The sequence below is a fragment of the Perca flavescens genome, chromosome 5 (genome assembly GCF_004354835.1).
Source record: "Perca flavescens isolate YP-PL-M2 chromosome 5, PFLA_1.0, whole genome shotgun sequence".
Taxonomy (NCBI): domain Eukaryota; kingdom Metazoa; phylum Chordata; class Actinopteri; order Perciformes; family Percidae; genus Perca; species Perca flavescens.
This window is the reverse complement of record NC_041335.1, coordinates 32,694,867-32,822,663: the sequence shown is the minus strand read 5'-3', so window position 1 is coordinate 32,822,663 and position 127,797 is coordinate 32,694,867. Positions and strand designations below refer to the sequence as shown.

The 127,797-nt window shown below is 40.7% G+C and overlaps 1 protein-coding gene across 1 annotated transcript; it reads left to right on the top strand.

Annotated features, from left to right (window-relative positions):
- Positions 1–12,262: 12,262 nt before the first annotated feature.
- On the top strand, positions 12,263–100,587 carry LOC114555310 (spermatid perinuclear RNA-binding protein). The gene is made up of 18 exons (XM_028577615.1): positions 12,263–12,526; positions 50,924–51,041; positions 58,732–58,961; positions 61,130–61,295; positions 65,319–65,463; positions 71,238–71,362; positions 77,197–77,292; positions 77,582–77,693; positions 79,200–79,297; positions 81,646–81,739; positions 82,004–82,072; positions 92,027–92,235; positions 93,805–93,954; positions 95,659–95,793; positions 98,133–98,273; positions 98,362–98,485; positions 98,616–98,666; positions 98,777–100,587. The coding sequence occupies exons 2-18, from the start codon at positions 51,039–51,041 to the stop codon at positions 98,860–98,862; spliced, it is 2,034 nt and encodes a 677-aa protein (XP_028433416.1). The 5' UTR covers positions 12,263–12,526; positions 50,924–51,038; the 3' UTR covers positions 98,863–100,587.
- Positions 100,588–127,797: the final 27,210 nt, after the last annotated feature.

The window sequence follows — 127,797 nt, the reverse complement described above, 5'->3', positions numbered from 1 at the left end:
ACGAGGGTGACTGATATGAATAACTAGTACTCGTACAGGTTACTGTATGAGGGGAGGGGCTGAGGACAGAGCGGACAGAGCTGAAGGAGGGGGCGCTGCTTTTATTATTCTGGAGGGTTTCTGCCTTTTCCAGAAAACTGCCTACACCAGCTTTAAAGGTCCCATAACATGCTGCTCTTTGGATGCTTTTATATAGACCTTAGTGGTCCCCTAATACTGTATCTGAAGTCTCTTTTATATAGACCTTAGTGGTCCCCTAATACTGTATCTGAAGTCTCTTTTATATAGACCTTAGTGGTCTCCTAATACTGTATCTGAAGTCTCTTTTATATAGACCTTAGTGGTCCCCTAATACTGTATCTGAAGTCTCTTTTATATAGACCTTAGTGGTCCCCTAATACTGTATCTGAAGTCTCTTTTATATAGACCTTAGTGGTCCCCTAATACTGTATCTGAAGTCTCTTTTATATAGACCTTAGTGGTCCCCTAATACTGTATCTGAAGTCTCTTTTATATAGACCTTAGTGGTCCCCTAATACTGTATCTGAAGTCTCTTTCCCGAAATTCAGCCTTGGTGCAGAATTACAGCCACTAGAGCCAGTCCCACAATGAGCTTACCTTAGGATGTGCCATTTCTGTGTCTGTAGCTATTGAGGGGGGGCAAGGTGGAGGGTGGGGGGTGTGGCCTTGACCAACTGCCAAAATGGGCCAAATTCTCTGGGCGGGCAAAGCAGAGAAAGGGGAGGTAACCTTGCTCCTTATGACCTCATAAGGAGAAGATTCCAGATCGGCCCATCTGAGCTTTCACTTTCTCAAAGGCAGAGCAGGATACCCAGGGCTCGGTTTACACCTATCACAATTTCTTGCCACTGGGGGACCATAGGCATGCTGGGGGAACTTACATTAATGTTAAAAAACCTCATAAAGTTAAATCTTCATGCCATGGGACCTTTAAGTACAGTTACATTCCACTACTAGTATTTTATGTACATATGAAGGACTTATGCAAGTCTTCTGTTTTGTTTTTAAGTCATGTTTTTCTCTTGGAAAAACAATAAAGTCACATAAAGTGAAGAGAAACAACCAGTGGTGGAATGTAACTAAGTACATTTACTCAAGTACTGTACTTAAGTACAAATTTGAGGTTACTTGTACTTTACTTGAATCTTTTCTTTTCATGCCACTTTCTACTTCTACTCCGCTACATTTCAGAGAGAAATATTGTACTTTTTACTCCACTACATTAACCTGACAGCTTTAGTTACTATCACTTCACTAATTAAGATTTTTTTATGTTTATAAATTACAATGTTTTATTATAAATTAAAGGGGAACTATGCAGTTTTTTTTAGCTTAATTTACCTTAACTGAACAGCTTTGGAGTCACTGGAATGGTTATATGACTTTTTTGGGGCTGAATGGTGGTCGTCTCGCTCCCCCCTAGCGCCTGTGAGCGGAAAACCACCTTTGCAACTTTTGGCTAGCGAGCCGCCAGCCTCAGGGTCAGGAAGTATAGCGTGATATCAGGTCTCGCGATGTAACTAATTGCTTCACGGCACTGCACACATACACGCCGCTACACACCCCCGTCCAGGAACCGGCTAGCAAGAACAAGGTAGCGATGGAGTTTTTCACACTATCATCATGGCTGAGCCGGCAAAAAAGAAGCAGAAAGCTAGGAAGCACTGTTGGAATAACAGAGAAAGAGGAAACGCCAGACTGACCGAGCAAGTTTTTACACAGTGTTGCCAAATATCTATTCCAAAGCTGTAGGGGGAGCTCTATAGAGAAACCTGCAAGCAAAAAGCGAAATTGAAAAAAAATAAAAAGAAATTGCCAAAACTGTGCCCCTTTAAACTACCCAACAATATAACAGCCTACAAGTCCAGCTGAAATGATTAGCTGATTAAACACAGAATTAGTTTTTAACGCTTTTTCCAACGCCTTTAACAAGTATTTGACGCTTTTTAAGCTTTTGTTGACGTTTTCGACCCTTTTTTCGTTTCCAGTTTCTAAAATATCTTTCTGCATTGACTGCTTTTACTTTTCCTGACAACATATACTTTTACTTAAAGCTTTAGTGCGTAACTTTTTTATATTAATGAACATCCGTTACATTCAAGCCATTGCCAAATGAGTTGCTACAAAGCTAATTAAGACTATCAGCTCCACACAACTCTCTCTGGATTTCTCAGTATGACTATGTTTAGAAGATTGTGGCGTCCGGTGACTTTCCCACGTAGAACCTCGAGTGAAGATAATGACCTCTTCTGAAGAGTCCATCATGTTTATTTAATCCTCCGTGTCCTCCTTGGCTACTAGCAACTACGTGGAAGGGGGAGGGTGGTGCGCGATCACGGAAGGCTTGTATCATGTGGACACGCCGACAGTTTTGTTGTCATTACTTAGAATTCCTCATGGGGGAGACAGAAACTACGCACTATAGCTTTAAGTAACATTTTCAATGCAGGACTTTTGCTTGTATTGTACTTGAGTAGTTTTACAGTGGGGTATTAGTATTTTTACTTAAAGGTGCTCTAAGCGATGTCACAAGTTTTTTAGGCTACAACATTTTTTGTCACATACAGCAAACATCTCCTCACTATCCGCTAGCTGCCTGTCCCCTGAACACATTGGAAAAAAACGCGTACTCTGTAGACAGCCCAGGCTCCACAAACGGCAACAAAAACAAACTGTGCCCACCTGCACCACCAAACATAACAAACAGTCTTCCAGCCAATAACCGACAAGAAGGATTTGGGGGTGGGGGTTGGTGGGTTAGTGGGCGGAAGGGAGGGGGAGGGGACAGGATGAGGAGGAGGGAGGGGTAAGCTAGCCTCTGTTTTGTTTGACAATACTTTTTACGTCAACAAGAAGTGAAGTCACCCAATATTGCTTAGAGCATCTATAAGTAAAAGATCAGAGTTCTTCTTCCACCACTGGAAACAACCAAATGTGTAGGCGAAATGCAACCAAACAACGCTAATGTGCTGACAGCATACAGAGGGAGTGCATACAGTACATAGAGTGAGTACACCCTCAGCATGTGCACCTTCTTAGCAGAGAGGAAGAACGCATGGACGTTTAAATGATCACATTCTTATGCCAGAGTGAAGGAGGTGTGTAGTGACTCATACTAAGAGTTAAACCTCTACTCTCATATTTGTCATCAGGCATCTGCACTAATCATCTCTGGTGAAGTCAAAGGTGGGAAATAAATAACTACAAGCAATGCAAATTAGTAACCAATTAGTTTCCAGGAGCATATAAAGTCAAACAATTACTCTTGTTGGGCTTTAAAGTTGTAGCAGTGGAGAAATAACATTTTGGCGCTAAAATTGCTCATTTGCATTTGAATTATTATTATTGTTTATTTTCCATTGATAAACTCAGTTATAATTTTCCAAAGTGTGTGTGCAGGCGACTTTGGGAGACATGCTTTGACATTGTTTAATGACCCACTCACATATTCAATAAAGACACTCGCTTTTCGAGCTCTTCAATAAAGCAATTCAATAAAGCTGGCCTTATTGGATCAGCCACAAGTTGCTTCATATTGTAGAATTTGTTTTGAGTTATCGAGTTATTATTACTAAGGGGGCGTTGAGGCATAATTAAGCAGTATTTGAAGCTAAGCTTTAAAAGCCCTCATACTGCAGCTTATATGACAAATTGTGGAAGGCGTGGATCTCTTTCAACTGATAACCAAACAGTGGCAGGTATGTGTTGATCCTGTGGTGCAACAATATAAACACCATAAACAATGTCCCACCCTCTGCTGTAAGTGAGGCTTACAAATGACGCAATTAGACTGTCTCACCGACAATGAACGTGTAGTCTATATCCTTGGCTTTACACTTCCGGGATTGCTCCGGTGCTGCCGGAAATTGCGCCGGATGTCGGTTAACTTCAGCATTCTTTATGTTGGCGTTTTAACCTCCGGTGGATTTCTGAGGACTATGGTTAACTGCTCCTCAGATCTCTGCAGGGTAAATCCAGACAGCTACCTAGACTGTCTGTCCAATCTGAGTTTTCTGTACATTCAAAACAACTTTTGAATCTAAACACGTTCCACCGAGACAAGTTCCTTCCCAAGGCTATTTTGCAGCATCACAGAGGCTTCTACCAGCACTTAGCGCCGCCCATGAAGATTGTGATTGGTTTAAAGAAATGCCAATAAACCAGAGCATATTTTTCTCTCATCCCGGAATGTGTGGACTAGCCAGACCCTCCTCCGGAGCGCAGTGGAGGAAGGTCTGGCAATGAGAGGCTAATGAAGATGTATGTTAATAGTCCTAGTCCTTACAAGCAAAATGAGCAGTACCACAGCACTCTGTGTAGTCTCTCCTGGTATGCAGTCATGGCAAGTGACAGAATTTTATTGATTCCCATTTTTCTTAATGGGAAAATAGGCTGTAAAGAGTTCAAGTTCTTTATTTGTGCACAATTACGGAGAAGCAGTCATTGGCAATGAAAATCTTAGATCTCTGGCTCCCTCCAACAATGCTCATTAAATTTGTAAAAAAAATGAGAACCTAAGACATATAGAAAAAGAAGAAAAGAAAAATTGTTTTAGACTTTTACTAAATATTTGCTTGTGTTATTCATTGTTTTTTTGTTTTTATTTAAATAAAACTTGATTCCAGCTTCTTAATTGTAAATATGTTCTAGTTATCTTTGAGTTGTGGACAAAACAAGACATTTGAGGACGTCATCTTTACGTCAATATTTCCGGTATTTTCTGACATTTTATTGACCAAACAACTGATGATCTACAGATGAATGGACAATGAAAATAATCTAATAATAATTAGTGGTAGCCCTATTAACGTGTACTGTGTAATTATCTTAGGAAAAGGGTATTTAGTCGGAGCCGATGATGTCTCTCACCTTCTTGCAGAGTGGAGCCCATGTTTGCTGACAGACACTGATGCTGACAACAACAACATCTTCCTAAAGGACAGAATGCAGGCCTCCACAGTTGCATCGGTCCTCCGCGATCGTCTGTTTATCGTAGCATAAAGCTCATCAGTTCATCTTTACCTTACTTATTGTCAGTGTTGGGGAGTAACGGAATACATGTAACGGCGTTACGTATTCAGAATACAAATTATGAGTAACTGTATTCCGTTACAGTTAAAATTTAAATAGTTGGTAATTAGAATACAGTTACATTGTTAAAATCAATGGATTACATGACAATACTTCTCTGTTTCACGAGTTTATTCACTCTGAATAAATTAAGGCAACTTAATGCATTTTCCAGAAGCCCCGATATGAAATAGAAAAAAATAGCTATTTGCGTGATCAGTCACAATGGAGTCGGAACCGGCACGACAGAGACAGAGCAGCAATACGTTTCTGTCTTGGGAATTCAAACACGATTTCACATTAAAGAACGAACAGGGAGAATGAAATACAGCTAACTATGCCGTGCAGCCTCTGCTTGCCAGCAACAAACCTCCTTTCAGCTCCAAATTACTCCACCTCCAACCTGAAGAAGCATCTTAAAGTAAGTTATTTTTTTAATTAGCCAAGGGTAGTCGTCTGCTGTAGTTTTACTGGTCACCTTGCTATTTTAACATTGACGTGCGACTTTACATTCTCCTAGGTGCTGATTTACTAGCTCCAGAGCCGTTTAAAGACTGACTAGCCCCGTTTGACATGCTAACTAACGTTAGCTAAAATTAGCTCATGGTAAATTAGACCGCGGTAAGATTTTTGTAGTATGCAGTTCGGGACTACCAATACAATAATCTATCTGCTTGTTCAGGTACACATTCAGCTGGTTGGAATAAAAAGAACACACCATTATAGGCCTGTTTAGTAAGCTGGATGTGATAGCCGCATTCCTACACTTATAAAACGCAATTCAATGTGGAAGTAATCCTGAAGTAATCCAAGTATTCAGAATACGTTACTCAGATTGAGTAACGTAACGGAATACGTTACAAATTACATTTGTGGGCATGTATTCTGTATTCTGTAACGAAATACGTTTTGAAAGTATCCTTCCCAACACTGTTTATTTTATCTTATCAACCTTTTCCCATTATTGTTCACACAGAATATGTATGTGGTTTGTTGCATATCTCTTCCACAGATGATGATTAAAGGGTACATGCCCAACAACTACATGCAGCATTCATATCATAAATCATGACTGAATTAATATGCTGTAAACAAAAGAGACCTTCACTGACAACACTGTCACTGGATTTCGACACAAATTAGGAGATCAACTTGATTCCCAACATGAAAACACAAACAAGGATGAACTTTAATGCACAGAAACTATTTTATTTTTGGTTACACTTTACTTGAAGGTATCTACATAAGAGTGACATGACACTGTCATAAACGTGTCATAAACATTATAAACAAGTGATAAACGTTTATGACATAACACTTCTTTTAGTAAGTGGCATTCGGTTTTTGACAAGTTAGGGTTATGGTTAGGGTCAGAGTTAGGGTTAGGGTTCATGTGTCATGACTGTGTTCATGACAGTGTCATGTGTTAGTGTCATGTCACTCTTATGTAGATACCTTCAAGTAAAGTGTTACCTTATTTTTTTAAATATTTTTCCAGTCCATACAGGTTTTACATGGACTGATAGAGGACAGAGAGACTCTTGGAAGGTGTGTAATCAGCATTCAGCAGCAGGACAGAAGTCGAACCAAACGTTAGAGCTGCGCATGATTAATAACCACTGCAAAATGCCCATGAAAATCAGATTAAAGGGACAAAACTGTTTCATTTTATACCAGGACTTGAGCTCAAAATTGATTGAATTCTGCAATTAAAGCACTCTGGACCTGAACATGTGAACATCCCCCTGGAGCAATCTGCTTCTTCTTCAGTGTATTTCAGTTAAAGTGCTGAGACAGTCCACAGCTTTGACTCTGAGTGTTTCTGATCATCTCACGTGTCAAACAAGAGATAAGATCAGCATTTCTGCAGACATCAACACTGTTTGTCTCCCAGTGCGTGATTGATGGCTGAGTGTGTGTATGTTCTTGTGTGTGTGGGGGGGCTTTTATATCTGTCAACATAGCAGAATCTGTGGAGTAACGTCTGGCAATGTGAGACTGGCATCAAGCCTACATTGACATTGTGTGACGTTGGGTTTAGCGTTTTTAACCTGGCAACTCCTGTGAACTTGGGGCTGGGGCGACGACTCTTTTCAGTATTTTGAATTTGGACTGCAGTCAAACGCTAGCTGTTAGTATTACACATTGGACCTTTAAAGCCTGACAAAATGGATTTTCGTGTGATATGTAATCCAGTTATTCTCGCGGGATCTCGTGATATGGCGAGAATCCAGCTCCCGGGCAAGGTAAGGCGTTTAGTGGGATTCCGAGTTCAAGGCTCATCAGCCATTTAAGGTGGTCTGTAACACTATGAGACGGAAAATGTAGCTCAACATGGTAAACAAGGACATAGCAGAACGGTACTTATTGTGTTGCAGCAAAAGTTGTGCGAGGTAACATTTTTATGCAGGATGACCTTGGGTTTTATTCTCTCTGTGAGACTCTGGGCTGGCATCAAATTATCTGCATGAACTGCTTATATCTGCAGCAAAAATATATATATTTTATGTAGTGATAATAAGTGTCCAATCCATGTGACCTACATTTGCTATCAAAATGTCTGCAACTTTTTTAGCCAGACGCAAACTTTGCCAGCTTCTGCACTGACATCCCAGCTGTGCCAAAATATTAATCTCGCGGAAATGAAAAAGGAGGCTGTTTTTCTTGACACTGGCACTGCTGTTATCAATCTGAAAACAACCTCATAATGAAGAATTAATGGAATAATGGAGTGGAGTGGTAAATGGCAATTAAGTCCATTAATTATCAAGCTAATTGCTGAACAGTTTTGTCGTTACAGAAGTTCCATATCACCACAGGATTGTAAGAAAAAGTGTGAAACTGGACCAGAGATGCCAAATGTGTGAAGACTTGTGTGTGTTTGTATGGCAACAGGCTGGAGGGCTGTTGGAGAGAGTGAGAGAGCTTCCCTCTCTCACTCTCTCCAATCCACCTGCTGCCAAGTGACGCAGACACAGCTCACACACACACATACACACACACACACACACACACACACTCACCCCTGTAACCCAGCACTTTGCTGATGCAGCTGAACAACAGCCAGTGTGTCTCTCCGTCTAAAAAGGGTTACTTGAGCATGCAGAGCCACAGAGTGGTGCAACATGACAGATAAGATGAGCAGCCTCCTCTTCTGCTGAGACGGCTGGTGATGCTTTGTGTTATAGATAGACGTGTGGGGGGGGGGGGGGGGGGGGGGGGGACCTGACGTCTGTGGCGTTAAGCAGATACCAGATGGAGAACGTCAGCCCTGTGTATGTGTTTGTGTGTGTGAGGAAGCCAGAATTGATGTTGAATGTGAGAAAAACAGCCAGTTTTTAAAAATAAAAACACAGAAAAGAGTGAAAGTATGTATGTTCTACGTATGTATGTGTTTGTGTGTGTTATAAATGGAGATAACATGTGAGAGGTGACGATGAAGAAGTACACATCAGCTCAAACGCCACAGGAGTCTAAATGATCAGCTGTTGCGTGTCACCTTTATCAGACTCCAGTGCAACTTTAGTGCTAAAACTGTATGTGGTTATTCATCAATTAACAAGAAAAGACAACCAGGTATATACATTGCTGCAATTACTGGGATTTCTGACATGAACTAATGTGAATGAACGGCTGTTCTGCTCATTTGGTTAATATATGATGTTGAATATGGTGCACTTTTTCGTGCATTAAATCTGCATGGCGGCGGTGAGTCACCAGTAGGCTTACTTAGTGATACCTGAACTGCCTCCCTCTCTGCTGGGGGACAGCTTCTGTGTTTTTGCACCTGAGAGGGGTAAAAAACACTAAGAGGTGTCACTCTGCTGCGGATTCTTTGAACCAAAAACATTCAATGCAAGTCATGCATGTAATTTTCTCCTCTACATACAGTATATCCAGTGGTGGAAGATGCCTAGGTACATTTACTCAAGTACTGTACTTAAGTACAATTATGAGGTAATTGTACTTCACTTGAGCATTTTAATATTATGCTAAATCTCAGATTTTTCAGAGCAAGGGGGTTGCCTCACAGGCCCTGAAAAGGGCCCCAAGCTGGGGGTTTGATGCCTTGCTCCAGTCGCCATTACACGCTCCGTACTTTGTCCAAGCCGGAACTGGAACCGGCATCCCTCCGTTCCCAAGCCAAGTCCCCACCGACTTAGCTACTGCCACCTCTTCTTTACAACAGCAGATGAAAGTTCATTAAAGACCATAGAAAGAGTTTGACAAAAATATTCTCTACTCAAAGGTCAATTACATTTTTTACATGGAGCTTTCAACTGGTCTCATGGTTTCCCACGGTTTACCTTTGGCCTGTTGTCGTGGTGATAGCTCAGTTGTGATTGCGTGACCTGACGAACTTCGGATCAACTTTATCATCACAACCGCTGAGGAAGACCATGAGATGCAGCTGAAAGGTCTGAAAAGAACTTGCGAGAGGAGCTTGAGTCCGTTTTGTGAATTTGACATGACACTGTGAACAATATGAACAGTGAGACATACCTTCATGTTCAGAACTTGTTTTTCTACACAGAACACACCCACAGAATCTAACCAACAAAAACATGTAATAGTTGCATTTCTGGGAAGATGAAACTTCAAAATTCTTCATATCTTCACACCTTGGCTGTGAATTTTCACACAGATCTCACTTTCCTTGCCTTGTATTCAAATAGAGCTTCACATTACAGCACACGACAGGAGAACTGAAGAGATTACTGCAGGACAGTGGAATCCAAATATTATTGACAGGCTCTGTGACGTGCACTGTTCTCTAAGTTTACCTAAAGCCTTTGGACTGATTTTACAATAATACACTCGATCAGTTTAAGGGGTATGATATTTCATCAATTTGTTAAATTATTATTATTATTTTTTTAATCTATGTTTTTTTTTGAAGTGTACTTTTAATTCAGTGCAAATGTTTAATAAGTACACAGTTTATGCATAGGCATAATTTACAGGAGGGATGGGGTTACAACCCCCCGCCCCAACCAATAATCAAAACTGGCCAGTGCAATTTCCAAAAACCTACACAATTTATGGCTTGAATGTCTATTGATAATATTGCACAGGGTATATGAGGTCAGTTAGGGTGTAACCAAGCACACAGGCTAGTTTGTACGCACTAAATGTGACCGACCTAATAAACATATATTGGAAATGATCATCTCAGCGACTGGCTATCAAGTCAACTTACTTTTTTTTTAATATTTAAAATTAAATTTGAAACTTTCTCTGACCTGTACCAAAGTGTTGTTGTAGCCTTTCACATGCTGGAAGTATACAAACATAATTAGACCCGTCACTTCACTGATCTCATACTTAACATAATCTGCTGTTCAAATTACAGTGGTGCATGATGAAAACAATTTCACCAAGTAGCAAAATACATTATGAAGCACACACTATGACGCCAAAGACGAATGATGTGGCTTTCAAAATATATAATCAATTTGTGGGGATAAAACGTCCTGTCATGTCACATTTTCTGTGAATAATGTTGCATATTTTTACTTTGTAACTCAGTTTTTCACACGATATTTTGTTATGTGGAGTGAAATATGTGTCTCCACTTTGTGAACTGTGTGTCCAAGATGCTAAACCAGCCAGTTTGAGGAGCCACAGAGGATTTGAGTAGTTATTTTGCAGCATGCTGGTTTTGGCTGGACATAATTTAAAAGTAAACAGTGTGCAGACACGCGGGGTAATGGCACGGCAGTGTGCAAATTAGAGGCTGCGGATGGAACGTAATGATCTGTCCTGCTGCCTCTAGTTAGCTGCAGGCATTTAATCCGCTTGTTTAGGAAAGTTTGTATACAGAGTAAAAATAGTTATGGATGATTATCCATTAATCTTGAGCTCAGTAGAGACTGCTAAACTGGCATTCTCAATATGGCTGCAATAAAGTTATAATTTGTGTGTCTATTTTCAGAACTATTTCAAGGAGTTCATCAAAATATATCAACTCGCACTGCAAGCAGGAAACAACCATCTCTTTGTGTTGTGCATAACATTATCACAATTCTATTCACTGCTCAATATATGGAAGCCCTGCAGGCCCAATTAAAATCTTAATATACAGTATGTGCAATAAAATTAGTATATAAAAGTATAAAGTATATTTACTTGTAGAGCTGATATATTTCGATTAGTTGATGGATGGAAAAATATATCTGCAACTGTTTTGAAAATGTAATTGATTAATCAATGAATTAATCATTGACTTTTTTTTTAAATGGAAACTGCCAAAAAGTCACTGGCTCTAATTTATCAAACATGACTTTATTATTATCATTTTATTTGGGTTGTGGACTGTGAAATAAAACAATCAATTTGAATGACTCAATTTGGGCTCTTTTGATGTGTATTACTATTTTCTGACATGTTATTGACCAAACAATTAATTGATAAATCAACAGCCTTGATCAACTGTGCTATTATGTAACTGAATTGCTTTTTTATTTAGTAGATATAAGCTGTTACTTGTTTAACTTTTCAATTACATAGATATTTTTATTGCAATTACAATTACGCTCAATGGTGTTTTAAGCCCCCAACGTCTCCTTCCAGGCAGTGCTGCGACCGTTGACTTCAAGGCACCTAACCCTAACCCTAACCCTAACCCTAACCATAACCATAACCATAACCATAAGCATAGCTGCCTGGAAGGAGATGTTGGGGGCTTAAAACACTGATAAACTACAATTACAACTTTTAACACCCCCTCCAACGCCCATCCCAGCCCACAAACATTTTTCTCTCTTAACCTCTTTTGTACTATAACAGCTAAAAAAACAAAAAGCAAATTATATTACAGTATAACATGTACAGAATGACACAGGAAACAGAAAACAATGGCACCTCCAGCAAAGCACCTTTGCTGTCACTCTCCAAGACATGTCTCAGTCCTTTCCCCTTCTGGGGTTCACCACTTATTGAATTTTATGCATCCTGTCTCGCATGATGTACCCTCTGTAGAAGCTCCTCTATGTCTCCTTTTTTATAGTAATTAGGTAATTAAATATTTTTAGATAAAAACGTTAAAATTGTAAGCAATCTAGTAATAAAGACAAAAATATATACTATTATTGAGAACATACTTTTGGCTGGCATGTTTCTAAACTCTTAACGTGCCATCTTCTCATTAGACGATCTTCGTTTCGCATTAGCAGTTGGTAGGCGCATGCGCAGCCGCAACCTGCGCTGAGCGCTGACAGCAGGCTGACCGGGAGACCGTTTGCTGCCGCCGTTGTTGTTGCCGCTTCCACTCCACGTTGTGAGTCTCGGATACGCTGACACCAGAACTGGACTTAATTTCTGTTACAGGAAACTCAAACAACAGCAACAAAGTGTTTTGTTTTAGGCTTTTTTTTGGACACGCTGACCTCCGAGCTTCCTCTTCCTCCCGGTGGTAAACGGACTCTCGGTGAAGGTAACGTTAAGTGTCCGCTTTTTGTGACAGTTTTCGGTGCGGGGGAAGAGAGGGATGAACGGGCGTGCTGTTCGTGTTGCTGTCCCGCTCGGTTCGGTTAACTTCCTCCTTCGTTTAGCTCAGCTTCAGGTCGGTCTTAGTGGATTTACTTAGCTAAGTCTTCGATGGTTAACGAGATGACCACCAGAATAACGGCAAGTTTCCCCTCAGGCTGTCCGTTGAACCGTCCCTCCATACCCCGCGTGGAGCTCACTGGCCGTCCTAAACGTGGCTTTTTAACGTTTAAAGGGATACTAAATAATAAATACTTTCCCGCTACAACATATCATGTTCCTCAACACAAGAGCTGCTGTTACAGGTCGCCCAGGTCCTCTTACTAAAATGAAGTTCGCATTGTCTTAATTTGAAGTGCACCTGTTTGTAGTCCTTTTAGAAGTAGGTACAGGTGACGGATGATGCACCTGCACACGGATAATCATATATAGATAACATATAATCTTGTAGGTTTCAACGTCCAGGGCTTGCCAGGATTGAATTTCATGTTTGGTGGTGTTTTTAGAGGACATTTGCACGTCAGAAATGTGTGAGAAAAGAAATCTAAGACACTATTTGTTTGATATAAGCTTACATTTCAGTGATTTGAAGTGAATCGCAGCAGTTAAAGAATAGGTTCAAATTGTCCTAATTTAATATTCACATGTCCATATGTACAGAGATCCCTTCTTGATGTGAAAACACTGCAAACTAGTTTTATTTCCGGCTAATATGAGGCTTCAGCAGTCAACTCAAATGGATGGATTCTGTCCCCATCTCTCCCATTGTATTCAAACTAAGAAGGGGATCCCCTCACCGCCAGTATAGACCGGAGGAATGACTACAATAACTACTTCAATGTACACAATGGATATGTGAGTTTCGTATTGTATTAAGGTGGCCTTTGGAAAAGCTGACCTGAGCCTACCAGGAGCATTAATGCTGCTTTTGGGGATTGAACCTCAATACTTAAATTAGCAAGTAAAGAAAACTGTCTTTGAATGTTTGATCAGATTTTGTCTTCTGTACTTATTCTGTGATCAGACAGTTTTAGATTTTAACCAAATATTGCCCGTTTCAGACTGTATGTTATTGAGCCGTTTGATGAAAAAGAGAAAAAAAGTGATTCCCCCAACACTCTGCTTTTCGATGATGTTCACGTTGCGTAATTACGTCACTTCATAACATGGCAACAGGGGAAAATGGCTGCTCTTGTGTGAAGTAAACGCAAAATTTTTCAACTTTCTGCTAAGATTTATGTGACTTTTTTTTTAAACGAAAATGCGGGGATTATGAAATCATGCAAGCCCTGCATATCTTGCGTGGAAATCTGCAATTTATTCGGCGAAAGTGCGGCGTATTTGAAAAAATGCGGCCCCCGCATAAATATGCAGACTTTGGCTGATTATGCATTGAATTATGCGATCGCATAATCGTGTTTTTCTGGAGGGACTGAGTAATGTTTGACAGCCAATCACAGACATTATTAGATCTTGGTAGAATGACGCTGCATGCTTATTGGCTCACTGACGCTGATGAGATTTGCTTTTTAGGTATTGAAATTTAGTATTGAATGTTGAGGACGAATGATGATACTCGATACTAAGGAGGCAATTCGGTCGGTGCCTAAAAAGCGTTGAGTTTGGTACCCAGCCATGGTGAAGGGTTCCTGTCTCTGTAAGTCGAATCCAACAGCTTGTACAGCTGGCGTCAATCTCATCCTCACTCGCTGCCATTTTTTTGTTGCCACTTTTCTCTTTGCTGAGTGAATCGGAGATGTGGGCAGTGGTTCAGAGGGTCTAGAACCAGGATATCTGATCAGCCCTGGTAGTAAAAATGTCAAAATGATATTGCTGTGACACCGAGCTGAGTCTTAGTTCTGATGTTTCTCACTGGGTCAAATGAGGATTAAATGAAAGCAACTCTGGGAATGCAGAAGTTAGAGGCTCTCCTGTTGAGGTTGTACAGCTTGAGGGGTGGGTGGTTGGCAAAGAGACAAAATGGTTCAAGAGACCGTCCCATAACATAACTGTTCTAACTGCTCTGCTCAGGTGTCATCAAAACCCTCCTACCCCCACCTGCTCCTGACAGATCACCAGCTTAATGGGGGAAAGTATTTCAGGGCAGCGCTGTACTTGCTGTTGATTAAAGCCCCTTTCCCGCTAACACCTACTAACATTCGGCTTTTGTCTTGAGTCGGAAAGGTTACAATCGGCTTTTATTCCTGGGACAAATTACTCTCACGGTATTTATTAAGGTTGGGTACCAAGACCCGGTTCCACTATGGAACTGGTTCCTACGCAACCGGTAGGAAACGGACCGGATTAGAACGTACATTTTGGTTCCTCATTTCGGTTCCACTTAATGTGTCGACTGAAATATTTTCCCTCTGTCGCTCCGAAACGGACGTAAAAAATATCAGACTTTCTCTGTAGTCCACCGTTAGCTAGCTACTGTAAATGTAGGCTACTTTTAAAATGCCATATTTTCCCTCTTTTCCTTTTCAGTTTTTCAAGAATCGGTTTAGGAATGTATTTTTGTTGATGTTGAAATGGATTTTAAAACATCGGTATCGAAAAAAGTATCGTTAGGAATCGGCACCGAAAGATTTTGAACGATGCCCAGCCCTAGTGGCCATCTTAGCCACCAATTCCGTCCGTCTCCGTGCAAGCAGCGCTCGAACATCATTCCAAATGAGTTTCCACCGAGTTTGAACGAGCGACTGAATAAGTAGACAGACTGGCCTTGCTGCTGTAGTGTTTACTAACCCTGTTTTCCACCGCAATGTGACACACCAGAAAGAAAAACAGAAAGGCATAATTACTCATCTACTGGCGATGGGAATGGAGTGTATCACTTATTTTTTGCGGGGTTTCCCACATACATCATTTATATATATATATTAATATAGGCATTTTCAGCCTTTTTATTTTTGACAGGACAGCTGAAGACATGAAAGGGGAGAGAGTGGGGGGGAATGACATACGGCAAAGGGCCACAGGTCAGAGTCCAACCCGGGCCAGCTGCGTCGAGGAGTAAACCTCTATATATGGGTGCCCGCTCGACCAACTGAGCTATCCGGGCGCCCTCCCACATGTCTTTTCAAAACATTTGATCATTTCGGTGGAATAGGGTTATAAAGCTGCTTCTGTATTTGTTTGAACTTGATAAACACTCACCAGTGCAGGTCTGAGCCGCGGCCCGGTGTGTAAGCAGAGCGAGCCCCCAGCCTCGGAGCAGGTGGCTCCTCTCAGCTGGAGGAATGTAAATAGAAACGGTAACCGGAGCCTAATGTTCATCCATGGCCGCTTCTGGACCGCCTGCAGCTAAAAGTGTTGAGTTGACGAGGATCATGCTGGAGCTGCTCCTTGTAAATGAGGTGTGTGTGTGTGTGTGTGTGTGTGTGTGTGTGTGTGTGTGTGTGTGTGTGTGTGTGTGTGTGTGCGTGTGCGTGTGCGTGTGCGTGTGCGTGTGCGTGTGCGTGTGTGTGGTGTGGTGTGGTGTGGTGTGTGTGTTGTGTGATTTTGTTCTCAGTTAGAGCTGTCCGGTCCTGTGTGTAAGGAATACACAAATGTTTTCTTAACAGTAAATCCTTAGCAAATACACTGACAGAGTTAAGACCAGTGTGTTCAGATTAACACTTTAAACTACACCTCTGCACAAGTGCTCGGATTATCAGGTTGTGTTACTTTCTTTCAGTTGCGTAAAAAAAAACCTCTCACCCTAGTTGATCAGCATGACCAAAAATGTTCCTGTTGTCCAGTGGGTACAGGCTAGAAATAATATGACTTTGATTGTTGATACCACTTAGCAATATACCATTTCACTATGTGATGTCCAGAGCCGTTCATGGTCGTTTGAATAACCGTAGTGCCAGAACAAATACTTGATCAATCTAATTGTCAGTTGACAGAAAATTGACTCAACGGGTATTTTGATGATTGATTAATCATTTCAAGTCATAGGACGACAGATGTTCACCAGCTGTGAGAGTTGGAAACAAATGACAGGTGGTCGATGGTCCTCACCATAATATGATCTATATGTGGCACGTGGTACAGAACGAGGCACAGTATCGGTTTGCATTTCTTTTTGCAGTATTGATTAGGCTTTTAAATTTAGATAGAAGGCCATTTTTCAATATAGAGTTACATCAGAATCATTGTTATTGCTCTAGATTTATGAAATAGAGCAATGTTTTCAGAGGAGGGCCATATTTTTTGCCCTCAAGCTGTTGTTTACCAACCCTATAGTTTATCAATCAATATGAGATATATAATGATAATTAATCTTTGATAATAAATGAACATGTTCCATTTTTTGGCTCTTTGTCTGTCCCCCGTCAAGTAGCCCATTGACAGAAAATTGATTGACTGGCAATTTTGATCCTCGATTTATTGGTTTAAATCGATTTGTGATAGAAATAAAATGTCCTTATTCTGTGGTTCCAGCTTCTCAAATGTGGATATTCATAGTTTCCCCTGTTTTCTATCGTCTTTGGATCTTGGACTGTTGGTTGCACAAACAAGACACCAGTGTTTCCTCTCTGTTTGCAAATTTAAATGAAGTTAGCTGGTGATTTCGTTGTTTGTATTCTTCACCTGCGAGCTAAATTGCACGTTGCTGTCGATTTGATAGCGATTGCTAAAGGCTCACGTTTGTATTTTAGGTGCATGTTTTACGTGCTGAAGTATTTACACTGCATTAAGACAATGTAATTAATAGTGGGTTTATTATTTGCTACAGAATGCTTAGCCTATAGGTCAAGATCAAAGTTGGCCTATATAGTAACTCAAAAAATACAGTTCAGTCACAACTGAAAATATGTCTCATTGTGTGTGTGAATAGAGGTGAATAAATGTATGTTTGTGTTGCAGCGAAGTGTCCGTTCCGTTTCATGGGGGGGGGTGGGGTTCGGACCACCCCCACTGCTAAAAAAAAATAAATCCTAAAGGAGACACAGCTGCACAGTGTGTTCAGTGGTGATTATCTGCAAATGTTAGCATGTTCACACACTAACCTAAGATGGTGAACCAGCTGCATTGTCGTAATGAGCATGTTAGCACGCGGTTTAGCTCAGAGCCTTGCTGTGTCTAAGTGCAGCCTCACAGAGCTGCTGGCATGGCTGTAGACTCTTCGTTTGTTCCAATACCAAAGCAAAATATTGGTGTAGAAAACTGATGATGTACTGTACAGTTAGTCATTTTTCTCTGCGGGTTGTAATTTGTCCTGCTGAAAACTTTGATGCTGCCTGTGATGTATCAGCGGTGGTCCTCTAATCAGGAGTCTTTAAACCATAATACAGTTTGTTTTAGTGGTTCTGCTTCATCTTTTCATATTGTTGAAGCACCGTGGTGAAGCGGTACAGTTGTACACCCGTTGTTCTCTAACATGTCCGCTGTGACCGGTCGCTCTGGACCACCGTCACATAGCTTTTTAAATCAAACCCCGGCTGGTACTCATGGCAGACCTATCGCCACCAAGTGAATATGTCGGGGGGGGGGTTTGATATTCCCTGTTGATACTCTTCAACTTTCATGATAATAAACTTCTGAGTTTTTCCATATATTTTAGGTCTTTTCGGGATTGAGAGCCTCTGAAAACGCATGTTTAGGATCACGGGAATCGTCACATGTGGTCATTCCAAAACCGTGTTCTTTAATCTGCTGCTATAGCAACCTCCACTCTTCTGCTTTCAGGGGTTCCACCAGATTTGATAACCTAGCTGCAGAAATTTGCTCCCATACAGACACAAGAGCATTAGTGACTAATAAGGTTGCAAAATTCCAGGAATTTTCAAAGTTGGAAACTTTCCATGGGAATTAACAGGGATATTTTTTAATATTGCTTGTTATAATACTGTTAGTTTATAACAGGGAACTTAAATGTAGTTAGGGGAAAAAAAAACATCTTGCAGCATAATCTTGATTAAAACAACCTGATTGAATGCACCTTCAGTTGAATGTCCTCCCTATATTCGTCAATGACATGCACGTGCCTATGCAGTAATCAGCATAGGCTACTACATACTTGCCAACATTTAGTTTTAAAAAAAAAAGAAATTGGGGGGGGCATAACCCATTGCTATTATTAACCTATGTCTGTTAATTGTATAGCCCACTAACCATAGTGAATCAAAATTGGAATGTTTCCAGAATTCCCCAGCTAAACTTCCCACGGAAAGCAATATTAAAAATGTCCAGTTTATTCCCGTTAATTCCCATGAAAGTTTCCAAATAGGAATGTTTTCAAAATTCCCCAGCTAAACTTTCCATGGAAAGTTTACGGAAATTTACCGGAAGATTTCTGCCACTTTGCAACCCTAGTGACTAAGGTCCAACCCTGATGTTGGGTGATCAGGTCTGGCTCACAGTCGGTGTCCTGGTTCATCCCAAAGGTGTAGGACGGGGTCTCATCAGGCAAAAATGTCAAATATTTTCTGGTTTCTCAACTCTGAGGATTTGCTGATTTGTTTCTGTTTTTTGTTTTTTTTTATTATTTAAAATAGAATGTCTTTGGGGTTTAAACTGTTGGTCTTTTTAATTGCTCAAAATGACCAAACTGTGTTACTAGAAGGAGATTTCACTTAACAAAACTGACTCAATATTTGTTTATTTATTTACATTTTATATGTAATTCAAACTGAGATTTCCTATCTTTGAATAAGATAATCTCATTCCTCAGAAACAGGATTTAGACCATTGTGTGTTACTAAATCAATCTACATGAATCAGACTTAGATGCTTTTACTGTCTTTTGGCAGAGTGACCCGGCGTTGACATATAGAGAAACTCTGGCATCTGTTGCCATCTTTAAAGTGACACATAACCGCAAAATGAACGAATAATGCAAAGGAAATCATCTGGCAAACACTTTCACATATACAAAGTCTTTTCTTTGTTTGTTTCTGTAGTCAACATCATTAGCTTGACCACACAACTGCACAATATCGACCCCCGTGTATAACACTGCACCCACATTAATTATGAATTGAGATTAATATTTAGTGATAGCTACATCAGCATATTGTTTACTTGTCCGACTGCCAAGACCGAGCATCAAACTCTGGTTCCCTCTCATGCGTTGGCTCGACGGCAGTGAGTAGCTTCATCTCTTGAGTGTAACTGAAGGGCTCTGTTGAGGTGAAACCTGAGCAGAGAGGTTCCTGTTGCAATCAGCTCCATCTGCTCTTATTTCAGCTACACGTTGCCCCTTATTTCACCCACCGAAATAGTCTGGAGAGCTCAACTCATCGTGCACCGTAAACCTCCGAAAGTAGCCTCGTTTTAGAGTGATGACCGAAGAGAAGGCGTCAGATCTGAACCAGCCATCTCTCTGACTCTGCCCGGATGAAATGAATGCCTCATCATCCGGGACACGGTGTTTTTTTTTTCTGACAGTCCCCGAGGATATCTCTTCTCCTGAGCTGTTAGATGTCCTTTGAAAACAGAAACCCTGCAGCGCTCTGGATGCTCGAACCGTGCGAGCTGCCAGTCGGCTGCTTCTGCCAGCACTGGGGCTCCTTTACCAAACCCCCTCATGGACTTCCATCATAGGGACATCAGCTCAAATGCTACATTTGACCTTTTTAAGACATTTCTATTTAAGCTTTCCCCTTTTTTGTACTAGTTTACTTAAAACAGAAAAATCTCATTTGATGTTTTGCAAATCAGTGGAGTTAGTTTAAAGGTTGTTTAATGAATGAATTAGCAGACTGAATCCCTACATAAAGGCAACGAGTTGTTTGAAACGCTGCACTCGTCCCTGGGTAAAAAAGTAGTGTTAATGTTAAGAGGTTTGTTGAGGGATGCACCAATCCAACTGTTTTTTTGTTTTTTTTTATCAACTCCCATACTTCAGTCAATGTAGTACCAATCTGATACCAGTGCTCCCCCCCAATGTATTATAATATGTACGCCTGTACTCTGCAACACTTTTTGAAATATTTTTTATGTGAAGTAAAACAAGGCTAGGGTTAGCTGTGGCAGTAGTTGGTGGCCCGTCATGGTTAAATGAATGCAAGTGATCGCATAAACTCTGAATTATATAACCACATTGATAAAGAAACTTGGATCGGTCACATCATGGCTGTTACCTGCTGATTCAATTAATCAGGTTGGTAATGGCGCCAGCACCAATCTAAAGCCCTGCACAGATATGTATATATTTTTAATACTAAGAGGATTGTGATCAGGGCTTTAAATTGACACTTGCCAACCCGCCAAATCTTGGTAAAAATGAGCTTTGGCTGGTATAACATTGTAAAGTTACTAGCCAATTTGGCTGGTGATGAATGAAACGAAGCGTCTGTTTAAATCGGCCGGCTGCGGAAACGATCCGACAAGCCAGTGTTCACAGATTGGTCTGTTTTCCAGCAAGAAATTTGGGCGGTTTGGTGTGTGTGTTTGGCTTGGAAACGAACGGAACGGCACGAAACAAACCAGAAGAGCTGAAATTAAGTAGTGAAGTTAGTTAGGGAAAAAACTACGTAAATATAAATGTTTAACTTTTATCTACCAACCATCAAGCAAAACACAGTTTTAAAGAAACATGGATGCTTAAATGTATTCAGCGGCACTCATAATCTTTTTTTTTTTTTTTTTTTTTTTTTTTTTATGGTTTTATTTTTCCTGGGAAAAAAATTGGCTTGTGGAAAATCTGATTGGCTGGTAACTTTTAAAAATGTACTAGCCATGTTGGCTGGTGATTACAAAAGTTAATTGAAAGGCCCTGATTGTGATTATAAATAGAGGAATATTTTCATTTCTGTAACTTTATTGTGGTTTTGAATGTAAGGTTCCAGTCAGTAGTACATCTCGTGTTAAACCTTTAAGCCTTTCAGTTACAGTTGGGTGTGTTGTCCTGTTTCTGCTGCCGGCTGAGCCTCACTGTGGCTCTATCTGGGGCTGACCTGATTGTTGTCAGCCCGCACCAGGCTGCCGTTACTCCCCTTAAGATCTCCCTCACGTATCTTTAAATGCTCGCGGAAGACGAGTGCTGCTCGTTTGAGGCTTGAAAAAGATCCACAGAGAGGCAGAGCACTTTGCCGTCCAATTAAAATCTACTACACAGGCATTTCTGCTCTGGTAGCATTCCGCCAGCTCCCCCAGGTGAAGGACAGCTCGTGCAGCCTCACAAGTTGCATAAAGAATGGATTTCAGAGCTAGACTGATATAATTGCAAAGCAAAAATACTAAAGATGTGTTTGAGGTCATTTAGAAACAGTGTTTCTATTACAAAGAGTTTATTTTCCATCTGTAAAATGAGTACAGATCTTGGTCACGGTTCTTGAATAACTAAAGGGAACCTTATCAAAAGAGTATCTTATGTGTTTATCTAAACCAAATCTGCTATATATAGTATCAAATTTATAAAAAATGCAACTTTTAATATCTGTTGTCCGTCGTACAATCCTGTACGTCCATGAAGCAGATCTGCTGATTGATTAGCGATGTTGTGGTCTAAGACATTCCGGAGATATCCAAGAGCATAAACAGTATATGACAAATCGACTCATGATATACTGTCACAACCCCCAAACCTAGTTTGAAACACTCGTATTACATTTTAGTCTAAAAAATACCAACACTGGTATCTCCCATCACGTGCTGTTGCAAAGAAAATTTGTGTTATACAGCCTCGTCGTGAGTCACACCATCAATTCTTCATCTCCAGGTTAAACCTGGAGAAAGTCGAAAGGCTTGAAATTCAAAGATATCTAGGAAGGCGACACTGAGGTCACCTGTGTAGGTGGAAGTGCAACAGGTAAGGCAAGGTTTAGCGTTAAGGTTATTTTTCACTTGTACATTCAGCGTGTGAAAAAATAATTCTACTTGCCCAAAGTTAATTATTACTGGCCCCTATACAAATGTTTAATGAGAAAGAATGTTTGAAACGGCATCAAAAAATGTGCCGAAAAAAACATTGGTAAAAGGTCAAGCATTTCGAAAAATACGTAAAAAAACGTGGAAAGTATAGAATTTTAGTTTATAACCCTCTGAGAACAGAAGACGCACCGGCGCGTCCAAGCGATGTTTGACAACACTCCTACTCAAAAAGCAATATTACAAAATGTCATTATAGATATTAATTTACTATTTCATTCATATATAACGCTACTTTTGTGAACCCAAGACTTTTGTAAACTCATTTCAAGAACCAAAACAATTGAATTGTAGGTATGTTTTCACAAGAGACTTGAGAAATATTTCCACTTTAGGTCCAAATTATCTCTTTATACATTGCTCTGGAACAACTTTGGGCGTTATTATACAGAAAGTTGAGATTGTTCTGTTTGATTTGAAACACAGGGGATCAGGTTATATGCAAAACCCTTTTTAAAATAAGAATTTGAAGGTGCTCTAAGCAATGTCACGCGTTTTTTAGGCTACAACATTATTTGTCACATACAGCAAACATCTCCTCTCCGCGAGCTGCCGGTCCCCTGAACACACTGTAAAAAAACGCAGTCTCTGTACACAGCCCAGGGTCCACACACGCCAACAAAAACAAACTAGTCCAACCTGGACCATGCAAACATACACGAACCGTGTTCCAGTGTTCAGCCAATAACGGACAAGAAGGATTTGGGGGGGTTTAGTGCGCTGAATCACAGAAGGGAGGGGAGGGGATGAGGAGGAGGGAGGAGTCTTTGTTTTGTTTGAAAATACTTTGAACATCAACAAGAAGTAACGTCACCCAACATCGCTTAGAGCATCTTTTAAGAAGATATCTTAAAATGCCCTTAGACCTCAGAGGGTTAAAAAGCGTCAAATGTTGAAAAAGTCAAAAAGCATCAAAAGTTTACTTTTTTTTTTCAAAAAAAAAAAAGGTCAAAAGCGTCAAGCACCAAATCAATTCTTAATTGGCAAACTGCACTTTATAATCAAATCATTCAGAAAGAATTCTCCTGACGAGGGGCAAGAGAATAATAGCGTCATTTATGATACGATGATGCCCAAACGGGCAAGTGGGTTGTTAAATTTACTTGCCCGACATGGCGTTTTACTTGCCCCGGGCCGTCGGTTAACCCTTATTGTTGAACCCTGGGTGGACAAGATGTGTGGTGATACAGCTGGTTAAAGGACCAGGCGTTTTCTTCTGTTCCTCTCTTCCTTGTTTTACACTGGCTAGCAGGAGTGCTGGAGCAGTACGTGAGCTGTGAGTGCGATGAGGTGGAGTCCAGGAAGAATGCTATGCATCCAGAGCCGCACTAATGAAAGCCATTAGTCGACCGAGCTGCCTCAGACGAGACTCTCCTGCTGCTTCACCTGAGCTCAGCGGAGTCCACCAATTGCATCATGACCCGCAAAAGCTTTTATCTCTTCAGCCTTGGACATAAAAGCTCAACTTTCTTTGTGTTTTTCATGGTGTGTTCAGGTTGTTACACTGAGGGGGGTTATGTTTATGGAACAAAATAATTAAGCTTGATCTCACAGACAATCTTCTTCAGCAGGAAGAAAGACACAGCAGCTGGCAGCGTGGACAGTTTGAGGATTAGAGGCAACAGCAAGTTGATTTCTGAACAGAAAGACCCTTGTTTTCCTCTTTCACACTTAAACGTGAGACCACTGTGTTCAGATTCATCCACTCTGGAGACTTGTTATCAAAAAGCCGCAATCCTGGGCAGAGAAACGCCGGCTTAGTGTCGACAGAAGAATATGCTTTTTTTAGTCTTAATATGGCCTTAAAGAGTCACCCTTTAGATACACATTGAAATGGCATCTTAACTTCCTTAATACATGATTCCTGCTAAAACAGGCTGTTGGAGTGAGATAAGAGTCTAAACTGTAAACTATCAGTTTAGCCACTTTGATAATATGGTGACAAACTGCAAGCTGTATGAAAATGCACTGGTAGAATTTGCATGCATAATACAGTTAAGTTCTTGAATCTGTGCAATATCAGTGGAGAAGATTAAAAGCTGATGGAAAAAATTAAGAGGGATGAAAGGTGGAATTGCTCAAAAATCGGTGTTGGTTGGAATAGGCCCGGGGTGTCACGATTTCAATTTTGCCAACGTCAAAACTAAATAAGAACGACACACAGCGTAGCTTACAGCTGAAAACACAGCATAACCTTCGCTGAACTTCTCCAGACATCGTGGCCACTGCCCGAGGCGGAGATGAGGGAGAAATAACAGAACTGGAAAATCCTCCCGCTTCCCTGAAGTCACCGGTGTGGCAACATTGGCTTTCCTCGTGAGTTATGTAAACAAACAACCAACTGTAGAGCGTGTGGACTCAACAGGATTCCATTGCGCATTCAGGTGCCCCTCGTTAAGATTATGGTGCATTCAGGTGCCCCTCGTAAAACTCATGGTTTATTCAATTACACCTTGTAAACTCTGAAAAACACAAAACTGTTGTAAAGTACCTTCTGCCATCCAGTGGCAGTGGGTCGGACTCGGGCTTATTTTAGCTTCTCTCCTCATTGTGCCCATCTTAGTAGCGTGTGACCGTTTTGTGTTTGCGTGTGTAGCAGAGACAACGCGCGTCAGAGAGCGCGCGTCAGAGAGAGAGAGCGCATCAAAGCGTGCGTGCGTCAGAGAGACCTTAAACGTGATTGATGTTGGTCTAGGGTCGGGCCGGGTTCGGGCTGAAAAAATTGCAGGCGTTGTCGGGCTGGGGTCGGGTAAGGCTTGAACACCACGGGCCAGGGCCGGGTTAGGGTTGGAGCTTTTGGCCCGTGCAGGGCTCTAGGATGAGGTCACTATTACGGAGTCATTGTTAAAGCATCCATTTGATTGGGTCTTTAAAGTTTGTAGTAAACCGGGTGTCTCAGTCCCACATGAGTTCTGTTGGTTTTCTGCCCTCTGTTGTCGCCTGTTGAGTAAAGTCTGAAACTCCAGCGATCATTTTAAAGATAAAATGAGTATCTGCAATGCCCATCTTTGTTTGATATGTTTTTTTGGGTACATGCATTTGGCAATTTCCTCCGAATGTCCTCTTATAATAGGGAACAGCACTGCCAAAAAAAAAGGAACTTTTTGCCTTTCAAAGTTTCAGTGATTCAGTAGAAACAAACAATTTGGTTTGAGCTCGACAACTGTGGATGTTGTGTTTATCCAGACAGGGTTTTGTAAGGATAACATAAGCACAGCAAGTGTTTACCACCAAAAATACAATACACTAATCTCACGATACGATACGATACACGATATTCAGCTCACGATACGATATATATCACCATATTCAGCCAACGATACGATTCAATACACTTACATCATTTTCTGAAAGATTTAAAGGGAACCGAGTGATTTTGTTGACATCTTGTGAGTGTTCCATTTACTTGGATTTAATTAATTGAACTGAAAACATCAATTACACAATATATGTCTCTGACTGGACAGAGAGTCTACAGCAGGGATCATCAACTACATTTTTTTCAGAATTTTTCTAAGCACTCTGGCGGCCGGACTTTCTATAAAGAAAATAAAATGAATTTATACCTAATACGCCTATTCTTGTTCGAAATTTTCACTTTCTTACTGAATTAATGCTACTATTTTTTAACATGTATTAGTGTGAGCAAACTCCTAAAAAACATGGAATAATGATAACTGGCTCTTTAACTAGAAAAAGATCTCAGACTAGGAGGCAGTTCACTGAGGAGTGATGGTTAAAGTCTGTGATTATGGAAACATTGTAGTATGCAGCATCCTGATTGGTGGAAAATGCTTGCAGGAAGAAAGGCTGTTGTCAGGTAAACATGTCACTGTCAAAGACGCTGAAGCGAAAAGTTGACGTGGAAAAGCCAAAAGCCCAGCTTTAATGATGAATGACTGATAAGCAGGCTATGCACTCGTCATTTATGCCTCATTTGCAATGAAACAATGTTGTTGCAAAATAATACAACCAGCATCATCATCATCATCACTGAACGTAACGATCGCGTCATTCACGTGCATATTAAGTAGCTCCAGATTCTCCGCTCTAGCGGAGGGTTTGGTTTGTTCATCCAGCAGTGAGGTTTACAAGAATTTGTCAAAATTTGCAGATTCCCGGCAACCTAAGATAAACAGTTAGACTACAAACCGACAGCTTTTGTTTTAGCTGCTATTTGCAGAGTAGAGCTGTGTTTGCGTAAAACAGTGCGGTGGACTGAGCAGATTGAAATATCGCCTCCTACATGTTTATGCCGGTCTACACAGGTGAGTGCATTGATAAGTATTGACTTTCTACTCACAAAGGTTTAACTGTAGCCTATTTACAGAAAAGAGACCAGCGTGAGTTTATCTGCCCCAGCCGCCGTTGGTAACTCTGTATCGTTCCCAGTCAGGTGCTGTGTGTTTTAACCTTTAACACACACACATCTCGGCTCAGCGGTGTGTGTGTTTTAACGCACACACATCTCGGCTCATGCTGTGTGTGTGTGTGTGTGTTTTAAGGGACACACATCTCGGCTCAGCCGTGTGTGTGGAGCTTGGGCATCGCTGTAGGCTACAGAATCCCGGCATGTGAATAGAGATGTAAATACAGGGGTCTGGGTTTTTGCTCTAAATGCTTGAAATGATAAATAACATCCTCTTTACATTTTGTGAATTCATGATTATTCTGGGGGCCAGACTAAAAGTTTTGGCGGAGGGCCGCCAGTTGACCTTGGCTGCTCTACAGCGACACTAGGGGCTGGCTGACCAAATCGCTCTTCCTGCAACGTGAACGGGGGTAAACACGGGGGATTTGAATGGGACTTATGTATCGATACTCGCAGCATAAAAATCGATACTTTCCTGGGGGAGATTTATATTGCAGAATCAATAAAATTACTCAGCCTTACAACACATAAAGTACAGGGAAGCTCCTATTAGTTATGTATTTTGACGCCAAACCCTTGTGTCAAAAGTATGTTCAGTTCAACTCTTGTTGCACAGAGGAGGGATTTTGTGTTGAAAGAATTATTTTGAAGAGTCCAATATTTTAGAATCTAAAGACCGAAGCAGCCTGTATAACACAGTGTAGGCTGCTACTTCTCTTCCCCCCCCCCCCACGCCCTGCCTCTGTGAACCTGCCTGCTCCAAACTTTGAAAGTGGATTTCAAAGTGCAGTTTACAGCTTTATTTGATACCTGAGGTGTCGTAGCAGCAGGTCGGCCGGGGTACGGTGAGGTGAAATGTCTGTGATAACACACTCTCCCAGGCTGTGGATTGTATGAGGTGAATGGATGTAGTGAATTGGCCTCAGCCCACAAAGCCTGCCTGGACTGATGCCCAATACTGCGCTGCTGGATATTATAATTAGCTTCTTAGTGGGACTTTATTCAAGTTCACACAGTGCTCCCAGGCAAGTCTGGGAAAGACATTTCATTCCGTGCACGTCCTCAAAAATATGCACGACTGCACTAAAAAAAGATGGGAATCCTGTGTAGAAACAGTTAAACCAATGAGATGCAACTCGTAAATCATAATACCTCTAATCATAACATCAACAGTAGTAAACAAATGGCAGTGATACGCAAGGCAGCTTTTTGACTGGGTGCTGTTAATTGATTTTCCGATAGTATGTAAGGGTTAATCTTTACACAAACCTCTTCATACAATGAAATACATTTCACTTGAGTTTTAACCAAAACTGTTTCAGTCCCTATTCCTTCTTTAACATGAAGATGGACGGAAACAAATTGTTGAGTGACGTTTCCATTAAGATTTTTTTTATATTGAGAGCATAAATAGATATAAAAACATTCATTAAAAGGATGGGTTAATACCATTATCTGCTTTCGATGATATTCCTTATTAAGAATAATCTTCAGCTGTAGCAAAAATAAGGCCTTAGTGGCGGTTAAATTGACCATAAACATATCAATCAATATATGTGCGCCCGCTCTACCAACCGAGCCATCCCGGCCACAGCGCCAACTCAATTCTTGATTGGCCAACGGCACATTTAAAGCAAATCATTCAACAAGTATTCTCCAATGTAAGCAAGGGCAGGAGCGCAAGAGAACGATAACATAACATAACGTCAAGCACCACGGCACATTCAAATCATTCAACAAGCATTCTCTGACGGGGGCAAGAGAACAATAACCTGATTTATGACACGATGATGCCCGAACGGGCAAGTGTGTTGTTATATTTAATTGCCCCGGGTCATCGGGCAACCCTGAATAATAATGGGCAGTAGTTTTTCTGTAATTCTGCTGACAAACAAACACACCGGAAACATAACCTCTTTGGCAACAGTATTTACACATACTATATTTTGAAATAATGTTATGCTATATTGGAGCCTGAGAAAACACTTTCAGGTCCCCTCATGGAGCTTTTGTAAAAACCCATGGGTGTGAATTCAAATAGCTGTGATGTTAATGCTGCATTCAACGTTTCACGTTTGTTTTCAGCCACGTTACGCTGCCTTGAAGCCTAAAAAAACTGATAAAAACAAAAAAAAGTACTCTTCCCTAAATGCTAAAGTGCTACTGTATAGAATAGCACGTAATCAGTGAGCGCATCCCAAAAAAACTGTAATGGGGCAGTGATTTCCCCAAACATCAAATCCACCAGCATCATAGAGATGTAGACGCCTGATGGCAGGAAGCAGAGAGGTTCGAAATGGAAATGTACTGTAAGTCACGGGTTTACTCTCAGCCGTGCACGGCCACATAATGTCTCCATTACCTGGCTGAGAGACACACACACACACACACACACACACACACACACCACCTGCTGCTTGTACACAGTGCAGGCGATTCGCTTCATGTGGCACTCTGTTCTGATTGGTTGTGGGCAGTGCAAGGAGCTGAAACTGAATCCAAGAGCTGATCTGCAGCTACACACTGCAGCTACACACTTAACACGTTTATTGAGTCGATGTCCTGACTAGGGGTGGGACAAAATATTGATACAGCAATACTTCGTGGTATGTATACGCTGGCACCAAATATTGATATTTTAATTAAAAAAACAAGGCGCTTCAAATATAGGGAAATAGGAAAAAAATGCAGTTGAATGAACGTGTTTTAAACAGTGTTTAAAAAAATAATAATAATAAAGAAACACAATGTGCGGTGGCCGGTGTTGAAAGTGCGGCGCGCCGCCACAAATTAGTCAATGTGTGGGAAACACTGCAAGCAAGGATTCAAAAGTCCACAACTCCAAGCAAAAAACAGTCCACCGAATTCCACAGATTGTTATTCTGGATCACTGCTGAAAACGAAAAAAACAAAAAACAATCTGATATTGTAACACATTGAAAATGTCCTAATTTTTAAAGTCTCATAAATAAAAGAATAACTATTTTCCTTCAGAGGTTTGCAGAATTCTTTTTTTAATATAATCCTGTTCAGGAGGACTCTAAAAATGAAGTTATTTGACTCTTTAAAGCACCCATATTATACTCATTTTCTGAAGGCAGGACACATTCAGAAACCATATCTCACTCAAAACAGCATGGATGGATTTTTTTCAAAGTTTGTATGTGTGTGGAAGCACCAGATACACAAAATAACACCCCAAATCCCAGAAAAATTGTTTTTTTCATAATATGGGCACTTTAAATAAAATTAAAGGGAAAGTCAGCTCAAATTATATAACACATTGACGGTGCCGAGAAAGGACAACAAATACACCAAACGGTGCAGGAATTTACACCAGTGCATGTACACAGAAAAAAGAAAACCAATGGATGCTTAGGATGCTAGGTTAAATGTATCCAAATTTAAATAGAAAACTGCAAAACATGCATTTGATAATGGTCAACAAACATGCAAAGTGTCTATACATTGTAGTTAAAGAGTATAGCCTTGCAAAGACACTGGTCTGGTTCTTTTTAAAAAAAATTGTCAACAAACAATCGTTTTTCTACAGTGATTCATACTGACACACACTGTTCAATCCCTGCACTGTTCACTTTTGCACTACCATCATTGCACACATTGTACCATAGCACCTTATCGTGGTCATTGCATCCCATGGTCAGTCCATACCAGACCTTTGTAATCATTTCACAATAGGGCTGCAGCTATCGATTATTTTAGTAATCAAGTATTCTATCGATTATTCCATTGATTAATCGAGTAATCGGATAAGAAATACTTTTGTTTCATTGAAGAGCAATAATATACAATAGTTTGGTTTAATTTTTGGAAAAAGCAACATTTGTATTGCCTACATTGCTTACAATATCATCACTCAAAAAAAGAACTTAACATATTCAGTGCATTTAAGTGCCCTATTACATTATTTTTAAAGAAAACATTTTCTGAAATGCAATAACCACCTCAAAGGCCTACATTACACATACATAAACATTACCTTAAGGTGTGCAACTTAACTTTCAGAACTACAAGTTTCAACCTGAGACTGATCTGTATATAGGCCTATATGTAAATATTAGTTAAACCTATTTTAATTTATAGATTTGATTACAATGCTGCACAGCTCTGTTACACTTATGCTAGTAGATCGTTGATCAGCTGTCTCTCCGTGAAGAGAGAGAGTGAGAGAAAACGGTGCGCTACAATCTGCTCCTTTTCCGGCTCTTTAGATCAAATCGTGGTCACCACTACGTATGTTCTTGTCTTTCTTTTTGGTAGTTGTTGTGTTTGGTGTAGTTTCATCGTCCATACGACTCTGTGATTTACTTTTGCCGGGTCCGCTTCATGGAATGGATGATTAAAGCCTGGCTCAGACTACAGGAGTTTTAGGCCGATTAATGCCCGATTTACCCCTCCCCGAGAATCTGAGAAAAAATCTTGTCGAGGACCTCGATCGGTCCCGATGTTCGGCGCAGATTATCTGGTAATGTGAGGCGTTCACAGATTGAATCTTGCACCTCCCGATCTGCTCGCGGACACATCGGGGCCGCCCCGATAATATCAAACATGTTTGATATCTAGGATTATAATCGGGCGTGAAACGACTATGATTACGTCAGTACTTCCACAATAGCCAATGAGAGACAGGTCTGCAAGGAGACAGAAGTGACGGAAACTTTTGAAAATGTCCGCGAAAGCAGCTGTAGTACGGGTCCGGTGGACAACTGAGTTGGAAGAAAGGATGGTGGAGATGTGGCGACAGCACGAGTGCCTGTTTAATGTATCATCAAAAGAGTATCATAATCGGGATGATAAAGAGAAGAGCTGGGGAGAGATCGCTGCAGATTTGGACCTACCGGGTGAGTGTACAAAGTTGCTAGCGCACTAGCTAGCAAATGTAAACATTAGATCTAGGTCAGTGATCATCTGCTACATTCAGGTCTAACAAAAGATGCATTGCACATACCGTATTTTTCGGACTATAAATCGCTCCGGAGTATAAGTCACACAGAACAAGTAGCAGGGCGTGGAGACGTACCGTTGTCAAGCCCCTCCCGGCAGCACGTTGTTCAAGCCCCCACCTGTGGACTTGTTCCTCCAGCTCTGGCCATCTAGCTTTCAGCCCACGATTAGCCGATTAGCTTTCTTTGATTTCTTTGATTTCTTCATTGCAGTAAGAGTAACCTTTTTCACCAGTCCCTCACAAGTTTCTCCCTCATTTCAAACTTTCTTTCTGCTGCTCAATTACTGTTTTCGGCTGCATATTTTACTACCTGCAGTTTATCTCTTTTCTTTCTCAGTTGTCTTTAGGAGCAGCATATAGTTGTCACAAGCTTAGAGCGCCCTCTCGAGGCTGTAGACGGTAATGTTTCAGTATGAATTAACATGTTAAATTATATATATATATTGATATATAAGTTGCACCTGACTATAAGTAGCAGGACCAGCCAAAGTAGGAAAAAAAGTGTGACTTATAGTCCGGAAAATACTATAGTTTGTTTGAATAATATTATCGTCCACGCTCGTTTTATTTTCTTTTGTTTTTTATTGGTACAAAGGATAAGTATTACTATAGCAAGTTGCCGTGACACAGTATCCATTTTGTTTACATGCGCTTCCCCGTGAGATCGCGTCACGTGAGGTGCTAAATCTGGCAAGATAATCTTAAGAATATCTTGTAGTGTGTGATGCTCCACTATTTTCAAATATTGTAGTGTGAGCATGTTTAAGATTTGAGGGAAGAAAATCTGCAAAGATTCTCCTCAAGTGTGTGCTGCAACCAGATTTCAAAATCGGTTAGGATTTTAAAACTCCTGTAGTCTGAGCCAGGCTTAAGTTAGACTCAAATGTTTTCTGTTGAGATGCTGAAGCACTGACGTTGTGCTGTTATTGTGGTAAGCTAGTTTGATTTTGCAGTAGACTCACTGTGCAGAGTTTTCGTTTTAATTACGTTTGAACTGATTCCAAACTTTGGACACTTTCTGTCGTTTTCTCCAGCCTGTCTCTTCTCTTAGCCCCTTGCTCTCTTTCTTCATTTTGTAATCAGTCTTCGTGGCATGTGTCGGCAGCAGCATCAGACCGGTGTGCGACAGTAATAACCCTCCGTGCGGAAACACCGTGGGCGATACAACGTTGGTAACTAGGGATGCACCGATGCATCGGCTGAACATCGGTAACGGGCGATATTTGCCTCGTTAACTGCCATCGGCCATCGGGAAATAAAAATGACATTCGCCGATGATTATGTGTCATGAACGCTGTGCTCAGGAGAAACCTTTTTTTCCCTCTTTTTATTTGGGCGGGGGGAGATACGAGACGGAAGAGGGCACCCGCGCACTCTCCTCAGTAACTTAGATTAAACAAAGAATATTTTACAGTTTCAGAGAAAGCTCAGCGTTTTTCAGTTTTGGGGGGGCTGTTAGAAAGTCATTTAACACAACAAATCTCATTGGACATTTGAGAAGCAGGCACGAGGCGGTGTACGGCGATTACCTGCAAGCTGACCAAAAACGGAAAAATGAAGCCGCCAAGAAAGCGCAGACTCAGACTTCAATTGACACGGACGGCGTTTGAGAAAGCCAAACAGCTGCCTCCAGACAGCGCCAAAGCGAAACAAATAAACAAGGTGATGGAGTTCATCGCTTTAGATGACCAGCCTTTCTCTGTAGTGGAGGACGGGGGTTTTCAGGGTCTGATGAAGTTTATGGAGCCACGCTACACGCTGCCAAGCCGGCGTCACTTTGCCGAGGTCTGTCTCCCCGAAATCCACAACATTGTGGCCGCGCACATTCATGAGCTACTGGCTTGCGACATCGCTGCAATCAGTTTCATCAGTTTCATCAGTTTCACCACAGATATATGAATTTATTTCACTTGTTTTTTTTTTTTTTTTTATTTATCAGAAAAATATTTTTTATTGGCCATGAAAATAATCTCATTGAGTAAGTTTTTGTTTATCAGGCTGAAACCACTCAAATAATTTTGTTGGGCAATGTACTGAAACAATCTTTTCATTGATCAGTTAGCAGTCAAAGCTTTTTGAATGTTATTTTTCAGAAAAATAAGGTTATAACTAATGTCAACCAGAAAGTGACATTAAAAGTTGTTTTTGTTTCATAAATTGTTCTGATTGAATTTGTGCTCATTCTAGGATAGTGTGATCAAGAGCCGAAAGACTTGTATGTTTCCGTGGCACAAAAGAAGGAATAAATAACAAAAAGAAAAAACATCGGCATCGGCCAAGTTGTTATGTTATCGGTATCGGTATCGGCCCAGAATTTCCCAATCGGTGCATCCCTATTGGTAACATTAATTAAACGAAGCTTCGAGGCAAATCATTTTGCATCGAGGATTTTTAGTGAATTATTCGAGTTACTCGAGGAATCGTTTCAGCCCTACTTCACAAATTGTTAACTCTTTACATTTCTGTGAGTGATTTTTATGTACGTGAGATCTATGTGTGTATGTGTGCTTGTTGTTTTATGGTTGTCTAAGCTACTGGATGCCTAAAATTTCCCTCGGGTTGAATAAAGTATCTATCTGTCTAAACAGGAACACACCCACATGCACAAAATGTACAACTTAATCTGCTGTGTATAAAACCAGCCAAAAGTGCTTTACAAACAGTATAAGGATAATAAAGAAGATAGTATGGCAAGCAATAAAAGTGCAAGGCAAGCTCCTTTCTGTGGACTGGAATAATGAAGCAGGTCTGAAGGAGGCAGCAGCTCTCTCAGCTCTCTGCTCTTTCTCATCATTGCCTGGCGTGTCTTTTGAGCCTTCGTCGATACAAAGGCGTTTTTTATCTGGGAGATGCAGCGACCGGCGGTTCCATTCCTACGTTATGACAATGTGGCTCAATTTTCTTCCATTTCTTGGCGGAGAAAGTTTTCAGGTCGCTTGAAAAAGTGTTGGCATTTGTCGTTCATCCATTGGCTGATTGAGTAGTTTACCACCACTAAGCCTCACTGCAGAATGTGACAGTGTTGACATGCAGAGCAGAGCTCCACAGTAGTCATTGAAGCTGTTCAGAGTTTGTCTGAGAAGCACACTGAGATTGACATGCTGATGTTTTCTGTTCGTCAGTGGTTCGCCCTGATCCAGGACCGCAACCAATTTATCATCAGAGGTGTTTAGAAACAAGTTACTTTACTCTGTTACATGCACTCAAGTAACGTTTTTTTTTTTTTTTAAATTGGGCTTGTCGGAGTAGTTTCAATGCAGCATGTTACTCTTACTTGAGTAGATTTTTTCAAAAAATCATTACTGTTACTCCGTTACATTTGGATGCATTCATCGCGCTAATTTTATTGATCGCAGGTCTGCTGAAGCTCTGTTATCCTACCGCAGCAACGCCTCCACATGACTGTTCAAAGCAGCGTGGCTGAAGCTACAGCAGAATCAGAAATGGCTTTATTTCCACAATAAGTTACACTTACCTGGAATGGTGCATACATAAACAAACAAACATAATAAACATTAGGGTGAGGCTATTTGCACCCCTGGTACAATTAGCAGTGTATGCTATTTGTACCCTGGTGAAATCAGAAATGAATGCTATTTGTACCCTGCCGGTGCACACAGCAATGTGTTGTATTAATACCCCGTCTGGTACAAATATCAATGTATGCTATTTGCACCCCTGTGCATTTACAGTACCTTGGCATATATTTACACACAGCTATCCATACTACTCATGTATTACACCTTTTTGGAATATTATCGCCCTGACATTTTTACCCTAACCATAACCAATCCCACTCCTCTTGCCTAAACCTAAACCTAACCAACCCAACCAGAGCAGGCATATTCATGAGTCTTCCCCTACCACCAGAGCCTACTGCAAAAAACATTTTGCGTTCGCGAGCCCTGACTTGCGCAATTGCATGCAAATTATCCACTCCAAAATGTAAAAACTAAGATCTCCTCACCAGGGAATCAAACTCCAGACTCCCAGACCTAAGCTCAGTCTTCTAACCACTCACCTAGCAGTTCCTACTGGATGTCATACAACTGTTTACCACTTGCAACATAATAACGGTTGTATGCTTTCACTGAAGACAGAAAGCGCAACTGTAGTATCCATTTTCCGCTAGAAATTCAATTGTTATAAACTTTAGAGACAAAACATTCTTAATATGCCAGTTTCTGCGGTCATGGAAGATGAACGTCGGCCATGATTTCGGTGCACGCGAGCAACGTGTTTTTGTTGTTATGTCACAGGGTGTAAATAGCTCAGCTGTGTGGCCGAGGCTATTCGTACCGGGGGTGCAAATAGACACTCTGTGAACAATATGAAAAAAACAATAAATACCAGAAACAAATATGTACAGACAAAATAATTGTTTGCATAAGAAAAAAAGAGGCTGAACAGGTTGAGTGCAGAGTGTACCAAATACCAAATGATAACGCTACCCTACGCTAACTCTCCCAATGTTCGACCCAGGTGAAAACAGCTTCTGGGGGGGTGTTTGGCTCGAGGTCGTGGTGCAAAGGACCCTAGGGTGAAATTACTCCGGACCATCACTTTAATGCAAAGTCTTGTGTCCGGGGTAGGGTTGCACGATATTGACAAAATGTGATATTGCGATATCGATATTAATTTTGATATTTTTAAACCTGTAAAATAACAAAAGTTACGGGAAAACACATCAAAAGAGCTTGATAACAAGTTTTCTTACAACACAAGGTTTATTTCAACTGACATGAATAAATAAATAAGGACCATGTCTGTCCAGGAGCTTGACAGACTGGTGATTGGAGGTGCAGCTGTTGGTGTACAGGGAGAAGAGCAGACGGTGCTGATGGTCAGAGAGGTGTTTCCCCAGCTTCACGCGCTGCTTCCGGTCAAGAGCAACGTTATGGCTTTCAAACAGTGCAGGTAGTTACTAGCAGGGGTTGTTATATTGCCCTAAGCAATTTTCACATCAATGAAACAAATAGGCGCATATTTACATAAATGTGTTTCTGTAAATCTGACCCGTACAGCTGTGTAAATTTCATCCATGCTTGCTGCCATTTTGTAGCCATTTTGTCTGGCTCTGGCACTGGAAGATGACGTCCTCCTCATTCCTAATCTGGCCTACGAAGATCAGGTTGGCTCAGGTGTTTGTTGTTCTGGGAAACAGCTGTCATTTAGCACGACAACAAACCCACAGATTATAGATTCTGAGCTGAAGCCAGCGGGGTTAGATTTTTTTTTTATCTCAAAACTGAGGATCTATTTTTGTTATCAACAACACACTGCGTCCCCTCAACGTGACACATGTGTCAACGAAAATCCCAAAATGTTAGTCCTCAATTTGGCACACAGACACACACACACACGCACTGGTGCTGCTGCTGCTGCTGCTTTTAGTAGCAGGGATGAGTGTGTTGTGCTTACTTGGATGTTTACAGGCCCACAGTGCACCACTGATCCATTAATGCATTAATGAAGGTCTAATCCTCCACTGAAAAATAAATAAATAAATCAATCTGCTGTTTCATAACAAAGCAGCTGTGTTTCCTGAGCTCTCTGTGCGGGCGTCACCCAGCTGGGCTTTATACGCTGGCTTCAGGGCCCGCCCAACTGTTATCTCTACTGCAGCTTCTTCCAGAGACTCCTGACTGCAGGTGAGCATGCAGATGTCTGCCTCAATGTGCTGGTCAAGCTGTTGTAACGATCACAAGTTAACCAGTGTGTGGAGAGGCCTGGCATGGCCCGCTCACTGGGTGGAAACACGCCGCGAGTCACCAGCCAAAAGCTTTATTTTTGTTTTAGTTTTGGCAGTTTGTCTTTTCCTCTTATCACATGGAGTTTTATTGGACACTCTAAAACAGGAAAGAATAATAAAAAAAAAAAATCCAATTTAGACACTTTCCGTTTCCTGGTTTAAACCCTCTGTGCCCCTTTTGATGGTTTTGCACCAAAAATTGCACCCCTATACTCAGTTCAGTGAGATCAGTATCTCCACTCAAGACTTTAATGGTGCAGAACATGCACGTAGGTTGTTCTGAGATGCTCATGTTTCTTTTATACCACTATGTAAAACTATAATATTTACATGTTTCTTTCCTTCCGCCTCCTAACGAGTAATTTAAGTACATTTACTCAAGTATAGTACTTAAGTGTGACTTTGAGATATTCATTTTGAGGCATTTCCCTTTTATGCCACTTTATACTTCAACACCACAACATTTCAGGCAACCTCTCGCGAGATTTCAGAACGAGACTTCGCCTTGAGGGAGACTTGGTTAGACAAGATAACAGACCAGATCAACCAAAAAGTTTTCTCTTATTTCTCTGTAGGGTCCTTCCCATGATGTTGTCAGAAGTGCTTGTCGGGTCGTCCGTCCTCCACACCTTTCTGGTGTCTAAAATAGTTTTTGAAACTGACCATCATGCCTGCGTTACACAGTGATTGGTCAGGCGTGTGGAGGTGTGAAAGTAGTTTGAACTTTTCTCTCAAGCGCTCTATTCTGGGCATTCTGTCATCCCGTCAAGACAAAGGCCAAACAAGAGAGAGAGAGATCGGAGAGGCGGTGGGATGGTTATGATTGCAGGCACTTCACCCCACCTTCTGGTGAAGCCTTTTAGAACAGGTATAAATACTTTTGCCCTACCCGCCGGTATAGAGCTGCAGGCGCCGACAGCGTTTCTTTGTGTCATCATATGGCCAAAATAACCACTATTGCTGTTTAGTACCTGGTGTGGAAAACTAAACCGCGTCATGTCTGGATTAATAATATCACCTGGCGGAGCAAAAAGCACGGTAATGATTACTGCCTTCTCCAGGAAGTAAGCGTTAACGTCTGGATGTCTGCCACTTCCAGCACCACTTAAAGTACAGATTGTGCCGTTTTTAATTGCAATAAATGGATAAAAAAATGCCGAAATAAGATGAATTCATACTTTATCAGGTCTCTGTGCTAACGTTGGAGCTGCTCCATAAACACAACAACAGAGATATCATTTCAGACCTTACCAGGTAGTCACACTTCCCCGATCCCAAAGAAAACTGTGATGGGAGCTGTAGTACCACAACACAAAACCTATTCATCGCAATTAAAGAAAAACTCACATTTTGCACCTTCTACACCAGGGGTCACCAACCTTTTTGAAACTGAGAGCTACTTCATGGGTATTGAGTCATACGAAGGGCTACCAGTTTGATACACTCTTCTGAAATAACAAATGTGCTCAGTTTGCCTTTAGTTATATATGATTATTAATGATTAATGATGCTCATCTATGTGACAAGACACTGATCATGTTGGTTGATTTCTCACAATTATCAACAATGACTTAAGGTGGGAAACAGATAATATCAATATTCAATTTTCATTTTTAGAACAGGCCTGAGGGCTACTCATGTGGTCCTTGGGGGCAACCTGGTGTTGGTGACCCCTGTTCTACACCATAAAAATAATAGTTTTTTTTTTTTTTTTTTTTTTTTTTTAAACATTACTAAGGCTAAATGTCACTTCCATGGTTTTCATATTCTTGGAACGCTGACACTCTTTTCTTTCCACTCATACAGACATTTGCTGTGTGTTGAAAACCTCAACACTGGAAAAAAATCTAGCAATGTGTAACTGCAGAAGCAAACAAAGTTTTTCCAAATTTCCATAAAAACATGTCTAGCTTTAATTATTCTGAAATTGAATATCGCAATGTATGTCACACTCAGCTGGCATAAGCTTGTTAAGAGAGGAAGTGTAAATGGAGCAACAACAGTCTGTTTCCAAAGGTTAATAGTTGATCTGCTGTGTTTTATATTCAGTTTGTTAGCTTGTTACAGCAGGCGTCAGGACTGTCACCCTTGGAGCTTTGCCTCGCCTGCTTTCAGCCTCGACGGCGCCTGATGTTTGAAGCCGCCGGTCTCCAATTATCACTTTTCCAGAGACCCTGATCTGATCTCACCTCTCGCCTCAAAACAAATGTGTAGAAAATGTGCAGATCTGAGCCGGAGATGCAGGAATGACAGCTTTTTAACGAGGAGCGCTACCTCAGCTCTGTCAGAGGTCTATGAAGCTCCAGAGAGAAAAGGGGGTGTTGATTAACATCTTAACTTATTTTGATGATTTTTCACACATTATTTTCACTTACCTACCGCACAAGCATTTTTTAGGTTCCACCCCTCACTGAATCACATCTTTCTGTAACACATTCAGAGTTGAAGCTGCTCTGAGTAAACGTTATTTAATTAAAGGTACACTGTGTAGGAATTTCTCCCATCTAGCGATGAAATTGTATTTTCCATTCAAACGAATACTGCTCTGTAGCGCCTCGCTTTTTCAAATGCGTGTTGCAACTACAGTAGCCGTTATGTACCAAGAAGCTATGACAACATGATGATTCCTTCTCCTCTGGCTCGGCATAAGTATGATCCTCCATTAGGAACTAAAGTGCAGTGCAGGATTTCAAATTTGCCGGGGCAGTGACAAGCGCCTCTCACTGATCTCCTTCTCCGTGACGCTGGATCTGAACGAAAACGCGTCATGGATTAGCTAGACAGGTAGGCTAGTGCTTTACGTCCCTCTCAGCGATTCCAATGTAAATACAGATAAGAAATTCTACTTACGAGGATAAGTCAGATCATTGGCAGAGATAATTTTACACCAATGAGGACATATTTATGAATGAAGACATTGATTTTAGCTAATAAAATACGTCAAACACTACACAGTGTATCTTTAAACACTTTTTATGTTATTTGCGTGTCGTGGCTCTGGCCCTTGGCCCTTTTTTCTGAATGCTGCTCGACGTGATGCTGCTACTTATGTAAGAATGTAAGCTTGTTTACTCATTAGCTAGTCGATGAAATATTCAATGCAAGATTAAATTCACATTTTATATTCTAGTCTCAGAAAGATGAAGTTAGGCTCAGATTTGAACCCAGTGTCGTCCTCTCCTCATCAGGCTGTAAAATCAGAGCATGCTGGGAGGTTTTTAGACGACGGTATTTTTTAGAGGTAAACAACACAAGTACCAGCCTTCCTGTGTGTGTTCATGTTGCTGAGTGTTAGTTTCCTCTGCAGCATGCCCCCTGCCAGCTGTGGCTCACTTATATAACGTTTGTAGTCAGTTTTATTGGCTCTGCAGTGGAGTCGGACATCTCCGGTTCGGCGAGGAGATCACAGAGAGTTTGTGCAGTTGATGAATTATGTTCTCTGCCGTGAGGAGGCATAATGTTCAGGGTTACAGTACCTGCGCTGAAGTACATGTGCATGATCTGCTTACTGCAGCGCTGCTGTGAGCCCCTACGCATATGGCCTGTGTGTTCACATAAAGCTGAGAGAATGGGCCTGTCATGAAGGTTAGCAGGTCCGGACTCACATTGTTCTTGACGTATGAGTGACATACTCTCAGTGACATCACCGGTAGGTTTCTGAAGAGACAAAATGAAGCTCAAAGTGGGTGGTTTGGGGCCGTCGCCATCTTGTCAGTGCCTGATGTCGGCTAATCCAAATATGGGCAAAGAGGTGGATACTTGATGGAGCTTTTTTTGCCGTGTTAAAAGGTGGTATACACCAAATTTAAGTTGCTATGGATGAAATAGTCTGCCAAATCATGTAAAGTAATGGTGTAATATAGTTGGATAGAGTGAAATTAATCAAACGTTTTAACTTTCGGACCAAAAGAAAATGTTCTCACACTCTCACTTTATACCTCCTCTGCACTGAACACCATCCATAGTATTCTGGCTCTGCAGAAATGTGACACACATCCTGAATGTAATTTACTGAGATCTCTACACACAATGAAATATTTTCTCTGCTGCGAACATTCATAGAAGCCACTTTTTATATTCCTCCACATCGTCGCGTAGAGCCCTTAATGTGTCATGCGAGGCTGCATCACGCTGCAAATGAATTGGGTAATTTACAACAAATTGTGTGCCCATTTTAGGGAAAGAAGATCTCATTACCTGAAAGTCATACTGCATTATCTGACAGAGAAGACTTCCATTTACCTGCTGTCCTATTTACACGTTTAGATTTGATCTAATCCTACCGATTTATTATGTTATAGTTTGTCATTAGTTTTGTGGGTTTTGAGCAGTAGGAGTACTTTAGTTTGGATAAATCATTTGGGAGCAAAACTACCAAGTGTCTGAAAATGTAAGATCCTGGCATTTGGATTAGTATGAGAGACTCTGCAGCACCTTTTTGTTTTCAGATCAAGTGTTAGTCACAAAAGCTTTGTAAGAGAGAACAAGGTTTTTTTTTTTCTCCATCGCGCCTGGTGCAAGCTCACAGGATTGCACAGGGCGTCATTTGAAGTCTTGTATGAACATAAAAGCCTGCTCATAAAAGTTCCCCGCAGTGAAGACGACCTAAATAAACATGGCCCCAAAATACCCTCCCTGAGTTAATCTACCATTCCTCAAAATGGAGGTGCAGGAGGAGGCATAGGAAGAGAATACCTGAGGATGGAATGGGATGGTATGGAGTGGCAAAGCAAAGCCATTTGGTGGATGTTTCTGTCCAGAGTGCCTTACAGCAGCATGAGTGGATGCATTTTTAGCAAGACTGCAGTCTGACCTCTGACTCATGTGGTGTTACAGCCTTACTCTACACACTGGGAATGGGTCTAATAACCCCAGTGCCTTGCTGCACAGCGCAATCGAGGCTGTCAGTCAGACTTGAATTTTTTAATAGTGTCTGTTAACCTGCCAGTTCTGCTTCTTACCTCCAGCCTTCTGTCTGACAACAAGTTTACTATTAGTTATCCCGCAGGTATCTGGTTCCTTTCAGTATCAGGCCATATTCGACAGTAAAAGAAGAACTTGAATTTAAATTAGTCTTAAAAAGACTGTAAAGAATCTGTTGAGAATGCTTCATTGTACTTTACATCCTACTTTCCTTTCTCAGTTTAATCTAAATTTGGTCATATATTCAAATGTTCCTCGGGCTTAACTCTGTTAATTCAGATTCTGAAAGCCTGTCTGGATTAGAGCTCGACCGATATTATGGGCCGATATTATTTTCCAAACTCTCAGTATCGGCATTTATAATGGTCGATAAATGAATGGAAACGGACGAAACCCCCTTCAACCATGTTCTGAGTGTTGGCGTTGCATAGTTTGTCCACCAGAAGGCGCTCTACAACGTCCCTGTTGGCAACACTCGTGTTTAACCCTTTAAGTTTCATATCTTAAGTTTGTATTTTTATACATTTTATTTATCAGAACTTTAATATATTTTGATGTTCCTCTGTTCTGTTGTGACAATAAAACAAACAAGTTTATTTTAAAACTGCATTATCATATTCTTTTAGTGATGACTCATAAATAACTACAAATGACTAATGTTAGGGATTTTTGTTTTAAATATATATATCGGGCAATATATCGGAATATCGGATTTTTGAATCACCAAATATTTGTATTGATATCGGCCCTAAAAATCCTTTATTGGTCGGACTCTATTCTGGATGTAGAGATAGCTCCTTGTAAGCCATCCTACCCGTGATGGGGTTGTACTCAAATCTGTCCCAACGTGTTAGCTGAACTTTGGTTGTCTCGAGATATGCCCAAAGAAGGTATTCCTGCACGGCAAAAGAATGCAAAGCAACAGAATGATATTGTCCGGACTTATGCTATATTCTACATATAAGCTTTTATTAAAAATAATAGCCTTTATTCTGACGTAACTCTTTTGTGACTAGAAACATTTTGATTACTAACTGAAATTGAAATACATATTTTTTCTCAGTAACTGTAACGCATTACACTTATGTTTATTTACGTATCGCCATTAAATGTAACTAGTTACTACCCAACACTGCTTGCTGCACAACCTTTATCTAAACAGTCTTCATAACCAACGATAAGTATTGGTTCTTCATGCACAACAAATTGCTACATTTGTAACACGTCACTTAAAGGTACTGCATGTAGGATTGTGAAGATCCAGGACTTAACAAAAAAAATTTGAACATCAACAACTTCTCAGTCCCTCCCCCCTTTCCACTAAAGGCCAAAACGGTCTCCTAAGCCCCGTCCCCCACAAGGGAGAATGAATGTGTGTGCATGAGCAGTGATTGACATGCAGTTAGACACCACCCCTTGGCCCTGATTGGTGCATCTGAACAGGGAGTGGTGGATTTTTGCAAATCGCACTACAGGCTGTAGGTGGTGACAGAGGAGCTGGATTTCTTTTTAAAATGCCTGCTTCATGTAGTTCTACTGGAACATAGAGTCAGTTTCAGCAAATATGACAGAAAGTTAGTTTTATAAGGCTTACCTACTGCACCTTTGACTGTAGTGAACCTAATTTTGCCCACGTGGCTTAATTGTTGCAAACATTTCTCTCAGACTGGAGTTTAATGATGCTAATTGCTGTTTGGTTAAACAAAATGAAAGGCTCTCGCAGGGTTTTTGTTCTCGCTGAAGATCTGAGTTTGGAGTGTGTCATTTTCATTTATTTCCTCATGATGTGGGCGTTGTGAAGCCCTTTGAGACTGTAACTGTGATAAAGGGCTATGCAAATAAACTTGACTCGGAGGGAGGAGATGCGTTTAAAGCACCCAGCGTTCATACCGTTCACTGTATTGGCTTTTATTTATGTAAAGCAGGTCACACTGAGACTCTTTAGAGTTGTGTAGAAAGTATTTTCTTTCATCTAGAGGGGGAAAATGCATCCTTGCTTATGTACTCACTTCTCTGGCCTGTTTTCATTGTCTTTTTGTTACCCGCTGAGCTCGCCATCTGCTGCTACTGCAGCACCGCCGTCAACGTCCTTAAAAAGTCATTGCTGTATTTTTAATTATCTTCGTTTAATCACTTCCCCTCTTCAGGGAGATGAAAGGTTATTAGAAGATGAGCCCACATGGGGGATTTATTATAAGTGCAGCAGAATACTGTATGCTAGTATAGACAGCCATGGATGTTGTCCTTGTGCCAGGTGCTTTAGCGTTCACTGTTTTATTTAAATTTTTTTTGTGGCATTGGTGCTGAAATGATCCTGCCTGTATAACGTTTGTACCTTTCCTCCCTGTCTTCCACGTCTTGTTCGATTGCACATGTCAGCTGAGTTTTTGGGCTGTGTTTTGAATTTAGATCCCAATGGAGGTTTGTGTCTCGCCATAAAGATCTGACAGAAGAAAAACAACTGAACAAAAAAAGAGAAAGCTGAGGTGCAAAAAGTGTTTGCACACCCAAATGTATCAGAATGCTCCTTTAATTCTAATATCACCTGTATACAATGAACATGAGGTGATGTTTGCAGTGCGGTCTGATTGTCAGGATTATTTGGTGGAAGGGTGTAGCATGTGCCGAGGGAGAACCCATTACATTTTGGAGCGAATCACGGGGCGGATACACAAATTATTTTTCACTTTCAATGACATTGTAAGATATTGCATTTGTGCTGCAATTATGTGGTGTCGGAATAATTGTAAAAATGAGTTCCCGGCTGGGAACCCCCCAAAGTCTGAATGTTAATATTGCGAGATAGGGCCTGCCGTGGTGGAGGTCTGCGCTCTCCGAGTGCACTTCTATTTTAAGTTTTTGTTCAAGTACTGTACTTCAGGGATGCACAGATGTTTCAGCTATGTCTTCCACATCTGTGGTATATTTCCAAAATCTTCTATCCCGATATAGGTCATTTCATATCTCGATAACGATATTACGATGTAGCACGTATTCTGGTAATTCAATAAATAAATAGTCTACGTGAAATAACTACATGATAAAGCCTATTTTGTACATTACTGTGTGAATTAAATGTTGACAAATGAACTGGGTATTTTCTAATTTTAGTAAAACATTGTGTGTGCAAAATGAACCTAAAATTCAAGGATCAGAACATTAAGCGTCGCCCAAATTACATAAATATTGCCGTAATGCAGTTCAGCCGCTGGTTTTCTGACTTTGCGTTAGAAACAATATAGAAAAATATATACAATGGGCATTTTTATGTCGTTCTGATGGTCTTTATCATCATAACCCCCCAGCCCCTACTTGAACAGGGAAAAAGGCCTCGATTAGGTTTAAAGAGATCCAACCACAGTAATGAGAGCCTTTTTACATCTGCCTACAACCCAGTTAATCTCTAAAGATATCGGTAGCAATGCAGATATTGAATATTGACTTTCTGAATTATTTTGTTTACAAGCTTGTCACTTTCGTTGGCACACAAGTAAAGTAATCTATGGCGTGTCACCCTCAATCTGACGCTACATCACCTTCCTCTTCCTCTGCAGCCTGTCATTGGCAGCCAATGAAGTCCCATTTTTTTCATCCGAGATCAGAGCAGAGATGCAGCAGAAATGCCAAGAGGCGAGGTTTCACCAAACCGAACACTGTGGCACAACCACAGCTCTGTCTTTCCTCTCGCCTTGTTGCTGGCGTGAGAATAAGGCTTGTTTGCATTCATGTGTGGAGGGTCTCTCACATGTAGCAACGTCCTCCATTATTGAGCAGTTGTAACTGCTTTGAAGTTGTGCTGTTGGTAGAAGCGGCATCGTGGTGCTTTTGAAAGGCAGAAATCTCAGCAGCTGACCCAGTAATTGCTGTGCCATATTGATCCACATCATTTTTTTCTGATATTTCTCTTCAAACTGTCCAAAGGTTGAGGTACTTTCCTTGAGTACTTTTCTTTTCATGCCACGGTGTGTTTAAGACAATATCTAGCCTCATAAATCGATATCGATATAATATCGATATATTGCCCAGCCCTAGTATTGCAGCTGTAAGCAATCCAAAAAACTGCTGCTGCAAACTAAACACTGAGAGATGAAAGACACACTGTGACGCGCTGAAGATCCAGTTTCAATGATTTATTCCTCCATACGTAAAATACAACCAGCACTGCAGTTACCAAATGTAAAGTTACTTTGGGATGCCAATATGTGCGTCAGTGCGGTCAACAGAAAGTGTCCGCCCATCAGGCTCACCCCCTCTCTGTCAAAGCCCAAAAACCAGGTGAACAGGTGAAGCAAACCAATATAATGCTACCACTTCCGCCCAAACCCCGGTCAACCTGCCCACCACCTACAATATCAGTACATAATACAATAATCAGTGAATAATATAAATGAGACTATAAACAAAAATGTGTTTCTTCTACTGGATGCTTAAAGGTCCGATGTGTAGGAATTTTTCCCATCTAGCGTTGAGATCATGTATCGCAATCAACTCGCAGTTTTGCAGCTACGGTAGCCTTCACGCTTCAAAAAGCGAAGGCAGTCTATCAGCCGGGGTTGTTGGAGTGTAGTGTTCTCTTTTTTGTTTTTTTTTCTTCGACAAGACGGGACTGGACAGAACAGTTGACAAACATCAGAATGTATTATTAATAATTGGGTAGAATGATCTACAATTCATATTTGGTTGATCACGGTTTTCGTGTTTGAAGGGAGTTGGAAAAAAACATGTTATGCATAAGTGTGGATGGTGTTGCTAGTGTGTGTATGTGTGTATGAGTAAAATGATAACTGTAAGGGAAAAATAATGAAAAGGGGAAGAAAAAAAATATATAGTGATATTTTTGTTGAATTTAGAAACGTTAGAAATGGGCACCAGGTATCTTCAAAGGCTGATATTGGCTTCTTTCTGTTTGCATTGTGTTTTTCCATTGAGATGTATGTTGAGATTAAATTTGTCCAGTGATTGATGTGACAAGAATTCTTTGATTTCCAGTTTTGGAGGACTACTTTTTTTGCGACAGCTAGAGAAATGAACAACGGATTCCTGAATTTTTGCGGGATGTGGATTTCGGAGATATCACCAAGGAGACAGAGTGTTGGAGTAGATGGGATTCTGTAGCTCAGGGTGGTGGACACTGTAGTGTTCTTAATATATATATATCTATATATATATATATATATATATATATATATATATATATATATATATATATATATATATATATATATATATATATATATATCTCATGTCGGAGAGTGGCACACCGCGAGCGGGCACGCGCGCCACCCGACAGAAAGAAGAGAGAAAGAAAAGGAGACTGCAGCGGTCCGGAGGATAATTAACTAGTTGGGATTTGGTGTGTGCGTCCAAAGCAGCTCCAGTGTTCACTCTTTTTTTCAAAAATAGAGATTTTGATAATGAATAACTACAAACGTTACACACTGGACCTTTAAAATGCTTCCAGACTTGTGGTGAATAAGGGCAGAGCTGTAGCAGTGAAAACGAGGACAAGGTGACGGGGAATCTAATCGACGCTCGGCTCAACCCCAGCGATTCCCCCGGGAAGTTGTACATCAGCAGTGCTGAGCTCGCCCTGTCTCCTCCACCACCAGCACACGGTTACACCACAGGCTCGGGCTCACATCTCATTATCATTTGACCGCGTGGGCACAGCAAAGCTGCTTCATCTAATGCATTCAATAGTGCAAAGAGATTCGGCATAATTTAATTAACGTGTTGGCGTGTCTGTGTCTGTGTCTGTGGCCAGATCACGTTAAAACAATTTCACAGCAGCATTGGAATCAAAGTGGTTTGTGGAAAAAAAAGGAAAAAAAAAAAAAAAAACACTGAAGGCTGGTTTATTGTTGAAGGCTGGTTTTTATTTTTTTTAATCAGGATAAGAAGCTACTTTTTTTTAAAGATTATTTTTTTAATATCATTTTAGTACTTTATTTCCACAGGACAGCTGAAGCTGCAAGGTGGAGGGAGGGGGGGGTGGGGTTGTGGCCTTGACCAACTGCCACTTTGCTCGTTTGAAAGCCATGATGTCTCTCTCTCTTGGGTGGGCCAAATTCTCTGGGCGGGCAAATCAGAGAAAGGGGAGGTAACCTTGCTCCTTATGACCTCATAACGAGAAGATTCCAGATCGGCCCATCTGAGCTTTCATTTTCTCAAAGGCCGAGCAGGATACTCAGGGCTCGGTTTACACCTATAACAATTTCTAGCCACTCGGGGACCATAGGCAGGCTGGGGGAACTCATATTAATGTTAAAAAACCTCATAAATAGAAATTTTCATGCCATGGGACCTTTAAATAAATGGCCTGTACAGGACGGGTCAGATGATAATTTGTGCTGTAAATTACAGAAACTGCATGAAGAGTTTAACATAATTGGGGAAGTGTTTTGGACCTCAGTGAGGAACGTTTTGGTCTAAATCCCATAGTATGCTCAGATCATCAGGATTACCTCTGTAAGGTGAACAAAGTGAACACAACAATGAAGTTGGGAGTTGTCCAAGCTGCTAAACTGACGGGAACTCCACTGATTTTACACATCTTACTCTTTGGCTACATTAATTACATTGCGTAACTTATGCGGACCGTTTGCGGAGCGTATGTGCCGTGGGAATGTATCTTTTAACTGGCTGCGACAGCTGCGTGGGATTGTGTGAGTCACAGGCGAGACAGAGAACTTTTGCTCTGGGGATTGTTGTTGTTTCTTCTGTTTTTTTTGGAGCCGGCACAGCTCTGTAAAACGTAAATCCGTTGGCAGCTGTTGTCAAATGATGCAGGTGACAGGAAACAAGAAATAAAAACAGAAACTCTCAAAACCAAACTGCCAATCTCCACCGTGAATCCCATAATGTTTTAGGAGCGCCAAATTGGTGTAGACTTTTAATCTGTTGTAAAAGTCTGAGCCTGCAGATATCGATATAGGTTCCTAGGGCCCAAGTTGATGGAAAGGACAGCTAGATATTAAAGGGGAGAGAGAGGGGGAAGACATGCAGGAAATCGTCACAGGTCGGACCCGAACCCTGGACCTTCTGCGTCGGGGCATAAACCTCTATATGTGTTCGCCCGCTCTACCAACTGAGCTAACCCACAGAAGTGTGTGTATGTATGTATGTGTGTGTATGTATGTGTGTGTATGTATGTATGTATGTATGTATATATATATATATTTTACAGAATAACAGTCAATGATATAAAACGGAGCAAATCCTAACATTTAAGCTGCGGGGAAGTCTGGCATTTTCTGCTCGTTTGATGACTTTAACAACTAATCAATTAATCGGCTAAATGTTTCAGCACTAAGTGGATTCATTTAGTGTTAGAAGTGAGTATGTCATGATTTTTCCACCGATATTTGGTCCGGGGGTCTTTTATTTCATCAGCGTTGGACCTTAGTCACTAATGCTCTTGTGTCTGAATGGGAGCAAATCCCTGCAGCAGGTTGAACATCTGGTGGAAAGACTGAAGCCAGGAGAGTGGAGGCTGTTATAGCAGCACATTAAACTTAATGGTGTTGATATCAGGGTTTATCCTGCATAGAGTTATTTTTGGCGCCCTCCAAAGAGGCTTTAGCCAGCCCGAAAGGAAAATCTTGAACAAGCAGAACATAAACTTGAATATGAGAGCTAATCTCAGTTTTATCTCCAGAGTCAGGCTGTATACCGGACTCTCCCAGTGATTTATTTAAATATTGATATCATTTGTTTAACCAGTTGTGTTAATTGGGGTTTTAGTTACTCAAGCATAACATACATTTTTGTTTATCAAAGAAATAGCAGGTAAAATGCATAGATTTCTGTCAAATAAGGTAACACAGTCTCATTGCCTTTATTGTACGCGGACTGATCATGCTTACTGCCGTGTGTAGTCACCCCCCCCAAAGGCCCATTCTGAGCCAGGAAAACCCCCGAATATGATAGGATGAGATATTAAAACCACATATCAAGCGGATATATACTTTTGGCCATACTTCTTCTGGAAAGAGGAGTGTCAGTGTGGATCTGCTGTTGCAGGAAGGTTTTAACAGAATTTAAAGAAAGAAAGTCTTGAGCAACTTCTCTCTGATGAAGCCCGTCTGAGCATGAATGTATTGTTTCCGAAAGCTTTTTTCTTTTGTTTTTCATATCTTGTGTTTTACTATTCTATCTATTGCAAATGATGAGAAAATATGTCAAAATGCTTGTGATTTCTAGTTGTGACATATGAAGCACAATGGTTACACATCTGACTTTTGGGATTATGTTTTTAGCTTTGATATTGCAGCCTTGCATTTTAAGCATTTAGCTGATGCTTATTCAGAGCAGCTTAGAATGAGCTTTAAATCGGGGATCACCCACATTATCAGCAACAAATACAAAGATTAAAGCTGTATCACCAAGGCGACAAATCTATAAAGGTGTGAATGTTTATGTATGGTAGAGACATTTACTGAATGTAGCTGTTTTTCTCTTCTCACAGTGAGACTCTGAACGAGGCCGAGAGACGTTTGACTGCATGAAGAGGCCGAGTGACGGGACCCTGGTCCTCACCTAGACCCCTCCCACGACCCCACCCCCACCCCCACTGCCTGGACATGGTAAGCCTCCTGTTATTTGTTTACGTTTTTATGTTTGTGTGTGTTTTATAGCCAGTAATAGACTCTAACCATTTTCTGGTATTTCCACAGTTGGTGGAATTTCGGGATTAGAGTTTGATTATCTTTCAGACAAAATAATGAATTGTAGACATATTGGAGTGTTTCAGGCAGCAGGATAAAAAGAAGTGTGTTGAAACACCAACTCATCCACTGATTCAGACCAGAGCAATCGAACTATAGGGGCCCTATCTTGCACCCGGCGCAGTGCGGCGCAGCGCAGCACGAAGGCCAACGCAAGTGTCTTTGTTAGTTTAAGACCGACGCAGTTGTCAATTTCCAGTCCAACGCCCACGTTGTTTAAATAGCAAATGCACCTGTGCCAATCTGTGCGCCCATGGGCGTGCTGGTCTTACAGGGAGGTGTGTTCAGGTGCATTCTTGACATCAGGGATGGAAATTATAAAAATGGTGAATTTGCTCAACCTACCAGCCACGGTGGCGGGTAAATAAATGTAGTATACCAGTGTTTCAGGTATATATATATTTATAATCGGCGGTCCGCCTTTACTAAATTGTAATGAAGTCGTAATTAATCGACATTACAATGTGAAATAGTATTATGATATGATCTCTTGTGCGTTTTCACTTCACACACGAGCAGATCAGTTTCTCTCCTTCCTGCTCAACAAATCCTCCATCATAATAGCAATGCACCAAGGTACAAACACGCCTGGCTTTTAAATAGGGGTGGGGGAAAAAATCGATACAGCATAGTATCGCAATACTTTCTGTGGCAATACTGTATCGATTCACAGACGCCAAGTATTGATCTTTTATTATATATGTGTTGGTCAGTTTGTCTGCTTGACTATCTGATTTTTGCAGCAATACAATTGAAGTGAGATGAACAAACAGAGAAATGTATCTTTTTAGATGTTGACAAAGTTTTCTTTTGGGGACATAATTTGAAATTGGGAAAGATTTGAAGTTGGAAAAAAGTTAGTTAATTGCAATATATCGCAGAATATTGCAATATGTTTAAAATTGCAATAATATCGTATCGTGACATAAGTATCGTGATGATATCGTATCGTAAGGCCTCTGATGATTCCCACCCCTACTTTTAAAGGGAATGGGAGATGACACCCTGATTGGTTTATTGCATGTTACACCCAAAACACACCTATGATTAATTAAGACACTAAGTACAACCCTACACCTATACATGTGGCCCTGGTGATGGGTCTCTGTAATGGTCCTTTTAACACTGATAGATTCAACAAAAAACTCAGGACCTGCAATTTAGTGTTTGCTTGCTCACTACATCTGAAAATCCACAAAGGTTAGAAGATTTCTGTTATAACTTCTCCTCTTCCAAGGTGCACCGAGAAAGGACAAATCTGAAAATGCAAAACTCCAGCAACACTTGTGATTCAGTTTCAGATTGTGGCCTTCTTTAAGGTTCTCATACAGCACATTGATAAGCCGTTACCAATGGTAACGTTTTTTTTGTTGATGACCCTGATGAATGTCACAAGCTGAAACACATTTGTATAACCGTAAAGTTGTTCTTTATACTCCCAAGTGTTGATGGAGTTTCAGGTCAGTCAGATTTGTTGGATGTTATGTCAGAATAACAAAATGGTGGTTGTGTCAGATTGTTGGAAAGCTTGGGTTTGACAAGTAAGTACAATTTAAAACAAAAAAATTTAAAAAACTAGATGCAACCCATCTAAAAGACCTCCAGTTGTAGGGACATCTCCACATTAGGAGTGGAAAATGGGATAACACTAATAAAAACTTGACTTTGACTTTTAGCATGACTTTTAGACAAAGATGCATGTCCTCAGCTGTTAGCTCGGTCTTCCTTGTGTCTGGTTCAGACTACACAGTATTTTTGTCTGTTGAGATGGTCACTGTGTCAGATATGGCGATCACAATCATACATGGGTGGCAGTAGCTCAGTCTGTAGGGGGTTGGGTTGGGAACTGGAGGGTCGGTTCAAGTCCCTGTACGGACCAAAATACAGTGTGTGGACTGGTAGCTAGAGAGGTTCCAGTTCACCTCCTGGGCACTGCCAAGGTGCTCTTATGCAAGGCACCGGCTCTGTGCTCCTAATGGTCAAAGTCTCTGAAACACGTCGGGGTATTTGTCATAATTTTTTTTTTTTTGTTGGGAGGTCCTGAGGTGTCCCAGATGTGGCGTTGGTTGTCATCCACTACGATACACTACACGGTACATAGTTGATTAGTTGTCAACCATGAAATTAATCGCCGACGATTTTGATAATCGATTTATCGTTTTGAGTATTGTTTTAGAAACGAAAAGTCATAATTCTCTGATTCCAGCTTCTTACATGTGAATTATATTTCTGGTTTCTTTACTCCTCTATGACAGTAAAGTTGTGCACAAAACAAGACATTTGAGGAAGTCATCTTGGGCTTTAGGACACACTGATTGACATTTTTCACCATTTTTGGACATTTTGTCAACCGAACAAACAACTAATCGAGAAAATAATCAACAGATTAGACAAAGACAAATGTAATCATTAGTTGCAGCCCTACTACACGGGATAAATCAATCAATCAATTGTCCCTACTATTGGGCTGTGTAGTCTCAACCATTAGTGGTCCTGCTTTTACTTACTTTATATCCCATATTTATGCCCTCTAGAGATGTTGCCAAAGATAAATGTAAGATTTCTGGAGAAAAAAATTTAGGTTGAGAGCTTTTGGATGATCGTCTTCTGAGGCTGTTACCATAGTATCGTCAGAACACTTTGTAAAGTAAACCCATGGACAGAGCTTCCAGAGGATGTAATGCAGGCTGCTTTAGGTAACCCTTTTAAAAATGGACAAATTAGATAAATAGAGATAAATTCTTTTCATTCAACAAAGGATATTTTGTAGAATTTTAAAACTGATTTGTGCAATTATTATTGTGACCTTAAACATGTATATTGTGGTATATTTGTTGTATGGATTTTTTTGTTGGTTGTAGTTAAAGGGTCGGGTGTGGAGGTTTGAAATTCCATACCAGAACATTTTCATTACAAAACTCAGTTGAAACAATTTGTCTTCAATAGAAAAAGTATGCTTGATCTTTTCTTGTAGACTTTAAGTAATTAAATGGCATCCTTTCCTATATGTTCCTGTATATATCATGATGCATTTACAGGCACACGGATGGAGATAAATATATATTTTATTTTTACAAAACTGTATGAAGAAAATAATCCTTGCATAATGTCTTTTTGAAGTCTGTGCTGGTTTTCTGTTGCCTTCACAGATGCTCAGTACCCTTCATATATATATATATATATATATATATATATATATATATATATACTGTAAACCAAGCTGCTATACGTCAGCTGTCATCCTCCTGAGAGAAAAGAAAATGTGATAGGAATTATTTCTGATGTGTGTGTCAGATTGAAGTAAATGGCATCCGACGACAAACCCTGCAATGCAATTAATTAAAGTAGTGAATGTCATTATCCTGTAATTGCGGCGCGAGCCTGAACACCCAGCTGTCTCGTACGTAACAAATAAAAGGAATGATTTTGATGCCGGGCCGGGATCCAGAATCAGTGTTGAGGCTGTAAAAGTCTTAATCTTTCATTTAGATCTTGTTAATGTGTGTGTGTGTGTGTGTGTGTGTGTGTGTGTGTGTGTGTGTGTGTGTGTGTGTGTGCGTGTTATGGTTGTTGACGCTGCCCACACTTGCCACTACACCGCTTCCAACGCCCCTGGCAGTTCAACGAGAGATTAGCTAGGTCGTGATGAATGACCCTCGCAACTCCAGCACAAGCCCCCGAGAGCCGTGGCCATGAATTATTAAAGCAGCATCATAAATAACTCACCGTAATGAGGGTGTGCTTACACGCTGCAGGGGCAGAGAGGGAAAAGGGGGAAAAAAGAGAGGATAGGAGTTGAAGAGGACGGGATGATTGAGAGAGGTAGCAGTTTGACCCTGGACTGAAAGCCTGGTGTGATGCTCGGTCAGCGGGCGGACGCACTCGGGCTTGTAAAAAGAAGCAGCAAGCTAATTTTGCACATCAGCCCCCCCTCCGCCCCCCCCCTCTTCTCACAGAGATGGGCTCTATCCCTCTAAGTACATGTCATAAATGTTAATGTTAAGTAACGGCGGCTGTATCTAGGCCACGCAGAGATTGGCAGCAGTACCGGTCGCTTCAGGTGTTGCTGTCATCGTGCAGACTGCGAGGAGCCTCTCTGACACCGAAAACGAGTATCGGAGGAGGAAGTTGAGGGAAAACGACACCAACGCCAGGCGTTGAATTAAAAACTGTGTGTTCAAGTTCACAGACTTTTATTTTCCTCTGGATTTGTTCTGGATTTCGTCCCAGTGCCAGCATTGCTTTGGTGAATCATGATGATGATGCTAATCCTTCTTTCAACCATCAAACCACTTTTCTCATTGTTCAGTATGGATGGCCTTTAAAACAGCTGAGTGAGCTGCTTTATAGCAGATAAAAGGCAGCTGAATGTAAATGAAATATCATTTGACAGTTATACATCAGGCAAGGAGGAAATTGGCAATCACACTACCTATATGGCCAAAAGTATGTGGAAACCTGAAGATATCACCCACATGTGATTGTTAAAACATGTCAGGTTTTTCACCACATTTTATAACCGAGCTCCAGGGATTGTCTCCCCATTCAGCCACAAGAGCGTTAGTGAGGTCAAACACTGTTAGGGGATCAGGTCTTGCCTACAGTCGGCGTTCCAGTTCATCCCAAAGGTGTTGGATGGGGTCGAGGTTGAGAGAAGAAGACGGTTGTTGGGTTGTTTGCTTGAGTTGCGAGGAAAACCCAACTCTCAATAAAATCTGATCCTAGTAAAGCAGGTAGGCTGCATTTTTAGGTGGTAAGCGCCAATAAATCTATAACCAAGAATGTTTATCTAACTAACTTTGATGTTTGATATTATAGAGAAATAATATACTTGACAGATGGGTGTATTGAGATGAAAAACATCAGGCTCTTTTAACTTATTAAGTCAGTACATGCTCACTGACAACAGTCAACAACGTTCCCTCTGACGTGCATGCTGATTAATGATCTTGATGAGGCAGATGGACCATCTCAAAGGTCACCAGTTGCAAAGGCCACAGGTTTAAATCCTGTAGAAGTCCATTGAGGTCCATCAGCGGACATGTTTCCTCTCTGAACGTCTTTGAGCTTCACTCTGAACTGGGGCTGCACAATATATCCTTTTTTTTTTTTTTATCTTTACTGCGATATCAACTGGCGCGATACACACATCGCGAAAGGCTGTGACATACCGCGAAAGACACTCAGAGATTTTTTATGTTAGTTGAAAGAAAATATCTGCACTATAAATGTAACTGTTGTTCTTTTTTTAGTGGTGCCTTTTATTTTCAATTCAATGTTCAATTTGATCAATAAAAGCTGTTGGAAAGTATTTCCTTTCATTTGTTTTAAATTCAACAAGAAATGTAAAACTGAGTCCACTTGAATATCTGTTTATTTATCGCAAGTAATATCATCATCGTGATATTCAACAACGGTATCACATATTTTCCTCATATTGTGCAGCCCTAATTAAAGTAGTTATTGTAGTCATTCCTTCTGTCCATACTGGCTGTGTAGAGATCCTTTCTTAGTTCGAATACAAAGGGAGAGACGGGGACAGAATCCACAGTCCCCTCTGTGCAAAACTGCATTGAAAAAATAAATAATTTTAGAAGGAACCCATTTGGGTTGACTGCTGAAGCCTCATAAGCCTGAAAGTACCGTATTGGTCCGAATATAAGAAAGTTTTTTTTTTTTTTTTTTTCCTAGAAAACAAAGAAAAGAAAAAGTGGGGTCGTCTTATATTTGGGGTCTAGACCTTCAGCTGTTCAAGTCGCAGAGGCTGGTTTTAGAACGTAAGGGACATCACCTGTTTCAACGGCCAATAGAGAAGTCAGCTGGTAAAGTCAGCTATAAACTATAGAAATGAAATGATCCATAATCAATTTTATTTTTATGTTACAAACAGCTGGTCGAAATGTCAGAGTTTTAGATGGAGCCTCAACGACCGCCCGACAGCACGGTAACGTTATATGGTGGAGAGAGATAGAGAGAGACTGGAGAGAGGGAGCGCCAAAGCCATGAATCCGAGAAATAAAACGTGTTTTCGCCGATTCATAACTAGATGTGTAACTGTAGCAAGCATCTCACTATCACTAACGTTATTCACATTCATACTTAGACTAGTGCTGTCAGTTTTAACGACCATTTTAACGGCGTCAATTTTTTTTTTATCGCAAGATTAACGTTCTTTTTGGCCTAGCAAACTTTGTAGTTTTTTTCACATGCTGTTGCAACAACTAGTAACGTTAGAAAAACTACAACACCACACCGGATCTAGCAAGACCGGAAACTAAACAACAGGCACGCCGCACACACTTGTTTGGGCTTGCGAGCCGGCCAAAGAGTAGTAGGCTAACGTTACGTTTTGAGTGGATGGCGAGCGCGAGACGTAGGAAGATTCTGAATGGTAAGTTTACTTTTAAAAGTTTCCAAATGGTTCCATTGACAAGACTAAAGTGATCTGTGTGTTTTGTCGTTGTGAACTGAGCTGTCATCGCAGCGCGTCCAGTCTGAAATACCACTTGATGGCCGAGCACACAGCTGATGCCAATTCTCCGCCCCCTCGTCAAAGCCAGGCGACAATGGATGACTTCAGACAGAAGTACACGGATGTTAGTGTGAAATTGAACACTACATTATATGCCAATGTTGTTTTCAATAAAAAAACCTTTGCACAAAGCAAGCCGATCCACTTTTTCATGTTGATAAGAGCATTAAAATGAGAAAAAATATTGGGACAAAAATAAATCAAGGGACATTTAGAATAGATAAAAATGTGCGATTAATTGCGAGTTAACTATGACATTAATGCGATTAATCACGATTAAATATTTTAATCGTTTGACAGCACTAACTGATATATCCACCTACAAAAAAGCCTAAAAGTACAGCAAGATGTTGTCATGGAGATGATACACCGTCTAAAAATACAAACAGCCAGAGAACATCTTACCGTGGTCCTCAAAGCGGCCGCTTCCAAGAGATTGACCGGACAGTGTGTGATTACATGACAGAAAAACGTAATGATGGGATGCCCATTACCAGAGCAGTCATTCAGCTGAAGGCCTTGGAAATATTATATATGTGACACTTTCATCTAAAAAGATCTTGAAAATATTTTATTTAAAAGATGTTAAAAACAACAGCTTACCTTGTTATTCAATGTGTTTTATTATTTAGAATTATTTTCAAATAAAATTATTTTATTTATAAAAACAAAATTTGGTCTTCAAAATGTATTTTTCCAAAAATGAGTCTTGAAGGGCGGGTGGGGGGTCGTATTATAATCAGGATCGTCTTATATTCGGACCAATACGGTAACTAGTTTACAGTGTTTTTACACTACACTTTAATATCGGTTTATTTATCACAACTCAAATATCGTTATTGTGATATTCAACAACGTTATCCCATATTTTCCTCATATTGTGCATCCCTAGCCCTTCTCTGAACCTCCACCTGCTCACTCTGTGTGATTCATACTGCACAATGAACATCAGCTCCAATGAAAACGTGCCTGAAATAAGAAATGATAATGTCTCTCTTTCCCCTCGTCTGAACCCAGAGGTCGTTCCGATCGTTTGCAAACGACGACCGCCATGTCATGGCCAAGCACGCCAGCATCTATCCTGCGCCGGAGGAGCTGGAGGCGGTCCAGATGCTGGTGTCCACCGTGGAGGGAGCCCTCAAGAAAGTCTCTGATTGGATGGATGGCCTCAACACATCCTCAGGGAAGACCTCCACTGATACCGGGGCTGGGGACATTAAGGCGGAGGAAGACGCTGCTGAGACGAAGTATGTCCCGCTGAATGTGCTCTTATTTTACGGTTGTTTCAGTGTGACCCAATTACCGTTCATACGGCCCCCGAGAACGTCTCTGCTTTGATTATAGTGCTATATTTTCTTCTTACAGTTCAGTTCTGCATTGGACTGCTAAGTGGGCGTGTTCTCAGAGCGTAAAATGAAGGGAATTTATTGCTCCTTCCTGTTTTATTTTTGTATATTCAGCTGTTTCTGCAGCACAGTGCCAGATCACTCCCCTCTATAAAACTGTGTTCTGCTGTATATCTTCATCGGGAGGGGAACGTGATGATGGGATGATTAAACAAGCTCGACAAACAGTCATAAATTCTCAACATTTGCCTCTTGGCCTAAACATGCACACAGAGGTTCTGTATTAAACAAAGCATCTCGGTGGAGATACAGCTGGAAGCTGATTCATACAAATAAGTCACATCCAGGACAGAAAAAAGAAAAATATTTTGTATTGTTGATACGTAGGAGTAGGTCAAGGCAGCGATGTTATTACAAAGATTAATGTCCAGAAAACAAAAAGCAAATGTTTCCTTCAACTCCAGCCACAGCTTCAGCATCCGTTTAGCTGTGATTGGCCACATCAGACAAGTCCTCGGATACTTTAGTTAAGTAAAAATAGTAACCCCAACGTGTGAAATTACCCAAACTTTACTCAAGCAGAAGTCCAGAAATATTGATAAAATGTTCTAAAGTAAAAGTACTCATTGTGCCATGATATAATCTTCCGTTTATCTAATTATCGGCTCATTATTATTGATGTATTAACTTGTTGGAGGCATTTTACAGTTGCATCTGGTCAAGCTACAGTAATTCTTCTAGTTTATAAATATGAGCATGTTAATTTATAACAACTCATATGGTTTGCATGCAATATCTTGGGAGGGATACTTCTTGGTATTCACATATAAGTTTCTGGCGGCAGCAAAACCTGACATGACTACTGCTGATGCATATAATAAGCTTCAGCTGAACTTTCAGAATGTCTTACAGCGGGGGCGCCTGGTTAGTTCGCCTGGTTAGTTCGCCTGGTTAGTTCGCCTGGTTAGTTCGCCTGGTTAGTTCGCCTGGTTAGTTCACCTGTTTAGTTCGCCTGGTTAGTTCGCCTGGTTAGTTCGCCTGGTTGGTTCGCCTGGTTAGTTCGCCTGGTTAGTTCGCCTGGTTAGTTCACCTGGTTAGTTCACCTGGTTAGTTCGCCTGGTTAGTTCACCTGTTAGAGCGGGCGCCCACATATAGGTGTCAGTGTTTCCTCTATGTTGATTTGACCGTGCCCCCCCCACGGCAACATTTCTGCCCCCCACGGTATCAGAAATAGGGCTGTGTTGTTAGAGTGCATGTCGGAGAATAGTGCGGTCACTCGGCAGAAAAGGGGGGGGGGTGTTTGGACCTGCCCCCACTGCTGGGTTTACTCCACGATGCAGCGGCCGCAGTTTCGACTCCAACCTGCGGCCTTTTGCTGCATGTCGTTCCCCTTCTCTCTTCCCTTTCAAGTCTAAGCTGTCCTATCCAAATAAAGGCCTAAAATTCCCACAAAATAATCTTAAAAAAAACTCTTACAGCGCATAGGAATGCATTCATGGCCACTATGGAGAGAAGACATTATTCCACAAACCAACATTTTTTTTTCATTGTTCATGTGGATTGTGAATCTTGTATCAAGACTTGGAATGTGAACTTGTCCTTTTAATGGTTACAATAACTTTGTAAATGTGTATTTATTTGTACATTTAAAAATACAATCGGCTCGCAGCCACAGAGAGCGGAGGCTCTCCGGCTGTATTTGTGTGTTGTGAGCTGTCACTATGTCTGTTAGGAGATAAGATCAGATAGACTTTGACATTGATCCCACGATGGAGAATTTCACTTGTCACAGCAGCTCAATTCAGCACAACAAATAACAAAAATACACAAAGAATAAAATAGGAAATAGAAAAAATAAGAAGAGAGTAATAACGGTTATATAAACACTTTTATTTACAGGTGGGGAGTATATATATACATATGAATATGAAATGGCAAATTGCACAGGACACCGTTAGATGTACAGAGTAATAAATAAATAAAGACAAATAGTTCAGAATATTTTTAAGTGTTTGCTCATGTTATTGTGTTAGAGAATCTGATGCCGGCTGTCATCCCTCTGCCCTCAGGCCGGATGGCACGCCGGCGCTGTGCGGGGTGACACGTGTCGGCCTGGTGGCCAAAGGCCTGCTGATCAAAGGGGACATGGACCTGGAGCTGGTGCTGATGTGCAGGGAGAAGCCCACCAAACTGCTGCTGTACACCATCAGCGCCAACCTCCCCCTGCAGATCCAGGTACGCTCTGCCACACCTCCAGCTCTGCTCTGCAGTGTTTGGCACATCCACAATGAGCCATGAAGCAACCTTGGGGTGGGGGAGGCCTTTAAAATGGCATCTTTGGGATCCGAGGTTCAGTGGAAACGCTCGTCCACAGAGAACAGCCAGAAGGTTCTTTTATGTGTGATAAAAGTACAAGAGTTTGAGTGGTGACATTGGAGAAGAGACATGCTGACAGCCTGGCATGAAGCAGGACATAATAATATTAATAATACAAATAGTACATGTAGACAGTATAGATAGTATATTATGTTTAATAGTGATACTTTGGTGTATTTTTTTGATCAGTGATGGGTGATATGGGAGACAAATTATCCTGTGAGATGCTGTTGAAAGCTCTGAGATTATATTGTCACACAGGTTGTCACTACATATTTAAACATTTTATTGATACATGTCCCTGTACGTTTGCATTCTCTGTAAAATATATATTTGATTCAGAACTATATAAATTCCAACAGATATGCACAGGATGACAAGGCATCATACAAACGTACGTATGTTTAGACAGAAATGGTAATAAAGAAAGGTTTAATAGAACCACTTATAATACAACCTAAGATGCATAGAAATCAGAATAAACATGTTAATTACAAAGTATAAATATTCTTCAGTTAAAATAGATTCAAAGCATTTAGTGCATTTAGTGACTTACACTATTAATATATGTGAACACACTGGCTCATACTAGCTGAATGACATGACATGGACTACAGTCACAAAATGATCTACTCATCCAAGTGAAATGTTCTAAAAGTTCTCAAACTGTTCGCTTCGGGAAACAACAACAACCTTGGAGCTAGCAAGCTACACGCTGAAAATGTATTTTCATTTTTTCTTCTTGCAGTGATAGAGGGCAGTACAAAAGAGATGAGTACAGCAGAAAGTACAATGCAAACAGCATTAACAATGACCCTACAGCATCCCGGATCTTAGCGCCAATCAAGACGATTGTGATTGGTTTAAAGAAATGCAAACAGCCCAGAGTGTTTTTTTCTCCTATCCTGGAATGTATCTGTCTCTATCTACCTTACTACACAGGGCTGTGGAGATAGGTCTGGCAATGTGAGAATACCTTAAAGGTATTGAGTATTGGCACTCAGCCCTAATAAATATATTGTTATATTAATTTTTCAACCCACCTTAATTAAAAAAAAATAATTCAATAAAGGTACAATACTCCTTAAAAGTCATGATTGTACCCTATAATCCAGAGTCATTTGTGTGACCGCAGAACAAGTTTAAACAGCACAAACCAGCAGAGAAGAGTTTAAGCCTGAATGGAGGAAAACATTCTCGTGTCCACAGAATAATTATAGTAATAGTAGTACAAAGACGTTTGTGGGAGAAAGCGTTTTTTATTCTGAAGCCAGATGAAAGGATTATTTTTAGTCGGTAGGAGAAGAGATACAGACAAGCTGGTTTGAAGTGGATATGATATGAAAAGGAAGTGGCCTGTGCTGCTGAGACTTGATTTATCTCTGACATTCTGTCTCCTTGAGATGTCTAAAGCCCGGACTGCAGTATAATCTTCACAGCCTAACCTCTGACCGCTCGGAGCTCGCTCTTTACAACACGGGCTTGTTATTTCAATTGGATGTTATGCCTCCCGGCAACCCCGAGCGCATTGTGGGTTTTTTAACACCCTAAAAGTTGTATAAATAATGTTAGCGAAATATTTCTACCTTGTAAATGAGTATCCACAGAGCCCCACCCCCCTTTCTAAGCATCTGCTAGCTAACAAAGCAGTGTCGATGTACACAGAGCCTAAACGTGCTGCCTGTGCTCCCATCTCAGTTAATTGCCTGCCATATCTGCCGCGCGTACTTCATCATCAATGGAGGAAACCATTTGAAGCTCTCATTTCCTGGTTCAAGCTGGGAGGGGATTGACAGGCAGAGTGGTGATGGATGGGGGTGGGGGGGGGGTCATTTCTCGCAGTAAAGAGAGAAAGAGAGAAAGAGAGAGAGAGAGAGAGAGAGAGAGAATGCACTGAAAACATGCCACTAAAGGCAATGTGAATCGTGAGGAAAAACCAGATAGTGTGGCGTGCTGGGGATTGGCAGACAATAACAACAAGGGCAGAAACTCTGAATGAAATGTGGAAGGAAGCTGCACGTAAACACAGTTTGTGCCTTTTACTGCTTTCATACAGGTCGTAGGCCTGTTTGCTATTGGCAAAAAAATAAGTACTTTTATGTCAAATCATGTTTGTGTTTTTACTTTAGTTCTCTCAGCAATTAAATATTGTATTGCACAAATACTGTCAATTCTCAAAAAAAGCAAATGGGGTTTGATTTCATGAAAATCAATCTGGATTATAATGTATCCCCTCAATGAACCCAGCTCTTTCTGTGTACGTTTCAAATTGAAATCCCACCCTTGAAGTGGAAGTCTTTTATCATGAAATATCTGTGCAGGAAGTGTTGCGTTTCTTTGAAAACGGCAAACAAAAAAACCCGGCAGAAGTGGAAGATTGTAAACAAAGACTAATGAATGACTGAAAAGATACTGATGGAGTTGGTACATTATCCTGAGTTTATCAAGACAACAGCAAACAACATAAACAGCAAATTAGGGCTGCAACTAACGATTATTTTCATAGTCGATTAATCTGTTGATTATTTTCTCAATTAATCGATTAGTTGTTTGGTCTATAGAATGTCAGAAAATGGTGAAAAATGTGGATCAGTGTTTCCCAAAAACCCAAGATGACGTCCTCAAAAGTCTTGTTTTGTCCTCAACTCAAAGATATTGAGTTTACTGTCACAGAGGAGAGAAGAAACTAGAACATATTCACATTTAACAAGCTGACCGCACAGAATTTTTACTTTTGTCTTAAAAAAATTACTCAAACTGACTAATCGATTATCAAAATAGTTGGCGATTAATTGATTAGTTGACAACTAATCAATTAATCGATTAATCGTTGCAGCTCTACAGCAAATTAACAGTAACATATACTTTCTTAAACAAGGAACATTAAGCATAAAAGCCTGTTTCTAAAGAAACAAAAGTTGAAGATATAAGGAGGCAGGCTACTGGTCTGATGAATCATTTGGTTGAACAAGGTTTAGTTTTTAAACCTGTTTTGCTCCACAGCGGTAAATTATTTCTTAGACGGATCTGACCTGAGAAGAATCTCCCTAACATGTAAAATCGGCTTATTCACTGAGCTTTATGGTTTATTCATGAATTTATTTTTAGCATTAGACAATATTTAGTTGAGAGATTTCTTACAGTGATCTTAATTAATAAACAAAATGTGCATTTAATTCATTTCTCTGCATGTTTTACATCAGACCAACATGTTCATCTGCATTGCATATCTAGAAGGGGTTTAAAGCTTTAGTGCGCAACTTTTTGATATTAATGAACGTCCGTTATATTCAAGCCATTTCAAAATGAGTTGCAACAAAGCTAATTAAGACTCTCAGCTCCACACAACTCTCTTTGTATTTCTCAGTACGACTATGTTCAGAAGATTGTGGCGTCCGGTGACTTTCCCGCGCAGAAACTCGAGTGAAGATAATTACCGCTTCTGAAGAGTCCGTCATGTTTTTTTAATCCTCTGTGGCCTCCATAGACTATGTTAACAGTCTATGGAGGCTGCTAGCAGCTGCGTGGAGGAGGGGTGGGGGCGCGTGCGCGATCACGTAAGGCTTGTATCCTGTGGACACGCCGGCCGACAGTGTTTTTATCATTACTTAGAATTCTTCATGGGGAGACAGAAAGTACGCACTTTAGCTTTAAATAAGTGTGTTTCATATGAAGGCCTTTTTTCTTTTCTTTTTTTAAGGTAAATAAAGTATATTTATGTCAATATATTTAAGAAGTAATTTACTTGTAGGCCAGTGATTCTACACAGCTTTTTCCTGAACAAAGTAGAACAGCAGTTCCTCGTTCTTAACAAACAGCTGGAGTCAATGTTGCGACTGTGATATTCAATATTTAATTAAAACGTGCAGCCCTGTGTTGCAGACGATGACTGAGGACAAATACGAGGTGCAGTCGTGCGCGCCCGACGCAGCCATCCGGGTCTGCAGCACCAAAGACCCCCGACTCACGCTGAAGATCACCCTCTCCTCCTTAACCATGAGGGAGGAACACGGCACCACAGACGAAGGTATTGACTCCTCCTCTCTCCTCCCCCCTAACCCCCCCCCCTTCCTGTGCTTCCTGTTTAGGGGGATGCTTCGCCTGTTTTTTATTTGACCTTTACATGACAACAGAGGGCTGAGAGTGAAGAAAAAGGAGAGAGGGAATGCAAAGGTATAAAAGTACTGTGAAACCGGAGCTTGATATGGGAGAGAGACTGGGGAAAATTGGGAAGGACGATGCACCGAGAGGACTGAAAGCTGAGAGCCAAACGGGGGGAAAAGGGAGAAGGGATGTTATGGATCTGGGTCAAGTGTGGTGGAAATAGCAGATGGCCAGTGAAGGATGATTTCCGCAGGGGAAGTTTTGGGTTGGGATTGGCGAAAAAGGAGACGTCTGTCTCAGGTGTCCTATTGTATATCTGCCTGTATCTGACGAGAAAGGATTTAGCAATCCACAGAAGGGAAGTTGTTCCTTTTTGGCCAGACATGTTAAACAGAGACATAATTTAACAGACGTATTAAAGGAATTAATCCCTGAAGGAAAAGGAGGCGGCTGTTCAAGTAAAGTAGTCCCTCTCACCGACAAGACAATTCATCTGTTGTGATCAGTAGCCGTGAAACATTTTAAAATGATGGGGAAACGTAACGTTTAGCATCAGTGCTTCGACTGTTTGTTTTCTCCCACAAATGGGAATGCAATTAAAATATGAATGCAAGGCGAAATCAGAAGTGGCGAGCTGCCATTACGGAGCAGCGAGTCCCATTGTGGTCCCGCTCCCAGTGGGGGAAAAAGATTGAGTCGAGCCGCCACAAAAGGTAGAAAATGGATTCTGCCAAACAGGAGAGAAGCACAGCTGTTGAGTGCAGAGTCAACAACACAGAGGAAAACATTTTCCCTTCAGGTTCAACATCCTGTCAGCACAAACGAGGACATTGTTTCATCCAAGTTTGTTGTAGAGTGATGGTCCCTCTCCCTCTCCTGTATTCACACAGACAAGAGCAGAGCTGAGAGAGTTTCCTACACAAAGAGAAGAATTTAAATAGGTGATTAAGTTCGGAGCCTTATGGATTTATGAACTCTCTGCTTAGGGGTGGGGTCCAATAGTTTGTTCCATTTTTGGTCCAAAAGTATCTGCATTCGCCAAGCTCAGAAGCTAATAAATCTCTTGTTGAAAATTGTATTTCTTCTCTCACTTTTGTTTTGTAGCAAAGAGAAATGTATTAAACATTCGGGTAGCAAGCTTGTCATTTTTAGCCGTCGCTGAATGTTTCTTTCACCAGCTGAGCTATTATTACAGAAAGAACACTCACTATTGGTGTTTTTGTACTTCGAAAAACATCAACAGAGTGGTGAGTCTTTTCTTTTTAATACTTCTGCCGTGATCCCACGGCAGAAGTTTAAATCTCCCAGTTAATAATTCTTGCTGTCAATAACACCGTCTTTTGTTGCACACCAGATACGGTTATTGACAGGTGTGCAGGGTAAAAAAACAAACACACTTTACTCACTTTTACAACGTTTCAGTTCTCATATCTTCATCAGGATATATCAATATTTATCAAATGGCGTTTTCCCTGGGTTTGTGGTAGACTTGGGTGCACGTATTTGGCGAAAGGGTTTAAGGGGCCCCCCTCAAGAAAATAATAAATTAAATAATATTTATAAATAATAAAATGCAATTTTACATCATTTTGGACCATTATTGTTACCATATATGTGTCTAAAACGTTGGAAAAGCTAGAGCAGACAATAAATAAATAACACTCACTGGGGATCAACTGCAATCATTAGATCTGAGGAAAGTCATTTAGTTAGTTTTAATGCTTAGTTTTGATGATTTTACATTCATTCGGCTGAGATGGTGCCCAAAACTGCTTGGGTGCTGCACCTAAGCCGTATAATGGCAGGGTAAACCCTGTCATATGTGAGAGTTGTGGCTTCAAGGAACCCGTTGAGGAGTATTTGTTGTGGTGAGTAACCGTCTAACTGATTCCCTCTGGCTCTGAGATGTCCTCCTGTAGCTGGCCTCTGCTCACTGACTGTTGGTTTTGTTGCCGTAGCTCCGCAGGTCAGCGTGCTGTGGATTGACACTTCTCTGCGGCCCCGCTGCTGACGAGGCGGTCCCCCCCCCCCCCTGCACCCACCCAGCAGCAGGAACCCCCCGGGTACAAGGGGCTAAATCAACTAAACTAAATCAAACCAACCCACTCACTCTCTGCCTCAGACATGCTCCTGTTACCTCTCCCCCCCCGTGCTTCTCTGTTTTAAGTGCTGGGGCTGACCCCTCTCTGGGGATCAATTTGCATTGGCTCAGAATGACATCCCATAATTTCATGTTGAAAAAGCAGTGTTAATTGAATTAATCTGATGTCCTGGTCACTAATCAAAATTCCCCTAAGCTGATGATGTCAGGGAGAATTTAGCGGGGGTTGTCCGTATCTGTACGTGGTCTTGACCTGTGAGTGATGGTTCCTTCATGGCGTGCCTCTGGGAATCAGCTTCCACAATTTATCTGCAAAAGATGAGCACATTTTTAGTAAATGTGCGAGCAAATTAACACAGATGCAACGAGGGTCTGACGATTCTTTGCCTTCAGCGGGGACAGCTTATTTTTTCACCATAATTGAAACCTAATTTTATATACCTCGCAAATTTATAATAACTCAGATTTGGCTGGGTAGTTAATAATACATTTTCCTGGGGTGTGACAGACTTAGAACTCATATTGTTTTTTGCTTTACCAGAAATTTCCAGTCCGAGCTGGATGGATCGCAAAAAATCAATATGCTATTCTTTATTACATTATTTTACGGAGTCTTGAGTGTGCCACCGGAAGAATCCAGTGTTTAATGACTCCGGCTGCTGCTGTGAATGCTGGGATCTGATTTAATTTGTAGGTGACATTCTGTCTATGCATGTTTTAAATTAAAGAGAATCATCTTTAAGTGAAAGGTAATCAGAAAATGGAAACCAAGTGTCAAAGCAGGGGAGAGATTAATTTACGAGATGGAATGTGATAGGCAGACAATAAATGTAAGTAGGTAATTAATTAGGGCTGAAACAATCATTCAATTTAAGTCGAAAAAGTAGTAATCTACAGCAGTGGTTCCCAACCTTTTTCCTTTGCGCCCCCCCTACTTATGTCTAAGAAAAGCTGAACATTCCTATGAAAGTCCAGTATTGATGATGATATTACCGACCGCCATCTACTGTAGCTACACGCCAGCCTTTGTAGTCTCGATGCGATGACAGCGCACCCTTCCCTTCTTTCTCTAGTTTTGGAGTACCCTCGACTGGGTAGTGGCCCATCAGAATCAGAAATACTTTAATAATCCCAGGGGGAAATTATTTTTGTTACCACTCCAGGTATACAAACAACAAATAAAAACAACATATATTATCAAGACTTTTAACATATATAATAAAAACAAATATACAGTAATAATATATAAAATATGAAATGTACAGTGTTAATGTGTGCATATATATGAAGAAGCCTTGAAGTTTGGTATTTTTCACTATTTTCTGACACTTTATAGGTGATTGATTAATTAAAAGAAATATTGATTTGATATTGTCTATAATGACAAATTGTTATTTACAGTTCTAAAGTATTATTTTTAAAATGTTTTACTACATCAACCTGCACATTACTCGTGGCCTCCATTAAAACTACAGTTGAAAATTAGCTTTCCTTTTCTGGAATTCCATTTTTGAATTCCATTTCAAAATTCAATATTAATGAACTTAAAGTAATAATAATATTTAAATTAAATAATTTAATGAGGCTTTTAATTGGTAAATGTAATGGTATCAATATAATAATATATTAATAAATAAATAAATTAAATGTAACAATTAAAATGTCTATTTTCATTCTCCTGGCACACTTGAGACTCCATAGCTTTAGTTAGAGTTTTTTTAATGGTAATAAAATTACATTTTCATTGTTCATTTTATTGAAAAGTCCAGTGTAGATATGAATGAAAGCACAAGGAAAATGCTTCGTCTTACATTTTCTTATGTAGCATCGGTCCAGTTACCCTGGCAACATTAGTGCCACTGAAGAACCATTTATGTACTTGAAATTTCTTACAACAAAGTATTTTTAAGTGAGAAAAAAAACATGAAAGGGCTTTTTGTCAGTTCTCACATCAATTCCCAATTTCATTAGTTTTGAGGTCTCCAGGTGCACAAAGCAAGCACAGCTGAGAGAATGCACCTATAAGCGCTGGATAGAAAGAAAGATGGAATCATTTCACTCTTCCAGCAACCTTTGACAAATCATGCCAGTCAGAGTGGTATATTATATTACCCAGAAGTCCCAGGGGCAGAACATGAAGGCCTTAAGTCCTTTGTCCTAGAGGAGGAGTGACACGGGACAAACCCTGTGTCTCTCATCGGCTCCTTTGTTTGTCTTCCACCTCTTCCATCTTGTTCAGCTTTCACTGCGGTCTCTACAGCAACAGACTGCTAAACCACACACACCGCTCCTGCGCTCACATTACTGCTGATGTCTCACACGCAGACAGATACATTTGAATACTGCGTGTATCTGGAAATAAAGACTCCACCGTAACCCCCTCTCTAGGAGCGGGAGCATTACTTTAATGCTCTGGGTCAGCATTACTGTCAGTTTCGTAGAAAAATAGCCATGATTTAATCTCCGCTGGCTGTTGCTCATGGGAAGAGATCTTTGAACCATAATGGCACTGATTCCAGAGTGATGGGACATTAATATTTGCCACTTGGCAAGCTGAAGAATAAAGATAATGTTTCTATCTTAGATGTCCTTGATGAGACCGTTGATAGCCTGTGAGCCCTCACTACTGAGCTTTGCAGTGTGGTCTGCAGTCTGTCCACCCCCCACCCCACCCCCCGTTGTCCGTCTGCTTGACTGTGCCACAGTGGGCACCCCTTAGCCCGCTCCCGAGAACAAACAGCCTTCACTTTCTTTCCAGGGTGGCGTTCTCACTCTCAGATGTTTATGTTGTCGTTGTCATCTGCTGTCATTCTTCTTCTGCTGTCGTTCTCCCATGGCTCGGCCTCCAGTCATGGCAGGAGTGCTCCCCACAGGAACCCGGTGTGGAGAGACTGTTTCAGTCAAAACATAAACATCTGACCGACCCCGCAAGAGTGAAAATACTAGCATGGCGCCGAAGAAAACTGCAGAGCAAGCTGCCTTTTGTATTTAATTTTTTGTATTTATTTATTTTTAGAGCAGGATGACTTTTTTTTTCCTCTCTTCAAGTGGAATAGCTGGAAGTGTGTCTGCACTGTTTCCTGCCTTTTCCCAATCTCAGGCATTCCTGAGCCAGTATTTCTCAATCCACCAAATGTCTCTTTTACTGTATTCCAAAGTGTTATCCTAAACATTAATCTGGCTTTTGTTCCCGAGTCGTTGCCATGCTCTCATTTTCGTCCTGCGCCGTAATTGATAACACACTAATCTGGCGTGTTCAATCGCCTCCAGCCACTGATCTGCATCTAGAGTGAGACTCCGGCCGGGCGGCAAGACGCATGCGCTCAAGTCTACTCCGGTTCCTCCTGTCAATGTAATGAAAGAGCCTGCCTTGTGCATGACAAACTCCCCTCTCCCAGAAAAAAAAAATATCCCGGAATCTCTCAAATTCCCCCGCCCTTCCTATAGCTCATTCGGTCAGATCAGTGGGTTTGCCTAATAACTAGCCGTCCAACCCTGCTGCCTGTGTGTCTGTGTGTGCGTGTGGGAAGTCAGCGTGGTCACGCTCAGTCTGTCCTGTCTCATCCCGTCCTGTCTCATCCTGTCCGTCTCTCCAGACGAGGGCCATCAGGACGACAACAAGGAGAGGCAGGAGGACGAGGAGAAGGAGGAGGAGGATGTCCTGGACAGGCAGAAGTGCCAGGCTGCGCTGGCGTCGCTCCGACACGCCAAATGGTTCCAGGTGAGCACAGCTGGGCCAATGCCACAAGCACTCTGAGGCTTTACAACCCGGCAGCCTGAATATTCAACTCTGTCTCTCAACATTACATTTGTATACTTTAATGTGCGACAGGAAACGGGATCACATAATGAAGACAGGATTTTCATGAACCATAGAGCTCAGGCTCAGGTACTGAAGCATCTGTTTCATACATGTTCCACAGTTGGCCCAGCTGACACCCTGTTGCTGCTCAGATACTTAGATCAGTGGTTCCCATCCTATTTGGTCTGAGGTACCCCCAGATGAAGTCAAACGAACTTGCGTAACCATCCATTCCGAATGTATGGGAATGTAACACTATTCATTATAATATAAGTGGATATTGTTAACCGTTTCATACAATTGAACTGTCAATATTAAGGTTGGTTTGAACAGCAGTTGTACTGATAACAAGCCTTCTAAGGCGACTACTATTTGAAAGAAAAAAATGAATGTTTCAACAATATACCCATTAACGTTACTTTTAAGCTAATGTTTTTAGCTATTTCAACCAATAACTAACTATTTTAACTTTTATCAACTGTTTTCCCATTACTGTACATTACTTTAAACTAGTTATTTCTACACATTTATTCATTACTTTTACTAATGCTCCCAAATTCTTACCTATGACTTAGAGAGTTCCCTTAAAGAGTAGAGCCTTTCCCGCCAAATCTACTGTAACCGTTTCACCATAAATGGCTATAAATGGTCAGTTCTTTCACGCAGTGTCTCAGACTAGAATGAAGCTGACTGCAAATGAAGTAGGATTCACATTGCAATGATTGTGAGCAGGAGATATGACATCTATAGCTTCTAATATTTAACACAAAAAAACATTTACTAACTGTAACCAAAGTGTTTGAACATAACTACTCAGCATTCAGGATGTGAACCCTGGTCTCTAGTGTCAGAGTACAGCCACCATCCACCTCAGCCATTTCCCTACAACTCCTGCATGGTGCAAGCACATAACACGTCCTGGACTGGAAAAGACACTGAGCATAACCCAGGCATCAATTACACGTTCTCTATCTTTGTATTTCACTAAACCTTTTTTAGTAGTACATAGATGTCATTTACAGAAGTCACTGCTGGAATAACTTATTATAAGTGAATATCACACATAAAAGGCTTTTACGCTTGGCTGTGGTGGAAAAGTTAATGTATCGATCAAAGCAAATGCGACCTGGTGAATAAATCATGACGTCTATGAAGCATGTAAATTAAACGTCACTGAAGAGATGAAAAAGTGCAGCAAGGTGATGGATGAGGAGACATAATGTTCCTCACCTACTGTAAGTACAAGAAACAAACAGAAATGCGGTATTTCCATCACATTTTTCACATCGTTATTGTTCATCTGACTGACACTCTGTTAATCATATTATCTCTCACTGCGTCCTCTTCTTCTGCAGTGGTTTAATGACAACCTTGTCTCCCAACAGTTGTAACAGTTAACGGATGGAAGCGCGCATTCATTTGCATTTTGTAATGTCTTTCTTTCTGGAAGTTTGATTAAAATTTGCGCGCCTTGTTAGCTCACCTGGCAGAGCAGGCGCCAATATATAGAGGTTTACTCCGACTCCGCCCTGCAGCCCTTGGTCATTCGCCCTCTCTCTCCCCTTTCACGTCTTCAGCTGGTTTATACAAATAAAGGCCTAAAATGCCCCAAAAATCTTTTAAAGAAAAAAGAAATTGCGCACCTGTACATTTGGATGGAAGCTAAGTCCAAAAACATAACTTTTCAAGTATCCAGCAATTAGGTGTGCAAACATCTAAACCACATTACTCGGCAAGTCAGCATGTAAAATGAGTGTTTGTAGATTAATCGAGCTGTACAACTTCAACTTCACTTTATTTAAAGTGCACATCACCCAGAGAGTCTCTAAACTTTACACGTCAGTAAAAACAACAGAAAAGAAAATATTACATGTAAAAGTATTCGCACATACAGTGTACACACACACACACACACACACACACATACACAGGTGATCATTTTAATATGACAACAAGGTTGAGGTTAGTAATTTTAAAAACAGGGATCATACAGTATAAACGTAGCAGGATCGGGGTAGCTAGCTTACTTGTCAACAAGGTAAAACAGTCAGTGATTTGAGTACCCTGCCGGTGCAATTAGCAGAGATTATAGTGAATGGAAAAAAATATGCGTTTTCGGCCTGGATTTGAAAGTATGTGAGACTGTGCAATGGGAGATTAATCCAGAGAAGTGGAGCTCGGTGGGCAAAGGCTCCACCACCAAGAGTTCTTACTCAAACGAGGAATGGTTCAGTAACCGCCATCAAGGGAATATAAAGGGCGTGATGGTGTATATGGGAAAATCATGCTAGAGATGTATGAGGGAGCCAGACTATTCAAAGCCTTAGAAGGAGGATTATGAAATCAGCTCCTGCGTGAAGCGGTAGTCAATGCAGATACGTCAGTACCGGTGTTAAATGATCAAGCTTCTTAGAATCTTGTGAGGACTCTGGCAGCTGCATTGTGGACGAGTTCAACCTTTTCTTGCTGGCATAGGTAGGTCAGAGAAAAGTGCAGTAATTACAAAAGTACATTACATTTTTAAAGTACAGTAATCTATTCTTGATAGATTGTCAATTGTCTCATTGTAACACGATGTTATGAAGGCATGTATGTGGATTTCAGCGTCTGATTTTGATAGAATGGGGTGTATTTGGGCTATTTCTGCGATGCTGGAAAAAGGCAGTTTGTGTTATATACACAGTGTGGCTAAAATGTAAGGTTCTTAACTGTGTGGGTGTGAGAAATTGTGCCGCTATAAATTGTAGAGAATATTAAGAAAATAATTGACAGCATGAAAACAGTAGAAACGTTACGGTTTCCATGCCATGTAAAGGTTAGAGGAAGAACATGGCAGAGATATAAGTCTAAAGTTACAGAGCAGGGGCAAGTAAAACGCTACTTTGGGCAAGTAAATATAACAACCTACTTGCCCGTTCGGGCATCATCGTGTCATAAATCACGTAATCGTTTTTGCCTTTTTTCCGATATTTCTTCACGTTTTTGACGCGTTGTTTCTTCTACTTTTTTCTGCGCCTTTTCACACTTTTGACGTTTGTTTCGAGGTTTGACATATTTTTCCGATGTTTTTCTTTCCGTTTTTGACGCGATCCTCACGTTTTTTTTCACACTTTTTTTTCCCGACAAAACAATTTGTATAAAGGCCTGTAAAAATTGACTTTGGGCAGGTAGAATTTTTTTTTTCACTTGCCCGACCAGACAAGTGAAAAAACCAAAACAACAACTAAATATTGAACCCTGCAGAGGGAAGAGATTCTGACCAAATCAAGTTTCAGATGAGCTGCAACTCGTCCTGACTGAAATGAGAGTTGTTCCGCTGCCAAGAAGGCAGGAGGGAGACGAGAGTCAAGGGTAGGTGAAGCAGTCAGCAGCTTCCCTCGGGGAAGCAGAGCTCGATGCCAAGTAATATCAGAGAGGGCTGCACTGTGGAACAAAGGTGATCTAGTGCAGGGAAGATTCAGTTGCATCATATTCAGACAGGAATGATATGACCCGAGGACCTCCACTGATGTAATAACTGCAGATACAATTAGTGGCGTTCATCTCATCCACCATCAACCATCGCTGTGAGCTTTAAATGAAAGCACCTGAATTACATTTCCTACTGTATTGTTGGGGATAGTCAGTCTGTGCAAATTGAAGTGTCAATAATCTCCAGCATAATTACTTTTTGATGTTAATGTTATAATCTCCAGTTACTCTTCTTCAAGCTCTTACTTTCAGTTTTGCTCGAACCTTGAGACGATCTTTTTTAGGACAACAATTTATTGCATCTTGGTTACCAGAGATTTCAACAGATTTTATTATTCCATGTATATTCATGTCACTAAGTGCAGATATGTCCAGTAAAACTTTTGTCACTTGAGGTCAACCATATACTACTACTTAGAAATGGCTATTTTCACTACTTTGAGGCAAAGCATGGAGTGATAATAGAACTACAGTAAATGCCAGATGTCCCGGATGCTTGACGCAGAAATCTACATGGAGCATTTCACAGTTGAATGCAGGGCATTTATACAGTACGGGCCAAAAGTTTGGACACACCTTCTCATTCAATGTGTTTCTTTATTTTCATGACTATTTACATTGTAGATTCTCACTGAAGGCATCAAAACTATGAATGAACACATATGGAATTATGTACTTAACAAAAAAGTGTGAAATAACTGAAAACATGTCTTATATTTTAGATTCCTCAAAGTAGCCACCCTTTACTTTTTTTGATAACGCTGCAAACCCTTGGTGTTCTCTCAATGAGCTTCATGAGGTAGTCACCTGAAATGGTTTTACCTTCACAGGTGTGCTTTGTCAGGGTTAATTAGTGGAATTTTTCCCCTTATTAATAAAAAAGCAAAGGGTGGCTACTTTGAAGAATCTAAAATATAAGACAGTTTCAGTTATTTCACACTTTTTTAAGTACATAATTCCATATGTGTTCATTCATAGTTTTGATGCCTTCAGTGAGAATCTACAATGTAAATAAAATAAAAATGAAAATAAAAAGGAAACACATTGAATGAGAAGGTGTGTCCAAACCTTTGGCCTGTACTGTATATGCATTTCATACTGAACTGTATATCACAACAACACAACAACAGCATACTGTAGCATGGAGGAAAAAACCTTAAGTGTCTTGGACTAACTATACTATTCAGTTTAACAGGAGACTTTCAGAAATGTTCTAATTGTTCTGAATGTCAGAGGGAACAGCTCAATGCTGCTGTAGTTTAAAAAAAAAAACGGCAAATGCCATTTCCATAATTAATTCCTTCTAACAACTCATAAAACAACGTTTCCGAACCCACAACCAGTGTGGTCCGTAAGAAAAAACGTTTTCACAGTGGATAGCAGTAAATGTGCTGCAAGAGTCTCATGTATTTGACTCTGCGGCGAAAACAATGAAAAATTCATATGAGAACCTGAAAAAGCTGCATTGATGTTGGATTTGATAAACACTCTGTATACAATGTTGTATTCTCATAAAGGAAGATTTTCACTTTAGCTATCCCAGACTTAATGTTTATTCCCCGCACAGGCTGGACTTAAAAAGAATCTCTGCCAGTAGAATCAATATCACTGCCTTCAGAAAATACACGCTGCCTTGGTTCTCCTGTTACCGGTGGATTTATTCCTCGTAATTGCATTTCAGTCAACATCACTGTCATCAAATCCACCTTCGAACTGTTCAAACATAACGACGTGCAGAGCACACATTTGCATCACACAAACTATAAATATTGACGACGAAACATAAAACGCATAAATAAACCCTACCTCGCTGGCTGCACGCTATGGCTGGAGGGAATGAGTCCACTTGAACAAAAATAAAATCTTTTAAACGGGCAATATAACCTTTTAACTTATAAGCGAGTATAAAACTTCTAGCGAACATAGAACGTAGTAGAAGTACTTTCTGCATAGTGTTTATTCAAAACAAATCCATATTCATGAATATAAATATATATAAATAAATATAAAAATAATATATGTAAATAAAACATATGAAATGGTGGCATAAATAATAATTATGGCAGTTAAAGTCAAGTTCAATATCTAATTCAGTCTCTCACAATGGTATTGGCAGCATATTGACATTTCAGGGGGCATGAACATGCCTCTATAAGCGCTGCAGATCTGGCATCTCCGAGTCTGGAAAGTGTCACATATTTTTTTGGGAGAGTTTGCTGTCTGCTGTCTTGTTGAAATGCTCCTCGTGCCGTCACTAAAACTCTGTCTGTCTGTCCCCTTAGGCTCGAGTCACAGATCTCAAGTCTTGCGTCATCGTTTTGAGGATTTTCAGAGACATGTGCAACAGACTGTCTGGGTGGCAGCCTCTCCAAGGATGGGTAGGTGACGGCCGCAGAATCACAACGGGACGTCAAGATCTCACATTCAGTAGAAGATAAAGTTGAACAAACTGTAATCTGCACAAACACTCCAGTGTTCTCTCAGCGTAAACCAGACAGAATGGAAAACAGGAGTTTTATAAGTTTATGTCCCAGGCTTTAAAACAGCTTGTTTTGCCTCCTGCTGTGTACGGTTTGTAATTGCATTGTGTCCCAGGACCAGAATCATGACTGGAATTGATTAAGTTTATGCTGTGTTGAGTGTCCTCTGTCTGTCCGCCCACTGCAGCCTCTGGAGCTGATCTGTGAAAAGGCCATAGCAACCTGTAACCGGCCGCTAGGTCCAGGCGAGGCCCTGCGTCGCGTCATGGAGTGCATCGCCTCAGGGATCCTCCTGCCAGGTCAGTGATCAGTCCTTCACAACAACCTCCAAGCTCTGTTTGTTGTTAACATTTTCACTCCCTTTCTCTCGTCTGAGCTCGAGGCTGGTTTAACATTGTTTGTGAAGCTGGGGTTAGTGCCCATATAAGATGTGGTGAAATTTAGAGGCAGCGCATACAGATTTTATAGAAAGATATAAACGGAGTGGAACATGTGCAGCAGTCTCCAGATTAAACATGTCTGCTCAAGTTGAAAATGTTTCCTGTTAGGAGAAAAAATGTATAGCTAAATTGTCAGAACCCAGTAATGGAACAGAGGAAAAAAAGAAAAGAAATTTCCTGTTGAGTTTTAAAATTGGTCTGAGTAAAATAACTTGGTTGCAGCAAACGTCTGTAGTGTCTGTGCTGTTTTTATGGTTGAAGGCTTAAGTGGAAAAACAGTCCAGCAGTCAGATTTGCACAGATAATACTGTATAGTTGTCAGATGAGTCAATAAGGAGAGGCTGAACTCCTGACCCGGACTAGAAATAAAGTTGGGCAGTTTGAGGACTTGAAGAACTCCTCAGGTGGCAGAGCCAGAGGACGGAGGTAATTCCTAGCTCTCCATTGGAAGTCACTGAGCTCGGGGGCAGTGTGGGCTGGCAGACATAGGTTTCGCTTCCCATCTTTTAAGAAAAGATAGGGTGTGCTCCACGGTGTGGAGGGAATACAGGAAGGGGCTGAGGACACAGCCCTGTGGTGCTCCTGTGCTGAGGATCAGCAGTGAGAAGAGGTGTGATGGCGGACGCCGGTGATGGCGGTGATGGTGATGGGCCGATCTGGAATCTTCTCCTTATGAGAAGCAGAAACCGTGTTTTGTTCTTACATTTTAAATGAATGTGTTGTAGGATAACCTGGTGTTTGGCTGTAACCTCCTTACACACAGGGTGTCCTGCTGATTCATGGCCAGGATCGCAGACTGTGGCGTGTCACCAATGATGCACAGTGCATTAATTGGGGTGCAGATTCCCTCAGGGCACCTTGAGAGTGTTCCAGTTGATTCACAGCAACATGGATGATGGTTTTATTTAACTTGTATTTCATTCAGTAAAAGTTGGTGGTGGAGTATGGTGTATTTCAAAAAGATTTACACGACTTTCTAAACCGTGTGAACATTTATCCTCTGAGATTTTTATTCTAGAGCAGTCCAAGTGAGAAATGTTTCCTGTCCAGCTCTAATAAATAAAAGCCTTCAGCTTCCACGTTTGATCAGTGCAGAGCAGCAAGTTAGCCTTTGTGATGTATGATTGGATTTTTTAAAATGTGGTTCAGGGTTGCCCTTAACATTAAAAGTGTAGGTTGTTGCCTGAATGCTCTGAATCATTGATGAGTTACTGCTGTGGAGTGTCCACGTTAGGAGGAATTATTTCTGTGTGTGTTTTTCCTGTCAAGAGGAATGAAAGTGGGTTCAAAGTGTGTGTTTCTGTTCTGAGGTCTTCTCCCTTCTCCCCGTCTGAGTCAGAGCCTGTTGTGGTTTTTCTTTAAAAGGAGGCCCAGGAGTTCACGACCCCTGTGAGAGAGAACCCACAGACGTCCTGTCTGACCTCAGCGCCCAGCAGGCGGACGCCATTACACACAGCGCACAGGTCAGTCCACTTTACCCATCAGCCTCTTCTGCTGCCGTCAGTGTCTTCTTCTTCTTCTGCAGTAATGAAAGTAAAATAGTAGTAATTAGTAATTACATTTATTTTTAGTTAATCAGTTAATAAATGTCTTGTTTAGTTTAGTACAAAGCCCAACGAGATTCCTGTAAACTGTACTGTAAGACAAGAAAATGCAGCAAGTTCAAATTTGAGAAGCTGGAACCATCAACTGTTTGTCTTATTTTGCTTGAAAGATGAAAATAGTTGTCAAAATAGTTGCCGTAAAGGTATGGTTAAGGGTCTCATCAGGGCGTCCTGATGAATATCCTATTAGGAAGGCTCGGACTGGCTGTCAGGAAATTCTAGCAAATGCCTGATGGGCCGCAAGGCCACCACCAGCAATGTGGGAAAAGAAATTGACCTGCCAGCCCCATTTGGCGAGATTATTTTCCATTGGATATTGAAGTGCATAAGTGTTTTGGCATGGCCGGCCGAGTGGCACTATATCCATGGTATTGGTTGGTTGGATGGGGGGCTGGGGGGTTTAATTCTTGCATGTTTTGTTTTGTTGTGCATGATGAGAAAACATCACCCCCCAAAATGTCAGGATCGCACCCTGGGTACACAGTCCCAAAATTGTCAGTAGGCTGCCTATACCGGCGTCTCTTTCTGTTAATATAACTTCTTTGCCTGAAGAGCACCTAAAGAATGTTTGCTTTCCTGGTTACAAAAAAGTATTGATTTCTTAAAATCTCTATGTGCAATATATTCCATAATAAAGTGCACCTCAGGCTCGATTCAGCAAAAACAGCTCAGAGGTTTTAGGTAAAGCTACAATATTTTAGTTTTGCTTATTATTTCCAAGATAGTCGGTCCTGCTACAGTAGGTCTAGTAGTTTGACGAGATACCTTTGTTTTTAATTTACTAGAGGTTTAGTTAATGCCTTGCTCAAGGGCTCTTTGTCAGTCACTGTTAAAGAAGATAGGAACATTTCCCATCTACATTATCCTGTCTGCTCCAGGGGCATGAACATTAAAAGCTTCCATTAACAGGCTCTTGTTTCTGGCCTCCGGGCCACAGCTGCCCAGGTTTTAACTTGTCCCTAAGGGGATGAATTCAGTCACACACACAAATGAAAATATACCTTAAATTACCTTAAATTTCAGTTTGGGATGCAAAAAACATAACATACCTTCCAAAACTGGAGCTTCTCGATCTTTAATAAACAACACAGAGAATTGTGAAAACACTAATTTGCTTGGATTTGAATGACCTTTAGAGAGCCAAGTTGTGAATCCAAACTCTAACAAAGAAAAAAGTGTAGTTCTGAAGTTTACATACTTTTCAGACTTTCATAACAGTAAGTTTTTCATTTGAACTGCTGCTTTATGAACGTTGTGTTTACATCCCCCCCCCCCCAGCACTATAAAACTTCCCATCCTGTTTTCGTGCTATAAAAGCAGCCGCAGACGCTTACTTAACGGAGCGTAATCATTAGCTGGGCCTCAGCCGTGCGACTCGTGAGACCACTTCCACACCGCACCAAAGTCAGCATTTCTTTCAGGAAACGGGACGAGTAACGCTGATTGAAGGAGGGTTATTTAAAGCGACGCCGGTGAAGCCCTGAGCCTCACGTCAGTGCTATAAATAGCTGGGTGGTTGCAGAGCCCGGGCTCTGACCTTGGATAAGGAGCCCCGCAGTGCTGCGCAGACTTGACGAACAGGCAGCCTAATTAGCCACCTAATGAGCGTGGGAACATTCCTCCCCGCTTACACCACACCAACACTACTACTACCACCACCACTGCTGCTGCTACTGCACATCACAGCGCATGGAACAACAAAGTCTGCCCACCGGCGGCAAATGTGGGCTCATCATCAATATGAAGACATCCTTAAATTAAAATTTTCCTCCCTCTCTGTTTCTGCCTTTGTTTTTGTTCTATGGGAATATTTTTTTCTTTTTCTTCTCCTCCTTCGATTGTGCCCACTGAGCGTTTATTCCTCCCCTCTATAATGCATGAAGTTTCTCCCAACAGAACTAGTGGGTTTACACAAATGTCGGGCCTCTCCCTCAAGTTTCCCCGATAATTAAACCACATTGATTGGAGAATAAATGATATCGTTGCTGCCTGTTTTCCAGAGTGCAGACCTCTGTTGCTTTATCAATACAGTGATGTGCCCTTTTGTTGTGTGTGTGTGTGTGTGTGTGTGTGTGTGTGTGTGTGTGTGTGTGTGTGTGTGTGTGTGTGTGTGTGTGTGTGTGTGTGTGTGTGTGTGTGTGTGTGTGTGTGTGTGTGTGTGTGTGTGTGTGTGTGTGTGTGTGTGTGTGTGTGTGTGTTTTTTACAGCATGCGTTACGCCTCCTAGCCTATGGACAGCTTTACAAGGTCTTGAATATGGATCCTCTCCCCACCAGCAGGCCCTCACCAAGGCTGTTAGAAGGTTTGTGTTCAGCTGTGTGTGTTTGTGCATTATTTCTGTTTTCTTCGTGTAGCCATGTGAGTCTGTATTTGTATTCCTATTTTTATTTCCCCACTATATTCTACTTTATCTTGTTTCTTTGCCTCCCTGTAAAGGAGCTTGTGTACTCTTCTGTTTAGACACTCTGGAAAAAGATGATGATGTATGTGTGTGTCTTCATGATGTTTCAGGTGATCTGTGTGTGTGTGTGTGTGTGTGTGTGTGTGTGTGTTTTGCACCCTGCAGGCGGCTGTCAAAAGAGGCTTCGGGAGGACGTTGGGTCAGATGACAGAGATTTCATCAAACGGATGAAAGGTGACTTTGACCATCGACTCGCTTGCTTCAAAGAATCACGGTTTGCTCAAAGGATCTAATCCTCTTCCGCTCACCTCTGAAACACAAGACGAGCTACGGCTAACTAGTGAAGAATACAAAAAACCAAGGGCACACTGATATATGTTGCCTACGGTAGCCTTACATTAAATACTGGGTTTAGGCTTTTAGCATCAGACATGATTCAAATATGTTTAATATTGATATCTGGTTTATTCTCCGATCACAATGGTCACCAAATTTAACCTTTGGTTCTACATTGCGTGCATCAATCTACACACTGTATATTCTGTGTGCCAAATACACCAACTGTTACAGCCCTATGGTGTTTCTGTTTTGTTTTGGTGAAATTCATTATTTAGTTTTGAGTACTCTTTGGTTTGTTTGGACTCTTCATTGCAAACCTCTAAGTCCACATCCAGTTTGTGTCCCTTAATGCTCTGAATGCTTTTTAAGATGCCTTTACACCATGATAACATTGAAAACTGTGAATTGTCTTGAATGGAAACGGCAAAATATTACATGCAAGCACACAATACTGGATGTCAGGTCTTTAGTAAATTGGAAACTTGCATTTGGTCAAAGCCACATAACATGGAGGCTGACTCCCCAGTAGAAGTGTTTGTCTCTTTATAGCTGATAAGTGGATATTGATTGAAGCATTTGTCGCTCAGTTGTAGCTAACAACAAAGACAAAATGCTTGTGTGTGTGTGTGTGTGTGTGTGTGTGTGTGTGTGTGTGTGTGTGTGTGTGTGTGTGTGTGTGGGTGTGTGTGGGTGTGTGTGTGTGGACTGTAAACAATGGGCTTTCTGACAGGAAAAGTGGCAGAGTCAGTGGAGCCGAAAGAAGCGAGCAGTGAGGCTGAGGTTTTCTTAGAATTCAGGAAGCTCTCTGTTTGAGGACCAGAACAGCCTGTCAGGTTAAACCTGCTGTCAGACGATATTCACTTCAATCTCCGCATCCGAGGAGAGAAAGTATCCTGACTCGGTCTGGATGTGGTCATTTGTAGTGTTTGAAATTCAGCAGTCATGTCTGATACCCCCACAGGATTGTATAAGGAATCCAGTTTAGTGCATTGACTTGTCACCAGCTCGCTGTATCTCAAAGTGGCATCATTCACCGTATCACCGAGCTGCATGAAAGAGGTTAAAAAAGCTCTTTAAATTCTTCAAAGCGCAGTTGCGGTAGTGGCTTTTAAGTGAAATGTTTCCTCGAAGCTGAAAATTGTGTGAAGTTATCAGATTGCAGAATAGCTGCAAGTGAAAAAGGAGGAAATTAAGCTGCTGGAGCTGAAAGTAACACTCAGAGGTTATCAGGAGTCAATCTGCTCCTGTGTTAGGTTAGAAAAGGTCCATCCAGGGTCCATCCAGGACATAACAGAGGTTTATTTAGCTCACTGGGCTGTCAAGTGAGATTCTGTTCTTGTCAGTATGAAAATATATATATATATATATATATATATATATATATATATATATATATATATATATATATATATATATATACACACATAGTGTGTGTGTGTGTGTGTGTGTGTGTGTGTGTGTGTGTGTGTGTGTGTGTGTGTGTGTGTGTGTGTCTGTGTGAGGAACTGTAATGAAATAAGTTAAGATAAGACTTTATTGATCCCTGAGATAGGCTAATAAAAGGCTATAATTGTTTGAATGAAAATAAGAATTTAGAGGGGGCATTCAAAACTGCTATATATAAATTATATTTATGTTTTATATATATATATATATATATATTACATTATTATATATATTACATTACAATATTACATTACAATAGGCACAGAAGAGACAGATTTACGCCGGTGTTTTGAAAATCAGTTTGTCTGCAGATTTGGCCCCTTTACCAACACAGTCAGCAGTTGCAGCTCAATCTTACTCGGTCAGATCTGAACACACAGACATGATACACATATTTTTACATTCAGTGTGACCATTTCAGTGATACCATGAATACACCAACTGTAATTGGTAAAACTTTTAATGGTGCTAATCTGCCTTAATTGGATGACGGGGGGTGTTGGGCATCACAGTACTCTTGATTTTGTCTGAGAGGAGCCCGCAGTGCTACTCCCATAGTAATAATTATACTGTGTATAATCAGGGTGTCTTTATTTAAGACATTTCAGCATGATTATATGTTGGTTAATAATAATAGCAATAATAATAATAAGGACCTGGTTGGCAGGTCCTGCTGCAGGCTCAAGGACAGTTATTGGTGTTGAAACATTGATCGTATGTCACTTAGTTGTCTAGAAAACTTTAACTTTCTCTTGGACACATTGGCCTCTTTTTTTTCCTAAATCAGCAAAACTGGCTCACTGTGCCCTTAAAGTTCAGTCACCATGCTGCACTATAGACACACTCACAGTAAGTGTCACTTACCAGCAGCTTAGTTCAGACATATAACTGGCCAAACTCACATTAAAGTTTCCATGTTATCCAAAACTTGGAAGCTTTGGGTGTTTATTTGTCACTACAGCTTTGCATGTTGACCAGCAGTCAAACAACAGAAAAAGGAGAGCGGGGATAAGAATCAAGAGATCATCAAAAGTTTAGAAGAACCATTTGGCTTCAGACCAGTTTTTATAACTGCTATGCCTCACAACGGGACAGAGGAATCAGAGGAATGTTAAGATAAAGAAATGACTTCTGTTATCTGATGCCACAAATCAGTTGCACTGGAGGAGGCTTTGCAGTGAGTTGGCTTGGTTGTGTTGGCTGTGTATTGTAGTGAAGCCACTGTATTTCTGCACTCCTGTGGTGTTTTGGTAACACATATCTGTCATATTTGATAGAAGCACTGCAGATTCAAATCCTGCAGGGCATGACTTTCTGTTTTCTGGGCTTATGTTAATAGGAGCAGTGAAGAGTAGTCGCAGTCCAGTTATGGTAGTCAAATTGGTAGCATCATAGATGCAACCACAACCGCAGCCATAATCCAATTATTATCCACCGTTTCACCCAACACAGCTATGCAGAGCAACTGCAGCTTTAAACTGTTGGAGTAATGAGCAATAAATGCATCATGTCATGAGTGTCTCATCATCTCTCCTTTCTGTTGTCTCGCTAGTCTAAACTGTATTATAGGTAGGGCAATGGCAGTGTGTTCATCCTGATTTCAAAAGTACATTTCTTAACTCTGCTGATTTCATGTTGTCCTATTTCATGGCTGACACACAGTAACGTCATGTGGTGCTGTCGAGATGTGATTTAGAGTGTTGTAGTGTATGGACCCCCGACTGCTCTGTCCTGCTGATATACAGTATGTTGCTAGTGTTGTAGTCAGATGTTTTTTGTACAAGCAACAAAACCTTTCACTTTTCATTGTTTTACTACTAAAAGTGCATATTTTAAAATGCTTTTATTTTGCTTCTGTATTTTAATCGCTCAAACTAAACATCAGAACGGCTTTATTCATTCTGAGAACACGTTTGTTTCCATCTCCTCAGCAGCAGCATTTTCACACCCAGGGCCCTTTTTTAACGATCTAAGCGCACAGCGTAAAGCGCGCGGCGCAGGTGCGTTTAGGGCGTGTAGGAATCCACTTTTGCTAGTTCAACGGGGGGGTCCGTGTACCACGCGCATGGTTCAAAAGGGTTGTACTTAGGATCTTAGTTAATCATAGGTGTGTTTTGAGCGTGACATGCAATAAACCAATCAGAGTGCCATCTCCCATTCCCTTTAAAAGCCAGGCGTGTTTGGACCTTGGCGCATTGCTATTATGATGGAGGATTTGCTGAGCAGGAAGGAGAGATTTTCAGGAGAAGAAACTGATCTGCTCATGCGTGAAGTGAAAATTAGCGAGCAGATCATATCATAATACTAGTTCACATTGTAATATTTTTATTTTGAATCTTTTGCTTGTTTGTGTGCTGCTGCGCGTCCCTGTGTGTGTAACAAGCATAGTGTGTGCTCGTTGTGCACGAGCCTAGGCTCATTTTACTAATGTGATGTTAAAATAACAATACAGTCCCTCCAAGATTTCCCGATGTCGCGATCGCAACAATTCACGCAATTTAACCAATAACCGCGAATTTGGTGCGACTCGCAATTTTGACCAATCGCCGCAACTTTTCCGCAAATTTAACCACTAACCGGAGTTTCCCGCGACTTCAACCAATCCCAGCAGAGAGCCACTGACCAAGCGGGAGTGAGAACGGCACGTACGTCACCAAATTAATTTCCTTGTTTCTGATATGAAAACGAGACGTCTGTGACTCGAACATCTCACATTTACCAACAAAACGTACAGCGAAAGACCGTGCAAAATATTTCAGACAGTCCTGCCAACCTGTATACATTTTAACATCAACAATTTTTAGCTGCTGCTGTTTCAATCCTGTCGGCTCTCTGCAGCGGGCGGGGCTGCCGCTCAGTTCCCCCCGTGACTGACGCGCGCGTGTGCACACGCACACACACACACACCCACACAAACACACACGGTGGATGCAGGAAAAACCGGAGATGAGACGTAGGCGTACAGGATGACCTAAATTGAGGACAGCTACGCTTGTTATTGTAAGTGCAATGATAAGTTAAAGTTCAATAAGTACTTTATCACACCATATCAATGTGTGTCCCATGCCAGGCCAGGATAGGAAATTAACTAACCATGTAAAGATCAACAAGCCACACATATGTTCAAATTTGATTCATTTAGGGCTGGACCCGAATATTCGAATATTCGTTCGTGGGTTGGTATTCTATTTGAAAATTTGACATTCGAATATTCGTTTTTATTTTTTTTATTTTATTTTGGTTTATTAATTTTCTCGTTCACACTCCAGTCCAGTTTGTGGCGGTAATGCACATTTAAGTTGGTTTGCCAACTGCCAATAAACTACAAAGAAGAAAAAGAAGAAGAAGATACTGTCGGTACACAATGACGCCCACTTGGAGCATTTAGCAAGCTGGGCAGAGAAGCTAGCGGCGATAACAAGTGCAGAAATGGAAAACTGTTTTGCGTTTTTACGGCCAAAAACTTCAACATTGTGAGGCAAAGAGATTGTTTTGGAATATAAAGCTTGGATATTACATTTCCTTGGACTCTTGGGGATTTATGAAAATCAAGTTTTGGTCAAAATACCACTTTGTTGCTGAAAGGACAATGAAAACAGGTATGCATGCACTCTCGGCTGCGCAGATTATGGCTGAATTGTTTTATTTTCTGTTACTTTGTAACAGTTGTGTACATGGCTGTATATTTTAAAGATTTAATGCTTTAAAGTTATAAAAATGCTCATGAGTGGAAGTTTTATCGAGGTTACAGCGACGCCCCAGTCACAAAGTGTCCCGTTGACGGGACGGTGATCCTTGAGAGGTTAAAAGTTTATTAATTCTGAACGCGTCTGGCCTGTCTATATTGCACCAAATACGACACTGCACTCCCTTGTGAAGTCGTTTGGATGAAAGGTTCTCAAAATAATCAAAATGCAAACAAACAGACATTCACATAGAGATTCCTGCCTTTATTAGAGATAATAATGTGTTCAGCCCCCTTTCTCCAAAGCTTCGAATATTCAATGCTCATTACTACCGAAGCTTCGAAGCTCAAAAAATGGTATTCGGACCAGCCCTAGATTCATTCAATAAATTATTATTTTTTGTCTTAAATCCACCAGCCGTTTTCATATACCAACATATGCAGCATCCTGAGCCTTTTTGGTAAGGTTACTAGCCCAGATTAATTTTATTCTCCCCAAAACAAGTTTCCTTTTTATTTTCTCTCGCAACTTCATTGTAACAAATAAAGCAATTTTTTACAAAAGCTCCCGCAAAATCAGGCATTTTGGGCAGTAACAATCAAAAAAAAAAAAAAAAAAGCCATGAAATACTGGAGGGACTGACAATGAAATGCTGCATTATTGACTTTAGACCAGGTTTTTGTTGGTCAATGGCGCAATCACTTTCTGCTGCCTCAAGATAGCAATACGCCAAGAATGCACCTGAACACACCTCCCCGTAAGACCAGCACGCCCATGGGAGCCCAGATGGGCGCAGGTGCATTTGCTATTTAAACGACGACGTGGGCGCTGAATGGGAAATTGACAACTGCGTCGGTCTTAAACTAGCAAAGACATTTTGCGCTGCGCTGCTGCACCGGGTGCATGATAGGCCCCCTATAGTTTGATTACTCTGGTCTGGATCAGTGGATGAGTTGGTAAAGTTGTACAGGTTTCTCCTGGGTTGCCTTTGTTTCTGCACCTACACAGGGAACCCAGGAGAAACCTGGTGCTGGCTGTCATAGCCGTTTAGCTCAAAGTTGGAGAGTACGCCTTTGTAGTTGGAGCAGATGGAGGTCAGATCACGTTCTCACTATTAATTCATGACCTGAATGAGATCTGATCCAAACAAATCGTACCGAGAAAGAACAATAAACAGAGTCCGATTCAACCAGACTAAAGACACAGATTTAGAAATGCCCTGAAAGACAAGTAAACAGTCCTTCCAGTGACTGCTACATCCTCCCCTCCCTCACCTTCCCACTCTCCTCACCCTCTCTCCCTATCACCCGTGCTGTCTTTCTCCTCTTCCCTCTCTCACTCTCCCTCCCTCTCTCTCCCCATCACCCTCTCTCTACCTCCCTTACCTTTTGCTGTCTCTTTCTCGTCTTTCTCTCTCACTCTCCCTCCCTCACGCTCTTTCTCCCCATGCTCTCCCTCACCCTCCCTCTGTCTTCCCTCACACTCCCTCACCTCGCTCTCTCTTTCTACCTTTCTCTCTCTCTCCCTCACGGTCTCCTTCCCCCTTTCTCTCTCTCTCTCCCTCTCAAGCTCTCTTTCTCCCCCTACTCTACCTCTCTCTCCTTCACACTCCATCACCCTCGCTTTCTCTTTCTCCCTTTCTCTCTCTCTATGTCCCTTCTCCTTTCTCCCCTTCTTTCTCTCTCTCTCTCTCTCTCTCCCGCTCTCTTCCTCCTGTCTGTCGGTGTCACAGTAATTAAATTGAACCTCTCTGGGACATTCGTCCCCGGCAACTCTCATCTGCTCCAGTTCAAAGCCGGTGACGGGAGGCAGAGATAGAGAGGGATTAATACTGCACACTGCTGCCACGCAATTATCCCACCTCACACACAGGCACACACGCAGTGCATTAACACCCCCCCCCCTCCAGGCACCTGTCCATCAGCACCTTCACATCTATCTCCTTACACAGCGTCTCCATCCATATTCATACTGAACCACTCTTGAGTCTTAAGTGCCTGTCAGCCACTCACAGTCATTACACAGTGTGACTTTAGGACAAAAGACAAGTGTATGTCTAGAAGCTGCTGTAAGTATTTTCTGTGACACCTGTTCTACAGAAGGTGACATCTGTGGGTGGCCATACGGAAAGAATTAATGTTACGGTAATTATCCCAGCATTATCTTTATTAATATGTTAAAGATATTTACTAAAGTATTCAAACTCGTCTCCGATGACATTTTCTAGACAAAAAAGGGGATCATTTAAAGAAATATGGCAGTTTGAACGTTCTCTTAGTACATCCATGGTTCTCACACACTGTGACAGACTTTAAACTAAAAACATGTTTTGTTAAACATGAAAACTAAGATCTCAATACAAGAATTTTGTATACAACACTATTATTCAGAGCGACGATAAGTGACGATGCTGAATTATAGCCCTGACCCAATGACATCACGTCCATCATTGACTATTAACTGCAGTAACGGAAGTTTAGCCTTGAAATATTTCAGCTTTTTAAATATCTCTCCATTTGTCTCCTTTAGTTGGACACTTGTTGGCCTTCCCTTGGCCTCCGCAAACCTTGCAGAACCTTGCATGCATTTCTCATGTTATTAAGTTTCAAGGGCCAGTTCAAATTTAGACACTATAAAGCTCATGTTGTAATTAAAAATGCCAAACTATTAAAGCTTTACCATTAGTGTTTATAATTTCCGTTTTTGACTTGCATTACTTAACTTACATTACATTCATTTGCCAGATGCTGTTGTTGAAAGTGACACAAAATTCAACCTCAAAAGAAACAAAGAGCTAGTTGCCATCAGAAAATATCAGTGTTCCTTCCAAAGAAACAAAATATCCCTCTCCTGAAACAGGCTGATGGGGAAAAGCCCTTCTTTATTGAGCTGGCTGTTTGCGCCTGGCTGTCCACCTACTTTTAGCCATTCCTTTTGGTTTCTTTGGGTGTGAAACATCTGTTAAGATTCATAAATATGAAGGTGCTGGGTGCACTTTACTGACATTATCACAGGATTTTGCAGCAGCAACATTTTTACAAAGACCTTTTGTTGCTGGTTGGAGCCACCACTGTGTCAAGCTTCTCTGAAATAATCAGCCTGGTGAATCTAAAACCTTCTGAAATACCCTCTGCACAGTCTGATGCACATCCCGTCAGAAAAACTGTGTCTGAAAGCAAAAGCCAAGTTTTATCAAGTGCAGTTTGTGAGTGTTGTTTCTGTAGACTACAGTAATGTTGAAGGTTAGGACTGCGGTCTCGTTTTAATTCAGTTTTTCCATCTGATATTGTATTAAGTGTTTACAGACTGAATGAAGTTAGGCAGATATTTTGTATCTTGAAAGCCCGGACGACAAATTTGGACTTCCAGCAGAGGTAAAAAAAAAAAAAAAAAAATAGCATTTATAATGGAGACAGTCAGCACTTTTGTTATAATAGATGTCACCAAGTGTCACGGTTTCATTTTCAATTCATCTGTGAGATATTACTGCTCCGAAGCTCTGGGGAGGCAAAGAGCTCGCCTCACCTCTTGTCAGTGTGGAGGTGTGAAGTGGCTCAGTGACACCAGGGGCGGTGTCATCTCATCAGCCAACATATTATTACATATTACTCCTATTTTATTGATGGAGTCCTTGCACAAGAGCTCAACATGTACTTTTAGATTTTAAATGCCAATATTGTATATATGCCTTCGCTCAGGTCTGTCAGCACTTTACTTTTACTGTAAAGATTTATTTTAGGATTTTTAATATAATACAAACCGTATCATTTGAGCCACAATCATCGTCACAAATACCGAGGAAAAAAAAAATCGTATGTCTCTGTCTTTTCAGTTGTTGCATTCACTTGTTGAGTTTAATTCAATCGAATGTCATATGTCATCTCTAAACATTACATTCGCTTGGAAGTAGAGGTTGTAAAAGGATTTTATATGGGTCAAAATCACCTCGAGACAAGATGAGCTGGCCAAGATTTTCCTCATTTTATCAAACTGTATTCACAAACGAGTATGCCTACATCTACAGCCAGATGTGGCTGCCTCCAAGTCAAACAACATCCTCTTAAAAGCGACCAATGAGACTAGTTCAGTAAGTTTCATGGATTTCTGTAACTTGTTCCATGCAGAGGGAGCAGCAAACTTAAAGGCCTTTTTCCCCAGCTCAGTTCTAACCTTTGGAACAGACAGAATGAAAAGATCCTGGGAACGAAGATTGTAAGTCCCGGTACTGTTTACATTGATATACGGGGCAGCCATGTAGGATTTTGAACTCTGGCTACTGCGAGGTTGTCCGATTTCCGAGCTCAGAAATCTGAGGTCAGGGGGCGGGTTTCCGACTTTGACCTCGGAAAATCCGAGTTCCGAGGTAAATGGAAGTACGTTGTTGTTATTATTAGATAGGATAGCTGAAGATAGGAAAGGAGAGAGAAAAGGGGGCTGACATGCAGCAAAGGGCCGCGGGTTGGACTCAAACCCCGGCCGCTGTGGTAAGGACTGAGCCTCAGTATATGGGGCGCATGCTCAACCAAGTGAGCTACCAGGGGAAATTATAACCTGTGTTGACTCTTTCTTACGTATGTAACGCAGATTTCATTAAACTGCCTTGCTCAGTGGCTCTGTGACAGTTGGTCTGTTTCTCCATGTAATAAGATAAACCGTAAACACAGAATAAATGTTTAGGGATCTTATATAGTTAACATGTGCATCTCTTCTCCTTTAGTCCTGGACTGGAGGATGACGGATCCCAACCACCCCATGAACGCTCTGATGCGTCTGAACCAGATCCACCCGGGCCTCCAGTACCGCCTGCTGTCTCAGTCTGGCCCGGTGCATGCTCCAGTCTTCACCATGTCTGTGGAGATCCAGGGAACCACCTACCAGGCCACCGGGAACTCTAAAAGAACCGCCAAGCTCCAAGTGGCCCTCAAGGTACTCCACTCATTTAAACTTAAAAAAACAATAATTTATTGGACTCACATTTGCATCACCCCAAGCCTGATGGGAACGGTAGTGCCATAACTCAGAACATCTTCATAACAAATGGATTTAAATCCATTAAAATGTGTATGTTCCCCATCAGTACAAATGTTGACAGTATTAAGACTCAGAATGTCACATCTTATATCACTTAAACATAGACGGGTGAATGCAGCCCAATCTGCCGGCGATTTGATTTCGCCCTGCAGCTCAGGCTGGAAACCTGTATGTTTATCTATCCTGTTTCCATTACACATTTGCGGGAACCAATCACAAACTGGCTTATCCACCTGGCGCGCTATTGGCGGGTTTAACACGATGACGTTAGAGAAGAGAAGGCAAGCAGCTTTTTGTTTACATTCAACACGACGGCCACCGAAGCGCAGCAACCCGTTGATGCCGCTGTCGCTGCTGTTTTAAAAGATTTCAAAGGCAAGTTTTCTCTGAAAAACAGAACAGAAACTTGCCCTGGAACCATTCCTGCAAAAGAAGGATGTGTTTGCCTTACTACCAACCGGCCTTTTTTTTTTTTTTTTTTTTTACTACCGACCAGCTTTCGCTCTGCCTCGCTCTGCAAAATACGTCACCCGGACCGTTGGTCTGATTGGTTGAAGGACTATCCAATTGTGTACAGATTTATTTGAACTATGCCCGATGATGCTGCCTCTTGTGCAGTAGAAAATACAGAGCAGACTCCCCAGACTGATGTTCAATCTTAAAAGATTGAGCTTGGTCTGGTTTGGCCAGACTAACTTAAACACTGACTCACTCCTATACCCATTCATACATACATAAATTCTATTCTTATATATATATTTATATATATATACACATATATATATATATATATAATAATCTCTGTTTTAAAAACCTTTTCGAACATACAGGCAAAAATACAATTTCAAATTGTGTCATTTTTCAAATAAAACCTCTCGTGAAACATGATGGATAGTATTTTTGAATAGCCTACAGTTACCTACCTTTTTAAAATACATGACATGCTTACCTAAGGTGTGTAGTAACTGAGTGAATGGAGTAAAAACACTACTTCAGCACCTCTTTTTTCTCTCTGCCTTTTACCATAGTCTGTCACTCACTCTGTACTTAGTATCGGTTGTTTAAAAAACAGAACATTAGCTTCGACAAAGAAAAAGAGACAAATTGACTCTTTTGAATCGATAAGGGAACAAAGAATGTTCTTTTTGTGACTAAGCGTTTATTGAACTTGTTAAGTTTGACATGCTCACACTTTCTGTTGTTCATACGCGTTCAATCATTCAGTTACACATTCACACGTCAGAGCTGCCCAGTACAGCTCTTTGTGTTGATGTTGTTGTTGTTGAAGGCCACTTTCCAGCCTCACTGGCAGGTGGTGGAGTGCCTTGCTCAAGGACTGCTCAGTCATGGATGATAGATGTGAACGTGGATGTCATTTTCATAACTAGACGGCGATCAGCCTGAATGCAGTAGAGACCAGACTATTTACCGGAGGTAGGGAAATAAGCGTTGTTTCCTCCTCAGGCGCTGCAGGCTCTGGGATTCGTGCTCGGCGGCGACGGAGACGTTGACTCACTCAGCGCCGATGAGAAGTCAGATGGTGAAGGCAAGAACGACAGGATGTCCACCAGCTCCAGCTCCACCTCCATCACCTCCTCCACAGACACACAGGAGGTGGGGAGTACACACACACACACACACACACACACACACACACACACACACACACACACACACACACACAGAAATATTAACAAGTAGGCTACACATGAGGATTAGACCGGTGCGCAGGCGGACAGTCTCAACACCCCGTGATGTTCCTCAGTTATTACGACTACACGTCAGTAACACATTAGTGAGGTTCATTAAAAATGATGTCATCCTGCCAAAAAAACAAACAAGCTGCAAACCCTCAACCAAAGTCCCCTGCCTCTGTCCCCAGTGTTTGTTTGTTTTGGAGGGATGTCTCAAGATTTGAGAAAAAAAATATTCCGAGCATTAACGTAATTGTGTGCAGCAGGATTGTGTTTTCTACTCTGGCAACTCGTTAGTTTTATCTCAGGCCGTCAGGTTAGGAACCTCTGCCGTATACTGTAGGTATATCATTTTAATATCAACTTGTCAACAAACTGGGAGCCTGAAGCTAAAGTTGGACTGATGTGCGCAAGCCAAATAAAAATAAAATTAGTTAGTCTCTCTATTACACATGACACACTGTAATTTGTCCACCAGAAATCACTGACAAACTTACAGTATGTTTAAAGGAACACACCGACTTATTAGGACTTTAGCTTATTCACCGTAACCCCCAGAGTTAGACAAGTCGATACATACCCTTCTCATCTCCGTGCGTGTCGTAACTCTGTCTGACGCTCCCAGTGCTAGCTAAGCTTAGCCCAGATGCTGGAGGTAACCGGCTCCATCTAGCCTACTGCTCCCAATAAGTGACAAAATAACGCCAACATGTTCCTGTTTACATGTTGTGATTTGTATAGTCACCGGGTGTACAAATAACAAGGTCACTATGCTTTTACTATCTAGTAATTGTTGACTCTATTACTTCAACTCTGAGCGAACTCCAGGCAAACTCTCTGCTCCTCACCACGGGGCTTCTCAGGTGCCGCGAGCAAATCACTCCGCCCAAGTAGCAGCAGTAGCAGTGCTGTGCCTTCTGAGAATATAGTTCCCAGTTTATTTACGTTTAGAAGATGGCTGTGTCTCATGTAACCTTGTTATTTGTACATGCTGTGACTATACAAATCATAACATGTAAATAGGAAAATGTAGGCGTTATTTTGTCACTTATTCGGAGCAGTAGGCTAGATGGAGCCGGTTACCTCCAGGATCTGTGCTAGGCTAGGCTAGCGGTGGGGGCCTCAGACAGAGTTACGACACGCACAGAGATGAGAAGGGTATGTCTGGACTTATCTAACTCTGGGGGATACAGTGAATAAGCTAAAGTCCCAATAAGTCGGTGTGTTCCTTTAATGTAATGTCAAATGTCCCACTCAGTAACAATTTTGGTCACAATTAAGTTAGTTATGTTAATAATATATATTGGCTGGCAGATCTTGATAGTAAATGCATACTTATACTTGATGGTGGTAAAAAAAAAAAAATGTCATACTATTGTTATGGAGGTAAAATAATTGTGATATTGATTTTTGTCTGTACTGTCAGTAAATCGCATTTGGTCGGATAGTTTGACTGTATTCAGAGTTATTCTCTCGGCCTGTTGTTCTACACACAGAGGGATAGATTCATGTGACAGGGCTTAAAGGAAATCAAGTCTTACTTTGTGGAAACATGAGCACTTGAGTACATTTAGGAATATCTAACAAATGTAAGGCCTGACTCTCTCTCTCCATCTGTCTGCAGTCCAGAGCTCCAGGTCCGATCCTGACAGCGGGAGGTAAAAACCCAGTGATGGAGCTGAATGAGAAACGCCGCGGCCTCAAATATGAGCTGATATCGGAGAGCGGCAGCAGCTACGACAAGCGCTTCATCATAGAGGTATGAACACACACACACACACACACACACAGACACACACACACACACACACAACTTCATAGATTTCCTGTCTCCCTTTCAGAGGGACTTATTAGGAATTGATGAGGGAGGGAACATGTTTGATGTTCGGTGCTTCCTGCATATCAAAACATCTTCACGTTTTAAAAAATGCCTGAAAAGACAGCTGAACATGAAACCAATTTTATCCAGTGAAATCACTCTGAATCACTCTGAAGGGGTTTATTTTGTACATGTAGTTTGTACAAATATGATGTGTTTTTGATTGAATCTTTTCTGGACATTATTAGGCACAAGGATCTTGTTTTCTTATGAGGTTTATTTCTTATGATACATGTGTGGCAACTTTTGGAAAAAAATCATTTGGCAAATATAAATGATGTGTTTGTATCATCAACAAAGAATCATTAAATCACATGTATTTAGCTGATGCTTTTAGCTTTTATGAAATTTTTATAACCTACTATATTATGGCTTCATATGACTTTTTATGTCATATTAAACTATGAGCTTTTATGTTATGTTTATGATATACTATACTATGTCTTTTTTGACATACTATAATATTACTTTTTTATAACATACTATACTATGACTTTTTATGACATACTACACTGACTTTTTTGATATTTTTATGACATACTATACTATGACTTTTATGACATACACTATGATTTTTTTCATGACATGCTATACTGTGACATTTTTATGACACACTACACTGACCTTTTTATGACATACTATACTATGACTTTTTATGACATTACATAGTAATGTACAGTAGTACAGTAAATAAATAAAGAAAAAAAATAGCACGGATAATCCGTAAACATTATTATACTAGTAGAACACGTTAATGCAAAAATAAGATACACACCATAATAACAATCACATTGGAACGATAACATAAGTGCAAAAATAAGCTGTACACATTATGAATAATATGAGAATAATAGTAGTGCACAAATAAACTACACGTGACAATAATGATAACAATATTGGAATGATAAAATTTGTGCAAAAACAACTGTACATATTATGATAATATGACAATGATAACCTTAGTGCATTAATAGTATAATGCAGTATAGGTATGTAGGTAGTTCTATAATATATAGGTGGTGATGTGATGCACATAGATAGATAGCAGCATCATTCAAAGCCATGTGCAAGTCACTGTGTGGGAGAGAGGTGTTTAGAGGAGAATGTCATGACGCTCACAATAAAGTAGTGAAATATGAGGATGTCCTTGCTGACCACAAAGGAATTAAGCGTTCTCAGGAGATACTGTCGCTGCTGGCACTGCCTGAGGTTGCTCCTAGTTTCTTATATTCCTTAACAATCTCTTTGGGTTCCTGTTGAAAGTGATGATGACTGCTGCAGCCAGTTCCCACTGCTTGTTGGAGGGGGCCGCTATAATCTCCTTGGTCTTCTTCACATTAACTTCCAGGCAGGAATTGTCACAGAACTGTGTCGTCAGCGAATTTGACCAAATGACAGTTTGGCTGTACGGACCTGCAGTCAGCAGTGTAGCGAATAAAGAGCAGGGGTGAGAGGACACAGCCGTGGGGGGTGTTGAGTTGTTTAGGAGGTCGGAGAAGATGTTGTTGACCAGCACTTTCTCTGTGACCTGTTGACACAGAGTTTCACAGTCACAGGATTAGTCTTAGCTACTATGACTTTTTTATGGCATACAATGCTTTACTACTAACTCCACATGAATTCAGATTAAGATTCTGAAGTAAAGCAAGTGTTTTTTTTTTCCGCTGGGGAGAAAGACAGACTGTACTTCTAATGACTTGTACAACACATCTAGATCACTTATAAACATATTTGAGAGACAATTTGAAATGCGAGAAAATCACATCACTCGTTAATGCCCCTTAAGAACAAATCTGTTCATATGAGCGGCTTCTGCATGAGGCACAGTTTGAGAAGCTGTGCCCAGCAAGTGTTTAATATTTAGATTTAATAAATAAAATTGCAACTAACGATTTTTTTCATGATTAATTATTTGGCCTATAAAATGTAAGAATAACATCCAAAAGACTCGATTACTATCACATAAGATAAAGAAAAGCTGCAAACTGAGAATATAAAACTAAATTACAGTTAACCAATTACTAAAATAGTTCATTTATTTTCCAGGAATTTGTCTGGTTAATCAACTAATGAATTAGTAGTTTTAGCTCTAATTCAATCAATCCATTAACTAGCTAATTGTTTCAGCCCTAAAAAGAGAAAAACATCAAGACAAAAATGAAACATTATCTCTTTATGCAAACTATATCAGACGTCCTCCTCTGTTTGTTGTTTGATAGGTGGAGGTGGACAAGCAGGTTTTTCGGGGGACGGGTCCCAATAAGAAAGTAGCCAAAGCCAGCGCAGCACTCGCGGCCCTGAACAGCCTGTTCTCTGGCTCCAAATCTACGAGCAACAAGAAGAAAAGACCCAACCCTCCTGTGAGTACACAACGCGTTCCTACAGTCAGCTTTGAATTAAACCGCGTCATGTTCAGTGCTGATGTGTGCCTGGTGTGTGTTTTTGTAGCCAAAGCGGCCCGTGGCATCGGTGCTGACTCTCCCGGCCCTCGCTGCCAGACCTCCACGTGTCCCAGTCATCCCCAGAGCTCCCTACATCAGCACCCCACCCACACACGGATACATCCCCCCAGGTGAGTCCAGCTGCATGACAAACTACCTCTTGGTAAATAGGGCCTCAGATAACAAAAGCGAGTTTATGATGGATTGTCTCATTCCCCTGAATATAATAATACACTTTGTGTTCTGTACTTTCCCCCACAGGTTTTGGTGCTCCTTATGGTTACAGCCCTGCAGGCGCCCTCCATCCCTACGGTAACCTCACAGTCACTCTATCTGATCAATTATCCATCCATTTGATTTGTTCATCACTACATCCCAACATTTGAGTTCTTTTTTCTTTCTTTTTCTTTGCTCTTCCTCAGGTTTTCCCTCCAGAATGCCCTCAGTAGTTTTCCCAGTCATCAGAGTCCCCACAGCATACCCCATCACCCACCTCTACCCCTATTAGGACCCTCCCTCAACCCACTTCACAGCAAGCCACTTGTTAAAGTTATATCCTGACTGTTACTGCATGTTCACGAAACAAGCTTCAAACACCAAAAATAAAACCAACACTGGAATCCACAAACGATTGACCAGAATACCCAATCAGTACCAATGTTGTACAGCATGTCCCCTCATTAGCTTGATTTAATTGGCCATTAGAAAGTGGTGTGGCAGAACAGAGTTTGACCAAAAAAAGCTCTTTGATCATCAAACCATTATGCAACAAAAAAACGGAGTTCACCGTTTAGTGAGCTGCAGTGTGTCAAAGACTTTTACACTGTAGGGAGCTTAATAAACATTGACTATAAGGAACTAAATGGAAATCTAATATAGGGAACAAAATAACCACTCACCATAGGAAACAACCACCATACACAGAAGGAAACAAACTAAACAAACATTTTATGGACCTAAAAGAAAATCCAAACACAAGACTACTAAATATCTCCTGTAAGGAAAAAAAAACATTGTCTATAGGGGAAATAACTTAACATTCACCATAGTGTAGTAAGCAAACTAAATAAAAATAAAGCTTCTTAAGCACACCAGATACTAATAATCCAATGTAGGAAACAAAAAAAAGGAACCATAGAAAGGAGCCGAACATCCTCTGTTAGGAATCAACGAAACAGTTTCCCTACTGTGTCTCTATTTTTCAATACAATGTTAAGTTCCCTAAACAATGATGAACGAACTAAATATTCACAGAGGGGGGAAAACCCTGTTCACCAACTACTAGATATTCAATGTCAGAAACTAAACATCCACTGTAAATAACCAAACATCCTCTGTTGGAATTAAAGAAACCGTCCCTCACAATGGATATTTATTTAACTTATATTTATTGATTTGATCTAAATTAACAGTCATTTTAGGGAACTAAAAGAACACCAACTGTAGTAGCCAACATAAGGAACTAAAATATCCATTGCAAGGGACTAAAATATTTAGTTGGCAACTAAAGTAACCCCTACCATACACAGACTGGTGTGTGTGTGTGTGTGTGTGTGTGTGTGTGTGTGTGTGTGTATGTATATATATATATATATATATATATATATATATATATATATATATATATATATAGCTAGCACCAACTACTAAATATCTACAGTAGGGAACAAAAACAAACACAATACATTAAAGACTACATTTAATATACAATTTAGGGACCTAAACATCCTCTGTATGGGAACTAACTCAACAACCACAATAGCAAATTTAAGTTAGCCAATATAGGGAACTAAAAAACACAAATGTAATGAGCTTAATAAATATGAAACTAAAGAAACAGCCACTGTAGGAAACTAAGTAACACTGAATACACCGATAGAAACCTTTATAAGATGTAGACTACAACATGTAATGATCAAAGAGCTTCTTTGTCAAAAAGGTAAATTATTCCTTTAACTACCACTCATGGATGTGACTGTTGTTTTAATGTATCTGTTTTCTAATGTTTTAAGTTTCTGTGGATATAAAAGAAAAACAGGTTTACAATAATCAGTTGCACTGAGGAACCTTTTCCTTTTGTTTGGATGTTTACAGTTACTGTTAAATATTTGAGCTAATTCCTTTTTTGTGTTGAGTGGAAAATACTTTCTTTTCAGAGAGAGATTTTATTTTGACCTGTTTGTAGGTTATATTCTGTTTAAATAAATGAATATTTTTTTCAAGTGCTAAGTAACTTGTGGTCCGTAAAGGTTTTATTATGAATCATACATATATGATTCATGATATGGTTTACAGTTCAAAAGAAGAATTTTTCAAAAGAAGCCTGCAGCAGTACACTGTAGAGTAATGCAAAATACTATTTTCAAACATACTCTTCTTTTAGCTCATGTATCCACTGATAATAATTTACTGACTTACTTTCAGTTAATCTAAGTAGAGTGTTTGAGTGAGTAAGTAATCGTTTGCTCACCCCTCTTCTCCTGAACAGCAGTTGTCCAATCATACTTGAGCAACCGTAACTAGGTACGAACAGTTTGAAACACGTTGAAGCGGTTAGCATAGAGCTACCAGATACTTGGTATACAAAGAGTTTGAAGTGTGTGTTTTTTTTGCCTTTTCAAAGGCGAAAATATAATAGTGGAAGTGTAAGGAATATATTAAACTGTGTTTTTCCTGCTCTGATGTATTGCACATAGTTAGCATGCATGTATCGTTCAAATATCTTCGATACCAATATCAATACTGTGATATCATTACTTATTTCGATACCAATTTTATTAAACAAAAAAATTACAACATTACACATTAGTGTCTCTACGCCGTGTAACGTACGTCAGCAGCATTATTAGATCTTGGTAGAAGCATGCTGCATGCTTATTGGCTCACTGATGCTGACGAAATATACTCCTTAGGTATTGAATGAATAGGCATTTTGTAAAAAACATTGAATTTGGTACCCAGCCCTAATGCCCAGCTAACTAGCTTGTACCAAGCGTTACTTTTAAAGCCAAAGATCATCAACTGGTGAAGATGAAAAACACATGGAGGTAATGCTAGCTTTTTAGCTGGCTAACTATAGCTAATAAAAATCTAGCAGTACTAGCTCTCTTTTAGCCGTTAAAATCAGGCAAATTTTGAACCCATCGTTTAAAAAATGACTGAATTTTGATTTCTCAACCTGCTGTTGTTGTAAAACTACAAATGTGCCGTGCGAGAACAGAAAGCTTGACAGGCTTAGCAACAGTAACTAAGCCTAAGTTGTAATAAACCGGAACTATGCTTTAAGATAGAGCTGCACCAGGCTGTTTCATACATTATTAGCAGCTTGTTATAACTCCTTCACAAATCTGACCACAAGAATTCGGCTCTGCCACAGAAAGAAACACAACTTTGTAGCGCTGCTGGCGTCCCTGCTGTCCTTGATATAGGTCAATATGTGACAGGCTGCGCTGAATCTACTTATTTCCCCTGAGCGCTAAGAATCCCGGGCGCTGCTTTAGGCCTCCTGAGAACAGCTACAACAATAACAACAGCTACGACAGAGTACGTGCCCTGCTTTGTCTTCTTACTAATTTTCAGTGATCACAAAGGTTGAAGCCATAGAAATAAAATAAATAAGAAAGGCCATTCCAATTCAAATCAACATAGCAGAATGGTCAGAGTGGCAACCATTTTGTATGTGTACCATTCCATTGCAAAGATCTAGCTGCCTACTTCCACATTAACTATTCGTGTCGTGGACTCACTTGTGAGGTTTGCAGCAAGAACGGAGTAGTCAGTACTTACACAAACATATCTCCGTGGCCTGCCTTGTTGGTAATGAGGAATTCATTTTATTTCTATGGTAACCGCACTTCCCACATACATCTACTGATTTCCCATGAGCGCTAAGAATCCTGGGAGCTGCTTTAGGCCTCCTGAGAACAGCTACAACAATAAAAACCGATTACGTAATCTGCTTTAAATGTGCAACTTTGTCTTCTTACTCATTTTCAGTGATCACATATATTGAAACACTTCCCACATCCATTCATGTTCATGACAAAACAATGATCCTTTAAAGGACAAATCCGGCACAAAATGAACCTAGGGGTTAATAACACGTGTACCGAGTCGACCAATCTCTGGGATTTGTTTTCATGCGGTCGAAAGACGAACGCTGTGCAACCAGTAACCAGTAACGTAGCTGAAGCACGGCGTTCGTCGTTCGACTGGTCGTGACTGTTTTCCCAAGATGGAGCCTGCCTGTATACGTGAACGGTATAAACTTTATAAACTATCTTTTTAATAATCTGTCTGTACACTTACAAACTTCTCAATACTTCGGTTAACATGTAGGGACCCTCATTATGCGACCGTGGAAGTGTGGTGCTATTTTGAGCCTTGTTAGTGATATACAAATAGCAATATCTTTTTACTTTACCCATGCCCCGACAACTAGCGTTATAAGCTAATTAGCAGTTTGCGCTAAAACTGGTCACATTTAATTAGCATAAAAACATATCCCAGAGAATGGTCGACTCGGTACACATGTGTTATTTCTCCTTTAAGTACTAATGTTATTTCTGTTAACCCTGGTTGCTGGTGTCTCCTGTCCGTAGGCGGCCTGTACATCGACAGTGCCTATTACCAGCCGCAGACCCTAGCCACACCTATCATCATCCACCTGGGCCCTCAGGATCTTTTCTGACCCCGCCGATGCCCCGAGACCAGACTCTGCCACAGCCTCGGCCTCCTGTTTAATCCCTCACCCTTATTAAACTCTGTCAGCGCCTCTCGATTACTGCGGTGCCGCCCCTCCGGGTTTCTCCCTCCACACGAGACACGGCAGCAATATTGAAAGCAATATGCAGGAGAAATCACCTCGGGCAACACTCTGTCAAGTCTAGGCCTGGTTTAAGTGGAGAAGAGGCCGCAGACGAGACTTTGTTTGACCCAACCCACTCACAAAATGTCAATAAAACACAAAGCAATACTTCTTCTGCCTTCGGGAATCTCAACGTGTTCCAAAGCGACTTGACTCGAGTTGGTGAATTTAAACGGACCATCAGCACCGGCACATTCGCTACAGTGTGACCAGCTGTATGTAAATATATTTACTATCTGTATATATGGATGTATGTGAGTTTGAAATATATAAATATAAACATGTTAATATGTTTGAATATGTAAAACCCAATGACAGGAAGCAACATATTTCTAATATATCTCTGAATGTAAATACAGTATTGATTGAAGTAGCTTTGTATTTAAAGCACTCTCAGATATCTATAAATCTTAAGAGTTGAATACATTTTACAAACTGTCTATAACACTGTATTGGTATGTTGATGGTATATAATCCCTATTTAAACCTGATTACATGTAGTAGATGACGTAGTCATTTTCCATTTTAAAGCCCCCCCACACACACACACACACACACACACACACACACACACACAAACAAATCGTATAGGGTCAAAAGACAATTACCAGAAGAGGACATAACATAATTATGTTTTATTTCAGACTACAGACCAAACGGTGAAGGGTTATCTCTGCTAATTAAGAAATATAATAACATTGATCATCTTTGAGTTGTGAACAAAACAAGACATTTGAGGACGTCATTTTGGGCTTCGGGAAATACTGATCGACTTGTTTTTAAACCATTTTCTGACATTTTATAGACCAAACAACTTAATTAATTAATTCATTGAGAAAATAATCGACTATGAAATGAATTGTTAGTTGAAGCCCTTTGCAACTTAGCATATATAAGGAATCAATTAAGAAATTGTTTCTGGATTTTAATCTAATCCAATTGATCGAGGTCCTTCATTACATTGACACAAAAATAATAAAAATAAAAATTGTGTTTTGCAACATTGGCCACAGTTGTCTAATCCACCCAGAGAAATGAAAGTGCTCAAATCTCTGTATAAACTGGACGGTAAACTCAGTTAAATTGATATCATCTCACAGTCCGTAGTATGTATCGCCATAACAACCAACCCCTATTTTATGTGCATACTTACACTCTAGCCACAGTCTATCTTTCATTCCCATCAAGCTTGGATAGCATTAGCATGAGCATTGCTAACTTGTCTTGGCCAGCTAAAAAATGTCAGCAAACATTTACTGACTGCAGAGCTGCACAGTAGGTGGTTAGCTTTTCCTTAATATGTTAGCATTCAAGAACTACAGCTCCCATGGTGCTTTGAGAGCACAAATGAGATCTGTAGTTGAATGCAGTTCTTTTTTCTTCTTTTTTTTTAAAATCTTGGTTAAAATGACGGATTGCTCCAATTGAACTGTTCTGTAATGAAGTAGATTTATTTTAAAATAAGGACAGAAAACATCATCATGTTGACTGAAGAGTGAAACTTTCTATACAAAAAAATCATCTCATCTCATCAGAAATTAGCTTGGAGACTTCCTCTTTTTATAATGTTTGTTTTCACATTTTCCCACTTGTTGCTAAGACGGATGCTAACTGCATAAAACTACTGAAACTAATAAATATTCTAAAAGAAGATTGGAAGCCTGAAAATGTGGAACTTTCTTTCAAGGGAATTCATCAAAATGAATCTTAATTGCCAAAAAAGCAGGTGAAAACCATTTACTTGTTCTCAACGCAGTTTACAAAATAACACAAAAAGGCAGCCTACTGTTAAAGCAATTACGACGCCAGTAACCATCAGCACATCGCTGTTCACCACTGTGCAAAAGCCTATTTTTGCAGAGATTTAAAGCACTCATGAAGTTGAAGCATTACCAGATGAAATGACCTTTTGAGATGTTCTTGGTGCATTATTCCTCGCTGCAGCCCGACTGGAAAGCACAAGTGTCTTAAGAAATATTCAACTCAGGAACCTTCAAACCAACTCGATCTGATCATGTGATGTGAACGCAAACACAAACAAATGAAAAATGATTAATGAGCCCATGCTTTGACAGAATGTGAACGCCACCCGATGTCATATTATGTACAGTTCATAGGGTGGATGAATGTCTCTGGTAGAATGTAAAACCACATTTTACTACTTTTTAAATAAGATTTCACAATATCATGAAGGTCAAAAGCGTATACTGTACGTTTTGTTCTGTTTTTATGATTTAGTTCATGGATTTTGAGGTCTAAATGTCGCTATAAGCATCTTGTTTGCTCAATGACATGAACATCTGCGTGTTTTAAACACGTAAATGTATCCTATATGTATCCTCCATCCCGTGTGATGTCATCATGGCTATTTCATATCACTTAACTTGAACTGAGAGCAAAGAAATGTAAAGATTGTGAGCAAAAGAAGCTTTTTCTCCTAATTTGTTCTGTGCTAAAATATGAATAAAAATCAGCCTTTGCATGCTCTTAAATCTTAACTTACTGATTCTCATATTAGTTCACTCAACAATTTCGTCGTTTCTGAACTTTCCATACTCATTATCAGATCCAGCATTTTTTTTTTTTGAGTTCTGGGATTCTTGTCTTTATTGTGTGAAAGCAGAGATGCCTTTCGGATATGTAACGGTCATGCAAAAGCCCGGAAAATTAAAAAGAATGTGTAACAGAAATAGACGAGGCATGAAAGAAGTTGGAGTAATGTGTGTGCTGTTTGTTCCTGACCTCTTCTTCTTCCGGGCGAGTTATTCCTCCAGTCCCACTCGGCTGCTGCGGAGCTAATTACATCGGAGCGCAACAGAAAGCGAGTGAAAGAAACGTCTGATTACACACTGCGAGAATCATATAACAGCCCAAAACAAGACATTGAAAGCAGCTGTTTAAATGAAAAGCTGAGGCACTTAATGAAAAAAAAAAATGTTTGTAACTCTGCAGGAAGCTCGTTTGATCTCCAGTATCCCGCTGACGTTCCCCAAATCTCACCTTGGTGCTTCGTGACATGCCCAGCAGTAAGAACGTTACAACACAGGAGACTGAAAACAGACTTACAACATTTGAATTTACCACTGGATTAAAACAAGCACCACTTATTGTCGACCTAACATCCAGTTTATTGTTGCCAGAGGCATCGCACAGCAGAGGAAGATAACCACTCCTCATCACTCATCCGTCAAAGTGTTGATGTTTCTACCTGTTGGTTTATGACTGGAATATTTATTTACGTCTATTAAATAAACTCTCACTTCTCCTACGGCAGTGGTTATTATTTTCTAACCGCGCTTCAGTTCCTTTTTACTCATATGGAGAAAAAATACTGCCTTTGGGGGATTTTCAGAGAGTGTGAAAAAAATCACCAAAAATATATCATTAAAAACACATGAAAGCAGTCAGTTTTAAAGCTTCTATGCCTGGTTGAAATGCCAAACAGCCGATATGTGGAGACACAAGCTTTTCCCCTCTGAACAGTAATATTTAAGGACTTCCTGTCTACAGTTCCCATCTCTAACAGAGAGGTCAGTGTCTAGTTGAGTGACTATAATAAAGAAACAGTTGTCCAGGTCAGGCTAAAGGTTAAGCATATGTCAGCAAACACTAATTTCTTATTTTGAAGACGCACACACAGCGAGGTGCCGGCCACCAAAATAAAAACACGTTGCACAGCTACTCTCCAGTACGCCAGGGTTTACTGAATGTTTACGGCTACGTTTTGGTGTAAAAGTGTGGCGAACTTTCCAGTTCGTCACTTAGTTTAAAGCGGAGGAGGAGCGTGGAGGTTAGGATGGGCCGTTAGCTGCGTTCATATTGATTCTCATTGAGTTGCTGTGTTACATATCTTATCATATCTTAGTTGGAGTCAGCTGCTGGCTTACTAAGTTTAGCAAAAAGATTGGAAAATGCTAGCTTTGTTCAACAGTAACAAAAGTCCACCAACCAGCACCTTTAAAGCTCACTACTGTAATTAACACCTTCTAATAAATTAGTTTGATTGTTTTGGGTAAGCTCACCAAAACTGAATTATCAACTATGTTGAAATGGAAATAAAGTATTAAATCTCTAAACTACTAAACATATATAGAGGGGATGCTCTTTGTTAAACTGAGTGACTGCTCATAAAAAAAAATCACTTTTTAGCCCGTCAGTATTTAACTAGTCTATATCCTTGACGTTCCACTTCCGGGATTGCTCTGTTACAGCCGGAAAATCCGCCGGATTTCACTTAGCTTCCTTTGTGTTGGCATTTTAAACTCCAGTGGATTTCTGAGGACTATGGTTAACCTTTTCTCAGATCTCCGCAGGGTAAATCAAGACAGCTAGCTAGACTATCTGCCCAATCTGAGTTTTCTGTTGCTTTTAAACGTACACAACTTTTAAACGTACACGTTCCAGCAAAACAAGTTCATTCTGAGCCTATTTTGCAGCAGCACCACAGCTTTCGCCCAAAACGATTGCGATTGGTTTAAAGAAATGCAAATAAACCAGAGCACGTTTTCCTCCCATCCCCGAATGCTGTGTGGAGTATCCAGACTCTCCTCCAGCGCGCTTTGGAGTCTGTAGTTTGGGATCTGGCAAAGCGAGACTAGTATTTAACAAGCCAAGCTGACCCTACATGCTTTTCCCATTACCATTTTCTCCTTGAAGTGAAATTTTAAATCTTAAAAATGTCGACTTGAGGAAAACCCTCTTGTTTTTAGCTCAATGTCAAATCATCTCTACATTATCCAGTGGGCTTGTAAAGCATTTTATGAGCCTAAAAGATTTTTTATCTTCCAACAGTAAATTGTGTTGAAATGCAGACTGACACAAACAGCACTTTCTTAGATTTGTGACAGTGCTGAAAGTGCATTTGGACAGTGACAAAAGAGTGTTGTACTGCCGTTTACATCCAGTGTTAGTCGGCAGTCATCCGCTGCCCTGAAAGTGTCCTGCTGCTGACCCGTGATGGGATCCTCAGACCTCACCAGACAGATTCTTCTTTGTTCATCACTGCTCTTACTTCTAGCAGCGTCTTCTTGATCTGCCGCAGCGATCGCTCTGAAGTCTCAGCGTCGCAGACAGATGAGGATGTCTCACCCTGTTGGCAAAGATCCGTTCCTCTCTTGTTTAGTAAAGTACTGAGACAGTGCGACGCCTCTGCGTTGGATTAAATCAGCGGTAAATGATGGTGTGTGTTTGGTGAGGCAGAAGCATGCGAGTGCAGACGGCCGGGGACGGTATCAGATGGAGGTTCAGATCCTGCTGGTATTTTTAGCGGTGAGAAAGAAGCCAGAAGGTGTTGGATTACGCAACGTGGGCACATGCCGCCCTCACTGATGGCAGTTTGTCATCTTACATCAGCACTCAGGACCACGATGCACTGCAGCTGTAGTTTGTTCACCTTGGCAAACACTTCGTACATCAACTGGTTAAGGACAATCGCACTGTTAACATTTAGCATTCATATCTATGATGAAATGACTTTTTTTTTATTATTGTTATTAGCCGTAGCATATTAGTAGCAGTGATAATCTCACATTGGCCCTCACCACAGCTTTCAACCCCTTATAGCCCAGGCAGGCCTCTACGATCAGCTGATCAAAAACATTCTAGCTATTCCACCAACCAGACTGAAAACTAAGGGTGACCGTGCTTTTTTTTGGTTAAGGCATGTGTCATGTGGACGCGGCAACAGTTTTGTTGTCATTACTTCTTACTAGAATTCCTTATTGGGGAGACAGAAACTGGTCATCATAGCGGCGCCGCAGTAAACTGCCGTGACCTAACGCAACACACACACACACACACACACACAACGTCGTAGGTGTGTTGCTGTTGCCACAGCCAGAAGACACATTTTGTTTCAAATGAAACTGGAGGCAGCAAAAAAACTAAACTATTTAAAAATGGTGGGTTTGTTCAGGACACCCCCATCTGTCGCTTTCACGTCACCTTTTGGTATCGCCTCAGCTCGCTTGGAACTTCGACAGAGGTGGTACTAAAAGAAGTACCTGTTAGCAGGTACCAGAGACTTCTTTTCGGTTTTGGAAAACCAAAAAAGGCGAGGCAAGTCGAGTCGAGCAGGTACCATTTAATGAAAAAACGCCATTAGTGTATACTTCTTCCTATTCCCTTTCAGGCATACTCTGCTGGTTAACATGTCTTTTTATTTTATTTTGCTTATTTCTGAACTAATTTATACATTTATTTGTGGTTTTGTTTTATTTTTTTTTATATGTCTGAAATAAATTCATTCATACATTTTTTTTAATTGCAATGCAATTTTTTTTATTATTTAGTTGGGCTTTTTTACCTTTAATGGACAGGACAGCTAGGTGAGAAAGGGGAGAGAGAGAGGGGGAAGACATGCAGGAAATAGTCAGAGGTCGGACTCGTTAATGCAGTGTGAATTTTCAAAAAAAAAAAAAAAATAACTTGGATGGTTCCCTACAACGGTCTTCACAAGTAAAGTAAATAATCAGTTTACTACTTTCATTGAATTTTGATGCTTTATTAAATTTTATAGCATTTGAGAAGAAAAAAACATTGAAAAAAGTGACAAAAATGTTGGCAAAAGCTTCAAAAAGGTGGGCGAAAAAAACAAAAACGTCAAAAGGTGCAGAAAAAATTGAGAAAAACGTTGAAAAAAGTGACAAAAACAACGGTAAAAGCGACAAAAGTGTCGAAAAAGCCAACAAAAACATTGAAAAAAAAAGTTTTAATTTAAAATTTTGACCCAGAAAAACCAAAAGTTGCATGGTCGACGTGGAGACAACACAAGGGTTAAGAAGATATCCAGCCTTTTACTAGTCTGGCTATCACCAGACCAAGCTCAATCTTTTAAAGGAACACGCCGACTTATTGGGAATTTAGCTTATTCACCGTAACCCCCAGAGTTAGACAAGTCCATACATACCCTTCTCATATCCATCCGTGCTGTAACGCTGTCTGACGGCTCCAGCGGCATCAGGCCAGCACAGATCCTGCAGGTGAATGGTTCCAGCAATCCTACTGCTCCGAATTGTGACAAAAGTGACAAAATAACGCCAACATGTTCCTATTTACATGTTGTGATTTGTATAGTCACAGCGTGTACAAATAACAAGGTCACATGAGACAAAGCCACCTTCTAACAGTAAACAAACCGGGAACTATATTCTCAGACAGGCTTACTGCGAGCATATCACTCCGCCCAAGTACTATATTCTTCCGCCTGAGAATATAGTTCCCGGTTTGTTTACAGTTAGAAGATGACTGTGTCTCATGTTACGTTGTTTTATGTACACCCTGTGACTCTATAAAATCACAACATGTAAATAGGAACATGTTGGCGTTATTTTGTCACTTATTCGGAGCAGTAGGATTGCTGGAACCATTCACCTGCATGTTCTGTGCTGGCCTGATGCCGCTGGAGCCGTCAGACAGCCTTACAGCACGCACAGAGATGAGAAGGGTATGTATGGACTTGTCTAACTCTGGGGGTTACGGTAAATAAGCTAAATTCCCAATAAGTCGGCGTGTTCCTTTAAGATTGAGCATCAGTCTGGGGAATCTGCTCTGTATTTTCTACTGCACAAGAGGCGGGATCAACGGGCATAGTTAAAATGACTCTGTACGCATTTGGATAGTCCTTCCACCAATCAGACCAACGGTCCGGGTGACGTAGCAGCGACAGCGGCACCAACGGGTTGCTGCCATGGAGTGAGTACTGCGCTTCAGTGGCCGACTTGTTGAATGTAAACAAAAAGCTGCATGGTCGCTTCTCTATCGTCATTGTGTTAAACCCGCCAATAGCACGGCAGGTGGATAAGCCGGTTTGTGATTGGTTCCCGCAAATGTGTAACGGAAGCAGGATAGATAAAAGTACAGGTTACCAGCCTGAGCTGCAGGGTGAAATCAAATCGCCGGCAGATTGGGCTGGGTTTACCCAGTCTAGCCTTTTATATCAATATCAATATAATATCGATATATTGCCCAGCCCTACTATGAAGTGTAATAAACTGTAGGCTGAAAAAAATTAAAGGTAACTTCTAATTCCTGCAACCAGGGGACGACTTGGTTCAAAAGGTCAGCAGGGAGACGCAAGAAGTCAGGGCCTAAAGAGGAACAGAAATCACAACTCTGGGAAGAACAGAGGTTCCTCTCATCCTTCTTGAACAAATGGACAGACACAAGGTCTGAACATGTTTGAGTGTGAGACCACAGCCTCCTCTGCTGGTGGACTTTCCTCTGCTTGCTGAGCACACTCACAACTTTTCTACCATGCTCAGGGTTTCCTTTTAAAGCTGATATTAGACTGAAGCTGCAGATTTTTATTTTTATTTGAGATATTGAGAATTGAGCCCCAGGGGTTACATCCCACTCTGTTGATTTATAACAGATTACACACAGGCCCAAAATACACACACACATGCACAAACAGGACCTATACATGGACTAATGGAGAGTGGGCCTGCCCATTAAAGGCACCCCCAAGGAGTTAGGGGGGTCCGGTGAGTTGCTCAAGGGGACCTCAGTAGTGCCCCGGGGGTAAACTGGCACCTCTCCAGCTACCAGCCTGTACTTGTTCCGCACTGGGACTTGATCCAGCGACCCTCCGGTTCCCAAGCCAAGTCCCTACGGACTGAGCTGCCCCGAATATTCACGTCATCGTGACAGTATTGGGCGGCTTTGGGGAAAGACAGTCCAACCTCGGAGTCTAAAACAAATCATGAATTCAGGCACCTTTTATGCAGTCTCAAAACAAGTCTTTATGACCTCGATCCCTTTAAATGCTGAAAAAGTTGTAAACTGGGAAACTTTGGACACAAGAGATTACATCTGAGCTGCAACCTTTCAATAGTTCAACACTTTTTCTTTACTATAGCTCCTCAAAGTCTTCACCTGCTTTTCTATCCTTTACTTTCTCCTCCTTTCCTTCTCTCTTCTTCCACGTATACCTGCACATTTCCTTTCCTGCATCTTTCCTTCTCCTCTCCTACTACACCTTTCCTTACCCTGGCGTGTTTTTACTGAAGGTGTAGTCAAAGCAAAAGGTTGAGAAGACAAAGTGGAACAAACGGGAATAAATCAGAAAGACAACAGAGAATACAGATATGAGGAAGGAAGAATTAAACAAGTGAACGTAGACGAGGACGAAACATAAAGGAAGAAGGATAAAAGAAAATATTGTAGAGGAAGACGGAGGGAAGAAACAATGAAAGTGAGAGAAAAATATGAGGAGGGCAGAAAGTGAAAGAAAGTAAAGAAAAGAAACACAAATGGGAGTCTTGAGGCAGTAAAGAACAAGAAGAAGAAAATGAAGGACAGAAACGACGGAAAAACACAACGGGGAAAAGCAGGACGGAAACGAAAATGGAAGGAAAACAGAGAGAATGGAGGGAAAGATGGGAGGGGAAGGAAAAACAAACAAAAAGAAAGGAAAGTTAGGAAGAGACAGAAAGAAGGAACATGGGCGTAAAAAGGGAAAGAATGGCATGAGAACAGAAGTAGGAAGGGTAGAAAAAAGAACCTTGCGTCATCATTTCATCAGATGTTAAATTAAACCAGGAGATGGCAGCAAACCTCTCCGACAGTCTGAACCCAGGCTGCTCTGTCTCTTCTAACACTTCATCGTCTCTGTCAAATATCTGACCTCACACGGGGGCTTTATCCCATAGGTCAGGGGTCTTTAATGTTTTTTTAAGCCAAGGACCCCTTAACTGAAAGAGAGATGGAGCAGGGACTCCCTACTACATATAGTGTATAAAATGAAGTTGCATATTAATCTGGGCTTACAATGACATGTATGGCGGCCCTAAGGGGTGGCAGTAGCTCCGTCTGTAGAGAGTTGGGTTGGGAGCCGGTTCAAGTCCCCATCGGACCAAAGTGTGGTGGTGGACTGGTAGCTGGAGAGGTGCCAGTTCACCTTCAGGGCACTGCCAAGGTGCCCTTGAGCAAGGCACCGAACTCCCAATTGCTCGGAGCGCCTTTCCATGGGCAGCTCCCTCACTCTGACATCTCTCCATTAGTGCATGGATAGGTTCTGAGCATGTGTGTGTAATTCAGACCTGTGTGTAATAACAACAGAGTGAAAACATTGGAATTTCCCCTTGCGGGATTAATAAAAGTATAAATTATTATTATTATTATTATTATTATTAAAGCCTTCATACATACGGTACTTTTTTTTGTTGCATAGAATACTAAGCTATTAAAATAGCCTAATAGTTGCTGGTACAATTTTATAAATCATGTTTTAATGTTAAACATATACAGTGAGGAAAATAAGTATTTGAACACCCTGCTTGCTAGTTCTCCCACTTGGAAATCATGGAGGGGTCTGAAATTGTCATCGTAGGTGAGTGTCCGCTGTGAGAGACATAATCTAAAAAAAATAATCCCGAAATCACAATTTATGATTTTTTAACTATTTATTTGTATGATACAGCTGCAAATAAGTATTTGAACACCTGTCTATCAGCTAGAATTCTGACCCTCAAAGACCTGTTAGTCTGCCTTTAAAATGTCCCTTCTCCACTCCATTTATTATCCTAAATTAGATGCACCTGTTTGAGGTCGTTAGCTGCATAAAGACACCTGACCACCCCATACAATCAGTAAGAATCCAACTACTAACATGGCCAAGACCAAAGAGCTGTCCGACACTAGAGACAAAATTGTACACCCCCACAAGGCTGGAAAGGGCTACGGGGAAATTGCCAAGCAGCTTGGTGAAAAAAGGTCCACTGTTGGAGCAATCATTAGAAAATGGAAGAAGCTAAACATGACTGTCAATCTCCCTCGGACTGGGGCTCCATGCAAGATCTCACCTCGTGGGGTCTCAATGATCCCAAGAAAGGTGAGAAATCAGCCCAGAACTACACGGGAGGAGCTGGTCAATGACCTGAAAAGAGCTGGGACCACCGTTTCCAAGGTTACTGTTGGTAATACACTAAGACATCATGGTTTGAAATCATGCATGGCACGGAAGGTTCCCCTGCTTAAACCAGCACATGTCCAGGCCTGTCTTAAGTTTGCCAATGACCATTTGGATGATCCAGAGGAAATATGGGAGAAAGTCATGTGGTCAGATGAGACCAAAATAGAACTTTTTGGTCATAATTCCACTAACCGTGTTTGGAGGAAGAAGAATGATGAGTACCATCCCAAGAACACCATCCCTACCGTGAAGCATGGGGGTGGTAGCATCATGCTTTGGGGGTGTTTTTCTGCACTTGGGACAGGGCAACTGCACTGTATTAAGGAGAGGATGACCCTGGCCATGTATTGCGAGATTTTGGGGAACAACCTCCTTCCCTCAGTTAGAGCATTGAAGATGGGTCGAGGCTGGGTCTTCCAACATGACAATGACCCGAAGCACACAACCAGGATAACCAAGGAGTGGCTCTGTAAGAAGCATATCAAGGTTCTGGCGTGGCCTAGCCAGTCTCCAGACCTAAACCCAATAGAGAATCTTTGGAGGGAGCTCAAACTAGAGAAGATCTGTGTGGAGGAGTGGGCCAAAATCCCTCCTGCAGTGTGTGCAAACCTGGTGAAAAACTACAGGAAACGTTTGACCTCTGTACTTGCAAACAAAGGCTACTGTACCAAATATTAACATTGATTTTCTCAGGTGTTCAAATACTTATTTGCAGCTGTATCATACCAACTGCCACTTTGCTCCTTTGAAAGCCATGATGTCTCTCTCTCATGGGTGGGCCAAACTATCTGGGCGGGCAAAGCAGAGAGAGGGGAGGTAACCTTGCTCCTTATGACCTCATAAGAAGAAGATTCCAGATCGGCCCATCTGAGCTTTCATTTTCTCAAAGGCAGAGCAGGATACCCAGGGCTCTGTTTACACCTATCACCATTTCTAGCTACTGGGGGACCATAGGCAGGCTGGGGGAATGCATATTAATGTTAAAAAAAAACTCATAAAGTGAAATTTTCATGCCATGGGACCTTTAAATCTCAGTCACATGTGAGGCTAGAGATTAGCATGAGAGCTGCAGCCTCACTGTCGTTCTTCGGCTGCACCTGCAGATCATGAGACGGACTGATAACAGAGCTGCTGTCTCTCCCCTCAACACTGGGCTGTATTGTAGTCAAGCAGCTGGAGGCTAATCAATCCACCCAGGCCCAAAATCAGCCAGATTCCCTTGGAGGAGTGGCAAAAAGATTAGGCATTATTTTGTTAGATATTATTTCTCAATTATAAAAAGTTCATGAGAAACAGTGGGAAAAGATTTCCCAAACGAGTCCGTGACAGAAAAAAGGAGAGATTTCAAATTCAAAAAAGTGAAAATAGTATGTCCAGCTTGTTTGATTATTGTGTACACTGCATACTGAAAAGAAAGTGTTATCAAGTACAGTTCAAGCACACGTGTGGTTCTCATCAGGTGTGAAAAGTCTACAACCTCTTTGGGAGTGCAAAAAATTCCTGCAAAAAATCCCTGGATGGGGGCAGCAATTCAAAAGGTCTAAAGCCAGGCTAATACTACTGTATATAAAGAATTGAAACAGTTAGAATTCTGCACAATTGCCTTTTTTTATTTGCACAAAGCAGGGCTTAACATAGGGGAATATTAGCTTTTGATTGAGCGAGAAATTCAAATAGAAACGGAGGAAATGAATACATGTTTCGATATGAACTGCTGGTAAATAGTTCCAGGTTATATATGGCTCGGGTTAGTCCATCACTGGGTAATACATACAGTCAATGGAAGAGACAAAATTAACCGGACTGAAAATACATTTCACTATTCGACCCAGAACTGAATCCTCCGTTTTCTCTCCAGCTGCTGGCGGCGGTCTGAAATATTAATGCAACCTCTATATTCTCTATACAGACTTCTGCTCCACTCATAATGTGACTAAAACATGAATGACAGAAAGAGAAGATAAGTTAACTGAGGTCCCTGGGAGACAGTGAGGTAACAGTTTGAGAATGCAGTTCTGTGGTATGGGAACGTACGTTTTAGGAGACAGAGTTGGTATGTGAGTAGCTTTTGCCCCATAGGTGCTAGTGTGATTCTTGTGTAAGTACTGTAAGTAACATGGCTGAGGGCCAGAGGAAATCAGAAATGTACGAGACAAGGGAGCTAATCTGATAAAACCTAAGTCAATTATTTTGCCTTCAAAGTTCAAAATAGAACTATATGATAGGGATCTGAATTAGTTTGTTTCCCAGCTGACATTTTAACATCATGAATGCCAAAGAACTTGTGACCACATGAAACACACACACACACACACGCGTGTCTCCAAAATATAATGTTATCGATATTTTTAAGAAAAGATTGGTGCCCTTGCATTTGATTACAGTCTAATTGTGTTTTAGAGTGACTTATGATAGAGGCTTTAAATCGAGCTGAAACTCAATCAAATTGGAGATAAGCCATGGATGTGAAATTACAGAAGAGCAGATCTGCATTATGAAGTGCTGTAGTGCCAAAAAAAACTGATGGACTGTTAACAGCGGTGGAAGAAGTATTTTGATCCTTTACTGCAGTAAAAGTACTAATGGCGCACTGTGAGAATACTCCACTACAAGTAAAAGTTCTGCATTCAAAACCTTAATTAACTATTCCGCAACAAGTATGAGTGTTTCTGGATTAATATTGCTGCTGCATTAATGTGCATGTTGCATTTTACTGATGTAGATGTTGTGCTTATTTTAACTCCTTTATATACTGATGGTTAGTTTTATATTCTATAAGATCATCATATGTTTGTAGCGTCGCTGTCCTGTGAGAACCACGTATCTCTAAAAAGTTTTAAAACTTTTCTTGGTGTCAGAAAAAGAGCCCCTTCTTCAGCTCTGGGACGATGCATTTTCCAGCTAATCCAAGAGGCTTTTTAAAGACTTTATTTAGTTTAAGGAGTAGGAGAATCTTCTGACACACATAGAGGAACACTTCATCCTTCAGTTGATCACAAACATTCAACATCAACACATGAAGTAGTGAACTGACTAACTCTGATTTCAACCCAAACCACAATCTTTTTTTTATAACCAAGTAGTTTTTGTGCCTAAGCATAACCCAACTGTGACCTTTTCACAACGTTAACATCGGGTTTAAATCGCAACCATTACGTTCTCTGATTTAGATGTGAGGACGGAAAATGCTCCTGTGGGTCGTATCAGAGGGGAGGAATAATAGACCAATGTCGTCGTATGGTTTGGAGGACTTGTAGCATCTGGAGATACATGGTTTTCACTGGACAGGGAGGGGATAAGAAAAAACTGGCATCTGAACTAAAGCTATCATACAAATGTAGCGCAGTAAAAAGTACAGTATTCACTTCTGACATGTGGTGGAGTAAAAGTATAAAGTTACTTAACATGGAAATTAGGGCTGCGCGATAGGAGGAAAATATGCGATAAAGATGTTGAATATCACAATATCAACGATATTACTTGCGATAAATAAACATATTAAAATGTACTTTGTTCTGCATTTCTGCTGCTTTTAGTATTCTGCTAAAATACAACACATTTATTGTTGAATTTAAAACAAATTAAAGGAAATCTTTTCCAACGTTCTTTTATTGACATTGGAAAAAGAACAGCTACATTTTAAAGTGCAGTTTTTAATGATATTTTCTTTCAACTAACACAAAAAAGCTACGAGTGTCTTTTGCGATATGTCACAGCCTTTTGCAATGCTTTTATTGCGCCAATTGATTTGGCGATGCCAATAATAAAACAATATATTGTGCAGCCCTAACGGAAATACTCAAGTAAAGTACAAGTACCCCTTGCATGAGTAAAATGTACTTAAAGGCATCACATGGCTGACTACAGCAGCAGGAAGCAAAGCTTCCCACCTGCCTTCCACGCAAACCCAACCATCTCTGCCCCATACACACACACACACACACACACACACACACACACACTCCAGTGGGCCATAGATTATGCTGCTGCTGCTGTTTTAATGATTAATTAGCTGCTGGTTCCATTATTGATGCTGTGTTTGTATGCGGCAGAAAGCCTTGCTGAATAATAGATTGAACCCTGACTGCTCCTGCTTTTGGGGAGGGAGGGAGGGAGGGGAAGGCAAAGGAGGGGAGTAAGGGAGCAAGGAGGGTAGGAAACATATTAGGGTGGAAGGAATATAGGCAGGAAAGGTCATGGGAAGAAGTCATGGTCCACTATATTTACTTTGCAAACACTGAATGTGACAATATTTTATACGTAGTTAGATGCCTTTTAGTTTCCACCTTTCCCCCAGTTTTCTTCCTCATGTGACTCTTCTTCCTTCAGTGAATGTTGGCTCTGTGTAGGTTTGTGTAACATCCTGCAGTAATTGTGCTGTAATTGCGGTTCAGGTTAAACAAAGGTCAATTTTCTTTTTACATGGTAATATAAGAAAGCTCAGCAGACTGTTGCGTACAGTGGTGTATTAGGGCCATTGTAGGTAAAAAAAAATAAAAACAAAATGTAATATTTGGACACATCCTTATTTCTGAAAAAAAAAAAACTCAAATATTCTGGAGATTATAAAGTCACATTTGCGACAAAAAAGTCAGAAGTTCTCTGAAAAGTTCTCGCTTGCCTGCAATGGATGACCTAATCAAATTATACTTTGCAATCTGATTCAGCAGCTGATATGGTATACCATGACAAAAATAACACTATTTTTCCGAGTGTTCTGGTAAATTTTGACATTAATCTCTGAGAATTTGAGACTTTTTCCCAGCAAACATATGACATTATAATCTCAGAGAATATTCAAGTTTTTTCTCGTAACTTTCCGACTTTAATCTTGAGTTTTGTCTTTGAATAATACCCTCCTCCGTAATTCTTTTTTTTACCTACAAAAACCCTAGTTTGCTGTCGTAGTTATGCCATTCTAATGTTTATTTTGATAGTAAACTTTGCGGTTTGAACAAGGTATTACTTGTCTGCACATCCACTATTTTATGTTACCTCTGTTCTTCTTGAAGTTGTTAAAAACAAAGTATATTTTAACCCCTTTATCTGTTTTACACATTTGGTCATTCTGTTTTTATGTGCTGGGCTCTGAGTGCTTCCAAAAAGGCAGTTGACCTACACTCAATACTGTGCCTGAACGTATCCCTGTCTAGACACAGATGGAGGACTGAACCCACTGCTGCGTTTACTACGCTATAAGAAAAATACTTAGACAATCCCAGTGAAAGTTGGTGCAGCTTTTGTGTTGATTCCAGTCCTTTTTTATAGACATTCATTAATTGTTTTGGTCCAGGCAATTCAGCATATTTGAGTTGAATATGAGTTTCTGTTTTTATCTGTGGAGCTGCTACAAACAGACAGCTGGCCGTTTGAAGATACTCTAACAGGGGGGCGGGGGTGGATGGGGGGTAATGAAGTGTTACTAGAAATGAGGCCTATTTGTTGAACATGTCCTGCTGTCAGATACTAGTGAAGAGTGTTAGTGAAGGTTTCAGGATCCCCAAAGTCCTTGAAAATCATTCAGCAACATCCTCGTGTAAACTTTTAGCTCGAGTCAAGAAAAGGAAAACAAACAGTGGATTCACTGCAAAAAAACAGAGCAGTGTGGAGTCAACTTGGATGGTGCCGAGTGTTGTTAAAGCATTTATTCAAATCAACTCAAAGTGAAAACAGCTTTGTTAATGTGACAGCTGCAGTCAGCTTCTGCCAAAGCCGCACAACAATCTCATTTGTCGAGCTTGGCAGGAGGAATGTGAGTCTAACAGTGATGAAAAGACTCTCATTATGAACTGAGGAGAAGCCCTTAAAGGGCAGTTGTCCCGGCTATCTTTGGCTCCGAGCTTACCGAGGTTGTTAATTAGCAGTCTTTGTATCTTGACAGTATCTTATCCCATCAGCTCAATAAGTGTTTATTAGACTTCCACATGTATCTGTGCGGAGGCCAGATTGAGTTTGTGTCTGTTTATGTCCACGCTGCATTGTGATGCCTTGTTCAATACAGTTTAAGGATAGAAAGAAGGAGGAAGCCTGTCTTAAAGGGATACGCCACCGTTTGTTGAAATAGGGCTTATCACGGTCTCCCCTAGCTGTAGATAGGTGGGCCAACGCATTTTTTGTGCATGCATTGTTTTAGTCCAGTGCAACACCGGCAGCGGAGCCGCTAGTTAGCTTAGCGTAGTGAATGGAATCCTATGTTGCCGGTTAGCATGTTGTGAGTAAAAGTGAGCCAACAAAAGACACAAAAACAACCTAATTACTTGCACTGAGACAAAAAATGCATTGGCCCACCTAACTACAGCTAGGGGAGACCGTGATAAGCCCTATTTCAACAAAAGGTGGCGTATTCCTTTAACATAATACTCACATCATATATGTTTGCTTATTAAAGCGTAACTCTCGCCAAAATACAACCTAGGGTCTTTTTGTGAATGTACCCAAGTCAAACTTTAAAAGCATAATTAGGACGGAAGCGCCACTTTAAAGATTGACCGTATTGTTGTTTTCGGTCAAATGGCCTTTTGAATGGGATAGCTAGGGGCACTACTATGATCGCATCAAAATCGCTATTTTTAAAACACTAAGAAGGCTGGGCACAACATGAAACTTTGCTCAAAGTCTCAGGGGCTCTACACATGAACTTGAGCATTAGGAACATTGTTTGTGTACACAGAGTTTGGTTTTTCCGCTCGCTGCCATCGTGCCGGTCAAAAAGTGTGGATCTCCGAATGCAACGTAACAGGGAGGAGAGTAAAGATGGAAAGCTTAGTTCCATATAAATGCACGGATAATTCGTTGTTTTGTCGTTAGTGGTAGTTGAAAAAGGAGCCTCATATAAGAATGACATTTCCACCTATGGAGTCCGTTCCTTCACATTTGGAGAGAGAGAGAGAGAGAGAGAGAGAGAGAGAGAAAATGCAAAAAAAGTTTTCCTGGCAGGGCTGTCTAATGATATCCCATGGTCTCTCTTTTTTTTCCCAAACTTTGCTATCACTTCTGTTTATGTTGCGTGAGAAGGTCGCCCTCCTTAAGCCGCCCCCGAGCCCTGGGGAAGAAGCTTGCTGTCCGGGGTCATACTCCGCCGCCCTTTCACCCGACCTGAACAACCCCCTGACAAGTTTGGTGAGAGCCTGTTTGTGCGAGGAGAGCTTTGTGACCGCTTACATAACAACAGATAAGCGTCTAGTTGTGGCTCCCTGTTACATTCGAGATGTCTATAAGTATGTCTGTAAGTTAGAAGTTCCAGACGTTTCCCTTCTAAACTTCTCACATGGTTATATTAAATAACAGTTTGAGGCCCAAAGAGGTCAAATTATCACATTTTCCAGAAAAAATGATTAAATAAAAGTCCCAAAAATAAATCCAATGCAATTTGATTTAATGCTGTACCCATTCATCTCTTGTGTGCTTCACACTAAATAGCTTGTGTCCCTCATGCCCATTTAGGTTGGAATTTAAATTCACTACAGCCTCATACTATACCTTATACAACAAGTCACTTGTGGTCTGACCTCCTCTGAATACAAACGTTTGAAAACAATGTTTTACTTTACAGAACACACAAAACTACGTCACTTCAAGTAGCTTTTGTGCTAACCATAACCAAACTGTGAACGTTTCACAACGTTAACGACGCATTTGAAAGTGTGACTGTTGAGTCAAATTATATTAATTATATTACAAATTATTATTATTATATTATATTATTCCAATACAGACAGTTCTTTTTTTTTTTTTTTTTTCATCTTTAAAAATACTGCTTTGTTAATGGATCAGTAATCCAACACTGTAATATACAATATAATACTGACAGAGAGCCCATTCTGCCTGCAGAACTTCTAACTTTAGAGTGCTCATATTATGCTTTTTGGCTTTTCCCCTTTCCTTTATTGTGTTATATATCTTTTTGGTGCATGTTATAGGTTTACAAAGTGAAAAAGCCCAATGTCCACCCCAAAAGGCCTTACCATCTCCAACAGAAAACACTGTTCACAAACTGCTCCAAACAGCTCTATTGTAGTCCAGCCTTTACTTCAGAGACCAACGTGTGTTTGTCTTTGTAACACGTTATAATGCTCGCCTAGCTGCTAGCATGGCACACCCTCACAGTCTGCTTCTGACTGGCTAGTAGTGCTGACCAAGGTACTGAGCATGTGCGACTCCCAACAAAGATGGGACAGAAGTGAGATGCCTCACTCTGTAGCTAAAACAGAGAGCTCAACACACAGGGTGAAAAGAGGAGCTGCAGCAATGTGCAGTACAACAAACATATGGTGTTTTTTGAAAATTAAACCATGTAAACCTATTCTGATATAACCTCTAAATACAATTATGAACCTGAACATGAGCATAATATGAGCGCTTTAATAGTTTTAGTTAGTCACATTTTAAATGCAGTACTTGTAACTGAGTACTTCTAAGCTGTGGTATTGATATTTTTACTTAGGTAAAGGATCTGAATACTTTCTCACCACTTTTTTTTAACATTGATCTTAATTGAATTTTGTGAACTGCATCTCCTCCCTGCAGTTTGAACAAATGACTGAAGCGTTATCTCCTTTCACGAAACACTTACATCACTACTTTTATCTAAACTGAATGAACAGCTTTTTCAACCTGTAGAGACACACATTGCATCGCTGACATCTTCAAAAATCCTCATATTTGTACTTTGATTATTTTCATGTTTTTGTTTTAATCACACACTCTCTCCCATGAGCTGATAGAATTCTACGAACTCTTAAACTTTCAGGACGACAAAATGAAGAATGCACTAACCAAAACTTGTTTTTTGGTTGTGCCTGAAAAGCCGACATGTTGGAGATAAGAGTTTAATAATGAGTGTGACTGGAAAGTTGACAGGAAAAGTGAAGAAGCTCTCTCTCATCCATTTAAAGACCATTTGATGTGGTGAACAGCCTCCATACAAACTGCAAATCAAAAAGTCATGTTTGAAATATTTTCATGACACATTAACATTAAAGTTCCTACATTCATCTTTTATTTTTCCTAAAATGGCTTGTTAGCGTTGTTAACATGCCCCATTTAAACTGAGAACCAGCTGCTGCTACATTCTGAATGTTAGGAATGCAAACAGGCCACTGCTTTAAAACAACACTTTGCTTTATTGGTTCAAAATTCACCCGTTCTCCTGTTTGGTAACTCGCTCTGACAGATTTAAAACACACCTGAAGCTTGTTAAATAAATATATCATATAAAGAGATGAAAACAACAGGCTTTTTCGATCAGCAGCCAATTGTTGACTGTTGTTAACATGTATGTTGATGTTCTGAATATAGAGATGAATTGTACAGTATGGTGTGTAATTATGTAGTTCTGTCTGTGTGAGGACCAATTTGTGTTTTGCATTTAGTAAGATAAGACACTTTTGGAAAATGGGACAGTTTGTGAGTTAAAGGTAGAAGACACTTGATTTAGAATTCCAGTTCTTTCATATCCTTATGTAGGAATTGATTTTGTTGATGTGTAGTGCAAAGCAATCAAAGTCTTACAAAACATTACAGGTCCCATATTGTAAAAAGTGAGATTTGCAGGTCGAGGTGCTATATAATTATTGTGAAAGTATTAAAACGCTCAAGCCACAAAGAAATGCACATAGTGCGTATTCAGAAACCTTCTTAAACTAGCTATCAGGATTTGCGATTTCACAACTGTACCATATATAGGTAGAAAGTGCCGCTACATTGCCTTTACAGTCATTCCCCGTCTGCAACGACAGTGCAGAGAAGACGAGAGCACAGATGCAGAAGAGCCAGACCCGCTGACCAATCACAGCAGACTGGGCTTTTGCGAGAGGGAGGTCTTAAAGAGACAGGCGCTAAAACAGAGCGTTTCAGACAGAGGGTGAATACAGGCATATTCAGACAAACAGTATGTGAAAAATAATGTGTTTTTGTAAGATTAAAGCATACAAACATGTTTGAGTGGAAACCAAAAACATAAATATGAACCTGAAAATGAGCATCATATAGGGCCTTTAAATATCAGCTGACAAGACAGAAGAACTGTTCAGACCTGGGTGTCTTGGGTGATCTGATCACAAGGGGACAGCCCTACACATGGCAGTTGAATACTTCTCCACACGATCGGATCTCGCTTCTAAAGCTAGACGGATATATCGGTTGGCCTAAAAAACAATGCACAATGCCACACGCTCGTTGTCCTCTATTGTCAGTCACACAAAAGGAGATGCCCAGGTGAGAGCAGTGTTCAATAGTTGAACCTTTTTAAATTATGTGACAACACACAAACTGTTTTAAAATTCAGCGTCTGAGCTGGGAAATAAAGATGATGAAAGTCAATAAAATTAAGAATAGCATGGTAGCAAATTAACAGCAACTGATGACATTTCTAAGAGCTGATAGCAGGCGCTAAAGTACAAATGTATGATTTTGAGACTTGAGTCCCTTTAAGACTTGGTTTTAGCACTGTGAGTCCTCATGAGTAGACGTACAGTTTATTTATTTATATGGATTCTTTTCACTCAGTGTAAATTGTCCAGTAATGTAATCTCCTTCGGAAAGTCGGGTAAAGGAAAAAACTCAGTCACCTCTGAAATCAGTCACTGAGTTCCTGCTGATATAACATCTTCAATGACTTTGTTTACATCCCGAAAATATTCCGGCTTTTGCTCCTATTCAGAAAGAGACATTACTCCTACTAAGCCGTTTACATGGCTAAAATGAATATTCCACTAATCTTCCTGTTATGTATTCACGTACTGTACATGCAACCATCAAAATAGGATTTCTTTCAAAGTTTTCCACCTGCAGAAGACTTGCTGACCGTAGAAACGTAGTCTCCCTTTTTCATTCCTTCAACCACCTTCTTGAAAAGTTCGGCGTTGTGATATTTGCGCATATCCAAAACCCTGTTGATATCCAAGTCTTTCATAATGTTTAAAAGTAGGTGTGTTTCTCTTTCTGACCAGAGTTGTGGGCTTTTTCTTTTGGGCATGCATTTCTACCCCAGCCAAACTGTTGGCTAGTTGGTTTGTGTCCAACACACAGAGCTGACTGTAAACAGGCGACAGGCATGTGCTGAAAACTGTGGTTAAAAACCTCAATAGAGACGCATTTTAAACTTCACATCTTCTACTGCTCTCTGCCTTTGTATGGTAAAAAAATAAAACAGGAAGCTTACTGTAATGAAATGATCAACTTTAGGTTAAAAAAAAAAGTGCTTGGCCACAGAGAGAGTGTGTGAGTGAGTGAGCTGGAGAAGAATGAAAGGAAGTTAGAATAATGAACAAAGAGGGAAGCCGAGGAATTTCAGCACTGTTTCAGAGGTTCCCACCACAGACCTGGGCAGCTCCAGACCTTACACTGCTAAAAATGTCAATCTTCTAAAGTGATTTAATGAAGCAAAATATATTCAGTCAAACCCATGTTGAATGCAATGTGATAATCTAATAAACTAATACAAAAACAAACATTTAGAGTACAAAGTGTACTTTTACTCTGCACAGTTATGTAAGTACAGGAATCTTAATATTGTTTCAAACCTAACGTGGTAATGATTTTTGATTCATGGATGTTTGAAGAGCTACATTAGTGGCAGATATTTTTTGCAGCGCAGTATTCTTTGGCCATGATAATCATCAGTGTTTATATTGTCTCTATTTCTGGTTATCGGGGGCACACACACACACACACACAAGATTACATCATGCAGCTATTAATTAATTCTTTTTTTGTGTAGTCTAACTGTACTGAACTGCACAAAAACAGCAAAAGGATAGAGAAGAAGTGTGTGTGCACACTTGTACTTTTGTCTTTGTGAGGACTGAGTTATAGACCTGAAAGTGGAGACATTATTTAAATCCTCGCTTTTTTTATTACTATTTTTATATATATATAATTTTTGGGGCATTTTAGGCCTTTATTTGTACAGGACAGCTTAGACCCAAAAGGGGAGAGAGAGGGGGAATGACATGCAGCAAAGGGCCGCAGGTCGGAGCCGAACCTACGTAAACCTCTATGCATGGGCGCCCGCTCCACCAGGTGAGCTACCCAATCTTGCCCAATCTTAAAGTAAAGTACTGCTGTAAATGTACTTAGTTACATCCACAACTTTGTTTTACTGGCCCTTTCAACGCATTATTTCTGTTTCTCAGAACCATTTACTGTATCTGGCTGTGTCCACGTGTGTGTGTGTGCGTGCGTGCGTGCGTGCGTGTGTGCGTGCGTGCGTGCGTGCGTGCGTGTGTGTGTGTGTCGACCTGGCTCCAGGCTCATTTCCTCGGCTCTAAGAATAACTAGCAGCATGAACAGGCTGTTTTCACTCTGATTGCAGATAGGACCTCTACAGACACACACACCCAGACACACACACACACACACACACACACAAACACAAACACACACACAAACACTGCAAAAAATGCCGCAACTCAGTCATTAACTCCAACAAAGAGGTTATGTTTTCAGATCTGTTTTTTGTCTGTCAGCAGGATTACAGAAGAATGACTGGCCTGATTTTCATGAAACTTGGTGGAAGGTTGTAGCATGGACCGAGGAAGAACTTTTTTAAATTTCGGAGTAGATCAGAATGACGGGTCCATGTGTCCATGCTTATACTGAATACACTGGATTTGCTGTGACGTTTATTTATTTATTTTTTTTATGTTACACAAACACACTTTTAGAAATTAATAAAATAAAAATTAACTGATCAGACTAAAGATTGATGGTTTGCTAAAAAAAATGCTGTCTCGAAATCAAAATGATTTTATATAAATATGTATGTTTTTCTTTTTCTCTCACAAGTTCATTCAAAAACAACTAAAAGAGAGAAATAATGGGCTTTCCTGTGCCTCATTAAATTGCCTTATTAACTCTATTATGATTAATTGATTGATTGATTGATTGATTGAGCAACATCACCACAGTGTCTCTTCCTGTAAAGTTACTATTTCATTAAACAAAGCAGCAGTCACATTAGTGCCATTAACAGCGCATTATGGCGGAATCACAAAGAGCATCCGGGGAGGAAAAAAAAAAGCAGGCAAGTTAGAATTAAAGCAGGAAATAGATCATTTAATGAGCCCATATCCAGAACAAGCTTCTTCAGGTTTGGAGTCAGACAAGAACAAAATTCTTTCTAGTAAGTTGCAATAATTTGGGAACAAATGCTTTCTTACCTGCCATTACTAACACCCAGGCAGTTAGACCTCCATTATGACGCCAGTTATAGCTTCAACAGGAGAAATAATATCACTGTGAAATCTACAATGGGTGAACAAACGGCAGAATTCTCATTTGGGAACACTTTGGGAAACACTGATCAACATTTATCACCATTTAATAGACCAAACAAATACTCAACAATAAAAACAATTGATAGTTGCAGCCATACAACTCCACATAAGTCCTAAACATTGTCAACATGAGGTGGAAACCTGCCAGACTACAGACTACAGGAAAGTCTTCATACATCCTCATTACACATTACATAAACACACTATTTACAATGAGATTCCATTTAAATATGCATCTGAAACAAACACTGTTTTCTGGTAAATACATATAGGTGAATTGGGTTTTATCTCATGTTCATTCCTCAAAACTTCCAAAATACAAACATTTTGAGAAATACAAGTATTAACATTAATAAGTTCAAGAATATTCAACAGCAAGTTTGGGTT

Bases quoted from the DNA above. Each gene is read 5' to 3' on its own strand.
- LOC114555310 (XM_028577615.1), top strand. The intron at 65,464-71,237 runs GTATTGACTCCT...CCGTCTCTCCAG, and splicing joins ACACGGCACCACAGACGAAG to ACGAGGGCCATCAGGACGAC. The intron at 93,955-95,658 runs GTGGGGAGTACA...ATCTGTCTGCAG, and splicing joins CCTCCACAGACACACAGGAG to TCCAGAGCTCCAGGTCCGAT.